This window comes from Nicotiana tabacum, chromosome 12 (genome assembly GCF_000715075.1).
Source record: "Nicotiana tabacum cultivar K326 chromosome 12, ASM71507v2, whole genome shotgun sequence".
Classification (NCBI taxonomy): Eukaryota; Viridiplantae; Streptophyta; class Magnoliopsida; order Solanales; family Solanaceae; genus Nicotiana; species Nicotiana tabacum.
This window is the reverse complement of record NC_134091.1, coordinates 62,267,097-62,411,275: the sequence shown is the minus strand read 5'-3', so window position 1 is coordinate 62,411,275 and position 144,179 is coordinate 62,267,097. Positions and strand designations below refer to the sequence as shown.

The window sequence follows — 144,179 nt, the reverse complement described above, 5'->3', positions numbered from 1 at the left end:
AATTGTGGGGGCTACGTACGCACGAGGTGATGAGAGTCCATGCGTAGCTACTATTAATGCTAAAGTCCGGGTAGTTTAGGACTCAAAGCATGTATTACTTGTGTAAATTGTATTCTTTGATTAATTAATATTAATTGATATATATGAATATATATATATATATATTGTGAATTGTTTGATAAAGATATTAAAGGATGGAAATCTCATAGGCTTGATTTCTATTTAAATCAATTAATTATTAAAAGAAATTGTTCTCCTCCCAAATTCATCTTATAATGAATATACTCTCCTTCTGGAGGCACATAAGAAAATGTCCTCCTTTCTTGTGGAGCGGGCCGAACGCCTCGGCAGGATAGATGCATCTATGGATCGCGCCGCACGTCCCTCGGCAGTGTACACGACACTCTGGATCGGGCCGTACGTCCTCGGCAGAAATCGTGCTTAATAATAATAATAATTATACGATGCTTTAATAATTTATTTCAGCTTGTAAAGCTAATTAGTAAATTTGGAAAATCTTTGGGATTTAATGAATTATTATTCTTGTTTGTTAAGGAATTAATTGTTACTCCTGTAAATGAGATTTAATTGATAAATTAGAATTTACCTGAATTTAAGGAATTTAATTAATATATTGAAAATTTGATATATTTGAAGGAATTTGATTATTTCTGCTGATTAAATAAATTCTGTAAATCACATTGATTTAAATATCCTAGTTTTATTTCAATTGTTATTGACCTATAGTGAGTGTCAAAGTCGGCCATCTCGTCTCTACCACTTTGAGATTAGGCTTGATACTTACTGGGTACACGTTGTTTACGTACTCATACTACACTTGCTGCACTTTTTGTGCAGGATCTGAGACAGGTACTAGTGGAAGACCTATTATAACATACCCACGTCATCCCGAGGCATAGTGGTGAGCTGCTTCTCTGAGCCGTTCTGCAGCTACCAGTGTCTCTTCTGATATTTATATTCTGTCTATTTTATTTCAGATAGTATTTGGAGTTTTGTATAATCTACTAGATGCACATGCACTTGTGACACCGGGTCTTGGCACACACATTGATAGAAGTTGATATTTTATTATTTTTTTGGAATAAAAGTTTAATCAATGTATGCTTAATTTATTAGTTAGCTTGCCTAGCTGTAGTGTTGGGCGCCATCACAACCTACAGGTGAAATTGGGTCGTGACAACATGGTATCAGAGCACTAGGTTCACGTAGGTCTCACAAGTTATGAACAGACCTAATAGAGTCTTGCGGATCGGTATGGAGACGTCTGTACTTATCTTCGAGAGGCTATATGGTGTTAGGAAGCTACCTTTCTTCATATTCTATCGTGCAATTGATGTAGTACTAAATATCCTTCTCTTATTCTCTCACAGATGGTGAGAACAGGCTCTAATGATATTCCAGACCAGGGAAGAGCTACTCCCCTAGTTGCTAGAGGCCGAGGCAGAGGCCGAGGGAGGGCTCCAGCCCATGGTAGAGGGCGAGGATGTCCCAGGACTATTCTGGTTATGCCGCCAGTGGATCCAGTAGAGAATCCCATTATTGAGGAGAAGGGTGAGGTGCCTGTGGCAGAGCTAGCTCCGGTGGACTTCACATCTGCACCGGGATTTCAGGATGTTATGGGTCGTATACTGCGATTCATGGATAATATGACTCAGGCCGGTTTATTTCCGGCAGACCTAGCCACATCTCAGGCGGGCGGGGGAGCACAGACCCCTACTGCGCAGGCTCATAGACAGGCAGCTGCTGTATATCAGACCCAGGGTGCATTACCCGTGGGTGGAGTCCAGCCAGTGGCAGCAGCTACACCTGAGCCCAGTCCGGCTGTAGCCGCCGATCCTCAGAAACTATTGGACAGATGGACTAGACTACATCCTCCTGTCTTCGGGGGTGAGCGACATGAGGATCCACAGGATTTCATTGATCGTTGCAAGGATAGACTGTACAACATGAGGATATTGGAATCCCATGGGGTTGATTTCGCTACTTTTCAGCTAGAGGGTAGAGCCCGTAGATGGTGGCAGTCTTATGCTCTTGGCAGACCAACAGATTCTCCTCCCATGACTTGGGACAGGTTCACCCGTATCTTCTTGGACAGGTATATTCCACCCTCCCAGAGGGAAGAGTTGTGGTTTCAGTTTGAGCAGCTCCAGCAGGGTCAGATGTCAGTGACCGATTATGAGGCGAGGTTTTCTGAATTATCTCGCCATGCACTAATGATACTCCCTACTGAGGCGGAGAGAGTGCGAAGGTTTGTAGCCGGTTTACATACTGGTATTCAGGATACTATGGCTCGAGAGGTTGAGATGGGTACTTCTTATGAGCGAGTTGTGGAGATAGCCCGGAGGATTGAGGGTGTACGTCAGCGGAGCCGAGAGCAGATTATGAGAGATAAGCAGTTCAGGTACTCTGGAGAGTTCAGAGGTGCTCCGTCCGGGGGCAGAGGTCAGTTCGTGAGGGGACAGTCCAGCAGATCCCCATATCCAGCACCACCACCTCCTCGAGGTGCTCCAGTGCGACCTTATCTCAGTGCTATCCCAGAGAGTTCTTACCGCCCACCAGCTAATTAGGGTCCTTCCAGTGGGTATTCAGGTCCCCAGGGCCAGACACTTAGTCAGCAGCCCATCGCACCGAAGAGTTATTACGAGTGCGGGGATCCCAATCACATGCGGAGGTTTTGCCCCAGGCTTCTGGCTAGACCAGTACAGCAGGGTCAGCAGCCTATGCTTACCGAACCATTTGCTCCACCAGTAGTCTGACCACCCAGAGGTGGAGGACAGGTGGGTAGGGGCCGTCCTAGAGGTGGAAGTCAGCCAGGCGGAGGCCAGCCAGTTGGCGCTCCAGCTCGGTTCTATGCTTTTCCAGCTAGACCAGATGCAGAGGCCTCAGATGCCGTGATTACAGGTATTATTTCTGTTTGTGGCAAAGATGCCTCAGTATTATTTGATCCAGGATCTACGTATTCATATGTGTCATCTCTATTTGCTCTATTCCTGGGTGTTTCTCGTGAGTCCTTGAGTACTCCTATTTATGTGTCCACTCCTGTGGGCGATTCTATTGTGGTGAACCGGATCTACCGGTCCTGTATTATTACATTCTGTGGTTATAAAACTAGAGCAGATCTCCTATTGCTTGAGATGACCGATTTTGAAATTATTCTGGGTATGGACTGGTTATCTCCATATCATGCTATTCTAGATTGTCATGCCAAGATTGTTACCTTGGCTATTCCAGCATTGCCTAAGCTGGAGTGGAAGGGTTCGCCTGTTAGTTCATTTAATCGAGTTATTTCTTTTATAAAGGCTCAACACATGGTTGAGAAGGGTTGTTTGGCTTATCTAGCCTATGTTCGGGATACTACTGCAGAGACTCCTGCTATTGATTCAGTGCCTGTAGTTCGGGAGTTTCCCGATGTATTTCCGTCAGATCTTCCAGGTATGCCACCTGATCGTGATATTGATTTCTGTATTGACTTGGCTTCAGATACCCAGCCTATATCTATCCCACCGTATCGCATGGCTCCAAAAGAATTGAAAGAATTGAAAGAACAGCTTGAAGAGTTACTAGCCAAAGGGTTTGTCAGACCGAGTGTATCGCCTTGGGGTGCACCAGTATTGTTTGTGAAAAAGAAGGATGGAACAATGCGGATGTGTATTGATTATCGCCAATTGAACAAAGTCACTATTAAGAACAAGTACCCGTTGCCGCGTATTGATGATCTATTTGACCAGTTGCAGGGTGCTAGGGTATTCTCTAAGATCGACTTGAGGTCGGGGTACCATCAGTTGAAGATTCGGGATTCGGATGTTCCGAAGACTGCTTTCCGTACTAGATATGGTCATTATGAGTTTCTGGTAATGTCTTTTGGTTTAACTAATGCCCCGGCAGCATTTATGGATCTGATGAACAGGGTATTCAGGCCATATATTGACTCATTTGTCATTGTCTTCATTGATGACATTTTGATCTACTCTCGTAGTAAGGAGGAGCATGAGCAGCATATGAGAGTAGTGCTTCAGACATTGCGGGAACAAAAGCTATATGCTAAGTTCTCTAAATGTGAGTTTTGGCTAGAGTCTGTAGCATTTTTGGGACATATCGTATCGGGCGAAGGTATTAAAGTTGATCCCAAAAAGATTGAGGCAGTTCAGAATTGGCATCGTCCCACTTCGGTGACGGAGATCAGGAGTTTTCTGGGTTTGGCAGGTTATTATCGTCGGTTCGTGGAAGGTTTTTCATCTATTGCAGCACCTTTGACCAAATTAACCCAGAAGGGTGCTCCATTCCGATGGTCCGATAATTGTGAGGTGAGCTTTCAGAAGCTCAAGACATCATTGACTACAACACCAGTGTTAGTGTTGCCTTCTGGTTTGGGGATGTATACAGTATATTGTGACGCTTCGCGCATTGGCTTGGGTTGTGTATTGATGCAGGAAGGGCAAGTTATTGCATATGCTTCATGTCAGCTGAAGCCACATGAAAAGAATTATCCGGTACATGATTTGGAGTTAGCTGCGATTGTTCACGCTCTTAAGATTTGGAGGCATTATCTTTATGGGGTGTCTTGCGAAGTTTACACTGATTATCGCAGTTTGCAGCACTTGTTCAAGCAGAGGGATCTAAATTTGAGACAGCGCAGATGGCTGGAGTTACTAAAAGATTATGATATTACTATCTTGTATCATCCGGGCAAAGCAAATGTGGTTGTAGATGCCTTGAGCAGAAAGGCGGAGAGTATGGGTAGTTTGGCTTTCATTTCAGTAGAGGAAAGACCATTAGCCTCAGATATTCAGTCTTTGGCTAACAGACTTGTGAGGCTGGATATTTCAGAGCCCAGCCGAGTTCTTGCATGTGTTGTGGCCTGGTCTTCACTATTTGAACAGATCAAGGCTCGCTAGTATGATAACCCACACCTGGTGGTTCTTCGTGAAACAGTACTACGAGGTGGTACCAAGGAAGTCACTATTGGTGCAGATGGTGTTCTACGACTCCAGGATCGTCTGTGTGTTCCTAATGTGGATGAACTGAGGAAAAAGATCCTGGAGGAGGCACACAGTTCTCGATATTCTATTCATCCAGGTTCTACGACGATGTATCGTGACTTGAGGCAGCATTATTGGTGGCGACGAATGAAAAAGGACATAGTTGAGTATGTAGCTTGGTGTCTAAATTGCCAGCAAGTTAAATATGAGCATCAGAGGCCGAGTGGCCTACTCCAGCAGATGACCATACCAGAGTGGAAATGGGAACGAATTACTATAGATTTTGTAGTTGGGTTGCCGCGGACCTTGAGAAAGTTTGATGCAGTTTGGGTGATTGTCGACAGGTTGACCAAGTCGGCACATTTTATTCCTATTGTGACTACGTATACGTCAGAGAGGTTGGCCCAGATTTATATTCAGGAGATAGTTCGGTTGCACGGTGTGCCGATTTCCATCATATCAGATAGAGGCCCTCAGTTTACTTCACATTTCTAGAGAGCAGTACAGAGTGAGTTGGGGACCCGTGTAGAGCTCAGCACAGCCTTTCATCCGCAGACCGATGGACAGTCAGAGAGGACAATTCAGATTTTGGAGGATATGCTCAGGGCATGTGTGATTGACTTTGGAGGTCAGTGGGATCGTTTCCTGCCTTTGGCCGAGTTTGCTTATAATAACAGTTACCAATCCAGCATCGAGATGGCTCCATTTGAGGCTTTATATGGTTGGCGATGTCGTTCACCTATCGTATGGTTTGAGCCAGGTGAGGCTAAGTTATACGGTACTGATTTGGTAAGGGATGCCTTAGAAAAGGTAAAGTTGATTCAGGAGCGACTTCGTACAGCACAGTCCAGACAAAAGAGTTATGCGGATCAGAAAGCGCGTGATATATCATTTATGGTAGGTGAAAAAGTTCTCTTGAAGGTTTCGCCGATGAAGGGAATTATGAGATTCGGGAAGAAAGACAAATTGAGCCCAAGGTTTATAGGCCCATTTGAAGTGTTGAAACGAGTTGGGGAGGTTGCTTATGAGCTTGCCTTGCCTCCCAGCCTGTCGGGAGTTCATCCAGTTTTTCACGTATCTATGCTCCAGAAGTATCATGCCGACCTATCACATGTGTTAGACTTCAGCACAGTTCAGCTAGATGATAGCTTGGGTTATGAAGAGGAGCCAATTGCCATTGTTGATAAACAGGTTCGCCAGTTGAGGTCCAAGAGGATTTCTGCAATAAAAGTCCAGTGGAGGGGCCAACCAGTCAAGGAAGCGACTTGGGAGGCCGAGGAAGACATGCGGAGCAGATATCCCCACTTATTCAGCACTCCAGGTACAATTCTAAACCCGTTCGAGGACGAACGTTTGTTTAAGAGGTGAAGAATATAATGACCCAACCGGTCATTTTCACTTTTAGAACCCCGTTCCCTAAAATAAAACTTTCCGTAGGTGCTTGTAATGATTTATGACTTGCGAGGATGGTTGGTTCGGAATTTTGAAAGTGTTTGAGGCGAAACCGGAACACTTGGTTCTTTAAGTTGGCCTTAAAGTGCTAAATTTGACTTCGGTCAACATTTTGAGAAAACGACCCCGGAATAGAATTTTGATGATTCCAACAGCTCCGTATGGTGATTTTGGACTTAGGAGCGTGATCGGAATTTTATTTGGAAGTCCGTAGTGAAATTAGGCCTGAAATGGCTAAAATAGGAATTTAAAGTTTGAAAGTTTGACCGGGGGGTTGACTTTTTGATATCGGAGTCGGAATCCAATTCCGAAAATTTTCATAGCTCCGTTATGTAATTTATGACTTGTGTGTAAAATTTGAGGTCAATCGGAGTTGATTTGATAGGTTCCGACATTGAACGTAGAAGTTGAAAACTCTTAGTTTCATTAAGCTTGAATTGGGGTATGATTCATGGTTTTAGCGTTGTTTGATGTGATTTAGAGGTTCGACTAAGTTCGTATGAGGTTTTAGGACTTGTTGGTATATTTGGTTGAGGTCCCGAGGGTATCAGGTGAGTTTCGGATGGTTAACGGATCAAAAATTGAACTTAAAAAGCTGCTGCAATTTTCTCTTCTGCTGCATTTTCTGGGAAGTGATCGAGCCCCAGTTATCGAGCCTTAGGTCGAGCCCCAGCTATCGAGCCTCAGGTCGAGCCCCAGATATCGAGCCCATGATCGAGGCCTGAGTCGAAGTCATGGACGAGACTCAGTATCGAAGCCTTGATCGAAGGCAAGGCTCGAGGGCATGCTCGAGGGTAAGGCTCGAAGGCTCAAGCTCAATGCAATGATTGAGGCTATGATCGAAGACCCAACCTCGATACCCTGATCGAGGCCATGACCGAGGTCCAGACTCGAGCCTGTGATCGAAGTCACGATCGAAGGTAAGGCTCGATGGCATGATCGAAGGTATGGCTCGAGGGCTAGGATCGAGGCCCAACCCTCGATGCCCTGATCGAAGGCTCAAGCTCGATGCCATGATCGAGGCTATGATCGAAGGACCGGACTCGATGCCATGATCCGAGGTCCCGGCTTGATCCTGTGATCGAAGCCACGATCGAGGCCTGATCGAGGGCCATGATCGAAGCCTGATCGAGGCCCTATTCGAGGCCCAGTTCCGAAGTGCTGGGCAGTGTTATAAAAAAGAGGGCTTTCGTCCCATTTGCCATTTTTGACGAACTTGAGCTGGAGCAGAGACGACTTTTGGCAGATTTTCAAGGGAAAAATATTGGGGTAAGTGATTCTAACTTGGATTTGGCCTATGAACATAAATATATCATTGTTTTCACAATTTAATTAGTGTTTTGAGATTTAAATTTGGGAAAAATTTAGAAATCTCATAGAAATGAAATTTTGAGATTTCGGTATCGATTCGGAGTCGGATTTGAGTGAAATTTATATGGTTGGACTCGTAATTGAATGGGTTGTCGTATTTCATAACTTTCGCTGGATTCCGAGATATGGGCCCCGCGGGCGAATTTTTAATTAATTTCGGATCTTTTCTTTAAAATGTAGTATTTTCTTATAGAATTGATTCATATAATATTTAGTGATTGTATCGAATTATTTTGGCTAGATTCGAGCCAGACGGAGTTGAATAATCGTGGAAAAGGCCTTATAGAGGGTTAAATTGGAGCAAGACGAGGTAAGTCTCTTGTCTAATCTTGTGAGGGAGAAATTACCTCATAGGTGATTAAGATTAAATAATTGTTGCTAATTGTGGGGGCTACGTACGCACGAGGTGACGAGAGTCCGTGCGTAGCTACTATTAATGCTAAAGTCCGGGTAGTTTAGGACTCAAAGCATGTATTACTTGTGTAAATTGTATTCTTTGATTAATTAATATTAATTGATATATATGAATATATATATTGTGAATTGTTTGATAAAGATATTAAAGGATGGAAATCTCATAGGCTTGATTTCTATTTAAATTAATTAATTATTAAAAGAAATTGTTCTCCTGCCAAATTCATCTTATAATGAATATACTCTCCTTCCGGAGGCACATAAGAAAATGTCCTCCTTTCTTGTGGAGCGGGCCGAACGCCTCGGCAGGATAGATGCATCTATGGATCACGCCGCACGTCCCTCGGCACTGTACACGACACTCTGGATCGGGCCGTACGTCCTCGGCAGAAATCGTGCTTAATAATAATAATAATAATAATTACATGATGCTTTAATAATTTATTTCAGCTTGTAAAGCTAATTAGTAAATTTGGAAAATCTTTGGGATTTAATGAATTATTATTCTTGTTTGTTAAGGAATTAATTGTTACTCCTGTAAATGAGATTTAATTGATAAATTGGAATTTACCTGAATTTAAGGAATTTAATTAATATATTGAAAATTTGATACATTTGAAGGAATTTGATTATTTCTGCTGATTAAATAAATTCTGTAAATCACATTGATTTAAATATCCTAGTTTTATTTCAATTGTTATTGACCTATAGTGAGTGTCAAAGTTAGCCATCTCGTCTCTACCACTTTGAGATTAGGCTTAATACTTACTGGGTACACGTTGTTTACGTACTCATACTACACTTGCTGCACTTTTTGTGCAGGATCTGAGACAGGTACGAGTGGAGAACCTATCATCACATACCCACGTCATCCCGAGGCATAGTGGTGAGCTGCCTCTCTGAGCCGTTCTGCAGCTACCAGTGTCTCTTCCGATATTTATATTCTGTCTATTTTATTTCAGACAGTATTTAGAGTTTTGTATAATCTACTAGATGCTCATGCACTTGTGACACCGGGTCTTGGCACACACATTGGTAGAAGTTGATATTTTATTATTTTCTTGGAATAAAAGTTTAATCAATGTATGCTTAATTTATTAGTTGGCTTGTCTAGATGTAGTGTTGGGCGCCATCACGACCTACAGGTAAAATTGGGTCGTGACACTATACTTCTGTACTTCTTGTATAGATTCTGGTGTTGGTCCCAGCCGCGGTTATTGGAAGCTCGCTCAGACTATCTTCACATGGAGACTTGAGGTAGAGTTGCACGACGTTCACAGACCCTGAAGTCCCCTTCTTATTTCTTGCATTGTTATTTCAGACCTTGGTTGTAGTGTTTTGTTTTAGTAGCTCATGTACTCGTGACACTAGATTTTGGGATTTGACTAAACGGGGTATTTGGAATTATTATATTTATTTTACAGTTCTAACTCTTTGTTTATTATTAAACTGCTTTTAAAATTGCTAAAAATGAATAATGTGTAGTTAATGTTGGCTTGCCTAGCAAGTGAACGTTAGGAACCATCACGGCCCCGCGGTTGGGATTCCGGGTCATGACAAGTTGGTATCAGAGCACTAGGTTACCTAGGTCTCACGAGTCATAAGCAATCTTAGTAGAGTCTGGAGGATCGGTACAGAACGTTCGTACTTATCTTCTAGAGGTTATAAGGCTTTAGAAAATTTCACTTCTTTCTTTCTCTATCGTGCAACTTTATTCTATATCATTGAATTTAAATCATTTTATTCTTGTTCTCTCGCAGATGGTGATGACTCACACAACATCCACGGTCGATCAGGAGCTGGAGCCGCAGGTTGCAGCCACTACTAAGGGTAAGGGTTAGGGCCAAGGTAGGGCAAGAGTTAGAGCTTAGCCTAGAGCAAGCGCAACAGTGCCTATTGTAGAGCATCAAATCGAGTAGGAGGAGGATATCCCTGTTCAGACAGTGCTAGTTGGACCAGCTCAGGTCCTAGAGGGGTTCATTATTACCCTGGTACTTCAGGATGCTTTAGTCTACCTAGTGGGCCTTATGAAGAGTGTGGCCCATGCTGGTGTATTTCCTATAGCACCACCCGTCTCTCAGGCTTGGGGAGGAGTCCAAACTCCCGCTACTCAAACTCCCGAGCAGATGGCTCACGAATATCAAACTCCAGCAGCGCCACCAGTTGGAGTAGTTTAGCCTATTATTGCTACACAGTCCGGGGAGGGACCCGTTATGTCGTCCGAGGGGCTGAAAAGACTGGACAAATTCACCAAGTTATTTCCTATTCGATTAGGTGGTACACCTTCTGAGGACCCACAAGATTTCTTAGACCGTTGCCATGAGGTATTGCGCAACATGGGTATAGTGAACTCTAATGGACTTGATTTCGTAGTGTTTCATATGCATGGCTCCTCTAAGAAGTGGTGGCAGGAGTATGTTCGGGGCAGACCGGCAGGTTTACCTCCACTTACTTGGGATCAGTTATCATAGATATTCTTGGAGAAGTTCATCCTTTTTACTCTGATAGAGGACTATCGCAGCTAGTTTGAGCGCATCAGTAGGGTAGCATGACTGTTACCCAATACGAGACCAGATTTGTGGATTTATCATGCCATGCAGTTGTCTTGATCCCTACTGAGAGGGAGAGTGTGAGGAGATTAACAGATGGCCTTACTTATGGTATCAGGTTATATATGGCTAGAGAGATTGAGGATGATATTTCTTTCACTCGAGTTGTAGAGATTACAAGATAGATCAAGAGGGTTCGTGGTCAGGGCAGAGAGGCGATCTCTGAGAAGAGGCCTCGTCATTCGGTGGTTTCAGTGGTGCCTCATCTGGAGGCCGGGGTTCCTTTGGTAGAGTCCATCCTATCAGGATGGTTCAGTCATCAATTCAGGCATCACACAGTGCTTCGGGCAGTCATGGTTCTTATGGGTCTCGTCCTGAGCAGCTAGCCTACAGTGCACCTTCAACTCCTATCAGTGCACCATCAATTTAGAGCTATCACAGTGGTTATTCGTATTATCAAGGTCAGTCCCAGATTTAGCATCCACGCTAGCCGAGAGAGTGCTTTGAGTGTGGAGGTACATGTCATATAAAGAGGTACTGTTCGCTCAGCCATCTAGAGGCGGGGGTCAGGCAACCCCAGGTGGTGGTCAGGCCATTAGAGGTAGAAGTTAGCCAGAGAGAGGCTATTCGAGAGGTGGAGGTCAGATTGGTGGGGCTCAGTCCCGTTTCTATGCATTTCCAGCTAGATCTGAGGCAGAGTCATCTGATGCGGTCATCACAGGTATTGTTCCGATTTTCCATAAAGATGCATCAGTTTTATTTGATCCGAATTCTATTTATTCGTATGTGTCATCCTATTTTGCTCCATATTTGGATATGTCTCAGGATTCTTTAAGTGCTCATATTTATATATCTATGCATGTTAGGGATTCTATTATGGTAGACCGTGTTTATTATTCGTGTGTGGTCTCTATTAGGGGTTATGAGACTAGGGTAGACCTTCTTTTACTTAGTATGGTGGACTTTGATGTTATTTTGGGCATGAATTGGTTGTCACCATATAACGTTATTCTGGATTATCACGTTAAGACCGTGACGTTGGCCATGCCGGGATTGCCGAGGCTGGAGTGGAGAGGTTCATTGGGTTATGTTCCAAATAGTATGATGTCTTTTCTGAAGGCGCAACGAATGGTAGAGAAGGGGTGCGTGGCATACTTAGCCTTTGTGAGGGATGTTAGTACTGATACTCCTACCGTGGAGTCAGTTCCAATAGTGAGAGACTTTCCAGATATGTTCCACATAGACCAACCGGGCATGCCGCCCGATCGAGACATTGATTTTGGTATTGACTTGGTGCCGAGCACTCAGCCCATCTCTATTCCACCATATCGCATGGCACCAGTGGAGTTAAAGGAATTAAAGGAACAACTTCAGGAGTTGCTTGATAAGGGTTTCATCAGACCGAGTGTTTTGCCTTGGGGTGCTCTAATTTTATTTGTGAAGAGGAAAGAAGGCACTATGAGGATGTGTATTGAATACAAGCATCTGAACAAGGTTACAATCAAGAGCAAATACTACCGTGTATTGATGATTTGTTTGATCAACTTCAAGGTGCTAAGGTATTCTCGAAGATTGACCTGAGATCGGGATATCATCAGTTGAAGATATGGGCTTTAGACATTCCGAAGACGGCTTTCAAGACCCGCTAAAATCATTATGAGTTTCTGGTGATGTCTTTTGGGCTGACCAATGCCCTAACAACCTTTATGAACTTGATGAACAACATTTTCCAGCCATGAATTGATTCCTTCGTCATCATGTTCATTGATGATATATTGGTGTACTCTTGCAGCCGGAAGGATCATGAGCAGTATTTGAGGATCGTACTCCAGACTTTGAGGGAGAAGAAATTATATGCTAAATTCTCCAAGTGCGAGTTTTGGCTTGATTCAATGGCATTCTTGGGCCACGTGGTGTCTAGTGAGGGGATCAAGGTAGATCCAAAGAAAATTGAGGAAGTTCAGAGCTACCCTAAACTATCATCGTCTACAGAGATTCGGATCTTCTTGGATTTGGTAGGTTATTATCGTCGTTTTATGGAGGTTTTTTCATCCATCGCAGCTCCTTTGACTGAATTGTCCCAAAAGGGTGCTCCTTTTAGATGGTCCAACGAGTGTGAGGTGAGCTTTCAGAAGCGCAAGACTGCATTGCTTACAGCCCAGTGCTGGTATTGCCTACAGGTTCTGGATCTTATACTATGTATTGTGATGCATCGCGTATTTGACTTGGTGCGATGTTGATGTAGGATAGTAGGGTGATTGCCTATGGTAGTTGAAGATTTATGAGAAGAATTACCATGTGCATGATGTAGAGTTAGCAGCCATTGTTCACGCAATAAAGATTTGGAGGCACTAACTGTACGGTGTTCTATGTGAGGTCCATACTGACCATCGGAGTCTCTAGCACCTGTTCAAACAGAAGGACCTTAATTTGTGGTTGCGGAGATGGTTGGAGTTGTTGAAAGACTATGATATCACCATATTATATCATCCATGGAAAGCCAATGTAGTGATCGATGCATTAAGTAGGAAGGCTGAGAGCATGGGTAGGTTGGAATATTTACTGGCAGTGGAAAAGCCATTAGCTATGGATGTTCAAAATTTGGCCAATCAGTTTGTGAGATTGGGTATTTCGGTGCCTAGCCGAGTTCTTGCTTGTATTGTGGCATAGTCATCATTGTTGGAGTGCATAAAGGCTCTCTAGTTTAATGATCCTCACTTGTTATTGGTGAGGGACACGATGCAACGAGGTGGTGCCAAGGAGGTTGTGATTGGGGATGATGGTTTTATGCGGCTTCAAGGCCAGATTTATGTTCCAAATGTTGATGGGTTGAGAGAGTTGTTCCTTAAGGAGGCTCACAGTTCGCGCTATTCCATTCACCCAGGTGTCATGAAGATGTACGGTGACTTGAAACAACACTATTGGTAGCGAAGAATAAAGAAAGATATTGTTGCTTATGTCTCTCGGTGTTTGAACTATCAACAAGTGAAGTACGAGTATCAGAAATCGGGTGGATTGACTCAGAGATTGGATATACTGGAGTGGAAGTGGAAATGCATCACAATGAATTTTGTGGTAGGCTTACCACAGACATTGAAGAGATTTGATACAGTCTAGGTTATTGTGGACTGGTTGACTAAGTCCCATACTTCATTTCGATAATGACTTCCTATTCTTCAGAGCGGTTGGCTCAGATTTACATCCGGGAGATTAACCGCCTGCACGATATGCCCATTTATATCGAATTTGATTAAGGCACGCAGTTCACATCGCATTTTTAGAAAGTCGTGCAATATGAGTTGGGCATGCGGATCGAGCTGAGTACCGTGTTTCATCCTCTGATGGGCAGACAGTCCGAGCGCACTATTCAGATATTGGAGAATATGTTGTGGGCATGCTCTATGGATTTTGGGGGTCAGTGGGACCAGTTTTTACCTCTAACAGAGTTCGCCTACAACAATAGCTATCAGTCGAGCATCCAGATAGATCCGTATGAGGCCTTATATGGGAGGCGAGGTCGTTCACCAATTAGTTGGTTTGAGCCCGGAGGGTCTAGATTGTTGGACACTGATTTGGTTCGTGATGCTATGGAAAAGGTTAAGGTATTTCAGGAATGACTTCATACAGCTCAGTCCAGGTAGAAGAGTTATGCAGACCGAATGGTTCAAGATGTGGCTTAGATTGTGGGTGAGAAGGTTCTTCTCCGAGTGTCGCCTATGAAGGGCGTGATGCGATTTGGGAAGAAGGGAAAGTTGAGCCTGAGGTTTATTGGTACGTTTGGTATCTTGGAGAGAGTTGGAGAGGTTGCTTATAGGCTTGTATTTCCTCCTAGCCTAGGTAGGGTGCATCCGATATTTCACGTTTCCATGCTACGGAAGTACTACGAGGACAAATTGTATGTTTTGGACTTTAACACAGTGCAACTTGATGAAAATCCGACCTATGAGGAAGAGTTGGTAGCTATTCTAGATCGACAGGTTCGTAAGTTGAGATCTAAGAGGTTTTGTTATGTGAAAGTGCAATGGAGAGACCAGTTGATTGAGGAAGCTAGTTGGAAGCCCGAGTCCGATATACAGAGTAGATACCCCCACCTTTTTACCAGACCATGTACTTTTCTATGTCCATTCAAGGACGAACATTTCTTTTAGAGGTGGAGAATGTGATGACCCAAAAGGTTGTTTTGAGTATTAGCCTGAATTTCAGTGTTTCGAGATCTTAGACTTAGGCGTATGTTCGGATTTATATTTGAAGGTTCCTATGATCTTTGAGATTTTCCGAAAGTTAGAAATTTGGAGGTTTGGAGTGTTCCTTAGTTTGACCGAGGGTTGACTTTGAAGTTATCTGATTCGGATTATTGTTCCGGAAGTTGAAATATGCTCATTTTATTATTTGGGACTTGTGTGCAAAGTTCGGATATAATCCGGATTGGTTAGGCTTGAATCAGACGCTTGGTTTGAAGTTTGGAATTTTATAAACTTAAGAGAAGCTTAACATGTGTTTTAATCATCGATTCTTGGTTTTTATGTTAGTCATGGTGTTTTGAGCATTCAGACAAGTTTGGATAAGGTATTTGGACTTGCTAGTGTAACTGGATGGGGTCCCGGGGGCCCGGGTATGTTTTCGGATGGTTTCAGATCACTCTTTCTTAGTTTTGGATTGCTGCTTTTCTGATGTGTAGCAGTGCTTCGCGATCGCGGAGCTTGTCTCACGATCGCAAAGAAGGGGGAGCTGGCATGAGGATTTTTCTCTCCGCATTTCCTTGATGGTGTCGCATTCGTGGAGATAAGGGAGCAGTAGCATATCGTTCGCGTGCATGGGCCGCATTCGCGAAGGGGTAATGTCAGGCGGAAGGAATGCCTTCGCGTTCGTGGAGCAAGGCTAGGGTGTCTTCGCATTCGCGAAGAATCGAAGCAGTTGGGCGGTCATTTTAGCCTTCGCGATCGCGAAGGGTGTGTCATGATCGCGATGTGTATAACTGGGCAGAACATTACGTGTTATAATTTCAGGATTTTGCCCATTCACTTATATTTTGAACCCTGGACTTCGAGAGGTGGAGATATTTTAGAGCAAATTCACTACTACTTTAGAGGTAAGTAATTTTTACTTGAATTTGACTTTATATCTTAATTCTTCTTGAATTTCTACACCTAAAATATGGATTTTTAAAGAAAAAATTGGGTTTCTGTCTACAACTCAAGAGTGTGTAATTTGGGAATTTGAAGGTCAATTTTGGCTTGGATTTGAAATTTAATCATATATTTGGACTCGTGAGATTATGGGTAATCGGAATCTACCCCTTGACTCGAATTTTGACCTTATGGGCCCGAGTTGAGTTTTATTGAGTTTTTTGATTTGTGTAAAGAACGAAACTTTATTGTTTGGGGATGTTATTGAGTTGTTTTTCTTTACTAGATTTGGATCGTTTGGAGTTGAGTTTGGATATTTAGGCAATTTTTTATTGCTTTGAGGCTGTCGCACGGAGTAAGTCTCTTGTCTATCCTTGTAAGAGGGAATTCACCCCATAGGTGATATAATTGCTACTTGATTCATGATTTAGGAACCACGTATATGCGAGGTGACGAGCGTATATGTGTAGTTAGGTTTTGGACCATACCCAGTATTTGTTGACTTGAATTGTGCTTTATTGAATTATATGAAGTTACTAATCGGAAACGAGTTACACGCCATAAAGATTGATTAATGATCATTTAATTATCAACACTTGGATATGGATCCATCCCTCTCAAGTCAGATGATTACCCATGTTACCTTGGACCTGTGAGCGTAGGCACTTGTAATTCTTTTGGTGCTTATTGGACACGTGGCATGTGTCAGGCACATGGATTTATGCTGTGAGATGTTGAGAGTGGGATCCTGAGCATGCATATTTATTCATATTTGGCTCATGGGGTAGATTTATTCCAGTTTGGTTGATAAATATTAGGTCTTATTCGAGGATTGGACTGTTGATATCTTATGTGATCTCTGATATCTGTGAAAGCATGCCTAAATCCTGTATAATCTCTATTTAAGCTTTAATATTCGTTTGATGATTTATATATTTGATTACACTTTCATCTTATTATTGAACTGTTAGAGTCGATGTCGACATCTTATCACTACTTTTTCGAGGCTAGACTTGATACTTACTGAGTACCGTATTTTATACTCATGCTACACTTCTGTACATTTTTGTGGAGGTTCTGAGGCTGGTGTTAATGGTATTCACTCGACGTAGTAGGTGATTTTGAGGAGACTTCGGGGTGAGCTGCTCTACTTGCCCGATTCGCAGCACATAGAGTCCTCCTCCCTATCTATCTCAGACATACAGTATTATTCTGGGTTTTGGTCTATATAGACTGTCGCGCCCCGTTTTCTCGTGAAAGCAGGTTTCAACATGTGATAACTCTTTTAAATGGGTGTTAAAAGAGAAGAGTCACCACCTAATTTTTTTTAGGTGTGTTAGGGCACCTATTCGCAAATAACTCTGTTTGACTAGTCTACGTCACCAAAGATCGAGTGAGAGCTCAAATTACCTCAAAGAGAAGGGGTTAGATACTCTTCGAGGTCCACATATATGGGTCCCGACCAAATTTTACGCTATGTGGGACTATCGAATTATAATTATCCTATATGATCATAGAATTTAAAGAAGAGTAGGGGGTCTAAATTTACAAGACAAAACATCTTGCACTTAGGAAATGAAAGCGGATTAGACATTAATAAACAATGGATACGATCTGGAAGATTACAAGATATGGCCTATTTTAATCTAAGTTCTCGTGAAAGCAGGTTTCAACATGAGATAACTCTTTTAAATGGGTGTTAAAAGAGAAGAGTCACCACCTAATATTCTTTTAGGTGCGTTAGGGCACCTATTCATAAATAACTCTGTTTGACTAGTCTACGTCACCAAAGATCGAGTGAGAGCTCAAATTACCTCAAAGAGAAGGGGTTAGATACTCTTCGAGGTCCACATATATGGGTCCCGACCAAATTTTACGCTATGTGGGACTATCGAATTATAATTATCCTATATGATCATAGAATTTAAAGAAGAGTAGGGGGTCTAAATTTACAAGACAAAACATCTTGCACTTAGGAAATGAAAGCGGATTAGACATTAATAAACAATGGATACGATCTGGAAGATTACAAGATATGGCCTATTTTAATCTAAGGGGGGGGGGGGGTCCCTATATTTTTAGCCTAAAGGATCACCCCGTACAATATAAATAATATTTCGCAACTCCCTTAAGGGTAAGAGTTGCTCATATTATTCAACGGGCATAGATTATCATCTCCTGCTTACCCAATTACTATATTAAAGTTGTTTACCTAAAGGCGTTCTAGTTCAATTCTAAAATGTGTCCTGTGAGTGCCTTATCCGTCCCATGCATATAATCCAGGAGATTGGACCTACTATTTTGGTAGTTCTAGACTTTACTTAGGATACTCAAAAAAGATAAAACTAGGCGCACAATCAAAACAATTAGGACTGCACATAGTTGACAATTAAGGGCTCAAATTGACCTCCTCACATAGACACAAATGCACGCAAACAATTATAGGTTCATGTTAACAGTGTTCCAGATTATTAAGTGAACGGCTGTAGGTAGGCAGTTGAAATCGGAGTATATTGAATAGCGCAAGACCTATATGCATGATTTCTATATGGTCGATCGATTCAAGAGTTAACATAGGATCCTACAAACTATTGATTTTAATAGATGGTTTATTAAAACCTTATAGGCATGATCTCTAGGCGACTTATGACTAGACTGTGAGATCATTGAAAGCGCATAGTTATTTGTCTTTCATCCTATAGACATGATTTCTAAATGAATAGAGAAATACTATAGGCATGATATCTAGATAATAATATCCGAGCAGCAAAGTAATTGAGAACATACGGTTGTTTTATTTTATTCCTACAGACATGTTATCTAAGGCAACAGTGTGACGAGAATATTAGTAGGAGAAATTTCAATTAACCACATTGAAATCCTATATGCATGATTCCTTATTTGGGCAATGAAGTTGTTTTAAACGCATGCTTATTTCATTAATCTTGTAGGTGAGCCACATAATTGCAAGAGGTATCAATGTGAGCAATTCTTGATTACTCAAACGAGATCCTATAGTCATGCTATCTAACAATACATAGAAATAGAGCATGTTGAGCAAGTAGCAAATAAAGCATTTAGATCTAATAGGCATGTTTTCTACTCTCTCATGCGAAAATTAAAGTATCCTAGCCACCCCCCTCACTTTCACTAATTCCCCATTATTCGTTATTACAGATCATTACAAGCCCAAATAAAATAATACAGGCCCAAATAAAATAGTTGCAGGCTTAATAGAGCAATTACAGGCCCAAATACAACTATTACAGGTCTATCATAAGTATAAAATAACCAAGTGATGCTTTCTAGGCCTTCACAGCCTTACTCTTCGCATACCCAACAGGCCCAAATCCCCAGGCTCATAAAGAACGATTTAAGTATGCCTGAATCCAATGTTTAGATCTAACAATACACATAGCCCAATAAACCAAGCCCAAACATGAAGGCAATTGTCTTGCTTACCCACTAACTAGCAACCAGCAGGAATACAAACAACACAAGTAACAACCCAATAGACACATGCACACTAGATGCTCGGTGTTACAGCTAATAAAGAAACCAGACTGTTAAACAAATGATATCTAAGAGATAAAAGAAGCTCAAGAACATAACAATTTGGCTAAAGATTCTCATAGAGATTTCAACAAACAATGGTTCAAGATGGACATGGTTCAAACTAATTCTGGTTCAATAGAAGTTCATACATAGAAGACTTATCAGGAAGATCTAAGGCAAGACATGGTTGAAGCTGATCCTATAGTCAAACAGAGATCCCTATCATGAAGGTCCAAAACAGACTAATCTAATAACACAGTTCAATAGGTGTGACAATATAATTAGCAAGTATTCACCTAGTTCCAATCATGAAAGACTTAGCATAAGAAAACCTAAGGTGGAACATGGACAAGGATTAATTTTGGAAAGACAGTCTTTTCAAGAAAGACTTAGCATGAAAAATCAAGGCAAATTAGGTTGTGATCATAGTTCAATGGGTGTAACTGATCAATTAACACAAATTTACCTAATTCTTAATAGGTCAGAGATTCGGTAGGTCGACTACTCATGACAATTTCAATTATATGCATCCAAGATTGTCCTAAAGCATTAAACTCAAGTAAACTTAACTCTAGTACGTAGGGTTCTATAGAACAACACCATAAAGCATGCAACAATAACACAATATTGGGGTTTATAAATAGCAGAGAAATATGTTTGTCTAAGAGTTAAGACAATATTGGCTCGCAAAATTCACATGATCATGGATTAACTCCAGGAAAGTTAGGGAGCTGTACATGAATGACTTAACATGAAGGAGGAAGAACACATGCGGACAATTATGGGCAAGCATTAGTTTCCTAAGAGTTTTTAGTACAAGAATCCAAAACAAGGTCCAACAGACATCAATAATGTTTAAACGAACCAGGCAAACATTAGGAATCAACTTAGTTAACTATGCATGAGTTAAAATTAGGACTTGAACAAGGTTGAGGCTATTGAAACTGCAGAATGGCATTAAACCGAGCAGGATTGTATACGAAGTAGCATAGTATCAAAATCATATTAACTCGTAGAAATCCAAATAGAACCCGTGCATGTAATATAAACACAAACAGAAGGAAGAAGAATTGCGAGGATAGAGAGCACCAACCAATTGCAAAAAAAAAAAACGAACAAAGAGTGAGAAACTTAAAATCTCAGAAATAGCAGCAATTGAAGGAGAAATAATGAAACCCCGAATCTTCAGTGCTTCAGAGTTTACAAGAGCCTCAAAGTGGGATCCGAGTAGTACTTGCACTAGAGGAGGTTAATGAATTAATACTGGTGGCCTTGGCTTTCATCCGGCCAAGAATCAATAGTTTCATAGAATACCAGAGTAAGTGAGTGAGAGAGTAGTAGTGGTTGAAGGTCCGTTTTAGGGGGATTGGGAAGGAGTTTATATAGTAGTAAACTTAAACGAACAAATAAGGAAAAATAATTAATCAAACATAATAAAGGAAAGAATATCATGTAAAATCAATTTAGAATCGAATGAAGAGAAGAACCAGGCAAACCCTAGTTGAAAACGAATTTAGAAAAAATCGTCCACAAGCCCTGATCACTGAGGGATCGACGGAAATATGCCATAATCAAGAGAAAATTTCCTCTTTTTGAGCGTGTAGAGCCACAATCGTACCCAGATCCACAGGGTCAAAACTGTATCTTAGAGAATCGGCCTTGCCATAAGGGAATTGGTAACGAAAGTTACCATAATTGAGTGAGATGAACAAAGATGGTAAGTAGAATCCGTATATAAACGCGTATAAAGAAGGGGCGATGGAGGATCTCCTATGTTGGCTAGGTTTTGTAGAGACAGGAGGAAGGTTGGGAGCATTTAGAGGAGACAGATTAGCAGAAATGGTAGGGATTCCGGGGGGGGGGGGGCAGGGGGAGGGTTGGTTAATTAAAAGAGATGAGTGCTTTATGGGCCGTTGATCATCAGATATCAATGGCCAAGATTAAAAGGGGGTGGGGCAGGTCGTTTAAACGGGTCATGATCGGGTCGTTTAAAAGAGGATCGTTTGGTTTGGGCTGGGGAATTATTGGGCTAAGGTGGGGTGTTTGGGCTGCCAATTTGATCCGAAAAATAGCCTGATGGGCCAGCTTTTAAAATACCCAAAATTAATTAAAACAAAATTATAAAAATATCTAATAAATAATAAAAAATATTATTTAAGAAATAAAATACTTAAAAAATAATAACTCAACATTATAAAAATATAGAATGCTATTTTAGCATAATTAATATAATAAACGCAATTATTTATAGAATATAGGCTATTATTGCAATTAATGTAGACAATAGGTAAAAACGCAAATGTAATTATGTAAAAATAGGATAAAATATTATAAAATACATATGGGTAAAAAAATAGTAAATTTGGATGATTAAGTCACCCAAAAATAATTTGAAGGGACAATCAACAAATATTTGAATAATTTAAAAGCAAGAAAAATTAATTTTAAAGCTTTAAAACTTATAAAAATACATATACGGCCCCCCTATAAAATGGGTAATGGTGCAAAATGATATTTTGAAAATATATGAAATATTTTATAAAATATGAGTGCAAAATTAGGTATCAACATAGACAGTTGTGACCGTGTTGGCTCATGTGGTGGATTTATTCTAGTTTGGTTGATATGTATCATGTCTTATTCAAGGATTGAGTTGTTGCTATCTTACATGATCTCTGATATCTGTGAAAGCATACCTAAATTTTGTATAATCTCTGTTTAAGCTTTCATATCCGTTTGATGATAGTCTGCTCTATTATATATTTGATTTACACTTTCATCTGATTATTGGACTACTAGACTCGATGTCAACCCCTTGCCACTATTTTTTCGAGGTTAGACTTAGTACTTATTGAGTACCATATTTTATACGTATGCTACACTTCTGCACATTTTTATGCAGGTTTTAAGGTCGGTTTTAGTGGCATTCACCCGATGCAGTAGGTGATTTTGAGGAGATTTCGTGGTCAGCTACTCTACTTGCTCAATTCACAGCACATGGTGTCCTCTTCCCTATCTATCTATCTATCTATCTATCTATCATGTCTTTCTATCTATTTCAGACAAACAATATTATTCTGTTGACTTACATACTCTTGTTAGATGCTTGTGATATCCGGTTTTGGGCTATATAGATAGTTGTGGTTGTATAGACCTTGTCTCGGATATTTTATCTATCTTACCAGTCTGAGATTATTATTGTTTCTTATTATATTATGGAATTTATTTAAGATTTGATAAATCTGCTTTATAATTAATTGTGATTGTTATTGTGTTGGCTTGTCTAGCGAGCGGGTTAGGCTCTATCACGACCTTTGGTGGGATTTCGGATCGTGATACATATGCCTGTATTGAAAATTCCATGTTCAACACCACCAAATTTATAACTTGTATTATAAGTTTAAAAGTAAAGATTAAATTCTAATTAAGGTAACATTCATTATTTATATTTGCGCATTTAGCTGAAACTCATATAGTTATTTCGATAATTTTTTCTCAAGGGATCAGACATTGAATGCAACTGCACGCTATTGCATTTGACAATCTAAATTTGCGAAATGCAAAACTCAACTTCATAAAAAACAAATCATCAAATGGAAATCAAATTCGGAAAGATGAATTAAAAATAGTTGCTCGTTGTAAATTACTCGAACAAAGTCGTAGCAAGATGGGTGGAGAGCTCAATTATTATTAATACTAGTTAAATTAACCCGCACTTCGCACGGTTAAACAATTCTTTCTACTATTTAGCTGATATAAAGAAAATAAAAGTTGAATGCAAAACCAAAATTACATACGAAAAACTCAGACAGAAAAGCAAATCAAAGCAAATAAGCATTGGCAACTTCTTTTTTAGTTTCATAATTAAAGAGTTCTCAAAGAGCAGTTCTCTCAATTTGAGAGGTGAAGTTAAATACTCAATTTATAGGGAAAACTTATCAAAGAGCAGAATCAGTTATATAATTCATAATAGTTCTAATTATAAATTTTATTAGAGATTGGAATAGGATATTAAATCGATTGCATTTAAACTCTCCTGCAACACGAAGAGGAAAGTACTTGCTGCTTTGGTCATTTTTTCAGTTACTTATTGTGTTTCCGTGGATGTTTAAGAGACGAAAAAAATTAAGGGAAGCTAAAGGTTGCTAAATGAATTTTACAAAAATCTTGCTCGTATTGTTTTCATCATTTAGAAATCGAATGCCAATTTCCAAGTACAACAACTATTAAGCAGCACATTTAATGAATTGATTAAAAGATACACTTCAAAAATAAAAAATAGTAATTTAATTCACATCATTCCAAAATAAAAAATAGTAACTTCACAGCATTTCAGAAACTTTCTACAACTTTTACGTCATATTTTAGCCACTAAGCAATAAAAAATATTATAACTAAACAAATATACCATATAGTGAGAGGCTTCACGTTCCCGTTTCCAAATTGATTGAAACCATAATTTTCTTTCTTGGCTTTTCTTCTGCCAACCATATTATGATTATTCGTGGCAAAATGGTTAAAAGAAAACAGTTAATCACCCATATTATCCACTAAAAAATAAGTTGGATAATAAACTTTTTAAAAACGGGTCAAATATTGATAATAACCATATTATCCATTTAGAAAATGGATAACCAATAGGTAACCAATGGATAACCAATGAGTTTAACTTTTACATTTGTAAAGCCTCAAATTGGGGGTTCCTCAAGTTTGGGAGACTAGGAGTTCTCCCAAAAGTGATCATATTCAAAAAGTTATGGATAATATGGGTCCCATATTATCCGCCGGTTAACCTATTTTTTATCAGTATTAAATATGGATTGGGTCGGATAATCTATCTGTTTTTTCATTACACGTTTCCGACCTGAACCATATCCAACTCGAACCGCCCGTTTGCCACTCTTAATTATGACCAACACCAAATTTAGGATAGGAAAAATGGAAGCAAGAAAGGAGGATTTTAGGAAAGAGATAGAAAAATAGTAGTTCTAGAAGAGATTAATGGAGGTCATGGCTTAATAAAAAAGAAAGAGATTAGAGGGACTTTGATCACGCTCAATTATGCCTCCTAAGAGACTAAGCGATCGTTGCAAATATAATCTGGTTTACAAATCCGAAGTCGAATCCCACAGGAAAATAACATGTTAATTACAACCAATAATTTTACACGAATTCAAGTAATCAACCTTCAGAAATATTATATAACCATTTGAGAGTTTACTAACTAAAATTAAAGTAATTAAAAATGCACTAATTTATAATGAGCAAAGCAAATATTGTAGATAAGATTTGGAAGAGTCTAAGGTTATGATTTCCCCTATTATCGGAATCTTTTCCACTATGTTTTTATGAATTTGCCTAACTATTCTCTACCAATCATGAGTACTTTGATTGTCGTAACTCTCTCTCTCGCAACTACTACAATTTACTAGACGTATTCTCTCGAACTACGCTAGGTGGCACTAATTTGCCGCTCACTACGATCGCACCAAGGCTTCGTTATCTCTAATCCCGCCTTTAAACTCTCCGCATCGATCTCTAAACTACGTTAGGAGTGTTGTTGTTCAACAACTACCTAAATGTGTGCTCTCTCTCGAGCAATATACACACTAAATAGGCACAGTAAATTGAGAGCACTTCAATTAATGATAATTATGAGTTTAACCATACTAATTTCACTCAAATCCGACTCCGAATCGGTGTTCAAATTCCAAAAATTTATTTTATAAAATTTCTACAATTTTCCCCAAATTTTCATCTCAAAATACTGATTACATGATGAAAACAACGATATATTCATGTATGTTAATCAATTCTGAGTTAGAATCACTTACTCCGATGAATTTCTTAAAACACCCATGAAATATCGTCTCAAACCGAGCTCCCAAGGTCCAAAACTGAAATAATAACCTAAGCCTCGATTATATAGTACATTATCTGAACTCACCATGTGCGGTGCGCACAATTCCAAGTGTGGCCGCACATCCCAGCTCCTGCGGTCGCAAATCCCAGCTCCTGCTGTCGCACAAAAATTGTGCGGCTGCACTCTCTTGGTGACTGCTCTGCCAGACTTTAGTATTTTGGCCATAACTTTCTCTACAGATATCCAGATGATGACATATTTACTTTTCTGGAAACTAGACACGAACGACTACAACTTTCATATTTGAATCATCTCAAAATTCCTCGTAAATCAAAAGTTATAAGCTTTCGAAGTCGGACCAGCGAATCTGAGAGTTCTTGAGTGCGGCCGCACACAAAATTGTACGGTTCGCACAATTCCCTTGAGGTCCGCACTTCCCTTTTGCCTCAGCAATCCCAAAATATGCGGTCCGCACTTCAAAAGACCCCCAGAGCATCATTAGAGTGCCGAAAAGCCTGTACTCGCTCAAAACTCATCCCGAAACTCACCCGAGCCACTCGGGATCCCGTTCAAATATACCAACAAATTCCATAACATAACAAAGACCTACTCGAGGCCTTAAATCACATCAAACAATATCAACACGTCGAATCGCACCTCAAATGAAAATCTATGAACTTTGAACTTTCAAATTCTATATCTTGTGCCGAAACACATCAAATCAAGTCCGATTGACCTCAAATTTTGCACACAGGTCATAAATGATATAATGGAGGTATTTAAATTTTCAGAATCGGATTCCGGCCCTAATATCAAAAAGTCAACTCCCCGGTCAAACTTCCAAACTTAACTTTCTATTTTAGCCATTTCAGGCTTAATTTAGCTACGAGCTTCCAAATAATTTTTCGAACACACTCCTAAGTCCAAAATTACCATACAGAGCTATTGAAATCATCAAAATTCAAATACGAGGTCGTTTATACATAAGTCCACATCCGGTCAACTATTTCAACTTAAACTTCCAACATGAAATTTATTCTTCCTAGCTAACTCCGAAATACCTTAAAATCAAAATCGATAATTCCCACAAGTTATAATACCTCGTAGGAAGTTATTCAAGACTTCAAATAGTTGAAAGGAGCATAAATGCTCAAAACGACCAGTCGGGTCGTTAGACCAAGGAAACTTCTTATTGCCTTGACGGAAGTGGGTGGTGGCAGCTTCTCTATTACATCAATCTTGGCATGGTCCACTTCAATGTCCTTACTTGACACTAGGTGTCCCAAGACTATACCTTTCGTGTACCATAAAATGGCATTTTCCCAGTTTAGCACCAGATTAGTATCCACACATCTCTGCAGTACTCTTTTCAGATTTCTAAGCCAATCATCAAAAGCATTTCCCACCACTGAGAAATCATCCATGAAAACTTCCATTATGTCCTCTACCATATCTGTGAAGATGACCATCATGCACCTTTGGAATGTGGTGGGTGCATTGCATAGGCCAAACGACATTCTCCGAAAAGCGTAATTGTCATATGGACAAGTGAATGATATTTTCTCTCTATCCTCCAGGGCAATTAATATCTGATTGTACCCCGAGTATCCATCCAAGAATAAAAAATGGGACCTCCCAGCCAAGCTATCTAGCATCTGATCAATGAACGGCAAAGGGAATTGATCTTTTCGGGTGGCCTTGTTCAATCTTCTGTAGTCCATGCAAATTCGCCATCCCGTAACTATACTTGTGGAGATTAATTCATTATTCTCATTTTGTATAACAATCATCCCAGCTTTCTTTGGCACACACTGAACTGGGCTAACCTAGTTGCTATCTGAGATGGGAAAAATAATTCCTGCATCTAACCACTTAATCACTTCCTTCTTTACTATTTCCTTCATGTTAGGGTTTAACCTTCTTTGATGTTCTCTGGAGGGTTTGTGCTCATCTTCCAATAGAATTTTATGCATACAGAAGGGTGGGTTGATACCCTTATTATCTACAATGATCCAACCAATTGCATTCTTGCACTCTTTCAACACCTGCAAAAGTTTTTCTACCTACACATCTAACAAACCAGATAAGATAATAACAGGTAAAGTCGAATTAGGTCCCAAGAAAGCATACTTGAGGTGAGATGGTAGCGGTTTCAGCTCCAATTGTGGTGGTGCTTCGATCGATGGCTTGGCTGGAGGGTTCTTTCTTTCTTCAAAGTGTAAAGGCTCGAATTCGAGCTCTCTTTTCCAGTACCCTTTCCCTTGAAGAGCCAACACCCATTCCACCAAGTCCTCACCATTTACTTCTTCTAAGTTCATAAAGCAGGCTGTTAGAGGGTCTTTTGCATTAAGTGCCTCATCATCTTCCTCCATGATTACATCCACCATGTCTAACAAAGAGCAATTTGCAAACTCATTGGGTCTCCACATAGACTTTTGCACATTAAATGTTATTTCTTTATTATTCAGCCTCATCTTCAGCTCTCCCATTTCACAATCAATCAGAGCTCTCCCTGTGGCCAAGAACGACCTTCACAAAATTATGGGAATCTCCTCATCAACCTCGCAGTCCAGAATGACAAAATATGCTGGAAACACGAATTTTCCAACTTGCACAAGTACATCGTCAAGTATACTCGATGGCCTTTTCACCGTTCCGTCAGCTAGTTGCAGTAACATGGATGTGGGCCTTGCTCTTTCAATGCCTAACTTTTTATAGATAGACAATGACATCAGATTTATACTTGCTCCCAAATCACGCAATGCTTTGGCAAATGTATGGCTACCTATGGTGTATGGAATTATGAAGCTTCCAGGGTCGGATAACTTCTCAGCTATAGGTCTTGACACAACAGCACTACAAGTCTGTGTCAACGTGATAGTTGCCACGTCTTGGAAGTCGAACTTACGATACATCAAGTCTTTCATCATTTTTTCATAACCAGGCATCTCCCTCAAAGCATCGATTAGAGGAATGTTTACCTGAATTTGCTTCAGCATTTTCATAAATTTTTTATACTGCGCATCCTTCTGATATTTAGCCAACCTCTGCGAGAAGGGTGTTGGAGGTCGCTTCTTTCCTGTAGCTTGAGTTAGATCCTGCTCAGGAACTTTTTCTAAAACCTTCTCTTGCACTTTCTCAATCTCCTCCGCAATAAATTTTTCCTTGTTTATTTCCTCTTGGGCTGGTTGCACTCTTACTTCTGTTATCCCAGTTGACTCATCTAACTCAATTGGCACTGACACAAGTATTTCAGTTAACCGGCTCTCACGAGCAATTTCTTGCTCTAAATCAAGATCTCTACCATTTCTCGAGCTCACCACCATAAGAGGCTTTGGGCCTTGCTCTTTCGTATTGACATGTGTGTCCGTGGGTAACGTCCCTTGAAGACGATTGTTAAGGGCCATGGATAATTGCCATAGTTGAATCTCAATGCTCTTGATAGCCGAGTCATGTGACACTACCTTTTCTTACATTTGGTGGACCTTTTCTTCCATTTTCCCGCTGGCCCCAATGAGTTGTTGCAACATTCCTTTAATTTCAGATAACCCATCATAATGCCTCACTATTTGCTGTTGTTGAGGTTGTTGATAAGTTAGCTGCTGATTTTGTTGGTTGTATCCTTGTTGCCTTTCGTAAGGTAATACTTGACCCTGTGGTCGCATAGCTCCAGGATTGTTGGTGTTATTGTACTGTTGTTGTGCTAGTCTATATTGCTGATTTTGCTGCCCCCAATTCTGACCACCTTGTCTCTGACCTCCGTAGTTGCTCACATAGTTCATGTTCTCTTGATAGTTCTGGTTCTCACTTTCACCACTCCACGAATACACGTATGGTTGGTTAATGCATGGTGTACATAATCCCCCATTAGTCGTGTCAGTTATGTGTACATGCTTCTGGCCTGATTCATCAATCTTCTTGGTAAGGATACTCATTTGCGTCATCAGAGTGGCCATATTTTCGGCTATGGAATTGTTCGGGTCCAATGCTACTGAGTGAACTATATGGGTGATTGTGGAGTCTCTTGTCATCCATCTTGAGTTTTGATCCATTTTATCTAGCAGGACCTTACACTCTCTAAATGACTTGCTTAATAATGCTCCACCTGCTGAAGTATCAACATTGTCCTTCAAGTTGTCCGCCAATCCCATGTAAAACCGTTGTCTCAACATCTGATCTGGAATGCAATGATGTGGACACTTAACCAGCATACCTTTGAATCTCTCCCACGTTTCTTGTAATGTTTTGGATGGTTTCTAGCTGAAGCTCAATATCTCATCAACCTGCTTGGCAGTCTTATTGGGTGGGTAGAACTTATTCAAAAACTACTTGACTAATTCCTCCCAAGTTGTGATGGAATTTATGGGGAGAGAATTATGCCATGTTTGGGCTTCTCCTGTCATTGAGAATGGAAACAACAACGGTCTTATTGCTTCCGGTGTCACATTTGGTTGCCTTTGCATGACGCAAATCGACAGAAATTTTTCAGATGCTGTTGTGGATCTTCAATGTAAGACCCGGAGAATAGTCCTTTGTTCTGCAGTAGATGTAGCATGTTGTTTGTGATTTGAAATGACTCCGCTTTTATCTGAGGGACTGCAATTGCAGTTGCCAAATTTTCAACGGTGGGTTGTGCCCAATCATACAAAGCTTCTTCTAGCACAAGAGGTGCCACACCCTGATTGTTTGGGTCATTCACATTGTTTCGATTGTTTTGATTATCCAAAGCGTCACCCATGTCCGGTTCAATTTGTTCTCTTGGGTGATGTTGTTGTTTGTCCTTCTTGTTTGCACGATTTAATGCCTTGAAAGTTTTCTCAGGATCCGGTAATGCTTCAAATAATTCACCAGTTCTTGAAGAGTTTCTAGGCATACACCTATAATACACCAGACCACAAACATTAGAATTTCAATGTAATGAATAAAAATGGAGAAAATTGACTATACTAAGAATCCTAACAATTCTTATAGATGTAATTAGTAACACTGTTACTTTCCTCAGCAACGACGCCAAAATTTGATCACGCCCAACTATGCCTCCTAAGAGGACTAAGCGGTCATTGCAAATATAATCCGGTTTACAAGTCCGGAGTCGAATCCCATAGGAAAATAACGTGTTAATTACAACCAATAGTTTTACATGAATTCAAGTAATCAACCTTCAGAAATATTATATAATCATTTGAGAGTTTACTAACGAAATCAAAGTAATTAAAAATACAGTAATTTATAATGAGCAAAGCAAATATTGTAGACAAGATTTGGAAGAGTCTAAGGTTATGATTTCCCCTATTATCGGAATCTTTTCCACTATATTTTCTATAAATTTGCCTAACTATTCTCTACCAATCATGAGTACTTTGATTGTCGTAGCTCTCTCTCGAGAAACTACTACAATTTACTAGACGTATTCTCTCAAACTATGCTAGCTGGCACTAATTTACCGTTCACTACGATCGCACCAAGGTTTCGTTATCTCTAATCCCGCCTTTAAACCATCCGCATCGATCTCTCAACTACGTTAGGAGTGGTATTGTTCAACAACTATCTAAATTTATACTCTCTCTCTCGAGCAATATACACATTAAATAGGCACAGTAAATTGAGAGCTCTTCAATTAACAACAATGAAAATATAGTTGAACAAGTAGAGAAAATTCAAAGGCAAATCTATATTAAACGCAATAGAAAATCATCTTCCAATAGGTTCCATCAAACCTTAGATTAAAGAGTTTAGCTACTCATAACACTACTCAAAAATATATAAACCATTATCAAACCAATATTCATAGAAATAAAGATAGAAAAGTAGAGAGAAACTCTTCGATTCGTCTTCTTGAATGAACTTGAGGATCTTTCGGGCTCAACTTTGCTTCAACAATGGTGTTTCTTGCCTTCTCGGGTCAAGTGTGTGGCTGCAATTAGGATTGAAAACTTTTATATCACGTCCCTAAGCCAATTGACTAAGTTGCCCCTCAAGATAAAACGCATACAAATTTGCCCTTGTGCTATAGTTGTGCTTCGCACAGGACCTGGTTGTGTTTTCCAGATTTTTCTGTGCTTTCCCTGTGCTTTTCAAAGTTACTTCACTGCCTGGTCCGATTTTTCTTTTCTTCAAAAATTGCCTTTTAGCTTCATTTTTTCTCAAATCACCTTTATTCTTCACTCTTGGCTTCCTACATGACAAACTTCAACAATTAAGCTCGATTTGTCATCTTTCAACATTCAAAACACCTAAAAACACATCAAAGTAGGGGTAAAATATATCCAATTATATGAAATTCTAGCATATTATCAGACTTCGTCTATGATAGCAAGCATACTGATGTTTTCTGGAATTACTTTTTTATGTTATTAATTTTTTCTTTTCCTTTTTCTCTTCTTTCCTATTATTACTCGTTCATCTAGCACATTCATTTCGTTTTTTGTTCATTCTCTCGATCGCTTCCCGCAATTGCTCTTCTTTTATTTATCTCATTCAATTTACTTTTAGCAGCTATTGTCAAAGTACGTTAAATAGGGAAGAGAAAGAACCAAAATCATATAGATAACAATCAAGGACTCAAGTTGGAGTACTTACTCAAAAGACAGACTCAACGCTAGAGGAATCATAAATGATAAAAATAATCACATTTGTCATTGGATAAAGGTTCAATCATTGACACAGTACATCGGTAGTTATACTATTATCAGCACTATAACCAAAACAAACATTTCCTTGCTTTCCAAAATTAGTTTTCTAGCAAAAATTTCAATCTAGAAAGTATCGAAATCGTAACACATAACACGGCTACTTTATAATATTATACAGATATTATTTTTTAAGAAAAAGAAACTCACCTTCAGAGCTTGAAATGTGTAATATTCATATCTGCTTGATTTGAAGAAACTCTTGAGAAAAAATTACTCCTTAAATTATATTTGTAGTTGAGTTACAAGTTGTTTACCCGAAAAATTAGATAGAGTTAAATTTGTGTATGATTCTAAGGATATGTGATATAATTTGATACAAATCGTATGGAGAAATAGAAATACGTGTATTCTTAACTATGAAAATGAGAATAGTGAGAAAAAGAACGAATAAGATAAAGGAAAATAAACATAAGGGGATATCTTTCAATATGAGAAGAAATCTTTTGTTCCAATCTCCCTCTGCTTACAATCCATCCCCCTTTTATAGTAGAGGGATCCTACTTTATATACAACAATAAAAAATACGTAGTGGAGAGCCCATTATGTATTGTCTTTTCCCTACTTCCCGCCACGATTCTCTCTCTTAGTGCGGCTGTAACGGCCTTGTTTGTGAGCTTCGATACTGACTCGAACTCGATATCGGGTCGAACCATTGGCCTTGAATCGAGCTTGATCCTGACTCGGAGTCTTGATATTCGGGGTGGGTGTTGATCGGTCTGTGCATCTCCGACAATCTTTTGCCTCGTGGTTCGATTTGGTCATGGGCCCGATAATGATACCGAACTGATCCTTGATCGGACTTGGAGCTCAAATCCTGAAGGCCCTTTCTTCGGACCTCAACCTGACCTTACGTAGATACCTTTCGATCGAAGTATTGCCGTCTTGATCAGTCTATACGACTGACTCAATCGGTTCTGACCATACACAGATAGTCCCCTTATTTCTCGGAAAAGGATGTGGCGAGAAACGATATAATTTTCCAACAGCTCGTTCAGATATATACTAATGTTTACATCGATCTCGACTATGACGTATGTGATAGTTATCCCATCGGTTCGATTTTACCAAGGCATTTAATGTGTCAGACGGTGGTCAGCCACCTCTCATATTGAACCGTTATTGCTTCAATCTATAAATAGCCTTTCCTTCCATCATTCATACTTTACGTCTTCAATCTTCCAATTTTTCTAAGTTCCTTTTCGTCTCGTCTGAGTTTTCTGCCTGTAAATCTGTGAGTTTTACTGCAAACTTTTTCTTAAAACACCAAATACTTCCGTTCTTTGTTCACGAAATTTTAAATGGCAAAAACGTCTAAAACTGTTCCACAAAAAGAGACCGCTTCTTCATCTCGACCTGCTGGTGGCGAGGATGTGGAAGAGCCCCGCCCTGAGAAATTCGTTCCGGTAGGGTGTTCGTTTGTAGGCGATTTTAAAATTTAAAAGCCTTCTCCGATATCGGGTCGGTGTGATATGTCAAGGTATCAATGTTCAATTACCGAAAAAGTTCTCGATAAAGTCATACAAGAATGCAACTGGGATAATAAACTCGTAGTAATCCCATCGCCTGATGAATCAATTACTACCCACATCAAAGGGTTCTTAAGTGTTTACACTTATCCTTTCACGTTGGGACCTTTAGACCCCGTCATCGTTGCCTTTTGTAAGAGGTACGATGTGACCCTCGGCCAAATTCACCCTTCCTTTTGGAGGATAGTGATTATTCTTCGATTTTTCTCGAGCAAGGTCGAGGAGCGTATCTTCACCTTCGATCATCTTATGCGCCTTTACAGTCCCCGACTTTATCAAGGAGGGTTGATCAAGCTTGCTCGTCGAGCAACTAAAGTGCCATTCTCGAGGATAAACGAGACCCGGGATCGGGGTTGGATGGGCCGTTTTGTTCGAATCAAAACCTCGGACCTGATCCCTGCTGATGACTTGCCATTTATCGAGAAATGGAATATGAGCCGTGAGTGAACGTTTCACTTTGCCCGTTTTGATTTTATGATTGCCTTTTATTTTGTTGATCCATTTTTCTTTCCTTATCATAGTCGTAGCTTGAATGCCAGAACCGATCCCGGATCTTAGACAATGGGTCGAAGGTCTGGTGTTGCATAGACCGTACTCCGAGTGTGCTTGGGTCGAATTATCAAATGGTCGATGGGAGGCCCGCAGTCATGGTAAATCTTTTTGTCGATTTGTCTCTTCATCGGTTTGTATGGTAAATCTCCCTCTTCCCTTTTGTAGGACTAGGGAAAGATGTAGTCATGAGGCCCCCATCTGGTGGCAAAGAAGTTCCTGTCCTGAAGCAGGTAAAAGAAAGGAAGAGAAAAGTCGTATCGGGCTCCCCGAGCTCGGAGAAGAAAAAACCGTCTAAGAGATCTCGAAAGCCGAAGGGGGCTCTGGTGTTATGACTTCGGAAGTGGCCCGCCATTTAAGGGACGAGCCCGAAGAAGGAGAGAAGAATTTAGCCTGCGTACGTGCTAATGTTGTGATTCAACAGTCTTCCAAATTGGTGAAAACAAATCAGGGAACCTTGGCCATAATCCCAGAACAAAAAGAAGCCGAGATTATCCCTTCTCGAACTAAGATGATTGAAAGGGACACCGAGGGTGGATCTTCTCGGGCAGTAGAAGATATTTCAAGGGATGAGTTTGGGATAGTTGACATTGGCGGATCCCCTCAGATTTCGGATGTCATGATTCGAGAGGTCATCATGTTGGAGGATCGGCCCTATGAGGGTATTCAGGAGTCGGCCGATATCTATGGTTTTTTGGAGGGGCTCGAGTCAGGTGCCTCGGAGGAGGCTACCGGTTTTGGTGGAATGTCGGTACCCAAAAAAGTGTCGTGGTCAAGTTCTACCGAGCCTTCATCAATTCATAAACTGGTGAACCAATTTCCGGCCCCGAGCATCGATCCCGATCGAAGGCAGAAGATAGTGCTCTCCGTACCTGCGGATACCCGAATTTTTTCTTCCCCTGTAGGGATTGTCAGCTACCTACGGTCCTTGGTGACCGAAGAAGATCAATCAGTGATGAATGCGGTGGGGCCTACCTGTCTCTTTAACGAGGCCCAACATGCTTTGAATCGGGTAACTCTGATGGCGTTTCTGTTGCTTCTTTTACACATAGAGTTGTAGGTAATTCTAATATTTCTTCTTTTGTTTGTAGGATTCGGTGTTGCATCACGAGGCCTTTCTTCGAATTCGGGAAGAGCATGATGCTGAGGTTCGGAGCCTCACTGAGAAGAGTGACTCGTACAAGCTCCTTACTGAAAACTTTCTAGCAGATTTGACAGCGGCTCGGGAAGAGCATGAGGAGATGGCTGAGCAGGTATTTCGAATGTTCTGTGATAGTAAAGATGAAAAAGTGATAACCACTAATGATCCGATTCTGTAGGTTCGGTAGAGGATCGAGTAGATTGGATGGCTTAACTCACAGGTAGATGCGCTACTTGCCGAGGCATAAGAATTTAAAAAGTGTATGGATATCCTTGCCTCAAAAAAGGAAGCCGTTGAAGCTCAGTTGGAACTGTCTGATGCCCAACTTCGATCTGCGAAAGAAAGTGTTTTGGGACTATCGAAAAGATGAATGAGATTCAGCATCGGTTGGATTTGGCCACTTCAGATAAAGCAGATTTGGCCAAAGAACTCGAAGTGGCCAGATATAAGGTGATCGAGGCCAATAAAAGAGTTGATGCCAAAGTGGCTCAGTTCAGGATCGATGTCGAGGTTAACCAAGCCAAAGCTAAGAGCATGGTCGAACATGCAAAATGGAAAGCTCGGAGAGAGGCTCTCGAGGAGGTTAGAGCTCAAGGCTTCGATATTGGGGCCGAGATTGAAGTTGCCAAGGTGGAGGAGAACAAAGCTCGGAGGTTGGCCTTTCCTAAGGAGGACTCCGATGACTCGGGGGAGTCTGAAGATGAGGACGATGCCGAGAATACGACCTCCGATGAAGATTGAGTCATTTAGGGCCTTAGGTCATTTGCTGCGTTCTTTTGATACCGCTTTCAGTTTTTGTATAAAGAACTTCATTTTGGTAGAGTAGCCGCCTCTGTACAAAAAATTTGTAAATATAAATCTTTCTTCCTTTTGAAGTAAAATAGCCTTTCAAACTAAATAGATAGTTTGAATTTTAATCTCGGTTGCCTTCGGGCCTTGTGGGTAGTCCCATTTGCTTTATCGGGCTCGAACATCCTTCAGCTTAAATAGTCAAGTGTTCGTTTGAATTCAAAGAAATGAGTAGTTTTGCTCGAAATAATGTAGCCCGTAGGGGTAATGGCCGAGTGAGTGCTTGCTCGAACTCGAAATAAAAGTAACTCATAGGCTTAGTAGTCGAGTGAATGATTCGAACTCGAAATAATATAGCCCGTAGGCGTAATGGTCGAGTAAGTGCTTGCTTGAACTCGGAATAAAAGTAGCCCGTAGGGGTAATGGTCGAGTGAGTGCTTGCTCGAACTCGAAATAAAAGTAGCCCGTAGGCTTAGTAGTCGAGTGAATGATTCGAACTCGAAATAATGTAGCCCGTAGGCGTAATGGTCGAGTGAGCGCTTGCTTGAACTCAGAATAAAAGTAGCCCGTAGGCTTAGTAGTCGAGTGAATGATTCGAACTTGATGCAATGTAGCCCATAGGCGTAATGGTCAAAGTAGCCAGTAGGCTTAATGGTCGAGTGAGTGCTTGCTCGAACTCGAAATAAAAGTAGCCTGTAGGCTTAGCAGTCGAGTGAATGATTCGAACTCGATGCAATGTAGCCCGTAGGTATAATAGTTGAGTGAGTGCTTGCTCGAACTCGAAATAAAAGTAGCCCGTAGGCTTAGTAGTCGAGTGAATGATTCGAACTCGATGTAATATAGCCCGTAGGTGTAATGGTCGAGTGAGTGCTTGCTCGAACTCGAAATAAAAGTAGACCGTAGGCTTAGTAGTCGAGTGAATGATTCGAACTCAAAATAATGTAGCCTGTAGGCATAATGTTCGAGTGAGTGCTTGATCAAACTCGAAATAAAAGTAGCTCATAGCAAAAAAGTAGCATGTAGGCTTAGCAGTCGAGTGAATGATGCGAACTCGATGCAATATAGCCTGTAGGCGTAATAGTCAAAGTAGCCTGTAGGCTTAGTAGTCGAGTGAATGATTCGAACTCGAAATAATGTAGCCCGTAGGCGTAATGGTCAAAGTAGCCCATAGGCTTAGTGGTCGAGTGAGTGATTGCTCGAACTCGAAATAAAAGTAGCCCGTAGGCTTAGCAGTCGAGTGAATGATTCGAACTCGATGCAATGTAGCTTGTAGGCGTAATAGTCGAGTGAGTGCTTGCTCGAACTCGAAATAAAAATAGCCCGTAGGCTTAGTAGTCGAGTGAATGATTCGAACTCGAAATAATGTAGCCCGTAGGTGTAATGGTCGAGTGAGCGCTTGCTCAAACTCGATCCTATTTGCATAATAAATCTTGAACATATAATATCGGTAAAGAAGTGGGCTTTCTTTGCAAGTCATTATACATGTGTTTATGTTTTGCGTCAGGGCTTGGGCCAGCTACATAAGCATGGTTCGTTTTGACCATTTGGCTCTTACATTGTTTCCTGTCGAGACATTGTTTTTCATGAAATAACGAAGTAACTTCCTTTGCACCGAACTTGATAATCATCACAGATGCGTTCAATGATAAAGCCCCCAGTATACGAGGTTGATTTTAAAGAGGCCTCAGATACTCAACAGTAGTATCGTTTTAGGCGTTACATGTTCCAATTGCTTGGTAGTTGATTACCATTTTATCAGAAATCAACTGGCCATCTTCGACTCTTATTTTGGACCGATATCGATTGTGCACATCGGTCCAAGTACTAACTGGGTACTCGATCAGATTTTGCTTCAGCCGTTGTGAAGCCATCGAGCTCCGCTCGTTTAGACCTTGAGTGAAAGCTTGAACAGCCCAATCATTTGTGACTAGTGGCAGATCTATTCGTTCCATTTGAAAACGAGATACGAACTCCCTTAGCATCTCGTTATCCTTTTGTATTACCTTGAACATGTCCAACTTTCTAGTTTCGACCTTTATGGCTCTGGCGTGTGCTTTTACGAAGCAATCTGCAAGCATAGCAAAAGAATCAATAGAGTTAGATGGTAAATTATGAAACCATACCATTGCCCCCTTTGACAAGGTTTCACCGAATATTTTCAATAATACAGATTCGATCTCATCATCTTCCAAATTATTGCCCTTGATGGCACACGTGTAAGAAGTGACGTGCTCGTTGGGGTCAATCGTTCCGTTATATTTGGGTATTTCGGGCATACGGAATTTTTTGGGGATTGGTTTTGGGGCTGCACTCAAGGAAAAAGGCTTTTGAATGATTTTTTTTCGAATCTAGCCCTTTTATCATTGGTGGAGCTCCTGGGATCTGATCGACCCTGGAATTATATGTTTCTACTTTTTTATCGTTGGCTTCAACTCGTTTTATGAGTTCCTCGAGCAATTTAGTAATTTTGGGAGTAGCCCCCAATTCTTACTCATTTGACTTCACTATGGCTGGTTCCGTTCTGTGGGTGATTTCTCGAAGCGGATTGGGCTCCGACCTGCTTTGTACCTGAGTTTGGCTCTGCAACTGAGCTATCACTTTTTGCTGGGCTTGTAACATCTCAAAGATCATCCGTAAGCTGACTCCGATTTCCTCCACGTTATGGGTGTCTCGAGCTACGGATCGAATACTGTCCTGAATGCTTTTTTCCGGTTCGGAACGTTGGTTCGCCTCAAGAGCCACTTGTGAATTGACATCTAGCGGTACTTCGACTCGAGCTTCTGTGACATCGTTAATTCGCCTTCCGGCCCTGGGTGTCAAGTTGTTGGTTTCATCTTGAAGGCTGGTTTCGTGGTCGATAGGTAAAGCCATCAATCGAAGGTTTGCCATTGTTGATTTGAAGTTGTAAACTGGTGTGTGTCGCAAATTTGTATCAAACAACCACTGTTACCCTTAGCCCCACGGTGGGCGCCAAATTATTTACCCGAAAAATTCGATAGAGTTAAATTTGTGTATGGTTCTAAGGATATGATATATATTTTGATACAAATCGTATAGAGAAATAGAAATACGTGTATTCTTGACGATGAGAATGAGAATAGTGAGAAGAAGGACGAATAAGATAAATGGAAATAAACACAAGGGGATATCTTTCAATATGAGAAAAAATCTTTTGTTCCAATCTCCCTCTGCTTACAATTCATCCCCCTCTTTATAGTAGAGGGCTCCTACTTTATATACAATAATAAAAAATATGTAGTGGAGAACCCGTGATGTATTATCTTTTCCCTACTTCCCGCCAAGATTTTCTCCCTTAGTGCGGCTGTAACGGCCTTGTCTGTGAGCTTCGATACTGACTCGAACTCGATATCGGGTCGAGCCATTGGCCTTGACTCGAGCTTGATCCTGACTCGGAGTCTTGATATTCGGGATGGGTGTTGGTCGGTCTGTGCATCTCTGACAACCTTTTGCCTCGTAGTTCGATTTGGTCATGGGCCCGATAATGATACCGAACTGATCCTTGATCGGACTTGGAGCTCGAATCCTAAAGCCCCTTTCTTCGGACCTCGACTTGACCTTACGTAGATACCTTTCGATCGAAGTATTACCGTCTCAATCAGTCCGTACGACTGACTCAATCGGTTCTGACCGTACACACAAGTTTTTCTTTAGTTGTATAAACTAAAGTTTGTTTACTATCAGACAATCCTCCATATGGATCTATATCTTCCTCTGCATCATTCTTATCACCATTAACAATTTTACAATGATGCAATCCTGCACCTCGTTGAATATATTTTCTCGACAATTCCGTTGTAAGTGGATAATCCTTAATCAATAAGTATAAGTTTATGGGCAGACGAATTTTAAAAGATTATTGTTGGCCGTACAGAATAGTAGAACATTAGCACATTGAGTCGGTGGTATGAATAGAAATGGGAGAAATAAGGAAGATTATGTAATGAAGGTAACTTTTGAAAACAACAGGGGAAAACCCGCATGTGGTTGAAGAAAGAAAAGCTAGAGAAAAAGTTATGAATTACTTGAAACGCTAGGTTATGGGTGCATGGAGTCAATGGAAGTTAGAATTCTGTTGTCATTCTCTCTTCATGATTATATTATTTAAAGAAGAAAACTAATTAATTAAATGCGTCTTTAAAGGTTGTGCTGTTTCGGTACTTAACCGTTGGTTGATCTTTTAATTTTAAACGGCACTTAAATAGAGAAATAGGGGTAAAAAATCAAAAATTTGTAAAAAATAATGATATGAATTCTGCTCAAGGAGAGTGCCACATCACCGTTTCTTAGTCCCTCCTTTATAATATTATATAGATAGATACTCTCTCCGGTCCATAATAACTGACCAATTTGTTTTTTTATTTTAGTCCAAAATAAGTGTCCATTTATATAATCAAGAAAAAATTCAATGTGTTTTTTCAAAATTACCATTATGTACGTATCTCTAAAAAGTCTTTTACTCATCGCATTAACTATACTGGAATATTTAATTAAGGGTAATTTAATCACACTAACTATTTTTATCTAGAATATTGTGTTTCCTTAATGGGTGTATCCAAAATAAATTGATCACTTATTACGGATCGGAGAAAGTAATAGAAGTTAGGTGAAATGTAATAACTTTGTGGTAGCACAACTCGCGGATGTGTCTCACATTTATTGTTCTCTCTCTTATTATTGAAGAGAAATCACATTTGTTGTTCTTGCCTACTTTTCAACAAAATGTCTAAGTATTTTCTTTTTTATAAATCTTATAATTTCTCCCAATCTTTTACTTCATATTCTGGCTAAATTTTAGGGCCCGATATTTCAAATGGGATAATGAAAATTGTGTTTCCCCTTAGAAGAATGTCGACTTTCCTTTTAAGTTTTTGTCAAAGTAACTTCTTAATTTTGTTCTTTCTTCTTCTTTTTTTCTTCTTCTTTTTTTCTTCTTGTTTTGATAACTTCATTCGCATTTTTTACTTTATTGAAATATGGAGCAAATAATGTCCTATATTACAAGAAAACACACCCCTGGTTCTTTGCCTGTCTTTGACCCCTGTCTTTTTGATATCTTCCTACGGCCGTATAATCCCTAGACAACTCTTGGCTTTTCTGCATGTTGACAGATTACGTGGCAGATTTTATAAATGTATAGTATACTCTGTATTTACCCGTAAAATTGTACATTTGAATTTATACGTGTTTTATAGACAAACAAATCGATTTGATCCTAAAACGATAAATAAATTAGACAAAAAAGTAAGACTTAGCCTTAAAATTGGGATAAAATAGCAGAAATCTTGGTTCTGGGAACAGAGTTTTCAGAGACAGTAATAAAATATGAATAAGCAAGAAAGTAAAATGTTATTGAGTTTTTGATAGAATATAGTATATGCTTGTCAGAAAACTCGTGCCCTCTACAATGATGGTAGAGCTCACTATTTATAATTGCACCGAGGGAACAAGGTCTTAGGATCTAGCCCCTCTTAAATGACAATTATGAGGGCCATTGAAGAATGTGTAACAGTAGGCAGTGAATGACATATTCTCTGTAACGGACCGTGCACTTAATGCTATAAAATATTCTTCATTGAATGCTACCGGGTGACAAATATTTATTTCGCCTTTATGAATATCATTTTCTCTGATTATAAACGAGATCGTTGTCTTCGGTCCTGACTGTCTTTTGTCTTCAGCTCCACGTGTCGCTTTCTCATATGATCATAAAATAACATATTTAACCCTATACAGATAGCCCCCTACTTTCCGGTGGCTTAACTTTGTGTCACCGGAAAGTTGGTAGATATATCTTTTTTGGTGGGAAATTCTCTCACCCCATCTGCAAAGTTTCTGACGGTTGATTATACGCACTTCTCTCCGCATTTAATGCCCCGAACACGCGTCATCCCATGATTCAACACTATTTACCTTGATGTCAGCCTCCGTGCCACTAGATCTGCGCGAGATAACCTTTCTGCCGAGGTTGACCGACTTAAAGAAGAACTTCAGTGCCGAGCGGCTTCCCTCATTGTTGAAAACACATATTCCATGTATAGCATGAGGACAAAAACCTTGGAAGAGGCCAAAACGGGTATAATTGACTTTGATGCCGAAATCGCTAAGGCCCGCGAGTTGGAGTCAACTGCCTGAAGGGGTCTCCCGATCCGGCCTGATGCTACCAACTCTTCTGGTTCTGATTCTGAGTTTTCGGTAACTGAAGAAGAATCGGAAGGTGATGATGTTGAAAGCCAAAATGGTGAAGGCCAAGATGTTGAACCGGCAATGGATCTACCCACTTCTCCTGGGGGCGCAGATGCTTCTCTTCCTCTGGGGGCGCAAATGCTTCTCTTCCTCTGGGTCCTAGAGATGCAACAACTTAGTTTTTGCTTTCTTTTCTTTCACATATCTTTGTACTTGTGTTGTTCGGCACGTTTATTATGAATAGAAACATCTATTTGTTAAGTATCATGCAAGTTTTTTCTCTTTGCGTACTTTTCGTTTAAGTATTTGCACAAGTTTTACTCTTTGCGTCGAATTCGCACAAGGCTTTGGGTGTATTTTCCCCCGAAAGCATTTGGATTTCGGGCATAAGTTCTTCCGAAATCAACCCTTTAACGTGATGGTTTCATAAGAGAGGGCCCTCTTATGTTTACGGTTCTCTTGAAGAGGACGTCTCCTGTTCATTACGGCACTAGCATTTGAAGTACTTATTTAACTTTCAAATGATAAAATTAATTCATCGATAGGATAAGAAACAAGATAGAAATAAAAGGACTTTACTTTATTCCTTCCACTTTCAAAAGTATATAAGCATTCGTTGTGCTAAAAAGAAATTGTCATTTCTTATGGCTAAATTGTATAACTTGTTTCTATGGGGCGGGCTGGTCGCACAGTCCCCGGTCCCGATGATAAAACTTTGTTTCCAGGTTTCGTATTCTGGTCGAGGTGGCAGTCATTGTTGCCCATTTCTCATATCATTACCCCCCAATGTTCGAAAGTGAAGAATGCGAATTTAAACACTGGAAGTTTTGGACTTTTGAGGATTTCACTAGTGAATTGCTAAATAATCTTCAGTTCGATAGCAAACTTCAATTCCCCTTAGGAATTTATGTTATCGAGATAAAGATTATCTAACAATCCCCTAGTGGCTTGCACTTGTGAACGGTCGGGTAATCTTTGCTCGACATCAAACTTTACTTCCCGATAGGAACTTTGCTACCGAGCAAAAGACTATCTAACCGCTCCGTAGTGGCTTTTTGCTTATGTGCCTTGTCATTTAAAGATCTTATTTTTTCTACTGAAGCTTCCTTCATAGTATGCTTTCCGTTGATGTCTCGTTAAAAACCTTGCCAGAAAAAACCCAATTGGGACAAAAACTAGACGAAGGGATAAAGAGTGCAGCACATACTTTCAGTATATGCGAGGCTCATCAGCAATGATATATCTTGAGGTATGCCACATTCCAGTTGCTTAGCAACTTTTCTCCATCTTGATTTTCCAACTCGTATGACCCCTTCCCGGTGACAGCTAAAACCCGGTAGGGGCCTTCCCATGTTGGACCTAGCTTTCCTGCGTTGAGCTCTCGGGTGTTGTGAGTTACTTTCCTTAAAACCAAGTCTCCTACTTTGAAATAAAGAAGGTTGGATCTTCAATTGTAATATCTTTCCATTCTCTACTTTTGGGCTACCATCCTTATATGCTCCAAGTCCTTGCATTTATCGAGCAGCTCCAATTTGACCAACATTGCTTCATTGTTTGTTTCTTCGTCCGACCGAAAATATCGCAGGGTAGGTTCTCTTACTTCAACCGGGATTAGAGCTTCTGATCAGTACACAAGAGAGAAAGGAGTCTCCCCCGTGCTTGATTTGGCCGTTGTCTGGTACGCCCATAATACTCCTGGCAGCTCTTCGGGCCATTTGCCTTTGGCCTCTTCCAATCTCTTTTTGAGATTTTGGATAATCACTTTGTTTGTTGATTCTTCTTGACCGTTTGAGCTCAGGTGATATGGTGGTGATGTGATTCTTTTGATTTTAAAGTCTTCAAGGAACTTTGTGACCTTTGCGCCTATAAATTGTGGCATGTTGTCGCATGCTATCTCTTTTGGTATTCCAAATCTGCAAATTATATTCTCTCACAAGAAATCTACCACTTCACATTTGCCGATCTTCTAATAAGGACCTGCTTCAACCCACTTAGAAAAATAGTCAGTTAAAATAAAAAGAAATCTTACCTTATCGGGGGCAAGGCCCGGCTATATCCATCCCCCACTTCATGAACGACTATGGTGACAAAATTGAGTGAAGTGGCTCTGCCGGTTAATGCACCAACGATGCATAGCGTTGACATTTATCATATTTTTTAACATAAGCCTTGGCGTCTTGTTCCATCAGGGGCAAGCAGTATCATGCCCTAATTAATTTTAACACAAAGGAATCCACGCCTGAGTGATTTACGCAGATCCCTTCGTTTACTTCTCGCATAACATAGATAGCTTCGGAGGCTCCCAAACATCGGGCGAACGGGTCTTGGAAAGATATTTTGTACAATTGAACTCCCTTGAAGCTGTATCGAGTTGCTTTAGTGTACAGCGCCCTAGATGCCTTAGGTTCTTCATGCAATTTCGGTGCTCGAGTAGTCAATGATCTCATTTCTCCAGTCCCACACCAAATTGCTCGTGTTTACCTCGTAATAGCTATCCACGTACAATACTGAATGCATAAGTTGTATGACCGTACCAGAGGCTGATCCCTTAATTTTTGTAGACGATCCAAGATTGGCTAGTGCATCTACTTCTGTATTCTCTTCCCTCGGGATGTATATAATTGACCATTCCCTGAACCGAGCGAGCATAGCCCGGACTTTCATTACGTATTGTTGCATGTGTTCCTCTTTGTCTTTGAAGATCCCGTAGACCTAATTTACTATCAATTGGGAGTCACATTTGATTTCTATGACCTCAGAGTCCAGTCCTTGGGCCAGTTCGAGCCCTGCAATTAAAGCTTCATTCTCTGCTTCATTGTTAGTCAGAGGAACAGTTCTTATGGCCTGCCTTAGGGTTTCTCCCGAGGGCGTGGTTAACACTATACCGAGCCCGGACCCTTTCACATTGGAAGCTTCGTCTGTGAACAAGGTCCAAACTCATGATGTCGATTATGACACAATTACTGCTTCTTTGATAGCCAAAGGTAACAGTCCCGGACTAAAATCGTCCACGAAGTCGGCCAAAACTTGTGACTTAATCGCAGTCCTAGGTTTGTATTCTATGTCGAATTCACTCATTTCGACTGCCCATTTGGCCAGGTTACCTGAGAGTTCAGGTTTATGAAGAATACTCCATATGGAAAAAGTGGTTAGCATAGCTATCGGGTGTCATTGAAAATAAGGCCTTAGTTTTCAAGCGGCGACAACGAGAGCTAAGGCCAATTTTTTCAGATGTGGGTAGCAATTTTTTGCTCCCGTTAAAATTTTACTAACGTAATAAATAGGAGATTGCATACCTTCGCCCTTACAGACTAAAACGGCACTTACCGCTACCTCCGAGACCGCTAAGTAGATCAATAATTGTTCTCCTTCCTCCGATTTTGACAGTAATGAAGGACTTGAAAAATACCCTTTCAAATCCTTCAAAGCCTGCTGACATTCCGGGGTCCATTCAAAGTTATTCTTCTTTTTTAGGAGTGCAAAGAAATGATGGCATTTTTTTGAAGAGCGGAAAATGAATCTGCTCAAAGCGGTTAGTCTCCCTGTCAACCTTTGAACCTATTTTACGCTTGATAGCTGGTCCGGAATATCTTCGATGACTTTAATTTTGTCGGGGTTAACCTCGATCCTCCTCGTTGAGGGTATTGCTGATGGAATCTTCGTGCTGAGGCTGATTTCCTTGGGCCCCAACGTTTTGTGCGATGTTGACACCGTTACCTGCCATTTTTAATGATTTTAGCTAAGAACAAAGAATCAAATAAGTTAGTAATAGATGCAGGGATCAATTCAATTACACAACTGTCTAAGACCCACTGTGGGCGCTATATTATTTACCCGTAAAATGGTACAATTGAATTTATACGTGATTTATAGACAAGTGAATCGATTTGATCCTAAAATGATAAATAAATTAGACAAAAAAGTAAGACTTACCCTTGAAATTGGGATAAAATAACAAAAATATTGGTTCCGGGAACAGAGCTTCCGGAGGCAGTAATAACAATATGAATAAGCAAGAAAGTAAAATATTATTGAGCTTTTGATAGAATATAGTGTATGCTTGTCAGAAAATTCGTATACTCTACATTGATGGTAGAGCTCACTATTTATAGTCGCACCTAGGGAACAAGATCCTAGGATCAAGCCCCTCTTAAATGACAATTATGAGGGCCATTGAAGAATGAGTAACGGTAGGCAGTGAATGTCATATTCTCTGTAACGGACCGTGCACTTAATGCTATAGAATATTCTTCATTGAATGCTATCGGGTGGCAGATATTTATTTCGCCTTTATGAATATCATTGTCTCCGATAATAAACGGGATTGTTGCCTTCGGTCCTGACTGTCTTCTTTCTTAGGCTCCACGTGTCGCTTTCTCATATGATCATAAAATATGAACATATTTTATCTTATACACTCTGGACTCTGATTATAGACAAAAGCCATTCACTTCAAAATAATTAATCAGAATTAATGGTATTTTTACTTCTTCTAACTATTGAATATGGAGCCTAAGTTTACCACTTAAGGTTGTAGCGGGATGGATAGAATCTCTTTTTGATTAAAGGTTTCAAATTCGAGCTTTAGAAATAATAAAAAATTGATAGGAAGCACTTTTCGTTTTAATAGATTGTAAACATGCTATGCAAATCCTCATTAGTCGAAATTCAAAGCAAATATCGAACACAGGATAGAAAAACAAAACAAAGAAAAGTGGAAGCCTAAACGTTAAAGCTCATCCAATAGTATTAGCTTTAACTGGGGCGGAGCTAGAGTGTCGCCAACGAGTTCGGCCGAACCCAATAGTTTTAGTTTGAACCTTGTATTTGTCTTAAATTTTTTATTGAATATGTATAAATTATTAATTTAGAACTCAGTAACTTAAACCGATTAGAATCTCAAACCAATAAACTTGAAATACTAGCTCCGTCTATGAGCTTTAATTCTTTCAACCAGTCAGGCACTCTCATAGTGAAATACATGTAGGATGTCCACAAAGGATGCTGAAAGTAGTTGCGGATCACTAGAGATCTGAAGGACCCATGTGCCCGTGGAGACTGCTTTGACTAGATATGATTTTACCATCTTTCCAAAGATCTAGTAGTTTACATTTTCAGCAAAAGTTAAAGCAGATTTAATACATGTCATAATGTTTAGGTACTTAGAGATTAATACATAGTATTACAAGTTGGAAAATTTTGTCTTAAGATATTTACAATTTTTGTTAAACAATATTATTGATCCAAGTTTAATAATAGGCGTTGATTCTTGACCAAACGTTAGAAAAAACAAGTTAAAGCTTCCACCTGAAATGCTTCCTTCAATCATGCAAAAGGTACCATAAAGCATTTGTTGTTTTCCAGCTTTAGCCAGCTCTGCTTTCTCAAGAAAAAGGCTTTTTTGTACCTAAGCGGTCGTTTGGTTACAGCCTTACAGGAATTGGGGGTATCCAAGTATAGAATTTGGGATTAATTTTATCGAGAGTTTAGTTGTAGGTATAAATTTAAATTAGAATAAAACTTATAATCCCATAGGATAACTTTGTCTACCGAGGATTGAACAAAACAACACCGAAATAATTAAGTTTTGTCTAAGGAAAAGAAAAGAAGGCTGAAATTAGTCAAAGATACTTTTCACGGAAAATGTTCTTATGAGAACGGAAATGGAAGAGATTAATTTGAATGGGTGATATATAATGGTCGATGAGACTAGGAACGTTCACATTGACAGTTTACGGGAAGAAGAACAAATAAAAAATGTAAATCCTTTTTTTGGGCAACAATTCATAGAAAATGATTTAGGAGTTGTGATTTATAACACGGGTGAAAATCGGTTTCTCCCTCCAATTTTGAACAGTAGTCTTTTGTACGTATGTGGGTGGGTGAAGCGTGTTATAGAGTTATAATAATATTAGCGAAGTATTGTGTTTGATGAAATTTATGAGTATTAAATATGTATTAATAATTAGTTGGAACAAGAATATCAAATTAAAAGTTAAGATAATTGTAAAGAAAATTACTTTTGCAAATTTTATGGTAATATTTTGATGAAAATATTTTATGGTAATCAAACACTACGGCAATGACTTATGAAAAACATTTTCTAAAAAATAACTTCCTTAACACACATATATATCCATCCAAGATTGTCACAGATAAGGTCCTTTTGGCTAGACTCTCCAACTCCCTTAGGCAAAGAATATCTCCGGCTAAGATTAAAGAATGAATACAGTTTCAACTTTTTTTAATAAAAAAAAACTCCAGAGGGAACACATTCGCGAGTTATTAGATTACAGTTGTGATTGTATTTTTGGGTTAATAATAACGATTATTGGCGCATTTAGCTGAAACTCTTTTAGTTATTTTTTGTAATTTTAAACGCAGCACCTCAAAGAGATGTTGAGCAAACAATATTCTGTTCTTTTGACACGATTTTTAGACTCTGAAGACTAAAACGAACGCAGGTTCTAAAAATTCTGGCTTTAAACAAAGGTCCATGCATTTAGCCATTTTGCTTAAATAGAAAGGTTCTCCTTCCTCATGAATTCAAACAAATTGGCATATATGCATTCATGCACTTGGGAAATTTCACTCCCCCCCCCCCCCTTTTTTTTTTTGGTTGCATTTTGCCCCGATTTAAGAGTTTTAGAGAAGCAAGCGCCAGATTAGCGAATCTGGCAGTCTTTGCGTACTCTCTGCTCTTTCTCCATTACCTATTTATCGGATCATTATTTGAACTAGTTGAATATATCATTCTGCTGCCTCAGCAACTATTTTGATGAACTCGTTTTACTTAATTTTACAGTATCTGAATCTCTACCATCACTGATAAAGTACTATCCTTCATTGTCAGAGCAACAAGTACAGCAATATACATATATTACATACACAATAACACGGGCATACCATGCCAGCACCCACAATGAAAATAGAAGCAAGATCTCAGGCACCTTTCTGTGGCAATGTTTCAAAGGCAGACACAGTATTCTCAAATTTTACCCGATGCAATGGTGCACCACTTTGTTTGATCGCACAAGCCTGTTTATCTTCCAATGGGCAGCGGGCTTTCAACATTGAAAATACGTGATTATTTAGCCTCCTAGCTTTCTTCATAGCTTCTAGCAAACCTTCAATTCCCTTTAGATTGAAAGTAAGATTGGTCAATGTAGGGCTGAAAGGATTAGATGGAAAATATATGATATTCTACATACCAAAATGAGTGTAAACAATAGTGATAAAGAGAATTGAAAAGGATACGAAATGGCAATCCATAGTCCAACACTTGCAAATAAAATTAATCGCTCTCCCTTGGTTTAGGACCCGAACTTCTTGCTAGCTAAATCCTACGACTTTCAAATCCACAATTACCCTTTCCCTCGATTATTATTTATAGCTACTATATTGTTTTCCATCATTTTCCATTTTCCTTTTGAAATCATCGCCACATTTTCTTCACTACTATGATTATGCATACTGAAAGACTAACATACATGAATTTTTGGTGCTTTAGTTTCCATTTTGTGTTAGTTTTGATCTTGTTTTATTATTAATTTTGGCACCTTTGCTTGATTTCAACTAATACATCTTCACTATATTCCATTATGCCATGATGTTAATGTCTGAATCAAATTGTCGTAAGCTTTTAGAATAATATTAAGGTGGAAATGAGATGAGAAAGAGAAATCCTCTTTCTTTTTTTTTTCTTTTTTTTTTTTTGAGAAAGGAGACAAAGTGAAAGTAAAAAAGAATCGAGGCCCTTATTTCATTATCTGATTTATGTTTTATGGTCAACTTCTAAGATTGAATTCCATGGTGCAAGCTATTTGCAAATGATATTGTATTAATTGACGAAACTAGTGAAGGAATCAACAAGCTTGAACTAAGAATCATTTTATGGAGCACAGATTTTAGAAAAAGTGTTTACGTAAGACAGAATAAACATTACAAGTTTAATACCTACAAGAAGAATCAAGTAAAGTGATAGTATCAAACAAGATTGGATGCTTAAATGCAGACATTTCAAATTTCTCAGAGTTTCAAGAGAAAAACATAATAGAAGAAAACGAAAATACAACATTAGAATAAGATGGCCGACCTAGATAAGTATTATAGGATTGCTATGTGAACATACCTACCAAAGTGAATGAGAAATCTATGAAATAGTTGTGAGACCAAAATGTTATGTTATATTAAAGTGAATGTTTGGCTTCTAAGACCTTAACACATCACAAGATGAGAGTCGTCAAAATAGGCAATATGAATTAGTTGGGATTAGGTCATTGTTGACAAACTTACATTAGGTTTGGCGATTGTCAGTAGTCTTTTTAGTTTGGTTAGAGATTTACATGTAGTGTAAGGTTAAAGAAGTTCTAATTGCAGAAAACCCCTAATTCATCTTAGAAGCAACAACTAGGTTAGGGTTGAAGCATAGTTGTTGTCATTGTTATTGTTGTTTGATGGATCTTCCAGCTAAACAGCTTTCAGGAGCATAACTGCACCCCTTAACAAACACGTGATAGCTTTCTTAAGATCTTTGATTCTGTTTAATCTCATTTGTTAGGTTTAACAACCTTCTATAATGATTGTAATTGTTATTGTGAGATCACAACTAAGGTCCTGGGACTGTTGAGTTATATAGTGGTTTCACATGAGATGTGTAGGACTTCTAAAAGGGTTATAAAGATCTTGGCTCTTATACCAATTACCCTAAGGCTTTGGGTTGTATGGTCAGAGTTTTTTCACATGATATCATAGCACGTAGAGATTCTAGGTTCAAGTCTTACCACATCAATCAACATAAATATTTCTTTTGGATATGTGACCGGTACCATGTAAAGCTTAGGTTTGGATTGAATTGTGGCTGTTGTAGTCATCTTAAAGCTTAAACTGTTAGAGCGGAGACCCTTTTTTTAATTGATTTTGGGCTTGCAAACACGCCCCTCACGTGATGGTTGAACTCTTTTCAGGGTCAACTATGTGAACTTTTTTATATAATGGTGACCATGAGACCTGATGGGCGTGACAATTTATCTAAAAGTTTAAATTGTTAGAGAGGAAACACATTTATTTTTATCTTAGGTTTGCAAGAATTTCTACATGTTTGGCCCAAAAAAAAAAAAGAAACAAGTCAGACCTAAAATGAATAAATAAAAATGTTCCTTATCGAACAGTTTAAGTTGTTAGATAAGTTAATCACATAATTCAACACGGGATTTGCATCAATCTTTCATGAGCTCATTGTCACGCTCAAAAGTTCAGGTTACACGTGCGAGAGGATGTTGAGTTGTATAGTTATCACATGAGTCATAAAAACTATAAAGGCTTCGAAAAGGCACACTCCTAAGTTGGCATAAAAGTTTACGTGTGAACCCCATAATCCGCTTACACATACGAACAGGTGTTGAGTCATAAATTTATCATGAGTTATTTAAGGGCTTCCAGGTGGGATTATAAAAGTCTTTGGCTACTCAATCCACTTCCTTAAGGTTTTGAATTGGACATTTAAATTTTTTGACATGGTACAGTAGTAAACAAATGTCCCAAGTTCAAGTCTTGCCGCCAAACATCACTCAAAATATTTCTACGTGCTTGGCCCAAGAAAAAGAATCAGGTCAACACATGAGAATCCATGTTGCTGACCTAAATAAATGAGTAAAGTGTTCCTCCCTAACAATTTACACTTTTAGATGAGGAGATCACAATTCAACAAGAAAGGTGAGGGGGAAAGCTTTATTTCATAGTCATATATAGGAGATTCTGAGGTATATGACAGAAACAATAGTGTAGTCAATAAGCTCTATTAGTTCCTGATTACTTGATTCTAGAGTAATATCTATATCCCTGTGTTTTGCCTTAATCTTTCTTTGCTAATGCAGCATGACAAGATCCCAGCAGGTTGGTAAAGATAAGGTATTAGCAGCAAAGCATGAAGCAAAACCCTGTTTTTATAAGGCTTTCAGCATGTCACCTAAAAACACAACTCCCAGTTTGTATGTTTCACTTTCTCAGAACTATATGAAATGAAAAGTTGGTGTACCTATACTAAATCAGTCATTAATATAAATATATATATAGGGGGAGGGGGGAGAGAGAAAGAGAGAGAGAGAGAGCAGTGGTTGGAATAATTATGCGCCAAGTAAGCTGTCACAGCAAAATTTTAGTTGACACAGTTACGAATAATTTTAGTTGAAAGAAACATAAGCCATCATGAAGTGGAGAACATAATTATAGTGTTAATTCTTACAGATGCAGTTCCACATGTTCAAAATAACAAAGAACATTATTTGTTTGGTTAATTCACAATTCATACCTGGAGGAAATTAGGATTCTTCTGTGTTGGCGATATTGCTACAGACTCCACCTCGGCAACATTGAGGACTTGATGGGAAAAATCAAACAGTTCAAAATGCAATTGTTGGCCAAGCAGGTAGATTATTGTACATCCACCCCAAGCAACTGAGTCGCCCAACATTTCGTAAGTGTTGGATTGTAGCTGAACAGATTCCTCCAAGTATTCCTACAGTTGACAACAACGTCAAATCAACAGTTGACGCCAAAGATATTTCCACTCTCTGACTATCAGATTAATAAACAAGGTTATATCTTGGCCATGAATCACTAAGGTTCTAGGGAACAACCTTTTAGGCTTCCCATGAGGAATATTCATCTCGACGACACCCCCTCGACTCCAAAGGGATTGGAGAGTTCTACTTAAAGTTACACTAGGATAACTAATTCCTCCTCTTCTTTTTTTTTTGGGAAAAGGTAATGATATTCTCTTATTGGTGTCTTCCTTTAACAAATCTTGCTTTATTGTCAAATTTAAGAAAATAATAAAGAGTCCTGCCTTATTGTATAATGACGGTATTACTCTATAGGTCCCTCTGTATTATATCTACTTTAGTTGAGTAGTGCAGATTTGGAAAAATATGTCTGATGAATGTAGTTGGGTTATCCTGTCATATGTTAAAACCAATGCTGAAACATGTTGGCCTTGGCTTTGCAGAAGAGATCATATCTTGGCTAAATAGACTAAATTAACATGGACTACAAGTACTTGTAAAAAAAAACTATCATGGACTACAAGTAGTAATTTTGACTAATTTAGAGAGGATAACCAATATTGGACTACCTGGAAAAGCATATTGTTTTTACAGCTTCTGAAAAAATACAGGGAGCGAATACATTACAAAAGCAGGAAGTCAGAAACTAATAGGAATGGATTTTTATTTCTTTTAATCTTTGATAAGCAAGATGAGATTTCATTAAACTGCACCAAGTGCGTAATTTGTACACAAAAAAGATTACTGTCTACCATAGTAACAGTAGGGAGTCAAAACTTTTTGTGTTATTTAAACGGAAAAGGGCCAAAACTACCCCTGGACTATTGAATTTGGTACAATAATACCCTCCATCCATCTATTTTGCAAAATTTGCCCCTACCGTTTTTTATTCGGCTCAAAACTACCCTTATGACTAACGGCTCTATCTTTTTTTTAAAAAAAACTATAATTAATTATTACGTGTCATGTTGCTATTGGCCTAACTTAAACCCACGCCAAATTAACTGAACCCACCCGTAACCCAAAAATTGACCCGCTTTTAATTTTCTCCAAAACATTTCTGTTAGATATTTATGTGTAAATAGTCCTAGTCCCATATGTAGTAGGAGTAGAATATGTCCTAGTCCCATATGTAGGAGTAAAATATGTATTATATATAGTGCTCATTGTATCATTGTTAAATAATAGATTTTTCTCCCGTACATTCTCACATGGTATCAGAGCTTCAGTGGGAAAATTATCGTTGTGCGTCATTCCAGCGATTCGTTGTGCAATTTTCCAGCAACTTCGTCTTGTTCCCAGGGTTCATCATTGCTACAGTGGTACTGTGAATATACCAATACCACCATCAGATCCGAAACCCTTGTGCGACCAAATTCAGTCACTGTGCATCTTTCTGGTTGACTACTCAAGATTGGCTTGCGTTATCTCCTCATTGTAAGTGTTGTGAGAAAACCAACACTACCATCTTGTTCGGAAAAGTCAGGCGACAAAACCCCAGTCAATCGCTTCGGCAGAAAGTCATGCGCCTTCACGCGCCGCCATAACTAGGGTTTCGGCGAGCTACAGTAACGTTTCTGGCGCGTGTGAGCCATACCGGCCACTTTTTGACATTACTTCGTCATGACAACTTACTCGTCCAGTGATTTCGAGCCTACCCATATAAATTATATCAAATTCTGACAATTTTTATTTTTTCCTGCATGAACAGTGATTTCCAGAAAAGTTTATGTTTTCTGGTGGTGTTTTAGAACCTATTTTGTAGTGTGGAATTCGGCTTAGTCTCACTATTTTCAAATTTTTCCGGCGACCTTCGGCAAACTTCTATTTATCAGCAGCCACATGGTTTTGTTGCTCAGGGGAGTCTATTGGCCTTGTATGTCGAATGATCAGCTTGCAGATATTTTCACCAAGTCCCTCACTGGTCCTCGTATTAGTTATATATGTAACAAGCTCGGTACATATTATTTGTATCTACTGGCTTGAGGGGGAGTGTTAGATAGTTATGTGTAAATAGTCCTAGTCCCATATGTAGTAGGAGTAGAATATGTCCTAGTCCCATATGTAGTAGGAATAAAATATGTATTATATATAGTGCTCATTGTATCATTGTTAAGTAATAGATTTTTCTCCTGTGCATTCTCACAATTTCCAACACAACTTTCATCTTGTACTCGTCCGAGTTAGCCGACGACTCCACCATTTTTCCCGGCAACGATTGCTACATTCTTTTCTTACAAAGGGTGATAATAAAGCTCACGACATCATCCACAGTAAAAACGAAAAATAAAAGTTTGGATCACTTATTAGACAACACACAAAAAAATATGGTAACGTGTCGAAATGAGTTTTCAAGGATTGTTATAATTTCTTGTATCATATTTTTAGCCACTTTAATTCACCACAATACAAGCATAATATCAAACTTTCCCACTCAATATCTCTGCCGCAATCAAATTGGAAGAAATCGCGTCAACAAGGCGAGGTAGAGTCAACGACAAGAACAAGAAATTAGCAGCAACTTTGACTCATAAAACCCATAAAGTTAACCGAGTTTTACCGGATTTCGACTTTGCAGAAACTCAATATCGGTGATAACAGTTTTGGTGGCTCCATTTCCTCCGACTCCTGGTCTCTATGTTCAAATCTACACTTCTTGAATATTTTTCAAATTACTTCGCTGGTAAGCGGTGCAGTTTATAGCCAAATTTGATAACCTGACCTCGCTCGATGTTAATTTCAAATAATTTCATTGATATTCCAACGAGTTTAGGCCGGTTCCCCAGATTACAAGAGCTCGGTATTGCCAACAATCTCCTTAATGGTTCATTTCCTGGGTTCTTAACGAATCTTACCGAATTGACTCGATTGGCCATTCTCTCAAAATCCTTTTAAGTCAAGTCCATTGCCTACCACAGCCGGGTGAATCGGAAAACTTCGTATTCTATATGCCCAAACAGCGAATCTTATTGGAAATATTCCAGATTCCATCAGACATGAAATCTATTCGGAATTCAATTTACAATTGGGGCAGGCGGGTTATGGGTCTTAGGATACGAGTAGGTTTATTTTAATTTGGGGTGGGTTTAAGTTAGGCCAATAGAAACATGACATGTAATAACTAATTATAGTTTTTTTTTTAAAAGATAGGGCTAGTCATAAGGGTAGTTTGAGCCGAAAAGAAAACGGTGGGGGCAAATTTTGCAAAATAGGTGGACGGAGGGTATTATTATACCAAATCCAATAGTCCAGGGGCAGTTATAGCCCTTTTCCATTATTTAAATTGTATTAGAACATTCCACCTAACGAAAGTGAACGACCATATCGAGATAACCTGGAAAGGAGAGGGGAAAAAATCACCATTACATGAAAGAAGTAATTGGGGATAGATTAGGTGAAAAAAGAACATAAGGGAAGAGATAGATGAAGACTTGATGATTTCGTGAAGAAAAGGCACACCTATATATAGGTGTTAACATACATGATAATTTTTTAAAATTAGACTACATCAAATATAAGACAATAACTCCTCTAACACTTTAACTCTCAACATCCTAACACGTCCCCTCAAACTCAAAGTGGAAAAACCAACTTGAATTTCTTTGTGTTGAAGACGTTAAAAGTAGATATAGTCAGAATACATACTGGAAAATCCTGCCAAATCCGGCTGGAAAAGCTCTGGTCGTTGGAAAATATATTGCTGGAGCAGTATCCAGGAGATGAATCGAAAATAGTCACCAGAAAGAAGTGTGGCATTGTCAGAGAGGTACAGTGCATGGCGATGTTGGAACTGTCATAGGAAATAGGTGCAGTGATGCAGTCAGTGAAAAGAGGCACAGTAACGCTGGAACAGTCACAGGAAAGAGGCAAGGTGACACTAGAAGATTCGCTAGAAGAGGTGTGGTGCCATCGGAGAGGTAGCCAAAAGGAGGCGCTGGGGTGAGCCTGAAGAGAGGCGCTGGACGGTTGCTGAAAAGAGGAGCCGGGTGGTCAGTGAAAAGGTGTCAGGCAGTCATCAAAAAGTGACAGCTATTTAAATAGCCGGACAGAGAGGAGTGACGTGTGAAAAAGCTGCTTTGAATATAAGTTATTCCGAAAAAAGGCAAAGTAGAGGATTGCTGGGGTAAGTCAGAGGAGCGACCCAAAGAACCAGAGAGGGGAACTGGCTGGCAGAAGGATGAGCAACATCGATTGCCACTGGGACAAATACAATGCAGAAAGAAATCAGGAAAACATTGGTGGGGCAGGTAGGTGTATGGCCACATGACGGTAAGCATAAACGATTTGAGTCTCAACTGCTGAAATCAATACTTTTTTTAACAATCAACACCAACAACATACCCAGTGTAATCCCACATAGTGGGGTTTGGGCAGGTAGTGTGTACGCAGTTAACAATCAACACCAACAACATAACCTTACCCCTACCGTGACTTTTTTAACAACCAAAAAAAAAAAATAAGGGAGTCTCAACCAAGATTGTAAAGGCTACAATGCCATGTGAAAAGAAAAAAAAAAAAAAAAGAAGAGAAAGGAAGAGACATACTAAAGACCTGTTAATTTAATGAAAACACAAGGCACACCTACTTATAAGTGTTGAATAAAAACACATGATATTTTTACAGTGTGGGACAATAGCTAACATAAGAACATAACTCTTCTAACACTCTACTCCAACACTAAACACTTAAACATTCTAATAGACTAAAGTAGGAAATAGGTCAAACAAAAAGCGATAGAGGTAGTTCTTTTAATCAGAAAAAGGTACAGAGGTAGTAAACTGCAGGGATTCTGCATAAACCATGACAGTCCAGCTGATAGTTGTTGATGTATTAATCAGGTAAAATTGTAACCAGAGACAAATATAATGTGTGCACAACAAATTTGCAACATTGAAGACATCATTAATGTTCAAACCATTGAAATATGCAGTTAAAAGTGCAATGAAATTTTATAAAACAAATGAAGCGAATGACATTTTGTATCTTACAATCTGGAGTCCGCTGAAAATCCGGTAGAAGTCCTTGGAAGTGGTAATATCAATAAATCCCGTCTTTGGGGCTGCACTCCATTTACTGCAGTATTTATCTAATGCGGCACTTGTAAAAGCAAGGGCATATTCCAGCACACTTCCAGTGTTAATATTGGCCTTATACAACAAATCTGAAACCAAAATGGAAAGTGGAAATGCTTAAGTTACATGATACAAGAATAAAGCAAACAAGATTATCAACTTAGAGCAACTCAAACAAATAACAGGGTTTACTGGTTGAGGTTACGTAACAATCACAGTAGTTCACTACCCTCCTTACAAGAAGGAAAATTGCAGAGAAAAAGAAAATAGAAATTGCACAAAAGCATGAAAGAGAGACGAAATTGGAGGAATCTTTATGAGTATTTAACAAGAGGGAATCAGAAGTAACTTCCCACCTTAGCTTCCCTAGTTCATAACTACCTTCTATACATGAGCAAGGACTCAGTTCAAATGATTCATGAAGATGAGCCTAAACTGCAATTTTAATAATTTATTTATTGCTCGCGGTGGGACCTTCCAAATTCACATAAAATTTCGCACATATACAAGCCCTCATCTTCCTCACCAATCACACTAAATGTGCTTAAAAAATAAGTGACCAAATATATGATACAGGGGGAGTATATCTTGCCCCTATATAGTTTACAACTCAATAATATGTAGAGACCCTTATTAGCCACAGGAACCAGTCCAGTTTTTTCCTTTCATCTTAAAAGCAAATGGCTTCATAACTAGTGAAGCATGGCAACGAAAAAGATACTAACTAATAAAGACAAGATATAGCAAGTTGGCAATATCTTTCCTGGTCCAATTATCTAATAAGCAAGTTTACACCGTCTTTTGGATCCCAATTGTCTGATAAGCCTTTTAAAAAGTTGCAAATATTCTGGCACGTAATATAATTATGTAATAGGGCTTTCCTGCACATAAGATTAAATTCCTCTTCTTCAAGAGGAAAAAGAGGACACTGTAAGAATGATGGTACTAAAGCATCACAGTGACATAGTCCAATGGGGAATGTGCCAGAGAGACTTGAACCATGACTGAATTCTATGATATCAGACTTTAGATGCCATAATGAGTTGTTTAACATGTCTTAAATGATTATATCGACAAGCTCATTAAAAGGCTGGATACAGAAAAGGTACATACCAGCAGCTTCTGCTTGTCTTGATATAGTGTGAAATGATGATGGATTTGTACAGTTATGGTTGGACGTGGTGGCAGTAGTTGCTGATTTAAACAGAGTGACCATAGGGCTATCTCCCCCATCTTGAGAGTGCAATATTTGCCCGTCAGCACCAGGAATCAAGCCCAACCAAGGGGCAGTTTGCATAAAATGGCGGGTATCCACTTCTCTCTGTCACATGTATAATACAGAAGATATTAAAGATTCCTCTTTGTGGAATATTATCACTACCACAACAGTAAATACCATCACTTTTCAAGCAAAAATAAGGTGATAACTAAAAAGTAAAAGAACGTGAAGATTGTTGTAATTCAATGGTCCAAGATCAATTAACTTCATTACACAGATGTAACCAAATGAAAAAAGGCATCATGTCCCAAAAAAAAAAAAGCCTATTAGACATTCATTTGCTCCATCATTTCCTTTTGCAGAAACCTACTTTATGACTCATAGGATGAGATCAAATATTGGAGAAACTTCTGCCTTCAGGAGATTGCAAGCACACGCTCCGACACAACTCCATACTTTATGCAAGTAATAAACTCTTATCCAGGTGAGCAGCAGGATCAGAAATGCTATTCAACAGTCTGCCTTCCCCAAACATAACAAAGGACAATGTAGTAAACTCTAGTTACTGAGATATTCAAACTACTTTCAGATAACAAGGATTTAGGCAAATTGCCCAGGAGATCAAACGAACAGTCGGTCTATTAACCATCTTGTAATTTATGTTGTGCAGCAACAACAACAACAACATACCGAATATATTCCCACAAGTGGGGTCTGAGGAGGGTAGTGTGTACACAGACCTTACCCCTACCTTGTGCAGGTAGAGAGGCCGTTTCCGAGAGACCCTCTGCTTGGGTCTTAACTTATGTTGGTGCGATAAATATATGTCACAGAAAGAAAAGCAAAGCAGTTGTGGCAAGATCATACAGAAATGACAAGCCTGAAGATGTGTCCCAAGTGTTATCTACAGAACAAACTAGTACAATTTAATGATGAGTTATTCCTGCCAAGAACATAACAGAATATTAGAGCAAGCAAAACAAGTTCAGTGGCACCATCTTATTACCTCACGGTGTCCTATTCCTGTTCATAGGAAAACTAAACTGATATATTGGTTAGATCTATTACCTTTATTTCACTTTTATCGGTACATGAGAAAATTAATGCCAAAAGTAAATAATGACAAGAATCACGTGACGTGATAGCACACACCAACACTTATTTACAGGATCAATTGGCATGAGGGATTGTTTAAGACAGGAAATCCCATTACTCCGCATTGGATTGTATGAAGGGATTAGCTGTTCAATATAAAAGTTCTCCCATGTACGGTATGGTATAACTGATTATGCATCGCATAGCTCACCAGATCAAATCCTTTATTCTCTAAATGCCTTAGCCTGAATTCATAACTAATCTAATATAAACTATTAAAAAGAAATAGCATTTTAGAAATCAATCAGGAAAATAAATTAAAAACCAAAATTACAAGGCCCCAGAGAAAGCTGCAGAAAAGAAGAGCCACAAAACAGAAAAGAAAAAAGTCTTCGGACAAATATATACCCAAAAAAGTAATAAACGCATATTCTAAAGGTAATCAGTTAATTAGAGAAATACATCGATGGAAAAAGAACCATAAATTGCAAGCCCACTAGGAGTTGTATCAAAAAGGGAACAAGAAAACCTTGACACATTCTCTTTAACATTCAACACGCCCACTCAAACTCAAAGCGGAGAAACCAACTTAAACTTGTTTATTTTGAAAACATAGAAACAATATTGTCAAAAGATCGCCTGAAAATCTAGATTGAAACGCTCTAATAGCTGAGATCTTGCTGGAAAAGTAGTTTGTCAGAAAGATGGACGGATAGAGGTACAGTGCTGCAAGAACGATCACTACAAGGAGGCATGGTGTGACCTGGAATGGTAACGGAAAAGAGATGCAATGCCATGAGGACAGTCATTGAAAAGAGAGACAATACTTAACAATTGTCGAAAAGAGGCATGGTGTCGTGGGAGCGGTCACTACAAAGGTGAAGTGCCGCTGAAAGTTCGCTAGAAACAGGTACAACACAGTGAAGCCGGAATAAGGAAATAGAAGAGAAAGAAGAAAAACATTAGCAGGGCATGCTGAGTCAGTCCACCCACCATTAGGCAAAAACTACTTGACTCTCTACCAAGATCCTAGAGGCTTTTAAACTGAATTGTGTGACCACCTCATCTAAAGTTTAAACTATTAAAGATAGTATATTTTATTTAATTAACTAAATCTTGATGAGAGGTCTTCTTAGAGTTGGATCTAATAACATCTTCACATAATTCCCAGACTTAAATACCACCTGGGGGACAAAAAATTTACTGGAAATGGCAGATCACCAATTCAACATTTATCCTGCATTGACCTAACTGTATCCCTTATTTGGCTAACCAACTACCTGTTATAGTATCTGAGAGGATAATTTACTTATTGGTCATGCCAGAAGCTCAGGAAACTTACCAATACAATATCAAGAAGTCCCATCCAGTACAATATGCTACCAATCTCCTTGATTCCACAAAGGACTTCAGCTTTGAGTTCAGATTTTGAATGCCAACAGCTAAGATGCTCCTTGACAAGCCTCATACAGCCTAAGCATTGGAAAAAACAGTAACAAGACCATTAGATATTGAACAACAATAACCACTTAACAACATCGGGAATCAGAGAATACAAAATGATATTTTATTTGTGGATAAGGTTTAATTATTTATTGATGTGATTTGGAATGGTCGCACATATGATGCATACAAAAAGATGATTCTCGTCTAAACAGCATACAGTCACCAGTAGTGATACATTCCTATTAAATAAACATTAACTTTTGTGCATCCCCCAGTATTCAATCCATTCATCCAATTATGGCCAAGGTCAAATTCTTCTTTGGTGGATTCATCACTGTTAAGAGGTCTGGGACCCTCCACTAGTGTATTTGCCTTTAACAGATGCCGCTTCTCCTTTGTCCTGAATGCAGTTCAGCCCTTGCGCAATCCAACTGTTCTGTGAGTAATTATTGAGTGAAGAGCAATGCCAAAAACTCAGAATCCAGCAATGAGGTCAAATTTAGATTGGTCTGTTTAAGACTAGCTTTCTAACTCTTTGATTGACAAATAAAATTTACTTGACTTCGGTAAAAGCAGTGTTTTGAATAGCGTGTGGCGACAAATAGCGACGAGGGCCCGCTTCACTGAGGCGAGAAGCGAAGCGCTCGCCTTTTTGATGTGAAGCGACAATTTATACAAAAAAATTTTATATATATATATATATATATATATATATATATATATATATATATATATATATATATATATATAACTAAAAATTCAATAAAAATTTAATAGATAGTCATAGTAGATTCATAAACTAAAACAAGCAACATCTATTCTTCTTCAGGTTTGAAATAATGCTCTCTGCCTCTGCCCAAAGTGAAGCTGTGAAGGAATTGAAAAACAAAAAACAGAGCAAAAAAAGAAAGAAGAAGAGAAGAAGAACTGAAGAACAAAAAGAAAGACAAGTCAGAACAGATCAAAAACAGGGTGCTGCTCGATAAAAACAGAGCAAAAGAAAAAAGAAGAAGAGAAGAAGAAGAAAAAGGAAGAAAAAACAGAGCAAAAGCAGACTCTGTTCTGTTGACTGCTGCTTGATAAAAAACAGAGGCCAAAAAAAAAAAAAAGAGAAGAAGAAGAAGAAGAAGAAAAAGGAAGAAAGAAAGAATGAAAGGAGAAAGAAGAAAGAAGACTGAAAAAAGGAAACTCGAAGAAGAAGAGAAGCATACCTGGGTCGACTTGGATGAAGAAGAAAATGGCAGAAACTCGAGATGTGGCTGGGTCGACCACTGTGGCTATGGCTGGAGAAAGAAATCGATGTGGCTGCTCTGCTGTTTGAAGCGTGAAGAAGAAAGAAATGTCTGAAAGCTCAAAGCCCTAATCGCGAGTCGTTTTCTTTAATCCAAAGCGACGCTATAGTCGCATCTCGCTACAGTGTCGCCTCTCGCTACACAGGCAAAGGCGAGCGCTATTTGTAAAACACAACGCAACACAGCAGAAAAGCGATGGAGGCTCGCATCGCTACGCCCCACGCTATTAGCGCTGAGGCGAGCGCTATTTACAACCCTGGGTAAAAGAATTGACGTGACTTCGGAAATGCAAACTTTTGTGATTTGAAGCTTGAAAACCAGGGTTTTGCCGCTAGCCAAGTTTTAAAGGGCTGAATATAAGTGGATCGTGGCAGCAAGGCCGCTCTACCATTGAGAATACTGCTAACCCAGTTTAAAAGAAAACTATATGAAATAGCTGCTTTTCTAAACATGGAATAACATATATGCTATAAAAGATAAATACAAACTGATTCTAACTAAAACTTCTAACCAAGATTACGGCAAGATTCTGCCTGTTTGAAATACATTACAAAAGCTGCTCTAGAAAAGATTACATCCATAAATCATAACTAATAGAACAAAACCTAAGAGACTATGCTGAGAGAGCAACATATTTTACTAAATTGGTGCTCGGAAACTAATTAGAAATTTTCAATTTCAAACTTGCAGCAAGATTACTGAACAAATACATTGTCTCCGCATTCCATATTCCTGATGTTGAGAGCACATTAAAGACCAAAGAAGATACATATCTAGAGCCAGTTGAAAGGGAAAAATCCAAGTTGGGTTCTTTAGCAATACTTCACGTTGAGGAGCAAAAGAGAGAAACATCTAGAGCCCTTATAGTTGAAAGGGGAAAAGGCATCCAAGTTTAGGTTATTTAGCAATACTTCAAACATTCTCTTCTTTCCTAATTCAATCACCAAGGCATAAAAATCTTTATGAGAGGTTATTAAACTCAAAATCCGAAAATATACTCAGCCTTAACTCCCTCGAAGGCAAACTAGATGAGAAGAAGACTAATCACTTGGCTCGCACACAATACCTAAAGTACAAGAAGCTTCCTACTGTGGACCAAATAAGCTCAAGTATTTAGAGCCCGTTTGGCCATGACTTTTTTTTCACTTTTTTCGAAATTTTTTCACTTTTTCGAAATCAGCGTTTAGCCATAAAATTTTCAATTTTCACTTGAAGATGAATTTTGAAATTTTTCGAAAATTTGAAAAACTCCAAAAAGCTATTTTTCAAAATTTGCACTCAGATCACTCACAAAAATTCAAAAACAATCCAAAATTATATTCATGTCCAAACACAACTCTAATTTTCAAATACCATTTTCACTTGAAAAAAAATTCACGTTTTTTCAGAATTTTACAATTCTTAAGCTCAAGTATTTAGTCTAACATAAACCAGAGTTACCCGAAAAGAATTTTGAAGGAGGTTTTGCTTCTCCTTCTGAAAGAAGGCAGTAGGAATATTACACATAGTAAGGCAAAACAAGAAAGGGTGCAACGTGACTACCATTTCAAAAACTAACTTACACTAACAGGAGATGTAAGAGGCCAGCAATATCAAGTTTCAAAGGACAGTGAATATGGGTAACCAAATACTCTGGATTAGTACAAGAAAAGTCTCCCACAGGGAGATGGCACCTTCACTGAAGTTGATTTCTGCTACCAGTATAGGTGAGGCAGAAGGATACGAGTCATTCAAAAAGCTGACATTTAGATACCTTTGGAGGTCAACTTTGCTACATAATGCGACAAACTTACCTGATATACCACCATCAAATGGAAGCAACCCTATAGATTTTGGCAAAGCTTGTTGCAATCCAGTAATCATTGGTTCAACAGTAGTTATCTGGACGAGAATTCGCAATGCGTTAGCATTTAAACCAGAGCTTTGTAATGATAATATGCCACAAATTGCAGACAGATGAAGCTAAAAATATTTTCATTTATATGAACTTAAAGTCAGCAAGATGATTACCAAATAAGGGAAAATATTCATGATAAATCAGTGGTTCCAGTACAGTGACATGAAAACTGAAATAATAATGCAGGACATTATCAGGAGAGACACTAGTAATTGTCATAGATCTGTTACCTTGTTCGATATATGATCCAAAAGGGCTCGCATAAGCCAAGGCAGTGACCTAGATCCCAGGAGCTTGACTAGAGAAAACATGTGAGGAACGCCAAAAAAACCACAGTACAATCGAGCAAAGCTCTGGTAAGCAGAATTCAAATCCTACAGCAAGAACAAAGGGAATTGATTAATTATGCTATATAATAATCCAAATATCATGGAAAGTAATTGTATCCAGTCTATCCAAGACACACTGAAATATCATTATCTTCAAATCAAATACAAATATGACAAAAAGTTGTTTGCATCTAAGTTGCTCGGACTCCACTTTCGGTGTCACACCTGTGTCGACACAACATGGGTATGGGTGTGGGATCCGTACCGGATCTAGTCAACCAATTTTGGATACTTTGCCCAAAATTGACAGAAATTCGGGACAGATACAGTGATTTTTGAACTCAAAACAAAAGTTAAGGTGAAATTGAAGAAAATAGAATACCTTGTATATAGAAATTTCTAACTTTTCTTTTATCTCCTTCTTGAACTTTTCTCTTGATCAATATTTTATCCTTCTCGGAATACCTTGTGTAGGGTTGTCTAAGGGGAGGGTTCTGGGTACTTAAGGGGACTGGGTAAAGGGGGCTGTACCGGTAAGGAGAGGATTCCTTAAGGGGCCTGAGGCTAAGGGGAATTAAGGATATGGAGTAAGGGGACTTTTGGGGGTTCCGTACCAGTACCACTACCGGTCCTAGGGGGAGGGTACTTAAGGGGGCCAGTAAGGGTACTTAGGTGTATTTTTAAATTAAAATTTTCAAAAATTGCTATATTTAAATATACACAAACTTAGAGGTTAAAAACATAAATTAGGGGGTAGATGGGTTGTTAGGGGGGTTGGGAGGAAAAAATAGACATTTTTGGCGGTTGCCAATGGCTATTTTTTAAAAATAACCGTTGGCTAACGGTCAAAAATGGCTAAATTTAATAAATAAATTAAAAAAACTAAGGGTATTTGACCGATACCGATTCGGTACCTTAAGGGTGCCAACCAGACCGGTTCTAAGGGTACTTTTTCCGGTACCCTCCTACTCCCCGTTCCCTTTGCCTAAATCCCCTACCCCTACCCCCCAACTGGACTGGGACGGAGCAGTACCGGTACGGACCGGACCGGTTCCAGGTAATCCCCTCCCCTTAAACAGCCCTACTTGGATGTAATGTCTCAATAGATATTTGAATTATTTTTAACCGAATCCCCGCACCCATATCCGTACCTGGATCCGTAACCCTCCCCCCACATCTTAAAATTTAGATCATGAAAGATCCTACCTCTAGATATGCACCCGTATCGGACAACCGCACCCGAGTTCGATCAACTTAGGTTTGCATAGCTATTTGACAATAAATTTAAAGAGGAGAAACTCGAGGTTGAGGTGGTTGAATGAAAGACAACACCACCAGATCTTTTCACAGAATCCCCAATATTCATAGACGATAAAAGATATAATGTCATTGAAAAATTACATACATATAGCCATGAACTTTAAGAAAAATGAATCAGAGGGAGTGACAGCAAATTACAAATTCTCAAAAACTTAGGTACTTTAAATTTCACATTTCTCTCTACACTGGCATGCAAGTCTCATTGAATATTTACTGGCATACACGTCTCTAGTTGACTCAAAAGACTCCTTAAAAATACAGAACTGAATGCAAGTGTAATTGCAATAACTAAACCTTAGTCCAACTAGTTGGTAACTTTTATATAGATCATTTGCTGCAATTGTGTATTCTGTTTTTAGTTAGTTCAATTGATTCTGAGAGATTTTAGGTCTTCTGAAACAACCTCATAAGATATACCTCATCTCCTTTAGAACATTCAATCATTACAATGTCGCACCTATACAAGGGCATGTGGAGATCTACCTAGGAAGCGGCGAAACTATCACTTCGACCTTTTCATTTCCTCTATGTGCTCTACTTGCACTGTTAATTGCTCAATTTTAAGCTCATTTTCTCAAATTGCATTAGTAAGATTCAGATATCATTTCTTCAGCTCAGAGAGTAACATTCATAATATACGACTGAAAATACACTGAACAACTGCTGGAAAAAGTTGCAACTGAAGAAACTTAATAGACATACAGAAGCCTCAATATGGTAACAGCAGAAAACACCATTTAAAGAGTACTAGAACATTAAATCAGGAAATGTGCCAAGGAGGTAGTTTCTTACAGGAGTACCACAGTAGAAGTTTGGCTTTGCATAAGGAACCGAAGGCTTTTGGACAGGAACAGGGGGCACTCGTGATGATCGGACAAAGCGCTGAGTTGTATTGCAAAGGATGAAATTTGGCAAGAAGTCATTTTGCATTTCTGTCCAAATCTAGAGCACATCAAGAGCATAATAAGTATCCTTATTACATTACTGAGTTGTTCCAGTATTGACAACTGTCTTATTAAGACTCTTAATTAGAAATGTTAACAGGAAAACAATTCGGCCAGGGAGATGTATAAAATTTAGGAAGAAAAATTAGCACATATCGCAAAACGATATTTGAGAACATAGATTGGCGAGTTATCCATGTAAGCAGATTGATCGTTCAAGTGCTCCAAACAAATGAAGACAGCCAAGGTTAATCTACTGTACTGATGATAAAACTAGCACCGTACTAAAGCACAGCACATCTATCTTGGTCTACAGACCTTTTTCTTCACTTGATCGATAAACTAAGCTGCAGCACTTCCTTTCCAATAAAAATACAGACCTTGCAGTAACCAAAATGACGGGCTACATTTTCTGTTTATGTGTTCTCTCGTAGGCATTGTTGCTTTTCCCTAGTTACATATGAAACCTACTGTAAGTCAGTGCCTTGTTATTTACTCTGTTCTCTTTTTTTCATTTTCCCTCCCTTTTCTCTTTTCTTTGGAAGGGGGGAGGAGTGGGGACTATTTTAAGTTTTTAGCTTTGAACTCTTAGCTTAGGATTCGGTAGTTCTCTGTTGTCCCCTTCCTCTATTACACCGTGGAAGCCTTACATGCCCAACTATTTACTGTAACTGAACTCGTCACTTGCTTGAATTGAATGAGAACCCATTTGTCATGTAGCCCAGAATGAGAACCCATTTGTCATGTAGCCCAGCACCACTCCATCACCCCACTCCTATCCCCACCCACAGACACGTGCGTCAACCATCTTTCCCTCCACTCCCACGTACCTCTTCCCTTATCATAATTACCAACAGTCCCCAAGGAGAAAGCAAATTTAGAATCTTGCGTTCATATCTTTTCTTCCTTTTCTTCAAAAGAAAAAAATAAAAAAGCAAAAGCCAACAAGTCAGAAGGTATATTTTTTAACATTATGCAGAATTTAGAATAGGGTCGAAAACCAGAAAGAACTTACAAAAGAAAATAAAATTGGGAAAGTAAGTATATTGCACCAGAACATCATAAAGGTGAAGACATGGTATCAAAATTAGGTCCAACAATTAACTTTTCAAATCATAACTACTGCGAACATGTCGCCCTTTTCATTGGCTGCACATGAAGTACGTATTAAGAAATCAATGAAGTTCATAACTATGTGATATACATATATATTCACAACCGACTAGAATTGCGGAGCTTAGAAAATAGTAATTAAAGCCACAACTCACCAGAATCAAGAAGATAAGTAAAGGTGGAGCAGGAGATAAAACAGAGATAGATAAATATGAGTATCTGCCATACTAAGTTTCACACAGGATTGAAAAAGATACTGACAAACCTGAGAAGCAAGTCGACTAGAATAAGAAACAAGGGATACATTCTCCTGCATCTCGTTCAACATAAGATTGAAAGAATCTATTATAAGGTCTTTTGAGAGCAATTCATGAGTAAGTTGCAAAATGTCCAGCAACATTTCCAGTTCCTGAGAGAGAGAGAGAGAGAATAAGTGTTAAAATTTTCAATTAAGAGATAAGGAAGGTTCAGGTTTTGGGTGAATTCAGAAGATATGTGAGAGTTTTTACCACAATGGCACATAAATCCTGTGATTCAAAGCGATCAAACAGGAATTCAAGATTATCTCTGAACATTTTGTTCATCCTATCAGCAATCAAACTTCTCAAGTTGATGGTCCTTCCTAGAAGCTGCATGTAACAAAAATTCTAGTTAGAAATTAATAACCAAAGGAGTGAACGTAATGTAGGTAAACCAAGATTCTCATATACAACTCCAAAATTAGAACATAAATATAACCATAATGTAGAAAGGGAGAATAAATAACCAAGGACGTGTTACTAATCTTGTGAATATTACTCGGATCTAGTAAATATAGCATAGGATCTGTGAGCTTGATTTACTCCGTCAACTTTGCATTTTTTATTCTCTTTCCTTTCTTAGAATATGTAGACTTCACTAGTAAAACCCCAATAGCTTGAGGGAGTAATCAAGCAGTTTTGCTCTCAATTTCTTTTACTGGTCTCAATTCTCACATTCTGGGTTCGAGTCTGACCGCCACTCATTATCAAAAAGAATTTCCATGTGCTTAGCTCATTAAGAAAATCAACCCAGCACATGAGCGGGCGTGTTTGAAGGCATAATTAAGTAAAGTAAAAAGTTGTGCTCTCTCTAACCGCTTAAGCTTTCCGCAGAGATGGTCACACATTTCAACATAAGTAAAAAAAACAACTGGTCAACATGGATGCATCTCCTCTAAAATGAATGGTGCCTCGAGGATATGTTTAAATTTTGTAGACTAATGTGACATCTATGCTTTTTAAGAGGTCATTGTATCCATGTAAGTAGTTTTCATAAGTAGTGTCATGGGTGGCTTTCCAGCCATGCCCATGACCCCTTGGACGCGCCCCATGGCGTTCCTAGCAAGCCTCCCAATACCTAGCGCCATGTACGGCCCCGTGGTCTTGGTTACGCCAAGTGACAAGCGCGCATGTGCCTCTGTCGCTCCACCGATAGCCCTCGCCAGCACCGCGCGCGCAGACCGTGATGCCAAAAACAAGGTTGCTGACAACGGACCTGTTTCTACCTTGTAGAAAACTAAGTCCTTTTCATTGTAAATATAGAGTAGTTTTATTTCATGTACTTCCATTATGTTCCTCTAGCTTAGTTAGGTCAAGTCTTGTAACTTTGGTTTATTTTTTTTAAGCATTATTAGGGGATCAAGCAATCAAACTTTCTGGCAAGCAAACAATTCTCTGTACTGGTGTCTCTCCCCCTCGACACCGTGTTGCTTTTCTATAATAGCTTTCATTAATGCAATCAAGCTTTCTTTCATTCTCAATTCTCATTTATGTTTTCTCAATTGCTCTTGACATTGGTTTTCCCGTACGGCACTAACAATCTTGTCTAGCGTACGGAGGGGATCTCAGTTGGCGGATAGTAACTGCACTAACATCAGTTGCTTAGCCTTACGTTGCTCTTCCAAGGAATCTCAGGAAGGCGCCGCGTAACAGTTGGTATCAGAGCCTAGGCTCGACATCGGACGAGGGAACACATTGCCATTACCACCATTTCTGACCATGGTGAATCATGGGGATCGCATCGCGGCCCTTGAAGAGACGGTTAACGTATTACGGCCCATCATGGATACGGTGCCTGAACTAAAAATCAGGCTAGTGCAAAGGTTGGACGACCTGGACCGCAGAATGCTCCAGGCCAAAGTTGACATAGAAAACATTAGTCGCGACTCAGAAGGAGACCGGCAAACGGCAGCCACAGAGGCAGCCGAATTTTTTGATAAATTCGAGGGCTTCTAACAGGAGCGTGCCGAGAATTTAGCCCACAGGGCACAAGAGGCAGACAAGCTAACTGCCATGCAACAAACTATAGACAACTTGACAGGCCAGCTCAATGTAGTCAATGCTGCTTTACAAGGCCTGCTTCGAGGAGGCGGAAACCAAATCGGTGGTGCTGTGAATCTCGCCCCTGTGGGACAAAAACTGAAAATTCCTGAGCCAAAGCCATACAGTGGAGCTCGAAATGCCAAAGAAGTGGAAAACTTCATCTTCGACATCGAATAGTACTTCGATGCCGTGGGGGGCCTAGAAGAAGCTAAGAAGGTAGCAACTACTGCCATGTATCTTCAGGGTGATGCTAAACTCTGGTGGCGGGTGAAGTACGAAACCATCAAGGCCGGTGAAGATGCTCTCGAGACATGGGCAGAACTGAAGGCAGCCACCATACGCCTACAGTTCTTCCCCGAAAATGTTGAGTACAATGCAAGGATAAAGCTACGAAAACTCCGCCAGACCAAATCAGTGCGGGATTACGTGCGAGAATTCTCCGTGCTCATGCTGAACATACGTGACATGGGGTACAAAGACACTCTTCACATTCCTAAAAGGGTTGAAACCTAATGCCCATATGGAGCTGCAAAGACAAAGGGTAGACACGTTACCCAAGGCGATCCAAGCAACGGAGTGCCTTGGGGACTATCAAGTGGAAGCTCGGAAGGATAGGCCTCAACAGTCTGTCCGAGGAGGATACAAAGGGGGCCAGCCTAGCACTGGTGGCCCTAGCAGAAGTGGAGGAGATCGGAGTGCAACCAAATCTAAGGCTCCCTCCTCAGGCAGTACTAGCACTGCATCTAACAACAACGATCGGGGGAGGAAACCCCCTTCAGGATGCCGTCATTGCGGCGGACCGCATTGGAATAATGAATGCCCACATGCACAGATGAACGCCCATCAAGCTTTTGATGATGGGACGGATGACGACGCAGATGATGCGGACCAGACCGAACCAGTAGGTGACTTCAATGCAATTGTTGGCTCTATTTCTGAGGCCTTAGCGGGAACAAGTGCTGGTATCCGCAAGAAAAAGGACCCCTACCCAATCACTAAGAAAGAGAAAAAGAAGGCGGATGAGAGGACTCCTCTTAAACAAGAGACGACCTTAATGTTCGTCGAGATAAAGGTAAATGGCAAGCTCATTCGAGCGATGATAGACACGGGTGCTACCCACAACTACTTAGCCTCGACTCAAGTGGAGTGCCTTGGTCTAGTTGTAGGAAAGGGCAGAGGTCGTGTCAAGGCTATCAACTCACGTCAGCCAGTGGGTGGAATAGCCAAAGAAGTAAAGAAAATTCAACTTGCGAGTGGTGATCATAGATGACTTCGAGTTGATAGTTGGGTTGGAATTCCTGAGGCAAACCAACACCATGCCCGTACCGTATGCAGACATGCTACTGATGATGGAGACAAACGGGGCCAAGCCCTGCATTATCCCGTGCATGCCCATGAAGATGGCCGCGGAGAACATCTCGGCCTTGAAGTTGAAGAAGGGGGTCAAAAGACATGAACTACGTTCCTGGCTACCCTCTGCATTGAAGATATAGAACGCTCCTCGGATCCCATTCCTGCACCCGTGAAGGAGCTGCTACTGGAGTTTGAAGACATCATGCAACAGGACATGCCAAAGCGACTCCCGCCTAGAGATTGAGTTGGTGCCGGGTGCGAAGCCACCCGCCCGGGCGCCTTACAGAATGTCACAACCCGAACTCACCGAGCTTCGGAGACAGTTAACGGAAATGCTAGACACAGGGATCATCGTGCCCTCCAAGTCCCCATACGGGTCCCATGTGCTATTCCAAAAGAAACATGATGGCAGCCTACAACTCTGTGTGGATTATCGGGCTCTAAACAAAATCAACGTGAAGAACAAGTACCATATTCCGCTAATGGCAGACTTGTTCGATAGACTGGGTGGCGCAACGGTGTTCACCAAAATAGACCTGAAGATAGGTTATTGGCAAGTTCGGATTACAGAGGGTGATGAACACAAGACGACCTGTGTGACAAGATATAGGTCGTACGACTTCCCGGTTAAGCCATTCGGCTTAACTAACGCTCCAACCACATTTTGCACCCTGATGAACCAGGTCTTCCGAGAGTACATTGACGAATTCGTGGTGGTCTACTTGGATGACATTGTGGTATATAGCCAAACACTGAAAGAACACCTGGAGCACTTGCGGAAGGTCCTAGCCCGATTGCGGGAGCACGAATTATATGCGAAGCTATCCAAGTGCTCCTTTGCTCAAAAACGGATTGACTTCCTCGGACATGTCATCGAAGAAGGGCGGATCAAGATGGACCAACAGAAGATTCAGGCTATCACAGATTGGCCGCCGCCTAAGGATATCCACGCCTTGAGGGCGTTCCTTGGCCTATGCAACTTCTATCAGCGATTTGTGAAAAATTACTCCCTCATCGCAGTGCCAATGACAGAACTCCTCAAGAAGGTCACGCCTTGGGATTGGGGACCTAGGTGAGCGGAGGCCTTCAACGCATTGAAAGCGGCTATGTCTAGTAGCCCCGTCCTGGCCCTCCCTGATTTGGCCAAGCCATTCGAGGTACAAATGGATGCTTCCGACTATGCCCTTGGCGGAGTCTTGCTACAAGAAAGGCATCCTGTAGCATACGAGAGCCGGAAGCTGAAGAATGCAGAGCGACGCTATGCCGCCCACGAGAAAGAATTATTGGCTGTCGTTCATTGCTTACGCCTTTGGAGGCATTATCTGCTGGGAACCCCGTTCGTGGTCAAGACAGACAACACAGTTGTTAGCCATTTCATGACCCAGCCGAAGCTGAATGGTCGACAGGCCAAGTGGCAGGAACTCCTAGCGGAATTTCACTTCAACCTGGAATACCGAAGTGGGAAGACTAATCATGTTGCTGATGCACTCAGTCGGAGAGCTGATCTAGCATCAGTGTGCCTACTCGCCACCCTAAGGGGGAGCGAAGTAGCCACCACCATAAAAGACCAGATACATGATCTACTCATCAAGGATCCTGCTGCACAGTATTTGGTTGATTTGGTAGGACAGGACAAGACTCGCCAGTTCTACATGGAAGATGGTTTCCTAAAAGTGAAAAGGAACCGACTTTATGTTCCTAAAGGAGGAGATCTACGAAGGACCCTTCTGGCGGAATGTCACAATACTTTGTGGGCCGGCCATCCCGGTGAAGAACGCACTATGGCATTACTTCGCCGTGCATATTATTGGCCTCAAATGGCCGATGACGTCGCTCAGTATGTGAAGACTTGCCTAGTATGCCAGAAGGACAAGTCGGACCGCTTGACACAAGCGGGACTCTTGGAACCACTAGTTGTCCAAAAGAGACCTTGGGAAAGCGTTTTCCTGGATTTCATCACCGGATTGCTCAAGGTCGACGATCTCACAACTATCTTGGTTGTGGTGGATCGGTTTTCCAAGTATGCTACCTTTATAGCAGCCCCACAATATATATCAGGAGAAGATACAGCTGGACTCTTCTTCTCTCATGTCGTCAAATATTGGGGCCTGCCTAAAGATATCGTTAGTGATTGCGACTCACGCTTCACTAGCAACTTTTGGACCCAACTCTTTAAGTGCTTTGGGTCAAAATTGAGCCACAACTCAAGTTTTCATCCGCAATCTGATGGCCAGACGGAGCGGTTCAATGGCATGCTGGAGGAATATCTCTGCCACTTTGTAACCGGATCGCAGAAGAACTGGATGAAGCTTCTGGATGTTGCTCAATTGTGTTTCAATTCACAAAAGAGCTCTAGTACAAACAAAAGCGCTTTTGAAATTGTTACCGGACAGCAATCGCTACTCCCACACACCGTAAATGCACCAAACATGTCAAAATCTCCTCGAGCTGCTAGCTTCTCAAAAGAATGGAAACGAAATGGAGATAGTGCGGAGCTATCTTGTCGAAGCCCAAAAGCGAATGAAGAGGCATGCTGATCAAAATCGTCGATTTGTTGAATACCAAGTAGGAGACAAAGTGATGGTCAAAATCCCAAAGCAGTACTTGTTTGCAGGGGTCCATGACCCTCGCCTATTGCAAAAATACATTGGACCCTTGTCCATTGAAAGGTGCATTGGGAAAGTTGCATACCGGGTGGATACCCCAGCTTGGTGGAAAATCCATCCCGTCTTCCATGTCAGTCTTCTGAAACCTTTTCAGGAAGACATGGAGGATCCTTCACGGAGCCAACTCACAATACCTAGTATTCGAGGCCCCAACTCAACCGGAAAAAGGCGTGTTGAAGCTATTCTTGATGATCGAGTGATTCACGCCTCAAGGAAGGATCACCAAGAGTTCTTGGTGAAATGGCAGGGTTGTGATGCAGAGGAGAATACTTGGGAGAGGGGAACAAACCTCAAAAAAGCCTACAAGAGCCTAATTGATTATTACCTTGCAAGTAAGGCGCCGAGGAGGGGAGCCTTGGCGTAACTGGTAAAGTTGTTGCCATGTGACCAGGAGGTCACGAGTTCAAGTCGTGAAAACAACCTCTTGTAGAAATGCAGGGTAAGGCTGTGTACTATAGACCCCTGTGGTCCGGCCCTTCCCGGGACCCCGCGCATAGCGGGAGCTTAGTGCACCGGGCTGCCTTTTTTTAAGGCGCCGAAGACGTCGCCAACTAAAGTGGGGTAGGCGGCTTTCCAACCATGCCCCATGACCCCTTGGACGCGCCCCATTGCGTCTAGCAAGCCTCCCAACACCTAGCGCCATGGACGGCCCTGTGGTCTTGGCTGCGCCAAGTGACAAGCGCGCATGTGCCTCTGTCGCCCCACCGATAGCCCTCGCCAGCGCCCAGCCGCAGGCAGATACCAAAAGCGCCGCGCGCGCAAACCATGATGCCAAAGACAAGGTTGCTGACAACGGACCTATTTCTACCTTGTAGAAAACTAAGTCTTTTTCATTGTAAATATAGAGTAGTTTTATTTCATGTACTTCCATTATGTTCCTCTAGCTTAGTTAGGTATAGTTTTATTTCATGTACTTCCATTATGTTCCTCTAGCTTAGTTAGGTCAAGTCTTGTAACTTTGGTTTATTTTTTTTAAGCATTATTAGGGGGTCAAGCAATCAAACTTTCTAGCAATCAAACAATTCTCTGTACTGGTGTCTCTCCCCCTCGACACCGTGTTGCTTTTCTGTAATAGTTTTCATTAATGCAATCAAGCTTTCTTTCATTCTCAATTCTCATTTCTGTTCTCTCAATTGCTCATGACATTGGTTTTCCCGTACGGCACTAACAATCTCGTCTAGCGTACGGAGGGGACCTCAGTTGGCGGATAGTAACTGCACTGACATCAGTTGCTTAGCCTTACGTCGCCTTTCCAAGAAATCTTAGGAAGGCGCCGTGTAACAATAGGTTTGTGGAACCTTTGACAGATACAATATAATATCTTCTCTTCGCAGATACAGTATTATATCTTTTTTTCTTTTTATAGAAATTAACAGTTAAATAATTATATCACTAGCATATTTTCCATCTCCTTATTTTTCCACCCTATTTTCTTTTGTAAAAGAGGTTGATGTCAGACAAGTCACTTGTATTGTACCATGTCTGTTAAATAAAACACATCCAAACTTCTCAGCGCACACCAATCAGGAATTTTATTTCTCAATCTTTGAAAATGGAAGCAAATGCAAATTTGGAAAATTCTATATATTGAAGAAAACGAGGTAACTTGATTACTAGTTGAACCAACTGCCACTGGACATAACAAAATCAGGAGAAAAACCCCGGCAAAACATATAAGTTCATTACCAGATACAGAATCTATATTTATACTTACCTTCACTCTAGTCGTCTTTAAAAGAGCTATGAATCTCATTGGCTGGACCGCAAACTTTTCGCCAATGTCTATGGCAAAGAGGAATGATGGATCAAGTAGCTCACTGCAGAATAGGAGATCGTCAACTTCTGATAGACCATCTCATTTAGTAAAAGTTACACGTAAAAGGTAAAGAAGAGAAATACCTGGCTGCCCAGCTTTTGTAGTATGTAAAAATAGTCTCACACAACTTCAAGACAAATATATCAAAACAATTGTCCACCTAGAGAGAATATGGAAAACAAAAGGTGTTGTAAAAGCCTTTTAATTCACAAAGGGAAGATAGTGCTTCCTATTGAATCTGCTAAACTAGATTTCCCAAAAGTATAATCGATATTACAATATCTAAAACAAATTGCACTTTAAATATCACATGAGCATATGCTACAAGGTGAGAATAATGCTTGAAATTCGAAATAATAGAGTTCCTTTAGCTCATAAGATAGAATTTAAGAATACAGTTCAACAGCATCAAAATCTGCTGAATATAGAGATTGCATGTACATATGTGAAGTTAGGAAGATGGAGAGAAGATGACCAAAAGGTTTTCCCCGGGATCAACAATGTTAATATGCGAATTTAACGGTTTATTACCTCAGCTTCGATTTCATCATATAGAAAGCGTTGCTTGAGGATCACTAATGCTTGCTGAGCAGCATCATTATAGATGTCAAATGGCATCAAGGCACTCTCCAGAAGGCCAATGATTGGAGATTCGATCACATGATCCACCAACATCCATGGAAGGGAGCATTCAATGGGGAACTGCAAATAGATATGAATAAAGTTCCTTGAAATAGCCATGACAGATTAAGAAGAACTAGGCAAAGCCTTTTCTGTACATTTTTTTTAATTTGTTTGGGGGTAGGTAAACTACAGAAAGCACAACTTTTAAGATATTAAGAAGATTCAGGGCGCCTCCTACTTCCAACTCACAAGAAAGGAATATCAGGATGTTGATATGTATTAAGAAAGGAACCTCTTTAGCTGTGAAGTTGAAATCCATAGATATACCACCAGAATGGAACGCCAAAACTTCTAGCAAATAGGAATTTAACTATGCAAAAAAGGGATCATCAAGCAAGTTGGCACTTATATACCTGTATAACACGAGAAGACTCCAAATAGAATTCTCTAAACCATAAGAAACCAAGATCTGTCAAAGTTCCTAGAGTAGCTGCAAGGAGTGAATTGAAATGGATTATGCTAAGGAAGATATATTACAGAATAAACAACTTCCATATACTCAAAATAGTGTTAGAGGAGTCTGGTGCAAAAACATAAAGCAGTGGCATATGAAGGCCAGAAAAATGATACAGAAGAACTAACACACTCTTATACATGCAAATCGCTATGACTAAATAAGTACAGTATCACCAACAATTAATCAATTATACACCCTAACTTGCACATTAATATAAAAGATCATGAATTTTTATGAGCCTTACAGGATATAAATAACACAGTATAAGATAGATACCTGTGTAGTCTAATACATGCAAGAAAAACCCAAGCTTGTAGAAGAATGTCTCCAGTTGTTTCAAGTCATTGATAGGTATTTCAGAACCACTATTTCCAAAAATACCACCAGGCTTCCGCATGTTGCCACCAGAAACCACCTCATATATGAGGAACTGCAAGCAATGGACCTGGCGAAAGGGAGAAACATTTATACGAGTAATATATAGCATACCCAATATCCAAGGTAGACGCTTCTAATGTATTTCTCTTTCAGATATAACCACTTTCATCATTATTTGGTTTGCTAGTTGCAACCAATTTTGCACTAACTTACAGAGGAAGAAAAGCACTACTCCGCGAGATATAAAGTCAATAAGTATGACTTCTGACTTCTAATTTGGGAAAACTTGACTAATATAGTACTTCAGGAAAGATGTTTTGGATGTGCCATGGATTTGCAACTATAAATGCTTTAATCAAAGAATACTGAAAAATTTTATATTCGGATCCAGTAAACTTAAACATCTTGTGCCTAACAGAATAAAGATATTATATAAGTAACAGAATATAACCCATCTACCACTACTTAGATCACGACAATGCATGTATAAGGACAATGAAGCTTATAAAGAAAGTAGTAAATTTTCACTCTGGCCACTTAAGCCTCCTGTGTGAGATGTCACAAGTATTCAAATGAGATAAGAGACCACAAACTACAAAGCAGGGAATGGAACACATATCAAATTTTGGAAAGACAAATGGATGAGCAACACCCCACTCATGTTTGAATACCCCACCATTTTCCAGATTGCCCTTGATAAGGATTCCCCCATTACCCAGAACAGAACTGGCAATATTTGGGATGTGCACCTCAGAAGATCTATACAAGATTGGGAAATGGACAGCTTGATAGACATGTTAGCCAGAGTGGAGGTCTTCACCATTGATGAGAATCTACCTGACACTATGAAGCGGGGGAACAAGGGCATCTTTACAGTGAAAGAATGCTATAAGCACATCTGTATTCAGAACCATGTATTTGACTCAGACCCTTGGCCATGGAGACTAATATGGAAGACCAAACTACCCATCAAGGTTATTTGTTTCAGCTGGATTGCTCTATATGAAGCCTGCTTAACACATGATAATCTCAATAGAAGAGGCTTTCAACTGGTCAACAGATGCTACATGTGTAAGGAAAGCTCAGAGAATGTCAGTCACCTGCTCTTGCATTGCCCAGTTGCCACTGATCTGTGGAACATGTTTTTTTGTCTTTTCGGCTTGAACTGGGTCATGTCATTGCATATTAGAGAAGCATACACAAGCTGGAGTCTTTGGGAAGTTGATAAGGCCATCAAGGAGATCTGGTTAATGATTCCTACAGTTATTTTTTGGAGTTTGTGGAATGAAAGAAACCAAAGATGCTTTGATGGAATCTCAACTCTAAATCACACTCTTAAAGCTAATTGTTTGCTTAAGGCCAAAACTAGAAGTCATAATAATAAAGTTACAACATAAACACAGTAAAATGCTCTCAGGCACTTTATCATGAATCCTAGGATTGTATCACCACCCTCCAAGAGCCAAGCCTGTCGCGACCAAAACCCAGCTAAAATCTCCGGCGTCCGACCACCCACGCGCCCTCACGCGCGGCCCAGCTCCGGCGACTTCTCAGCCACGCGCCGGCGCGTGAGGCTTATCCCGGCCAATTCTCAAATGTTTTTCTTCAGACAGCCTCTTCGCGAGGCTGTTCCGAGTCTACCCATCCAACAATTTCCAAATTCCAACGACTTTCACTATTTTCCGGCGACTGAGAGGCTTTTTTCAACCAATTCTCACTTCTTCTTCTTCTTCAGTCAGCTTTGGGTCAGCCGCATTTAGATATGATGGATTCTACAGAGAGAAGCTCTTACTTCTCTCTAGAATCTAGAAAACTGGAAAATATGTCTTTCATTAAAACTGTCTCTTGGCCAGCCCTAGAACTTGGGGGAAGATGCCATCGAAAGCTCGACGTAGGGCAAGAGCCGCACTTCTCGGTGTGTGAGGAGCACACTCTCAGGCGCAAGGGTTTCTTGGAATCTTGTCTGATTGGGTCTTTCTCCAAATGGGTTGGTTCTCCAGAGGCTGTTAGGAACTGGGCAGCAGAGGCATGGAACGTCAAGGACGGGCTGAAAATATCGCAACTAGGGGACACGCAATATCTCTTTCGATTTGTCGACGAGTCTCAAGCTTCAAAAATTCTTGTTAATGCTAGCCAGATGGGTGGAGCACGATGGGTGTCTCGACCCTCGTTTCCCCGGCGAAACATTGGTGGTCAACATGGTGGGTCTCCCGGTGCATCTTTGGTGCCTTGACCTATTCAAGAAGATTGGGGAAATATGTGGGGGTTTATTGATGTCACTTGCAGCCTGCACGATCTTTCGCGAGTGAGGATTGTGGTGAGGAAAGGGGGCAGAATCACTGTCTCAACTGTGGTGGAAGATGGCTACTTGAGTTACAGGGTTTGGTTGAGCCCTGAATTCCGCCCTATATTTATGCCTGTGGTAGTGGCGGAAGAAAAGGGAAGGTTAAATAGAAGGGAGGAGAGGGGAAACCAGTCTCTGAAGGGAGGGGAGGACTCGCCGGATCAGTGGACTAAGCCGGAATCAGAAGTTAAATCGAGAAGGGGGGGGGTTTGAATTTCGGAGAAGAAGTCAAAATTTTATCGGGAGGAAAAGGCGTGAATGCCCATGGGTTAGTGATGCGGGCTGGAAAGGCAGAATGGGCCAGTCCTCCTTTAACCATCATAGGGCCGGGCAAGTTTTCAACAAGTATAGGCCTGGGCCTCCACACATGGGCCCAGCAACTTTTCCCAATTCTATTAGAATTGATCCCAAGAGGCCCAGATTATATCGAGTTGCGTCTGTTAAGGCTCCTAAGCATATGGGAGCAGTCGCTCCTTCTTCTTCTGCCAATGGTGCTTCACACAGTGGCATTTCTTCACCATGCACTAGTGACCCACGCCCCTCCTCGGCCACTGCTCCAGGGGCAGCACATGCTAAAGCTGGTGGTGTTAATCCACGGCCTCCCGCCTCTGATGAACCCAGCTCCATCGCCCCCTCATCTTCCCTTGTGCTTAGCTGTGCTGAGCTTACACTCCAAACTCCTTCTTCAGGGAAGATTGCTGCACCTGTCCCAGTTGATGTCAGTGGTGGGCCAGCAATACTAGTTAATATGCCGCCAAGGGTTCCATCCCGATACCTAAAGTTCCTACTGCTAGCAATGCTATGGTCTTGTATTCCTCCGGCAGGAGCAAGGAAATGGTACATACAGAAGACGTCTGTCCGATTTCGTCACGGGTTGGAGGAGGGGATATGTCCTTCTGGATGGAGGATAAACTATTAAAATTTGGGAAGTTCTTAGATGTTTCTTTTGAAGGGAATGAAGATAGGGTGCTACAACTGTTGAGGGAGATTGAGCAACAGTCTTTATATGAAGGTGCAGGGAGGGAATTGGGTCAAGGTGTTAAGCAAAATAACTTAGGGGATGTAGTGGTGTACCAGAGAAGGGGTCGGGTGTGCGATAGGGAGAAAGGGACCTCGGCTAGGGGGGTGGGGAAAAGGGGGCTATTGTTACTTATGGAAGCTAAGATTCTTTCATGAAATGTGAGGGGGATGAATGACCCAAACAAAAGGGTCATCATCAAAGTGGGAGTCAGAGAGTGAGGCGCTAACCTAGTTTGTTTTCAGGAGACCAAAATGGAAGCTTTATCAGATGCGATTGTGAGAAGTGTCTGGGGAGGTAGTTGGGTGAAATATGACTGGGTCCCAGCAACGGAAAGTGTCGGGGGCATTCATTTTATGTGGGATGATAGAAGCTTGGAGGTAAAGGAGATTAAGAAGGGAGTTTTTTTTTAGCAACTCTCGTCAAAGATAGAGTGAGTGGGGTGGAGTGAGGATTTGGGGGAGTGTACGGACCGGTAGGAGAAGGGTCCAAGGTGTCTTTCTGGGAGGAACTAGCCAATATTATGGGGGAATGGGACATTCCATGGGTTCTAGGGGGAGACTTTAACACTATTAGATTCCCAGAGGAGAGATTAGGGTGTCGCCTGATTTCGAGGGCAATAGAGGAATTTTCTGACTTCATCAATATCATTGTCTCATTGATCTTCCTCTGTCAGGGGAAAGGTTTACTTGGGCCAGGGCGGAGGATTCCAACTCAAGATCTTCCTCATGCTAGATGGATGCAGAAAGAGGGGGGTGCGTGCTCCCTTCCGATTCGAGAACATGTGGTTGAAAGTGCCAGGATTTGGTGACAAAGTGAAAGAATGGTGGGCAAGCTACGAGGTATCAGGGTCATCCTCATTCCGTCTTCCGAAGAAACTCAAATTGCTCAAGGGAGATAATATTAGGTGGAATAAGGAGGTTTTTGGGAGGGTAGAGGTTAAAACGAGAGAGCTTATGCATGAATTGGGGGAATTACAGAGAGGGGAAGGGGCGAGGGAGCTAGATGAATTTGAGAAAGCGAGATTGGGGGAGGTTAAGAGGGAAATAATTGAGTTAGCAATAGCTCAGGAGACTAGTTGGCGGCAAAAATCGAGGGCGCTCTGGTTAAAGGAAAGGGATTCAAATACTAAGTTTTTCCACAGGGTTGCGGTCGCAAATCGAAGGAGAAACTTCATAGAGTCCTTAGTTATGGATGGGGTGAGGATTGAGGGAGAGGAGGAGGTAAAAGGGGCGATAGTGGGGTTTTATGAGAACTTATACAAAGAGTAAGTTAGTTGGAGGCCTACTTTGGGGGAATAGAGTTCAACAACATAGGGGAGGGAGACAGTGAGTGGCTAGAAAGGGCTTTCGAGGAGGAGGAGGTGCACGAGGCTGTGTCGAGTTGTGCTGGTGATAAGGCCCCCGGGCCTGATGGTTTCTCTTTGGCCTTCTTCCAGCTTTGTTGGGACACCATTAAGGGGGAGTTGATGGAAGCCATTGAATACTTCCACGTGAATGGTGTTTTCGAGAGAAGTATCAATGCTTCTTTTATTATTATTGTGCCTAAGAAAGAAGGCTTATCTTGTATCAGAGACTACAGGCCCATCAGTCTCGTGGGGAGCATTTACAAGATAATTTCTAAAGTGCTCTCCAACAGACTCAAGAAGGTTCTTCACGTGTCTGTTTCGTCCTCCCAGAATGCGTTTGTGGAAGGTAGGCAGATCCTGGATGCCGCTTTGGTGGCAAACGAACTAGTAGACTCCAGAAGGAAAAATAGGGAACCCGGCTTACTGTGCAAGTTGGACCTTGAGAAGGCTTTCGACCATGTCAATTGAGAGTTCCTGGATTTCATTATGATGCGGATGGGGTTTGGGGAAAGATGGAGGAGATGGATCAAGTTCTGCATTTCCTCAGTCAGATTCTCTGTCCTGGTTAATGATAGCCCGTGTGGTTTCTTTGGCAGCTCCAGGGGCCTCAGGCAAGGTGATCCCCTATCCCCCATGCTATTCATTCTAGTGATGGATGCTCTGAGTAAAATGATGGATCGTGCGGCGGGCGGAGGCTTCTTGAGAGGATTCTCAGCTCCGATCGGGGTGCCCAGTACCTGAAGAGTCGCATTTGCTATTTGCGGATGACACCCTTGTTTTCTGTGATGCCGATATGGATCAGTTGACCTGCCTGAAGCAGGTCCTGCAATGGTTTCAAATAGTATCAGGACTCAAAATCAACCTCGGCAAGTGCGAGATTTTCCCGGTGGGTGAAGTTGCTAACATTGATGCTTTGTCTCATGTCCTCAGATGTAAGTTGGGCTCTCTTCCCATCATTTACCTAGGTCTACCATTGGGCGCTTTGCATAAGGATACTACGGTTTGGAATCCAGTGATTGAAAGGGTTGAAAAAAGACTAGCAGGCTGGCAGAAACGATACTTGTCAAAAGGCGGTAAGGAAGTACTTATCAAAAGTACTTTGTCGAGTATCCCTACCTATTACTTATCCCTGTTGCAAGCACCGGTGAGCATCACAGAAAAACTGGAGCGACTTCAAAGGAACTTTCTGTGGGATGCGGCGGATGGAACTAGAAAGTTTCATCTAGTGAATTGGCAGACAGTCACTTCCCCAAAGAAGTGGGGTGGACTTGGAGTGAAAGATCTTAGGGTATTTAACAGAGCTTTAATGGGAAAGTGGCTGTGGAGATTCGGGGTAGAAGAGCATGCTCTATGGAGGGAGGTCATAGTAGAAAAGTATGATTCAACGGGAGGGGGTTGGAGGACCAAGGCGATCACAACACCTTTCGGGTGTGGCATGTGGAGGAGTATCATGAAGAACTGGGAAGCCTTCAATGGCAACATCACTGGGAGATGGAATGAGAATCAGCTTTTGGAATCACAGGTGGTGTGGAGAGGATACTCTAAGGGTGTCTTTCCCCAACGTTTTCAGAGTTTCAAACCAGAAGGAACTGATGGTCCAACAGATTCGCAAGGAGCATGAAGGGGGTAGTATGGGACCTCTCTTTTAGAAGAAACATGCAAGATTGGGAGATTGCGGAGTTACAAGATTTGTTGGCACTGCTATACGGGCAAGAAAGGCCCCATCGATCTTGTGATTCTTGGAGATGGTGGTTGCGTAGCGATGGTTTGTTCACTATAAAGTCCTTTTACCAGAGTATGTTGGTGAGAGAGGAGGCTACTTTTCCATACTCCTCGATCTGGATCCCTAGGGCGCCAACGAAGGTGTGCTTCTTTGCATGGCTAGCGGCGAGGGGAGTGATCTTGACTGCTGAAAATCTGCGAAAGAGAGGAATTACACTTGTTAGTTGGTGCTACATGTGTAAAAGCTCAGGGGAAGAAGTTGATCACCTTTTGTTGCATTGCCATGCTTCCTCGGGTTTGTGGAGGGCAATCCTGAATCTTTTTGGTGTTCAATGGGTGATGCCAAGCACTGTGAAGGATATGCTACATAGCTGGGCCGGTTTCCGCAGAAGAAGCAAGCAAAAGGCGTGGAAGTTCGCCCCATTAACTCTTATGTGGATAGTTTGGGGAGAGAAATAGGAGAGTTTTTGACGGGATTGAGTCTTCTTTTTCACAACTTAAGAATAGCCTTTTATCTTTGATCGCTTTTTGGTGCACCCATATAGCACCTACTTGTGTAGAAGATTGGGCATCTTTTGTAGAGAATCATGTTTTGATGTAAATTCTCTACTTTTTGGTATACTTCTTGTATACGGGAGTTTTTTTCTCCCTTTTGATTAATACAACTTACCTTATCAAAAAAAGTTAATTGTTTGCTCACCCTTTGTAGCTGGGTCAAGTTAACCCCTGTAATTAGCACTGACCACCTTTTGGACTTTGTTAGCTCCTTAGTTATAGTTTAGCACATCCTAAAGGGGCTTACAAACTTTTGTTTTTCTGTATTTTTGTCTTCTGATTCTGTAACTATTGCATCTACTTGATGCCTTTCTAATGAAATACCTTACTTCATCAAAAACTATTAAAGAAGCACTTCCACCCAGAGCAATACCTTGAGTTAATAAGAATATCATTTATGATTGTCATGTGTTTTAACAATAATCAGAATTTGTACTTGAAGTGTACTACAACACTGAATACAAAGTCTGAAAATATAAGGAAACCTGAGCAGATGTTGGGGCTACAGGCCTTGGATAAAAGAAGGTCCCTCTGCTTTCTTCACCACTATGCTGATATGACTGCATTTCAGTCTCTGGCTTACTAGTATTTGCCATCCAATCTGCTGAAAGTGTCCTCATATCAGAAAGAATCCTGAAAACATTGCAAAAATGCAGAGCAATTAGAGACTAGAAGGATCATCAATTAGACCAAAATCCAAGTTATCCAAATCAGTTATGTAAGAAAACAAGGTACTCCAACTTGAAAGACCTATTGCGTATGTGGGGTTTGATACTCGAGAGCCAATCTGTATGGATTCATATAGAAAGTTAAATTTTCCTCAAATGCTTTAGCATTTGCATATCCTGAAGCATGGAATACCCAACACAAACAAAATATACAAAGACCAAAAAGGACCGAGGACATAATTTCTTATCCCAGACACCCCCATAATCTTCTTACCCATTAGTGACCAAAATCACTTGTAAAACATAATCTTAGCCACCCTACAAGGTACAACAACAATTACACCTACAATTTCATTTTTTTTCTTTTGTCTGTTTTTCAATAATCCCTAGCTTCAAATTTGCTCAGTTCTCGCACCACTCTGGTTTCCCTTTTGCTTACTTGTAAATTTCAGCTTTCAACTATCGAGTATAGCTCCCTTGCTCTCCTATCATTTTCCCCAATACACTCCCAAAAACTATGCAAAAGCTTCAACTTGCTGCTTTCTGAATCTCACAAGTCACAGTTGATGTTTTCTCACTTATTTGTATATCAACACTTCAAAGTAGAATTGTATGCCTCCACCTTCAGCAAAATATACTCAATTCCAAATTGTGTTCCCAAAGAAAAGGTGTTTCATATTTTTCATAATAAACATCATAATCAGAATGTTATTTTCTACCGAGTTTCATCACTCATAAATTGTCTCTCCTCTTTCAAGAACAGCCTTTATCATGATTAAGTGGAGTTTTATAAAATGTTCCAATTTATCACTTGATTCATTTATCGGGGACAACTTTGTCCTTTAATTTCTCATCAATGGAATCTTTTCCGTTCAGCCCAAAATAAGTTTTTAAGAAAATAGTTTTACTCTTTAACTTGGGTAATAATGTTTTGCTCTAAAGACAAGTTAATCACCAAAAGAAATCTGTATCCTACTCCAGTCAAAACATGCATTCAAACTATTACCACGATAAATATACTTGAGCTTTCATTGACCTAATAAAAGAAAAGAGAATAGTAAGAACTGCCCGAAACAAAAAAGAAAAAAATAAGAGGAAGTGGTTCCCACCTAGAAAGGTCTTTCTTCTTTCGAAATGTAGTCCGCAACATTGTCGCCACCGTATTTTGAACAAAATCTTGCACCTCTGCATGGATTGTCTCCCACAAGGCGTCAGTCACTGAGGTGTCAACCTTCTGCATCATCGATCCAATACTCTTGATGTAGCTCACAAGTTCAACCAGAGCCTTCCTTTCTTCAGCACTATAATTGTACCGTACTACCTTTATTTCAATTTAAGAATAGTAAAATTGCAGGTATCATGCCAGATGCATTTTTTAAATTTAAAAGAAAAAAAAACAGCTCTTCTCAATCTTTTAGGGAGCAGTTCCGTTTTCTTTTCTTCCTTTTTTTATGGCAGTTCCATTTTCTTTTCTTTTCAGTTCTTTCTTTCCTTTTTTTTTGGTTGTTGTTGTTGGGGGGGAGGAGGCAAAAGAGATTGAGGATTTCACTGAGATGCACCATTATATGTAAGAGGGCAATTAGCTACATAAGAATCAAATTAAATGAAACCTTTTCATAGTCAGAAAAAGATGCAGGCATCTCATGTGACTCTATTGGAACAGGATCCTTGCATGGGCGAGAAAATTTCCAAGCACATTGCTCCCAAACTCGTGCAGTCCATCTGCTTAAAAGTTGAAAACCTTCAACAACCATGTCATAAATATTTCCTTTGACTTCCTTAACCCACTCAACATCCACACCATCTATTGATTTTAGCAAGACAAGCTGCAAAGAAAGTCGAGATATAATATGATCAGATCCATTCACTAATGAGGATTTGCAACATAGTCTGGGTATTTGCAAAAAAATGGTTTAGTGAATGTTGGGTTTTCATTTCTTATTGAAAAAAAGAACTCGAAAAGGGAGATTAGTTTAGTTTTCTAGTTTTTATGCAATTTTTTCTGAGGGCCAATGGCGCATAGTTCAAAATTGGTGGATAATGGCCCTGCCCGTCTACCTTTCTCCATTTAAATACTAGGCTTTTGCCTGCGGTGCGGTCCAAACCCGTGATGGGTGCCTAACCTAGACATCATGTGCTACGCTCTTGCCACTAGACCAAAGCATTGGGGGCCAAAATTTCTTTTTCAGTTACAATTCATTGGAAACTAAAATTCTCCCCCCAAAAACTTTTTATGTAAATTTGCCACTTGTGTTTGATGCAGCTTCCTTATCCCATTCTCATGCTCTGCCTATTCCCCTAACCCAACACCGTAATAAAAGAACAAAAAGAAGAATGATGACAGCCAGAACACTGGTCCAGACATTCTAAAAGAAAAAGAAAAGAAACAAAAGAAAAGAAAAAGGAAAAGTGTGGATAGTTGGTTGCCATGCCAATCCTCAAGAATCAAATACTTTTCTAATTTTCCATTTCTTTTCTTTCATTTTACTCCATATGTTAATCATAAATAAACCCATCCATCTGACATTCAATAACTTCCATATCTCCCAATCCCTCTTTATAAATTAGTTTTAACTTGAAATTCCTAGCTTTCTATTGTCCCTGCTGTACATTTAAGTATTCATATTAATTTGAAAGGAAATTCATATTTGAAGTACAAGACTGATCATATCTGCAAAAAAATAATTTAATTTAATTTACACGTTCAGTATATTCTGAAATTAACATTTCCATCATACATCTCTAAGCAAAAGAGCTATGTTACATGGGAAATTCATTTCTCTTGATGTACTCGTGGCGGATGAATGGGTGTGACATGAGGACGGGTGTGACATGCAAATTTCTTAAAATACAACAAAAAATGGTAAAAAGTGTGTATCCATAACAGATATTCACAGACCCGTGTTGATACATAGCTATAAATGAGTCTATATTAACATTGCTAAAAATATTGGAAGATCCAACCTCCACCTAAAACGAGTCTCCCCATAGGCCCGTACATATTGAGTTTCTCGAGCCAGGTTCATATATATTATCGGGCTCAATTCAAATGGAAGATCCAACCTCCACCTAAAACATTGCTAATCAGTCTTTGATCAAAACAATGCTAATCTGAATGTGTGAACTTGACTTGCCATCAACTCTACGAGCTGTATTATTTACAAGTCGTAGAACACATTGAAAAAAGAGAGAAGAAGAAGTCAAGAGAGAGAGAGAGAGAGAAGCACCTGACTCATGGCTGAAGCAAAACGAACAGTGAAGTCATCATGCTCAGCACGGATCGCCCCAATATGGTTGACAATCAGATATTGCCGCTGATAAGTAAATGTTCGTTAAGAAATTACTTGATCTTCCAGTGGATAGTGGATGAAGTTTATCAGACAAAATAGAGGAAACAAAAGGAAAGTATAGAGAAATTACTTATAAGTTAAAATACAAATAAACACCCATAGATGACATGTACTTTAAAAGAACTAAAGCATTTAAACTTTCTATCATTGAATATGAACTTCCTGATATTTTATAATACTTGCTCCAGTAGTAAAAAAACATTTTAAAAGCCGTTTACTGAATTTTAATACTAAAAAAGAAATAACACCTCCATTAGAAGGCCAAATAAGTTTTATGGATTCAAACTTACTACTCTTGTGTTTGGGGGGGGGGGGGGGGCAAATTAGGACAATATTCTGCTTGGTCGCAAAACTTCAAAGTGATAATGTTCGTGGAGAAAAGTAATAATTTGGGACTGCTGGTGAAGAGAGGAAAGTGTTAAAATAAAAAGAAAAAACCAGATATTCTAAGCTTTCTCTAGCTATTTCCTTCAAAAAACAGTAGATTTTCTGTAACTTAAGTAATCAATTGGAATAGGGAAAGGAAAAGCACCGCGCTAAAGTACTATTCTGTTTCAACAGAATCTGTTCTCAAGTTATCAGCAGTAATGAAAAGTAAGTTTCAGGAAAACCGAATCTGACTCGCATGAACCCAAAATTGAACAGCATCAAAAGCAACAAAGAAGATTAAAGGTCAGAAACACTGAGAAAGGATATTCTTGTGCCTCACGCGGTTGCAGCTCATGAGGTGCTGGAAGAGTGAGAAGCCGAGTTTGTGCAGAAAATTTAGGGAAGTATGCTGATAACTCTTTTAAAATTGCAGCAGGAGACAGGTGAAGATCTGGGAAAGCAGGTATCACAGGATCATTCTGCATACAGAGAAAGGTAACAAAGGACAATTTTCCAAGGGGTTGAGAGTATGTAGTATTAAAGTTTATATCATAATAAGAACAAAATGAACATACCTTAAATATGTTAATAAGTCTGTTGATTTTCACCCTTTTGTACAATGATTCGCTATCTTTCTCTGATGATGATGCTAAGACAACAAGGACAGGCAAAACACGAAGAAGTGTGTGCCTCTCCGGAAACAGAAGTGCAAAATTCAATTCCAATGACTCGACTATGAAGACAATGAGAACTTGAAGAATGTCTTCAACACTATAAAAAGTCAAGGAGCTCAGGAAAAGTAGAGCACAGGAAATGAGTAGACAATTTCATGACATACATGATAGAAATTACTACCAAAGCAAATGATATTTAGACACAAAAAATTGCAAAGTGCAGACATTAGTGGTCAGATATCCTGAAAGCGATGGACATGTGCTGGCTTCATCAGAAGTGCACATCTCCATGATTTGTGCTATACTCAATCAAAGTGACTTATATAAAAGGTACTTCAGATCCTCAGAATGCAAAGCTGAAAGAACTGACCTCTGATGTCGAGGTTGGAACTTGGAACATTGATTACCTTTCTAACATAAGATCCTCCCAGACGGATTCCATTCAGCCCCAATGGTTAAATCAATCCAGCAGGAAATACCAAGTTGGTTATGTCAAGCACTGGTTATTTCTGATCTTACCTTTCTAAAGCTATCAGCAGAGGGTAATATATGCCAATGCTCTCTCTTAGCATTCTCAGACGATAATGTCTCTCTTAGAATTTTTCTATGCATTCTTCCTCTTTATCTTCTTTTTCCTTTCAGGACGGATTTTGTTTAATACGTAAATAATTTGACCCTCATTCAGGGGTAAGAAAGAGAGATTGGGAAAAAAAATTAGGAACATTTATTCGGGGGGAACTAGAAGTATATATTTTCTTTGAAAAGGAAAGTTAAAATATTAACAATTGTGGCTAGTGAGAATTGAACTGCTGACCTCACAAAGGTTTTGAACGCCCTTGACCGCTAAACTATGCTTTCGGGGGGAACTAGAAGTATATAAAAGAAATGAAGTAAAAATTCTGAACTTCAAGACAGGATGTGCACAAGATCCTTTAGCAAAATGCATGGTTATGCTTATAGTGACTCTTGTAGAAGTCAGATTTGAATATTTTCCTCCAAATCAAACTTCTGGCTCCCTTTTCAGGAATTCTGTCAAAAAAGTAGGTCTGAAAAAGTTAAGTTCGGTTAACTCGAAACTGAACATTTTTTATTAAACTTGAAAAGCTGTTTCTCTTTTACTTCCAAAATCGGATAAGTTAAATATCTCAGTTATGAAGAAACCTCAAGATTTACAATGATGAAAATGAAAATTCCTTCAGACTACATGTTTTATCACCTATGTCGTTATGAACTTTCAGATATCTAAGATGATTAGCCTCCAATAAATAAGACTTATCATGACAGAACTTGAAGGCCGTGAGACACAGTAAATACACATACATACAAACATAAATACAGACATAGATATGCAACAAAATTCACTCAGTGCTGCAGCATCATTTCACCACTCCTCTGGGTAGAGAAAGATTATTGGAAGGATACTTGTTCACCCGGAACATCTCAACATGCAAGTTTAACAAAATAGCCCACCTCGTGCTCAAGAAGATCTGAAAATATGTGCAATTCATGTTCAGCACACACAAATACGTGCAAGTTCACATGATGCAAAAACTTAACGTAGGCAAGAGTTAGATATGCACCTGCAAATCATCCAACTCCTCCCTCATTGAATCTGTATCTTGCCACTGTACACTGACTTGTGTGAATGTTCTGACATATTGGATAAGACAAACAAATGAAACACTTTCACTCAAATAGGAAGTTCTATTAAATGGAAGGTGAACTGAAATTCCTGATGTTGGGAGAAGTACAAAAAAGAGGGGAAAAGAGAACAACCATGTAACAAATTTCTTCAGCCGCTTCATTCAATCGATCAACTAAGCTCAATTCCTAACTAGTCTGGCCGGCTATATGAATCCTCTGTTTTTTATTGCACTCTATTCAGGCTCATTTTGTTCCAAATTTAGGCTACTTCATTATAAACATAAGAATTTGGTGACTAATACTTCATGAGATACTAAATATATATTTTTTCTGACGCAAGCACCCAGCACAAACAAACAATTAAATAAAATTTTGTGGGACCTTTGGCTTTTTCCATTTCTTCTTTCTTAGTCATTGTTCTCTCTTTTGGACTGTGAAAGGAACACCAAGATATGGCCCCTTCACCAGGCAGACTGGCAGTTCAAAGCTCAAAGTTGTTCCTCGAGGATCCTGCCTTTTCCACTCCCTTTTGTGCCCCAGGGAGAGGGTGTTGGAATTGCCTCTAATTTTCTAGTGCCTAGTAGTTACACAATTTTGTAGGTGGCATAACAGATCTATGTTTTCAAGAATGCTTTCAAATTAAAATCAGAACAGAAGTCTGGGAGCAAAAGCGACCACACTCGGTATACACTGAACAAGAACAAGCAACACTTTAGAAGATATCACTGCTGAAATATAGTTTGCTACTAAGAGAGTTTCAATAAAATATGCAGATAAAAAGTATTGATTGCAATCAACAAGGAAGATCTGCTCATAAATAAACACCAAACATGACGGCAATCATGAAAATAAAAGAACTTTTACCATCAGTTACAGTGTTTTTCTTTTAAACGATCACTTACAGTGTTCATATAATTCCCTCGTGGTTTGATTGACAAGCATTACTATTGTTAAGTAGTCAATTTATAACATGTTAAGCCTTTGTGCAACCAATTGTCGTAAACGGCAGGGATTGAAAAGTTGAGCACTCATGAAGAACAAACAACTAACACGCACATCTTTACCTTTTGTACCAAGAAAAGTCATTAGGTATACTAGCTTTTGCATTTTTAAGATGATCAAGCTGGATCAGAACATCAAGTAACTTCAGCATGGACCTGCAACAAAATATTTGAAATTTATGCCTTATTGCTCATTGCAAAGTCAGAGATTCAGGGGCATTTGAGAAAAACAAGTAAATTCATCAATCATAAGCTTAAGAAAACAGAACTGTCAAACTAAATGTACTAGTAAAGGTGCAAGCTCATTTTCACAATATCAGGTCATGATAAAAAAAACTTGAGCTGTTCAACTGTATACTTTTTCATCTTTTCTTTGGGCTAATAATCAAGTAGTAATGAGAAATCAGGTGGTACAGCAGACTTGAAAGAAGGATTCATTGAGTGATTTGGATCTGTGCAAATAACTGGTGTCTTGCTTCACAAAGATTAATCAAACAATACTGCACCGATAAAACATTGTCTCCTAAACAATGAAATATTATACACTTAACACACATTTTGCCATAATATCCAGAACTGCATAACCAAATTTTTGGAACTCATTCATCCGATACCCTTTTCCCCAATCACCAAATAATATGAGACACAAGAAATAGATACCTTGGCATGACATGCTAATAAGTTCTGGAATTTTTGTTTCTTTTCCTGTTTTCCCTCCAAAATAGCAAAAACATACTGGTTTTTTTAGGTTAAATCTATGTCGAGAGGAATTTGACTGCCTCACCTAATTTTAATTGGTGTTAAGTAATAAGCTATGCGTCATCAGATCAAATTTTCAGTAGTCAGACCAAGTACTGAACATTTCGTAAATCTGGACTATCCAAATTTGGCTTTGATGCCTATCTAAATTTTTCTGATACACAATGCTAGGTAAGTAAAGCTGCTTTCAGTTGTGCATTTTAATGCAAAGAAGAGACCTCTAACAGAAAATTGGCACACTTGCGAAGATCTTTTTTAAATTTGGTAAACCTCACCCCCCCCCCCCCCAAAAAAAAAAAGCCCTATGCAGGAGCCAAAGAGTGGTTTTTTCCACTTTGGTACCTTGGCGACTCAAACCCTCAACCTCAAGATTGGAGGCGGAGCGCCCTTTATGCTAGGCTTTCTCTTCCCTCGTAACATTTCCAAAGATTATACACACCCTAAAAGAAGCAATTACCACCTAGGATGTGAATATGAAATAGTGGCAAGTAATTTAACCAATTAATGTAAATAATTACAATTCATAGAAAAGGTAATAGACTAACTTTTTTTATAAATATAAAGAGAATAGACTAATGAAAAGATAAGACACATGTACAGACCATAGATGAGTTACTGTGGGACCATTAATGCGACGCTCCGGTCTGGAAAAACGTTGCATGTCAGCTGCCAGCTGTGTTTAAATGGATCGAGCAGAAAAGCTTGTGTGAGAAGAAATTTATATCTTTAGTAAAGATTTTAGATAAATAGAATCATGGGTTCAAACCTTAGATGCAGCTGATGCTTGCCATCTCTGGATTTCACGCAGACGGCTCATTTCCAAATCCAAAACTTGATAAGTTTCGAGATACAGGTCAGCCTGGCTTTGCTTCATAGAATCTGGAAGCTGCAATACTATGTCTACAACTATTACAAGTTTATTAAAGGAAAAAGAAAAAGTCGGAAGGTGGAAAAAAGAAGGTGCAAACATCGAAAAAAATATGTACAAGAAAGAAAGATTAACAACTTCAATCTGCCATAAATTTGCCTCAATTATTGAGAGGAACTTTATCTCTCAGAAAAATCAGCTTTCACTTGTTTTCTTGCTAGGGCTTCGTAAACACATTAAACTACACAACAAACATCCAAACAAAGGAAATGCAAAACTAGATAACATACTTAATATCCCGACAGCAATATAGCGCAGTATTTTTAAAACGAAAAGCGTAAAAAATGACAAGGTTCATGAGGCTAAAAGCAAAGGGCATGAAGTGAAACGCACACTGTGAAGTGAAGTGCACTATTTAGAGAAAATTAAATTATACCAACATTTATGAATTTAGTACAATTACTATTAAATTGCAATTAAGATGACTAATTTCAGCATCCAAAATACAATAATGTTGATTTTAATCTAACTCTTTAAAGTTGAGATTCAAAGAACTGGTTGATTCTCATTAGGATCTTTTTGTGGATCCTGTTTGAAGCGTACACCTCTCTAAAGCGCATGGCTTCACCCATGAAGCGATACTCCCTCCCCTCACTTCATCGCTTTAAGCGACAAAATAATAACATTGATATAGCTAGTTATGACATTGAAGAGGTAGTTACATATCAATGTAGACTTGAATCAATTTAACAAACCCTGATGCATTCGAGAATAGTTATATGAAACTTTAATGAATTTGAAAGGAATTGTATAATTTATAAGGAACTTTGCTCAAGTACTTCCACCTTTCTCCCTTTTTGGTTAAAGTCTGAAGTCATCAAAGATGAAAACAGCTACAACTGGAGTCTATTAAATGGCTAGCATTTCTACTACCAAGGCATACCTACCTAGATCTCCTTAGACCTGGACCCAAGGTGGCATGACGGGTAGACTTTGGTTTAAAACGAAGCTACCTTTATGAGCTTTAATGCTACATGTGCTGGTTAGTAACAAATTTTGCACTCCTTCCACATTTGATTTAGTTTAGTGACCTTGGGCGAAGTTATCAGGAAATTTACAAGTCAGTTGCTTAAAAAGGTTTTGCTCTTCTTCCTGCTAAAAGTTAAGCATGAATTGAAATTGCTCATTGTTTGTGCTCTCACAAAACTGCCACAGATGTATAGATTTTTTAACTAATAACTGCTACAGATATGTAGATATACAACAATATTCTGAAATAAACTACAAACAAACACCATATATTATCATCATTTTCACGTACCAGACAAAAAACAAAAAGCTTAGCAGCAAAGTAGAAGATCCTAATAATAATGCCTTATCTCATATTCAGAAATCAAAAGCTTTTTTGCTAGAAGCCGAAGTCCTTTATTAACCTGAGGAAGCGCTTTAACGCAACTTCTATATGTGTAGAGCACGGAACCCATTTCCTTCCCCTCTTGTATAAGTGTGTTCTGCAAACAACTTCAGCATTACATCAAGGAAAAGAAGTGCAATTTCAGCAGCAGAAAACTGGTACAATTTCTTAACATATACCAGCTGGTTAATAGCTTTAGTGTCTTCCGATAATGACAGCCTATATGCAGCCACGTCACTGTACTCTGCCAAAAATATTTTGAAACATTAAAAAAGGTAAAAAAGAACCTTTACTCAAATATACACAAGGCAATTTGATTTCATGGGTGGGATATAATTGCAGAAAGAAGACCAACAAGGAACATTCACAATGACTCACCTGAAATTCCAAAAATAATAATAATTCTAACAGTAGAATGACAGATAATAGTAAATGAGAAAAAAGAGCATAGCACACGTCACGGTTTCGAATGCAGGGCTTTGGCCTAGTGGTAAAAGCATAGTGCAAGATGTGTGGGTTAGGCGCACGTCACGAGTTCGAACATTACTGTAGACAAAAGCCTGGTAATTAAATGGAGAAAGGGTAGAGGTGCAGGCCCATTATCCATCGAGTTTCAAACCTCGTGGCAATGGTCCTCAAGGATTTCTCGATTAACAAAAAAAATGAGAAAAAAGACAGCACATCTAAACAATATTGAAGGCAATTTTATTTAACAAAACAAAATATTGAAGGCAAATTAATTTATAATTACATAAAGGAAGACCTCAAAAGAAACATCATTAATGAAAACATTCAGGAAAAAAGTAAATGATAATAATCATAATAATAACATTACCAACAACAAAATAAATAAGAAAAAAAAAAAAACTACTGACTGAAGACCTAAAAGAAAAATATGTGTTACCAATTGGACTAATAGTTGCACCTCCTTCAGCTGAAACCCAAAACCCTGGACCTTGTACCTCTGCTTGATCATCCTAATATTATAATTTTAACGAGAAAATCATCAATTAAGAAAACATACTTATATATAAAGTTCATTTCCTAACTATGAATCTAATTTTCATAATAATTACGTTAAAAAAATTAACCTCTAAAGAAAATGTGGATAGTGCAGCTATAGCTTCTTCAATCGGAACAGCCATTTGATCTGAGAGACAAAATGTGGTAAATATCTTTCAGAATTAGCAGAAAGTTACTGCATTGAAGGAGCGGAACTCTTGAACTAACGGCGTGTTTGCGTATTTGGTGTTGTTGGATCTGGAGAAGAAGGTACAGCAATTTAAGAAGCAGGTGCAATTCGGAGACCAATGTTAGTAGTAGCACTCAGAATTAAGAAACGATAGTGTAAAAATACTCACTTTTGTAAATAGTACCAATAAAAGTTGGAACTCATTTTTATTTTTTGTTTAATAAAAATATTAGACTCATTTAAATTTTACAATTTACACTTTATATATTACATTAAAACTTATTAGGAGTATTATTTTACATGACAAATCACATATCATAATAAGAGTTACTCTTACATATTGTTTTAAAAATAAAGTATCGAAAATTAACCTAATCATACAAATATCAAAAATAATTTGGACAGTTCGAAAAATTTAATTTTAGCTATGCATAATAGGATAATCAAAAAATAAGGTCTAATTTCGAAATAATCTATCAAACCGAATCATTGACACCCTAAAGGTACGAAAACTTTTGTTATGATAAAACTTTGTGCAAAGTTCATTTATATAATATTTACTGTTTTTTAAAGAAGAAGAAGAAGAAGAAGAAAGCAAATACGGTTGAGTTGAAAATGTACAATAAAAACCTTATGGTAAGTGAACAACTGATGGAGAAAACCATAAAACATGAGGTACAGATACATAAATACAAATTAAAATTTCAGTAGTTACGAATCTTATGATGTATAGATTTACAAATATACATGTAAATTAGTAGGTTCATGACTACTTCATACATTGTGTGGGGAAGTCCTAATAAAAAAAATTATTCTAATCAAAGTGGAGGAGCAGCACGTTGTCTTCCCTTTGAAGACTTAACTCCATTGAGATTTCTTTTCCCCAACGCCAATATTTCCTTTATCTTTTCCTTATAGTGTACTTTTTTCTCTATTTTGCTTTTCAGATTTTTGTGTTTTTCAGACAATTACTTCAATTACTAATCTTCCGTAACCACTCAAGCAAAACTCAAGATGTTAAACGAAACTCAACAAGATACGGGTCATGATTCTTTAAAAGTTAAAAGGAAATTTAAGTAAGTGGTAAATTGAAGAGAGGAGTCAGATTCTTTAAAAGTTATAAGGAAACTTAAGTAAGTGGTAAATTGAGGAGTCAAACTGTTTATGGTATTCATTTTCTTATTAAAACTAGTCTTTTCACACCTGTGTTGCACGTGTATGTCGTCTTGTGGTACACAATGTTGTAAAATAATAGTATTAGTATTATTAACTTAAGGCTTTAAGTAAGTAATTATGCATGAAAAAATAAAATATAAGTTTTTGTGGATGATTAATGTTTATCCGTAAAACGGTACAGTTGAATTTATACATGGTTTATAGACAAGTGAATTAGTTTGATCCAAAAATAACATATGAATTAGATAGAAATATAAGACTTAGCCTTAAAATTAAAATAAACGGCGGATATCTTAGTTCCAGACGCTGAGCTATCGGGAGCAATAAGAACAGTGCAAATAAGCAAGAAAGTAAAATGTTATTTGAGCTTTTGATGAAGTATAGTATATGTTTGTCAGAAAATTCATCCTTATTATAATGATGATAGAGCTCACTATTTATAGTTATACCTAGGGAACAAGGTCCTAGGATCAAGCTCCTCTTTAATGACAATTATAAGGGCCATTGAAGAATGTGTAACGGTGGGCAGTGAATGCCATATTCTCTGTAACGGATCATGCACTTAATGTTGTAGAATAATCTTCATTAACTTCTACCGGATGGCAGAATTTATTTTGTCTTTATGAGTATCATTCTCTCTGATGACAAGCGAGATCATTGCCTTCGGGTTTGGCTATCTTATGTCTTTAGTTCCACATGTTGCTTTCTCATGCGATGATTAAATATGAACATATTTTATCACATACAGATAGTCCTCCTGCTTTCCGGTGGCATAACTTTGTGTCACCGGAAAGTTGGTAGAGATACCTTTCTTGGGAGAAAACTCTCTCACGCCCTCTGAAAAGTTTCTGATGGTTGATTAGACGCACGTCTCTCCGCATTTAATGTCCCGAATACGCGTCATCCCACGATTCAGCATCATTTTTGCTGGTTATCGAGGTAATTATGGCCACGATTTTAGCCGCATATTCTTTTACTTATACGCATCAAACTTCTTCATTTACATTTCATAATTCTTCAAACTCTCTCCAACTCTCTTTACTCAACTCGTACTTTATCTTCAAGCTTTATTTAACCTTCTTCCTGAGAGAAAGACTTTCCTCCTTTTCTGATAAAAAATGGCCTCTTCTCCCAAAACTCCTAGTTCCTTAAAGAACAAAGGTAAACCTGATGACGCTGCTCCTCTTAAGGTGAGCACCATTATTCCAAAGAGTCTTGTCAAGACTAAGGACTTCGAAGAGAAGTATCCCTCCGTTCACCCTCGTACATGGTCTGTTAGCGTATACCCTTCTTTCATCTATCCTTCCAGTATTCCTGCTGAGAAGGAAGACTGCCATTGTCAGGATCTAGACACTATCGCTCATGATCTGGCGGAGCGGGTAACTTTACCCAAGAAGGATTTTACGTATTTTTATGCGTACCCCTTTACTTTAGGGCCGTTCTCTCTAAGTGGAGAGCTTGACTCCGTCATCATGGAGTTCTGCATCCGCTACCAGGTATGCCTGGCACCTAAGTCCTTCTGTATAGAGGACAGTCGCTTGTCTTCAGCGCCTGTGCCAGGAGACGGGAAAGGAGCTAACCCTAGCTCGTTTGATAAACCTTTATTCCCCCAAGATCTTCTTCGGGGGAATGATAAATTTTAGCAATCGTGGACATCATGCTCTGCTATCCAGCATGGATGATGACAACGACCGTGGGTGGATGGAATGATTTGTTGCAGTCGCCACCAGTGGCATCATTCCGGCCATGACTTCATCCTTTCCGGAATTATGGAACCGCACTCGTAAGTTCTCCATTTGTCTTTCCTTCTGTTAGAGAGTGTCCCATATCATTATTGACTCCTCTTCTTTCGTTCGCTTCAGCGACTTGGTAGGTACCACCTAGGGTTGAAGGCTTTGACCAGTGGGTCCAGAAAATCTTGGATGTTACTACGCCCGAGACCCGCACGTGGAAAGAATTGTCCCTCAAATACGGGTGTAAGGCCCAAAATCATGGTAAATTAAACTCACCTTGTCTTTATTTTTCGTATAAGGAAGTTGATTAACCTTTTTTCTTGTTGAATTCAGGTCTGCCCTAGGGCTTAGTTGTCGTCCCCGAGGAGAATGTTTTGGCTAATCCTACTGATGTAGCAAGGTTGCTGCAGGAGGCTTTTACACGAACAGGTGTCTCCGAGACTGCTTCTGGTGCAAGTGCTACTTCTCGGAGCCCCCGACAAGAGAACAAGCAACCAAAAAGAAGACGTTCCTCCGCGGCCGGAGGAAAAAATAAAAAGGCAAAAAGTGCTGCTCCCGAGTCGTCTCCGGAAGTTGTGGTGATGAGCTCCCCGCTCGAGCTGGCCATAGACACCATGATGATTGACGACGGTGGAGAAACCAGTGAGGAGGGGCTTCTCTACATAGAAGGAAACGACCATCCTCAGCTCAATAGACTGCTCAATCTGTTGAGTTAGATACACCAACCGAGGATGATGCCTCGGCACTTTGGGGGGAGTATGAGATGGTGGAAAATGCTAACTCTCGCTTTCGAATCCAGTCGTCGTGCCCGGTATCGATAGGTTGAGTACTGGGTCCCTGTCATCTTCGGTTGATGAGCAACCAACGACCAGCATTATGCTTGCCGCAACCACTTCTCATCCTTCAATGCCATCAGCTTTATCCCCCTCTACTCCAACTCTGCCTTCGCCACCAGCAACTGCTACATAATTTCTGCCGGTCGCAGCTGCCCAAAAGGAGGATGTCTCTCTTCCCCAGTCCCCAGTTCATGGGAACCTAGGGCAAAATTATGATGCCTCCTCAGAAGATCCCCAAAGGAGGAGGAGTGCCACCATCTCAGTCTCTACCGGATTCAATCTGTTATCCCGGCTGGTGGAACTTGCTAATTATCTAAAGCTCCTAGCTGCAGAGAAAGATTGGGAAAATATTCAAACTCTCTCGGGAGAGTGTTTGTTGAATAATGCCATGCATAACGCATCAGCGGTATAGTCTTATTTTTGTCTGTTGTTTCTTCTACTTGTGTTATGGCAAGGTTTTCAATTTGCATTCTTGTTTTGTAGGCCAACTTTCTTGCTTCTGAGGACCTCCAAAGGCTGATTCGTGATAAGGAGGGACTTACCTCCGAACGGGATCAACTTTTGGCCGAGAGGGACCAAACTACTGGTCGCCTCTTAGAACTGAAAGCTCGAGCTTCTAAGGCCGTTGAGTTATAGGCTCAGTTGCAGCAAAGTGAGCAAGACGTAGTAACCCTTAGCCAATAGGTTGCCCCGTTGAGGGCTCAATTTGAAGAGGATGGGAATGACGTTCTTGCTGCATCCGATCGTGAGGCTGCCTCCGCTGAAAGATTGAATAATTTGGAGGCGGTATTAAAATCCAAAGTTGAAGAGCTTGCTGCTGCTGGGACGAAGTATGCCTAATTGGAAGAGAAGCATAAGAAGACCATTGAGCATAATAGAATTTTTAGCTCTACTGTCCTTGACCTCGATGTCAGCCTCCGGTCCGTTAGATCTGTGCGAGAAAACCTTTCTGTTGAGGTCGGCCAACTTAAAGAAGAACTTCAGTGCCGAGCGGCTTCCTTCAATGTTAAAAAAACATATGTTATATATAGCATGAGGAGAAAAACCTTGGAAGAGGCCAAAACAGGTGTCATTGACTTTGATGCCGAAATCGCCAAGGCCCGTGAACTGGAGTTAGCTGCAAAAATGGGTCTTCTTGTGTGGCTTGATGCTACTGATTCTTCTCGTTCCGGTTCTGAGTTCTTGGGAACTGAAGAGGAAACGGAAGGTGATGATGCTGAAGGCCAAAATATCAAACTGGCGGCGGATCCACCCACTTCTCCTGGGGGCGTAGATGTTTCTCTTCCTCCGAGTTCTGGAGATGCAACAGCTTAATTTTTGCTTTTCTTTTCAAATTTTTGTACTTGTGGTGTTTGGCATATTTATTGTAAATAAAAATACTTTTCCGTTCAAGTATCATATAAGTTTTCCTTTCTGCGTACTTTCGTTTAAATATTTGCGCAAGTTTGCTCTTTGCGTCTTTTTTGTTTAAGTATTTATGCAGGCTTTACTGCTTGCGTCTAATTGTGCAAGGCTTTGGGTGTATTTCCCCCCGAAAGTGTTTGGATTTCGGGCACATGTTCTTCTGGAATCAACCCTTTATCGTGAGGGTTTTCATTAGAGAGGGCCCACTTATGTTTACGGTGATCTTGAAGAGGACGTCTCATGTTCATTACGGTACTAGAATTTGAAGTACTTGTTTAACTTTTCAAATGATAAAATCAATTCATCGTCAAACAAGAAACAAGATAGAAACAAAATGACTTACTTTATTCCTTCCATTTTCAAAAGTACATAAGCATTCGTTGTGCTAAAAAGAAATTGTCATTTCTTGTGGCTAACTTATACAACTTGTTTCTACGGGGCTGGTCGCGCAATCCCCGGTCCTAATGATACAACTATGTTTTCGAGTTTCGTATTCCGGTCGAAGTGGCAGTCGTTGTTGTCGTATTCTCATATCATTCCCCAGTGTTCAAATGCGAAGAATACAAATTTGAACACTAGAAGTTTTACACCTTCGAGGATTCCACTAGTGAATTGCTAGATAATCTTCATTTCGATAACAAACTTCGCTTCCCCTTAGGAATTTATACTATCGAGCCAAAGATTATCTAAAAATACCCTAGTGGCTTGCACGTGTGAACAGTCGGGTAATCTTTGTTCGACAATCCATGCCTATTTGAGACTCCAGGTATGGTTCTAGACACGTTCGGGGACGAACGTTTGTTTAAGAGGGGGAGAATGTAACGACTCGGTCGGTCATTTTGAGTGTTGTAGCCCCGTTCCCCTATTTACTGCCTATTATGTACTTAATTGTTGTTATGTAACTTTCAGGGGTAGTTGGTTTGGTTCTGGGGATGTTTCGAAATAAGTTGGGACACTTAATCCCAAGGTTGGAAGCCTAAGTTGAAAGAGTTGACCGAATGTTGACTATTGAGTAAAATGGCTCTGAAATGGAGTTTTGATGGTTTCGATAGCTCCATATGGAAATTTTGGGCTTAGGAGTGTGTCCGAATATTGATTTAGAGGTCCGTAAATGATTTTGGCTTGAATTGGTGAAAGTTGAAAAAATAGAAGTTTAGAGAGTTGAGAAGTTTGATCGAGAGTTGACTTTGTGGTTATCGGGCTCAATTTTTTGTTCTGGAAGTTGGAATAGGCCTGTTGTATCATTTATGACTTGTGTGCAAAATTTGAGGTTAATCGGAGTTGGTTTGGTATGTTTCGACATTAGTTTTGGAAGTTAGAAGTTCATAAGTTCATTAGGCTTGATTCGATATGCGATTCGTGGTTTCAGTGTTGTTTTATGTGATTTGACGCTTCGAGCGAGTTTGTATGATATTTTAGGACTTGTTGGTATGTTTGGTTGAGGTCCCGTGGGGCCTCGGGTGAGATTCAGATTGATTACGGATTGAATTTGGCCTTATTGAACTGCAAAAATTCTGATGTCTGGTTTCTTTGTTCGCATTCCCGAGTGAGGTCTCACATTCGCGAAGAGTACTTGGGAAGCAGGTGAAGTTTGTTCTTCGCGTTCGCGAAGAAGGCCACGGGTTCGCAAAAGTATGGGGTGTTTGTGCATCGGGATCGCGAGAGGGGAGCCGCGTTCGCGGAGAAGAGAGGCTAGCTGGGGGACCTAACGCGTTAGGTCTACGCGTTCGCGAAGGAGGCTTCTGTGATGACCCAGCCGGTCATTTTGAGCATTTGCATTCCGTTTAGCTATTTGAAGTCTTGAACAGTATCGTATGATGTATCATAGCTTGTGTGAATCGTCAGTCTTGATTTTCAGGTTATTCGAAATTCATTTGGAAGAATGAATTTCATGAATTTCGGCGCTAATTAGCGAAAGTTGGAAATTTGAAGGTTTGAAAAGTTCATAAGTTTGACTGAGAGTTGACTTTGACGATATCGGGTTCGGATTGTGATTCCGGGAATTGGAATAACTTAGTTATGTCATTTGGGACTTGTGTGCAAAATTTGAGTTCATTCCGAGTTGATTTGATATATTTCGGTACGAGTTTTGGAAGTTGAAAGATTTAAAGTTTATTAAGTTTGAATTAAGGTGCGATTCATTGTTTCGATGTTGTTATGTGTGATTTGAGGTCTCGAGTTGGTCCGTGTTATGTTATGAGACTTGTTGGTATATTCGGACAGAGTACCGAGTGGCTCAGATGAGTTTTAGATGAGGTTCGGATTATTTTTCCTCTTGTTGCATTGCTGAAGATTTCTGGTGATGGTGTAGCCGCATCTGTGGAGTATTGGTCGCAAAAGCGACTTCGCAGATGCAAGAGGTTCATCGCAGAAGCGGGAGAAGACTGGGCTTGGAGTCTGCGCAGATGCGGAATTTGAGTCGCATCTGCGATTTCACAGAAATAATTGTCATGGGCGCAGAAGCGAGGTCTTGCACAAGAGTGAAGAGGATCTCGCACTTGCGATGCCGTAGAAGCGGAAAATTATTTCGCAAGTACGAGGGGTCGGCTGGTTAATTGTGGTCGCAGAAGCGTAAATATTGTCGCAGAAGCGGCTATTGTTTTCGCAGATGCGAACAGTGCTAGGCATAACCTATAATTTCGAGGGTTTGTCGTTTTATTCACATTCTTGAGAATTGGAGCTCGGTTTTGGGCGACTTTGGAGAGGAATTTCATCACAGATTGGGGTAAGCATTCGTGGCTCGCTTGTGATTATATTTTGTGAATTAATCTTCATTTTTGGCGTATGATTATTGATTTTAAAGAGAAAATTGGGGGGGGGGAGGGGGAGGGAGGGGGTTGTCTAAAGTTTTATAGAGTGAATTTTTGAGTTTTGAACATCGATTCAGAGTCGGATTTGAGTGAAACAAGTATGGTTGAACTCGTAATCGAATGGGTTGTCAGATTTTGTATGTTTTGTCGGGTTCAGAGGTGCGAGCCCGGGTTTGACCTTTTAGTTGACTTTTGACTTTTGATTTAAGATTCGACCTTTATCAATTGGGTTTGTTTCCTTTGGCATTATTTGATGTTCTTGAGTTGTTTTTGGCTAGTTTCGAGCCGTTCGTAGATCGGTACGCGTAGGATGGCATTTTTGGTGCATTGTTTGGCTTGCTCGATATTGGATTTAGCTTGTTCGAGGTAAGTAATACTTCTAAACTTGGTGTTATGGGTATGAACCCTGAATATACGTGATATGTGTTTGGTGTTGAGGTGACGCACAGACTAGGTGACGGGTGTGTGGGTGTGCACCGTGTGAATTACGACTCGATTGATTATGTGATACTGTATAGTGCCCTAATCTTGTTTCTATTCATGAAATTTCTATGTGCTAGGGTAATTTAGCTATGATCCATATTAGAAACCATGTATAGGCTATATGCTTATCCTGTTGAGACCCACTGAGGTCATTTCTGTTGTTGAGTTATTTGTTATATTGCAATTACACACTCAGTCATACTCTTTCATTTGCATATCATGTCTCAGTCTCTATTGCCATTTATTGATATATCATATCATCATTTTGGGATGATTTTCATGACATTCCGTAACAGGTATCATTGACTCATGATGGGATCGGACCGCACGTCGCAGTAGGTATTATTGATTCATGATGGGATCAGACTGCATGTTGTAGCAGGTATTATTAATTCATGTCATGATTGGCTTGTTATAGCGCTTGGTCTGGATCTGCCCTTCTGGAGTCTGCACACCCACAGTGAGCGCAATTGTTATTGATTCATTTGGTCTGGATCAGCCCTGTTCAGTGCTGAGTGACTTAGTGTGTTGAGTGATTGAGCGTGATAAGTAGAAAGTGTGAGATAGTGAGATTGAGTACTATGAGAGTGTGAGTACGTGCGTTCATCACTGTGATGCATTGCATTTGACATGCATACTTGACATACAGGCATAGAGATGCATTCCCTCATTCTACGCGGTGTTGGTGACATTCATGATTTCATATGCACACTGATATGCAGGCATATAGAAGTACTTTCCTCATGCTATCTGATAATGAAATATCTTATTTATTATTGAAAGGTTTTGGAAAAAATCACTGTTTTTCTAGCTCACTCATATTTTGATGATTTCGGTGAAGGATTTGGGTTTTACTGTTATACTTGAAAAGCATGACTATTTTTTCGTAACCGTTAACGAGCATCACATCACATCACATCTATGAGTTATTTATTTTACCACTTTTATGATATTGTTATAAATTATTGTTGGCTATTGGTGTTGGACTCAGACCTTTGTCCCAGCTCGTCACTACTTTCAAACTAAGGTTAGTTTTGTTACTTATTGAGCACATGGGGTCGGATGTACTCATACTACACTTCTGCACCTTGCGTGCAGATTTTTTATGTTGATGTTGTTGTGCTGGAAATGAAGACGTACCTACGTTCCGGATATTGCTGCCTTTTGTTGGTAGCTTTAGAAAGTTTTAATATGTTCATGTATATTTCAAACAGATGATGTATTTATTTTATATCAGCTTTGTAAACTCTAAATCTTAGAAGCTTATGATTTGTACTACCAGTCCTTGGGAATTATGTGTATAAAAGCATAGTTGTATTATCATTACTTTTCTTAATGAATCTCATTGGAATTTGTTTATTGTTAATTGACTTACCTAGCGGGTTGGGGTTAGGTGCCATCACGACTAGTTGAATTTTGGGTCGTGACAAGTTGGAATCAGAACTCTAGGTTCATAGGTTCTGTGAGTCATGAACTAGTGTCTAGTAGAGTCTTGCAGATCGATATGATGACGCCCATACCTATCTTCGAGAGGCTACAAGGTATTTAGGATAAACTTCACATTTTTCTTTCCTTATCATGCGACATTGATTCAACGTGAAGCGTATCTCTTTGAATTCCTTCCATTCACTCGTATGCGTACGTAAGCGTTCGGTATCAGTTGTACATCAACGACTTGTGGATTCTATAGATGAGGTGCGGGATGTGTCTGTGTTTTGGTGATAGACCAATCTAGAGGTCTTGAAGCCAGGTTTAGACCGCAGCTTAGGCTCGATAGTTTCAGTTGTGTGAGTATATACTTTTGGACTTATACGTCCAGTAGTGTCCCTATGAGTAGAATTTGTGGCTCGATGAGTGGTTGGATGGCTATATGATGAAGTATGATGTGACTGCAGGATGTGTTCAGATGGTTTGAAAGTGATGAGAAGAGTTTGTTTGAGATGTAAAAAGGACTATAAGATACTTGATTTTTGTCTTAATTTATAATATAGTCTCGAGTTATGATCGTAATGCAGAATCTTTCATGTTGTTTATTTGCGGAACGAAGTAGATTTTCATGTCTTGTTGATGAGTTCAGACTTAGAAAGACTAAGGGACTGCGTATTAGTCGTGGCTGTGAAAGGGTATAAAGAGATGTCAGTTTGAGACTAAGCAAGTGGGTTATCACCTGCGGGATAATCTACAGATGTGTGGTCCTTATGATGTTATGTGGAGGCTTTCTTTCCTATCAGTGGGTCATATTTGTGCGATTTGAGTTGGATCGGTTGTAATAGTTGACCTGACCGTCACGAGGATGAATGCGAGATTTATAGATGATTTGAAGTATTATATGGTTTGTGTTACATAAGCTTATGAAGCATTGAGTTGAATTTCTGTACGGGATTATGGAAGTAATAGAGTATGGGTATTATGAGTTATCGAGTGTATGTTCTATGGCTTTGAGCCAAGTGGGGGAGTCTGCTATCGACGATTTGATTGCATAGTTATATGTTGTACTGGTTTCGGGTTGAGGCATACTTGTGAATCAGATGTGACTTGCGGAGGTTGAGATCGAGGATGACTCGAGTAAAGGAATTTATGGATATGGGTTATGTTACACTTTATAGGTATATGGGAATCATGGAATGATTGAGTTGTTATTCGTGAAGGATGTAGTGCGCATGGAGTAGAAAATTGCTCGGTTGCTTAAAGGTGAGGATTACTTCTTTGGGTGTTCCCGTGCTAACGGGGCACATGTCGTTCGGCCCGTTTGGTCGGTGCAATTGAGATTTGAGTTGAGTGGATGACTCTCGAGAAGGTTCTAAGGGATTCAAGATTTATATGTATCAATTGAGAATTTTGCGAATTTGTATATGGCTAGAATCTAAGATTTACATTGGTTGGTTCAGAGAGATTTAATTCTGATGGCTTGGTTATGTGTAATGGGTTTCGAAGAATTCTCGATGGTTTCTACCACGGTTTGATATAGGTATTTCCTACCGGCGTGAGGAGCATGTTACGTATTGTGATTTTCTCCTAAATGGGATCAAATTGAAGATTTCTGACTGATCGGGTATGTATTCTGCTGGTGACTCAGAGTTGATTTTGAGATTCTCGTGCTTTTCATATGATGGCAGGATATATGCGGTGTGTTGTGTGAGATTGAGGTTTGCATATGCAAGGTCACAGTTTATATTTGAAGGGAAGGTCATAAATTTTTAGACAATATGGACGGTTGTAGATAAATAGATAAATGGTATTACTACTTGGTATTTCCTGAGAAGGGCGCGCATTTTAGAAGGCGCATTGTGTTTTGACTTGCGGATGCTTCATGGTTATTGCGGTACTCACCTGGTTGATCGACTGCTGACGTTCAGATTTTGCTATGTGGCATGGAAGAATTATAGAAGTATTTCTCGTGGGGATGATTATGTATGATAGATGGGTTAGTCATTCGAGCAGCGGAGTTGGAATCGACTATGGCGATTCATGTGTTCCATGGAATTGGAGGTTGGAAGTTCTTAGAAGCAGATTGTTTCGTGGTTGTGGACTATGTAGATGTGGCCAAAGTTAGCCAACTGGTAGTATGTGTTACAGTTAGGTCATTGTGGACTTTTGGAGGGTTATTTATCTATTTGTGGATGACCAGGATTGATTTGGGGGCTTATTGGTAAGCCTAATGAGAATGTGTATACTATACCAGGTCGGATTTGTTGACTCGGCACCGTATTGCAGAAAGGTGTATCATTCGGTTAGAATTGATCTTATACGTATCCGATGTGTTCTATGTGTTACTCTTCTATGTTACGAGGGGTTGTGATTTGTTGGTTATATGCACACATGGTGCGGGTCTATTTGGGTCTTGTAGCGGAATTTGAGCGAGATGGTTATTAAGGTGTTGAATGGTTGATTGCGCCTTGGTTGTGTTCTTTTCGGGTTGTGGTATAAAGTGTTATTCGCTTCTCCATGGTTATGGTCATGCACTTGTGTACTTGGTGCCAAATTGCTCATGGTTGTTGATTTTGAGCAATGGGGCTCGAGGTATTTCATATGGATCAGTGGTTGGATGGGTCACGTATTACAACTAGGTTATGATGGGATATGATCCTTTGTGATAGATTCGTGTGTTTTGGTTTTATTGTGTGTGATGGGTTCTTAGCATTGCGTTGTGGTGGTACTTGTTGAGCTTGCGGAACGGTTCTCTCATTTGAGTCATTTTTCATTTTTGAGTGTATTTGAATTGTCGCGTATTGGTGTACAGATTGCACTGTTTGTGGCTAGAGGTAGTATTGGTGTGGCATGTCAGTAGGGTAGCTTGTATTTTATGAGATGTAGTCTTTGGGTCTGAGTTGGTTGCTATTGAATTTGATTACGGTGTGTTCGGAAGAGTAATATCGGGAGTCAGCTTAGAATTTGTGCTATGGTTCTGGTTAGGCGAGAGAGCTCCGTAACTAGCTGATCTGATGAGTGGTTATGAGTTCTGCGTGTTGCTTTCATCATCGGCAGTGTATGAAGGTTTTAGAACAAGGTTTTTGTTTGATATGAGGTTTATTATCGGTATTAGGTTTGTATTTAGCAGCTACTATGGTCAGAAGTTATTGCTGTGAGCGTCTGAGTTATGTGGTATATCATATGATTACATCTTGAGTTATGGATATGACTGGAAACAGCTTGTTCAGACTTATACAGTGCGTAGGTGCGAGATTCGGGTCGTGTAAGGAATTCCGGATGTTAGAAATTGGATTCCAAGGTTTATGGGCTAAGGTTGAATTAAGGATCTTCAGTTAGGTTGTGTCATCAGGCTTATATGGATTAGGGTGACGTGGGATCACTCCCGGGTATATGCATGGTAAGGTGGCACAATGATTTGAAGGCTTTGGAACGACTCTTGGCACGTTCGAGGACGAACGTATGTTTAAGTGGGAGAGAATGTGATGACCCAGCCGGTCGTTTTGAGCATTTGCATTCCGTTCAGCTATTTGAAGTCTTGAGCAGCATCGTATGATGTATTATAACTTATGTGAATCGTCAGTCTTGGTTTTCAGGTTATTCAAAATTGATTTGGAAGAATGAATTTCATGATTAAAGCTTTAGAGTTGGAAGAGCTGACCAAGTTTGACTTTTTAGTATTTGATCTCGGATTGGAGTTTTGATGATTCTATTAGGTCCGGATGGTGATTTTGGACTCGGGCGTATGCCCGGATTTGCATTTGGATATTTCTAGAAGGTTTCGGCGCTAATTGGCGAAAGTTAAAAATTTGAAGGTTTGGAAAGTTCATAAGTTTGACCGAGAGTTGACTTTGAGGATATCAGGTTCGGATTGTGGTTCCGGGAATTGGAATAGCTTCACTGTGTCATTAGGGACTTGTGTGCAAAATTTTAGTTCATTCCAAGTTGATTTGATATGTTTCGGCATAAGTTTTGGAAGTTGAAAGATTTAAATTTTATTAAGTCTGAATTGAGGTGGGATTTGTCGTTTCTATGTTGTTATGTGTTATTTGAGGTCTCGAGTAGGTCCGTGTTATGTTATGGGACTTATAGGTATATTCGGACGGGGTCCCGAATGGCTCAGATGAGTTTCGGACGAGGTTCAGATCATTTTTCCTCTTGTTGCATTGCTGAAGATTTCTGGTGCTTGTGTAGACGCATCTGCGGAGTATTAGTCGCAGAAGCGACTTCGCAGATGCGGGAGGTTCACCACAGAAGCAGGAGAAGACTAGGCTTGGAGTCTGCGCAGATGCGGAATTTGAGTGGCATATGCGACTTCGCAGAAGCGATATTCATGGGCGCAGAAGCGAGGTCTTGCGCAGGAGCGAAGAGGAGCTCACACTTGCGATGTCGCAAAAGCGGAAAATTGTTCCACAGGTGCGAGGGCTCGGCTGGTTGGTTGTGGTCACAAAAGCGTAAATATTGTCGCAGAAGCAGCTATTTTCTTTGCAGATGCGAAGAGTGCTGGGCAGAACCTATAATTTCGAGGGTTGGTCATTTTATTCACATTCTTGAGACTTGGAGCTCGGATTTGGGCAACTTTGGAGAGGAATTTCACCACACAGATTGGGGTAAGCATTCTTGGCTCGCTTGTGATTATATTTCGTGAATTAATCTTCATTTTCGGTGTATGATTATTGATTTTAAAGAGAAAATTTGGGGGGGGGGGTTGTCTGAAGTTTCATAGAGTAAATTTTTGAGCTTTGAACGTCGATTCGAAGTCGGGTTTGAGTGAAACTAGTATGGTTAGACTCGTAATCGAATGGGTTTGTCATATTTTGTGAATTTTGTCGGGTTCCGAGGTGCAAGCCCAGGTTTGACTTTGGTTGACTTTGGGCTTTTGATTAAAGATTCGACCTTTATCAATTGGGTTTGTTTCCTTTAACATTATTTTATGTTCTTGAGTTGCTTTTTGCTAGTTTCGAGCCGTTCGGAGGTCAGTACGCAAAGGATGTCATTTTTGGAGCATCGTTTGGCTTGCTCGGTATTGGATTTGGCTTGTTCGATGTAAGTAACACTTCTAAACTTGGTGCTGAGGGTATGAACCCCTGAATATACGTGATATGTGTTTGGTGTTGAGGTGACGCACATGCTAGTGACGGGCGTGTGGGCGTGCACCGTGTGAATTACGACTCGATTGATTCTATGGTACTGTATAGTGACCTAATCTTGTTTCTATTCATGAAATTTCTACGTGCTGGGTAATTGAGCTGTGATCCATGTTAGAAACCATGTCTAGGCTATATGTTTATCCTGTTGAAACCCACTGAGGTCATTTATGCTATTGATTTATTTGCTTACATTGTAATTACATAATCAGTCATACTCGTTCATTTGTATATTATATCTTAGTCTCTATTGCCATTTATTGATACATCATATCATCATTTTTGGGATGATTTTCATGACATTGTGAGCCCGAGAGACTGGAGAGATTGATGACTGAGTTGAGGCCTGAGAGCCGAATTACGAGTGATATTGATGGGATCGGGCTGCACCCCGCAACAGGTATCATTGACTCATGATGGGATCGGGTTGCACGCCGTAGTAGGTATTATTGGTTCATGTTGGGATCGGGTTGCACACTGCAACATGTATTATTGATTCATGCCATGATTGGCTTGTTATAGCGCTTGAGCTAGATCTGCCCCTCCGGAGTCTGAACGCTCACATTGAGCGCAGTCGTTATTGATTTATTTGGGCTGGATCTGCCCTATTCAGTGCTGAGTAACTAAGTGTGTTGATTGATTGAGCGTGATAAGTGGAACGTGTGAGATAGTGAGATTGAGTACTCTGAGAGTGTGAGTACGTGAGTTCATCACTGTGATGCATTGCATTTGACATGCATACTTGACATACAAGCATAGAGATGCATTCCCTCATGCTACGCGGCTTTGGTGACATTCATGATTTCACGTGCACACTGATATGCAGGCATATAGAAGTCCTTTCCTCATGCTATCTGATAATGAAACATCTTAGTTTTTGTTGAAAGGTTTTTGAAAAAATCATTGTTTTTCTGGCTCACTCATATTTTGTGATTTCAGTGAAGGATTTGGGTTTTACTGTTATACCTGAAAAGCATGACTATTTTTCCGTAACTGTTAACGAGCTGAGCATTACATCTATGAGTTATTTATTTTATCACTTTTATTATATTGTTATGAATTATTGTTGGCTATTGGTGTTGGACTCCGACCTTTGTCCTAGCTCGTCATTACTTTCAAACTAAGGTTAGGTTTGTTACTTATTGAGCACATGGGGTCGGTTGTACTCATACTACACTTCTGCACCTTGCGTGCAGATTTTTGATGCTGATGTTGTTGTGTATAGAGGGAGCTGGCAATGAAGACGTACATGCATTCCGGACATTGCTGCCTTTTATTGGTAGCTTTAGAAAGTTTTAATATGTTCATGTATATTTAAACAGATGATGTATTTATTTCATATCAGCTTTGTAAACTCTAAATCTTAGACGCTCATGATTTGTACTACTAGGTCTTGGGAATTCTGTGTATAAAAGTATAGTTGTATTATCACTACTTCTCTTAATGAATCTCATTGGAATTGGTTTATTATTAATTGGCTTACCTAGCGGGTTGTGGTTAGGTGCCATCACGACTAGTTGGATTTTGGGTCTTGACAGCTTCGCGTCCGCGAAGGTTGGGGTCGTTTGGTCAACGCATTCGCGAGGGGGCTCACGCATTCGCGTAAGACGATTTTGGCAGTTGAGAATTTTGTGCTTCGCGAACGCGAGGCACTTTCCACGTTCGTGAAGAAGAGCATTTGGGAAGACTTTTAAATATCAAAAACAAGGGTTAGAGTTATATTTCATAATCTGATTTTGAGAGCTCGGATTGAGGCAATTCTTGGAGGTATTTTCAAGGAAGTGATTGGGATAAGTGATTATAACTCTAATTTGGATAATATACATGAATGTATCATTGTTTTCATCATTTATTTAGTGTTTTGGGTTGGAAGAATTAGGAAAAATTGTAGAAACTTCATAGGCTTTAATTTGAGAATTTGAAGATCGAGTTGTGATCAGAATTGAGTAATTATGGTATGGTTGGACTCGTGGTTGAATGGGTATTCGGATTTTGATAATTTTTCCGGATTCCGAGATGTGGGCCCGGGGTTGACTTTTTGAGTTGTCTTTTTGACTTTTGTTAAAGAACTTAGCTTTTTCATATGGAATTGATTCCTATAGCTCGTGTTATTTGTGGCTAGATTCGAGTCGTTCGGAGGCCGATTCTCGAGGCAAGGGCTTGTTGGAGTAGAGATTTATACGGTTTGAGGTAAGTAACACTTCTAAACTTAGTTCTGAGGGAATGAATCCCTGGATTACGTGTTATGTGATTGGTGTTGAGGTGACACACATGCTAGGTGACATGCGTGTGGGCGTGTACCATAGTAATTGTGATCCGGTCGATTTTGTGGTACCGTGTAGTCATCAAATCTTGTTGCTATTCATGTGATCTCTATGCGTTAGAGTAATTGAGCTGCAATCCATGTTAGAAATCATGTTTAGGCTGTATGCTTATCCTATTGAGACCCACTGGGGTCTTTTCTACTGTTGAATTATTTGCTTAGATGGCAATTTTGTTCTCAATTAGCAACAATTATTTAATTTTAATCACCTATGAGGTAATTTCCCCCTCACAAGATTAGACAAGAGACTTACCTCGTCTTGCTCCAATTAATCCACTATAAGGCCTTTTCCACGATTATCCAACTCTGTCTGGCTCGAATCTATCCAAAATAATTCGATACAATCACTAAAAATTATAAGAATCAATTCTATAAGAAAATACTACATTTTTAAATAAAAATCCTGAAATTAGTTAAAGATTTGCCCGTGGGGCTCACATATCAGAATCCGGCGAAAGTTATAAAATCTGATAACCCATTCAATTACGAGTCCAACCATGCCAGTTTCACTCAAATCCGACTCCGAATCAATACCGAAATCTCAAAAGTTTGTTTCTATGAGATTTTTAAACTTTTCCAAATCTCAAATCTCAACACACTAATTAAATTGTGAAAAACAATAATATACTTGTATATGTAGACCAAATCCGAGTTAGAATCACTTACTCTAATATTTATCCCTTGAAAATATGTCAAAAGTCGCCTTTTCTCAAGCTCAAGTTCGCCAAAAATGGCAAATGGGACGAATGTCCTCTTTTTATTAAACTGCCCAACAGCCTTTGGAACTGGTCCTCGAACTGGGCCTCGATCGCGGCTTCGATGGTCATGGTCTCGATCAGGGCATCGAGCATGTGCCTTCGATCATGGCATCGAGCATGGGCCTTCGATCAGGGCATCGAGCATGGGCCTTCGATCAGGGCATCGAGCATGGGTCTCGATCCTAGCCCTCGAGCCTTACCTTCGATCATGTCCTCGAGCCTTGCCTTCGATTGAGGCTTCGATACTGAGCCTCGTCCCTGGCTTCGACTCAGGCCTCGATCGTGGGCTCGATATCTGTGTTTGATCTAGGGCTCGATCACAACCCAGAATATATAGCAGAAGAGAAAATTGCAGCAACTTTTTAAGTCCAACTTTTGTTCCTTTAACCATCCGAAACTCACCCGAGGCCCTCGGGACCTCAACCAAATATTCCAACAAGTCCTAAAATATCATACGAACTTAGTCGAACCTCTAAATCACATCAAACAACGCTAAAACCATGAATCATACCCCAATTCAAGCTTAATGAAACTAAGAGTTTTCAATTTTACATTCGATGCCGGAACCTATCAAATCAACTCCGATTGACCTCAAATTTTACACACAAGTCATAAATTACATAACGGAGCTATAAAAATTTTCGGAACTGGATTCTGACACCGGTATCAAAAAGTCAACTCATCGGTTAAACTTCCAAACTTAAATTCTTGTTTTTAGCCATTTCAAGTCTAATTTAACTACGGACTTCCAAATAAAATTCTGAACACGCTCCTAAGTCCAAAATCACCATACGGAGCTGTTGGAATCATCAAAATTCTATTTTGGGGTCGTTTTCTAAAAATGTTGGCCGAAGTCAAACTTAGCACTTTAAGGCCAACTTAAGGAACCAAGTGTTCCGATTTCACCCCAAACACTTCCAAATCCCGAACCAACCATCCCCGCAAGTCATAAATCATTACAAGCACCTACGGGAAGTTTTATTTTAGGGAACAGGGTTCTAAAAGATAAAATGACCGATTGGGTCATTACATTCTCCACCTCTTAAACAAACGTTCATCCTCGAACGGGTTTAGAATTGTACCTGGAGTACTAAATAAGTGTGGATATCTGCTCCGCATGTCTTCATCAGCCTCCCAAGTCGCTTCCTCGACTTGTTGGCCCCTCCACTGGACTTTTACTGCAGAAATCCTCTTGGACCTCAACTGGCGAACCTGTTTATCAACAATGGCAATTGGCTCCTCTTCATAACCCAAGCTATTATCTAGTTGAACTGTGCTGAAGTCTAACACATGTGATAGGTCGGCATGATACTTCCGGAGCATAGATACGTGAAAAAATGGATGAACTCCCGATAGGCTGGGAGGCAATGCAAGCTCATAAGCAACCTCCCCAACTCATCTCAACACCTCAAATGGGCCTATATACCTTGGGCTCAACTTGCCCTTCTTCCCGAATCTCAAAATTCCCTTCATCGGCGAACCTTCAAGAGAACTTTTTCACCTACCATAAATGATATATCACGCGCTTTTTGATCCGCGTAACTCTTTTATCTGGACTGTGCTGTACGAAGTCGCTCCTGAATCAACTTTACCTTTTCCAAGGCATCCCTTACCAAATCAGTACCATATAACTTATCCTCACCTTGCTCAAACCATCCGATAGGTGAACGGCATCGCCGACCATATAAAGCCTCAAATGGAGCCATCTCGATGCTGGATTGGTAACTGTTATTATAAGCAAACTCGGCCAAAGGCAGGAAACGATCCCACTGAACTCCAAAGTCGAACACACATGCCCTGAGCATATCCTCCAAAATCTGAATTGTCCTCTCTGACTGTCCATCGGTCTGCGGATGAAAGGCTGTGTTGAGCTCTACATGGGTCCCCAACTCACTCTGTACTGCTCTCCAAAAATGTGAAGTAAACTGAGGGCCTCTATCTGATATGATGGAAATTGGCACACCGTGCAACCGAACTATCTCCTGAATATAAATCTGGGCCAACCTCTCTGAAGTATACGTAGTCACAACAGCAATAAAATGTGTCGACTTGGTCAACCTCTCAACAATCACCCAAACTGAATCAAACTTCCTCAAGGTCCGCGGCAACCCAACTACAAAATCCATAGTAATTCGTTCCCATTTCCACTCTGGTATGGTCATCTGCTGGAGTAGGCCACCTGGCCTCTGGTGCTCATATTTAACTTGCTGGAAATTTAGACATCTAGATACATACTCAACTATGTCCTTTTTCATTCGTCGCCACCAATAATGTTGCCTTATGTCACGATACATCTTAGTAGCACCCGGATGAATAGAATACCGAGAACTATGTGCCTCTTTTAGGATCTTTTTCCGTAGTCCATCCACATTAGGAACACATAGACGATCCTGGAGTCGCAGAACACCATCCGCTCTAATAGTAACTTCCTTGGCACCACCTCGTAGTACCGTTTCACGAAGAACCATCAAGTATGGGTCATCATACTGGCGAGCCTTGATCTGCTCAAATAGTGAAGATTGGGCCACCACACATGTAAGAACTTGGCTGGGCTCTAAAATATCCAGCCTCACAACTTTGTTAGCCAAGGATTGAATATCTGAGGCTAATGGCCTTTCCTCTGCTGAAATGAAAGCCAAACTACCCATACTCTCTGCCTTCCTACTCAAGGTATCTACAACCACATTTGCTTTGCCCGGATGATACAAGATAGTAATATCATAATCTTTTAGTAACTCCTGCCATCTGCGCTGCCTCAAATTTAGATCCCTCTACTTGAACAAATGCTGCAAACTGCGATAATCAGTGTAAACTTCACAAGACACCCCATAAAGATAATGCCTCCATATCTTTAGAGCGTGAACAATCGCAGCTAACTCCAAATCATGTACTGGATAATTATTCTTGTGGGGTTTCAGCTGACGTGAAGCATATGCAATAACTCGCCTTTCCTGCATCAATACACAACCCAAGCCAACACGTGACGCATCGCAATACACTGTATATTTTCCCAAACCAGATGGTAACACTAACACGGGTGCTGTAGTCAGTGCTGTCTTGAGCTTCTGAAAGCTTGACTCACAATCATCGGACCATCGGAACTGAACACCCTTCTGGGTTAATTTGGTCAAAGGTGCTGCAATAGATGAAAAACCTTCCACGAACCGACAATAATAACCTGCTAAACCCAGAAAACTCCTGATCTCAGTCGCCGAAGTGGGACGATGCCAATTCTGAACTGCCTCAATATTTTTAGGATCAACTTTAATACCTTCGCCCGATACAATATGTCCCAAAAATGCAACAGACTCTAGCCAAAACTCACATTTAGAGAACTTAGCATATAGCTTTTATTCCTGCAATGTCTGAAGCACTACTCTCATATGCTGCTCATGTTCCTCCTTACTGCGCGAATAGATTAATATGTCATCAATGAAGACAATGACAAACGAATCAATATATGGCATGAATACCCTGTTCATCAGATCCATAAACGCTGCCGGGGCATTAGTTAAACCGAAGGACATCACCAGAAACTCATAATGACCATATCTAGTCCGAAAAGCAGTCTTCGGAACATCCGAATCCCGAATCTTCAACTGATGGTACCCCGACCTCAAGTCGATCTTAGAGAATACCCTAGCACCCTGCAACTGGTCAAATAGATCATCAATACACGGCAACGGGTACTTGTTCTTAATAGTGATTTTGTTCAATTGGCGATAATCAATACACATCCGCATTGTTCCATCCTTCTTTTTCACAAATAATACTGGTGCACCCCAAGGCAATACACTCGGTCTGACAAACCCTTTGGCTAGTAACTCTTCAAGCTGTTCTTTCAATTCTTCCAATTCTTTCGGAGCTGGGATAGATATAGGCTGGGTATTTGAAGCCAAGTCAATATATAAATCAATATCACGATTAGGTGGCATACCTGGAAGATCTGACAGAAATACATCGAGGAACTCCCGAACTACAGGCACTGAATCAATAGCCAGAGTCTCTGCAGTAGTATCCCGAACATAGGTTAGATAAGCCAAACAACCCTTCTCAACCATGTGTTGAGCCTTTATAAAAGAAATAACTCGATTAAATGAACTAACAGGCGAACCCTTCCACTCCAGCTTAGGCAATGCTGGAATAGCCAAGGTAACAGTCTTGGCATGACAATCTAGAATAGCATGATATGGAGATAACCAGTCCATGCCCAGAATAATTTCAAAATCGGTCATCTCAAGCAATAGGAGATCTGCTCTAGTTTCATAACCACAGAATGTAATAATACAGGACCGGTAGATCCGGTTCACAACAACAAAATCGCCCACAGGAGTGGACACATAAACAAGAGTACTCAAGGACTCACGAGAAACACCCAGGAATGGAGCAAATAGAGATGACACATATGAATACGTAGATCCTGGATCAAATAATACTGAGGCATTTTTGCCACAAACAGAAATAATACCTGTAATCACGGCATTTGAGGCCTCTACATCTGGTCTAGCCAGAAAAGCATAGAACTGAGCTGGAGCGCCAAATGTCTGGCCTCCGCCTGGTTGACCTCCACCTCTAGGACGACCCTTACCCACCTGTCCTCCGCCTCTCGGTGGTTGGACTACTGGTGGAGCAACTGGTCTGGTAAGCATAGGCTGCTGACCCTGCTGTACTGGTCTACCTCGAAGCCTGGGGCAAAACCTCCGCATGTGACTAGGATCCCCGCACTCGTAACAACTCTTCGGTGCGATGGGCTGTTGACTAAGTGTCTGGCCCTGGGGACCTGAATACCCATAGAAACAACCCTGAATAGCTGGTGGGCGATAAGAACTCTCTGGTATAGCATTGAAATAAGGTCGTACTGGAGCACCTCGAGGATGTGGTGGTGCTGGATATGGGGTTCTGTTGGACTTCCCCCTCACGAACTGACCTCTGCCCTGGACGGAGCACCTCTGAACTCTCCAGAGTACCTGAACCGCTTATCTCTCATAATCTGCTCTCGGCTCCACTGACGTACACCCTCAATCCTCCGGGCTATCTCCACAACTCGCTCATAAGAAGTACCCATCTCAACCTCTCGAGCCATAGTGGCCTGAATACTAGTATGTAAACCGGCTACAAACCTTCGCACTCTCTCCGCCTCAGTAGGGAGTATCATTAGTGCATGGCGAGATAATTCAGAAAACCTCGCCTCATAATCAGTCACTGACATCTGACCCTGCTGGAGCTGCTCAAACTGAAACCGCAACTCTTCCCTCTGGGAGGGTGGAATATACCTGTCCAAGAAGATACGGGTGAACCTGTCCCAAGTCATGGGAGGAGAATCTGCTGGTCTGCCAAGAGCATAAGACTGCCACCATCTACGGGCTCTACCCTCTAGCTGAAAAGTAGCGAAATCAACCCCATGGGATTCCAATATCCTCATGTTGTATAGTCTATCCTTGCAACGATCAATGAAATCCTGTGGATCCTCATGTCGCTCACCCCCGAAGACAGGAGGATGTAGTCTAGTCCATCTGTCCAATAATTTCTGAGGATCGGCGGCTATAGCTGGCCTGGGCTCAGGTGTAGCTACTGCCACTGGCTGGACTCCACCCACGGGTAGTGCACCCTGGGTCTGATATACAGTAGCTGCCTGTCCATGAGCCTGCGCGGTAAGGGTTTGTGCTCCCCCGCCCGCCTGAGATGTGGTTGGGTCTGCCAGAAATAAACCGGTCTGAGTCATATTGTCCATGAATCACAGCATACGACCCATGACATCCTGAAATTCCAGTGCAGATATGAAGTCCACCGGAGCTGGCTCTGCCACGGGCACCTCACCCTGCTCCTCAATAATGGGATTCTCTGCTGGATTTACTGGTGGCATAACTGGAACAGTCCTGGGACGTCCTCGCCCTCTACCACGGCCTGGAGACCTCCATCGGCCTCTGCCTCGGCCTCTAGCAACTGGGGGGGTTGGCTCTTCCCTGGTCTGGAATCTCATTAGAGCGTGTTCTCACCATTTGTGAGAGAATAAGAGAAGGATATTTAGTACTACATCAATTGCACGATGGAATATGAAGAAAGATAGTTTCCTAACACCATATAGCCTCTCGAAGATAAGTACAGACGTCTCCGTACCGATCCGCAAGACTCTATTAGTTATGCTCATAACTTGTGAGACCTACGTGAACCAAGTGCTCTAATACCATATTGTCACGACCCAATTTTACCTATAGGTCGTGATGGCGCCCAACACTACAGCTAGGCAAGCCAACTAATAAGTCAAACGTACATAGGTTAAACTTTTATTCCAAGAAAATAATAAAATACTAACTTCTACCAATGTGTGTGTGCCAAGACCTGGTGTCACAAGTGCATGAGCATTTAGTAGATTATACAAAACTCCAAATACTGTCAGAAATGAAATAGACAGAATATAAATATAAGAAGAGACACTGGTAGCTGCAGAACGGCTCAGAAAGGCAGCTCACCACTATACCTCAGGATGACGTGGGTATGTGATAATAGGTCCTCCACTAGTACCTGTCTCAGATCCTGCACAAAAAGTGCAGCAAGTGTAGTATGAGTACATAAACAACGTGTATCCAGTAAGTATCAAGCCTAATCTCGAAGTAGTAGAGACGAGATGGCCGACTTTGACACTCACTATGGGTCAATAATGATAACTGAAATAAAACTAGGATATTTAAATTAGCATGATTTACAGAATTTACAATAATTTATTTAATCAGCAGAAATAATCAAATTTCTTCAAATGTAACAATTCTCAATATATTAATTAAATTCCTTCAATTCAAATAATTTCTAATTTATCAATTAAATATTATTTACAGGAGTAACAATTAATTCCTTAACAAGCAAGAATAATAATTCATTAAATTTTAAGGATTTTTCAATTTATTAATTAGCTTCACAAGCTGAAATAAATTATTAAAATATCGTGTAATTATTATTATTAAGCACGATTTCTGCTGAGGACGTACGACCCGATCCAGAGTATCGTGTACACTGCCGAGGGACGTGCGGCACGATCCATAGATGCATCTATCCTGCTGAGGCGTTCGGCCCGCTCCACAAGAAAGGAGGATATTTTCTTATGTCCCTCCGGAAGGAGAGTATATTTATTATAAGGTAAATTCGGGAGGAGAACAATTTTTTTTAACAATTAATTGATTTAAACAGAAAATCAAGCCTATGAGATTTTCATCCTTTAATATCTTTATCTAACAATTCACAATATATTCATATAGATATCAATTAATATAAATAAATCAAAGAATATAATTTACACAAGTAAGGCATGCTTTGAGTCCTAAACTACCCGGACTTTAGCATTAATAGTAGCTACGCACGGACTCTCGTCACCTCGTGCGTACGTAGTCCCCCCGCAATTAGCAACAATTATTCAATTTAATCCCTATGGGGTAATTTCTCCCTCACAAGATTAGACAAGAGACTTACCTCGTCTTGCTCCAATTAATCCACTATAAGGCCTTTTCCACGATTATCCAACTCTGTCTGGCTCGAATCTATCCAAAATAATTCGATACAATCACTAAAAATATAAGAATCAATTCTATAAGAAAATACTATATTTTTTAATAAAAATCCCGAAATTAGTTAAAGATTCGCCCGCGAGGCCCACATCTCGGAATCCGGCGAAAGTTATAAAATCTGACAACCCATTCAATTACGAGTCCAACCATGCCAGTTTCACTCAAATCCGACTCCGAATCGATACCGAAATCTCAAAATTTCGTTTCTATGAGATTTCTAAACTTTTCCAAATCTCAAATCTCAAAACACTAATTAAATTTTGAAAAACAATGATATACTTGTATATGTAAACTAAATCCGAGTTAGAATCACTTACCCCAATATTTCTCCCTTGAAAATCTGTCAAAAGTCGCCTTTGCTCAAGCTCAAGTTTGCCAAAAATGGCAAATGGACGAATGTCCTCTTTTTATAAAACTGCCGAGCAACCTTCGGAACTGGTCCTCGAACTAGGCCTCGATTGCGGCTTCGATCACAGGCTCGAGCCTGGACCTCGGTCATGGCCTCGATCAGGGCATCGAGTATGTGCCTTCGATCAGGGCATCGAGCATGGGCCTTCGATCAGGGCATCGAGGTTGGGCCTTCGATCAGGGCATCGAGCATGGGTCTCGATCCTAGCCCTTGAGCCTTACCTTCGATCATGTCCTCGAGCCTTGCCTTCGATCGAGGCTTCGATGCCGAGTCTCGTCCCTGGATTCGACTCAGGCCTCGATCGTGGGCTCGATATCTGGGTTCGATCTGGGGCTCGATCACAGCCCAGAATATACAGTAGAAGAGAAAATTGCAGCAACTTTTTAAGTCCAACTTTTGTTCCGTTAACCATCCGAAACTCACCCGAGGCCCTCGGGACCTCAACCAAATATACCAACAAGTCCTAAAATATCATACGGACTTAGTCGAACCTCTAAATCACATCAAACAACGCTAAAATCATGAATCATACCCCAATTCAAGCTTAATGAAACTAAGAGTTTTCAACTTCTACATTAGATGTCGGAACCTATCAAATCAACTCCGAGTGACCTCAAATTTTACACATAAGTCATAAATTATATAACGGAGCTATAAAAATTTTGGAACTGGATTCCAACTCCGGTATCAAAAAGTCAACTCATCGGTCAAACTTCCAAACTTAAATTTTTGTTTTTAGCCATTTCAAGCCTAATTTAACTAAGGACTTCCAAATAAAATTCCGAACATGCTCCTAAGTCCAAAATCACCATACGGAACTGTTGGAATCATCAAAATTCTATTCCGGGATCATTTTTTAAAAATGTTGACCGAAGTCAAACTTAGCACTTTAAGGCCAACTTAAGGAACCAAGTGTTCCGATTTTACCCCAAACACTTTCAAATCCCGAACCAACCATCCCCGCAAGTCATAAATCATTACAAGCACCTACGAAAATTTTTATTTTAGGGAACGGGGTTCTAAAAGTTAAAATGACCGGTTGGGTCATTACACTCATGTACTCAGTGACACCCGAATTTTGAGAAATTCTTTTTGAGTTGCGGTATTTTCTTCCGGTTATTATGAGATTTTAGTTACTTAAACCTATTTGAGTATGTTTTAAATTAAAGATTTCTGTTATTTGTGAGTTGTCGGCTTGCCTAGTATCGCGATAGGCGTCATTACGTCACATGCGATTTTGGGTCATGACAAATAGATACATGGATCAATTTATTTACACAACTGGCTATGCCCCACGGTGGACGCCAAACTCTTTACCCATAAAGCGGTACAATTTAATTTATATGTGGTTTATAGATAAGTGAATTAATTTGAATAAAAAATAACAGATGAATTAGACAGAAATATAAGACTTAGCCTTAAAATAGAAATATGCGGCAGATATCTTGGTTCCGGGCGTAGAGCTACCGGGAGCAATAAGAACAGTGCAAATAAATAAGAAAGTAAAATATTATTTGAGCTTTTGATGAAGTATAGTATATGTTTGTGAGAAAATTCGTCCTCCTTACAATGATGATATAGCTAACTATTCATAGTTATACCTAGGGAACAAGGTTCTAGAATCAATCTCCTCTTTAATGACAATTATGAGGGCCATTGAAGAATGTCTAACGGTGGGCAATGAATGTCATATTCTCTATAACATATCATGTACTTAATGCTGTAGAATATTCTTCAATGAATGCTACCGGATGACGGCATTTATTTTATCTTTATGAGTATCATTCTCTCCGATGACAAGCGAGATCATTGCCTTCGGGTTTGGCTATCTTCTATCTTTGGTTCTACGTGTCGCTTTCTCATGCGGTCATTAAATATGAACATATTTTACCCCATACAATTAATGTGGATAGTTGGTGACATAATTTATCGAGGTCAAATATTAAATATTATATGAACCTACGAAGATGACAAATGAAAGTTTAATTTAGCAAGAAAGCGGTGTTTCTTTATTGTAAATGTTCTTTTAACAAATAATGTAATATATGTGAATATATTTTATGTATATGTACATCTGATTTGATTTTATTTTTTAGACAAAATTGACCTCACCTTGATGGACTTTGACTTTGTAGTACTATCGACTTCTTTATCAAATGTATCTTATATTGGAATTGATTTTCGTTTGTTTCTAGTCTAATTTATTATGTGATTATGCTAGCACTTGTGGCAAAAGTATGATTTTATGGATAATAAATAACTTTGGTAGCTTTACTTGTTTTTTAATGTACATGTTTGTCATAATTTTCCATGTTAAATTTCTCTTCTTCCATCTATCAGATACGGTGTACAATTCTTTTTGTCCTATATATATAAAATTATACGGGATCAATTAAAATAAAATTGCTGGTGTTCAAAAGGCCAGTGATACTATTCATATCTTTTGTATTTAAATCAAAAGATATCGTGCTTCATATTGTAGACTACTAAAATAAATAGTTGATATATAAAAATATAATTATTATCGCATATGACTAAATAGATAAAACATAGAGTTAACTTATACATATGGTAATATTTCGTTGACATCTTTTTTGATTGGTTAATTATCTTGATATGTAAATATAAGTATTATCGGTGAAAACCAATACGAACAAAAGTATTAGAACAACTATGGATTAAAATGATAAAGTTAAGAATACAAATCGGTTTGATTGTTATGCTAGCACATGTTTTTATGTGAAGAAAAATACTACATTTAATATTTTTAATGACACAGAAGTAATAATACTTTTTCGACAAACAAAACATCAAAAATCAATTTAATTTATAGTATACTTCACTATAAAAAAAGACCGGTAATTTTTTTTTAATACTAATGTTCTTTTAGTTATTGAACGTTAATTTTTTATTGTTTCTTTTGGCCTCATTTATTCATAATTATTGGACTCTTCTTTTTCCATAAAATAGGAAAAGAGTTTCAATTCGCAAAGTCTGTCAACTTCCTGCATGAAGTCGGGTGCAGTCGCATTGACAAGTGAGATGTAGAAAACACAAAGCAACAAAATCCTTGTATAAGAACATGGAGTGTTTAACCGTTTTTTTTTGTTTAATTATTCAATAATACCAATTGATATTATCTAAAATTTATAATATTGAGGCTTAAAACATTTTGAAGGAAGAACTAAGGAAACAATTCATTCAAAGCATCTCCTAACACTACCAAATCGTTTTGGGAATTTAATACAGGAATGTTGCATAAATGTTCCAAATAAGTTCTAATTTACTAACCTTTAGCCATTAATCATAGACTTACCAAATAAATAAGGTTGTCTTTCCAAAAAAATTATGGTTCTTTCTCTTCAAGAATCATACAGAAAAATCTCCTTTCATATTTTTAAGTATGATCAACAACATTAGATGCAAGACGGAAAACAAATTTATGGATGAGGTAGCAAATAAGGTGATGAAATAAAAAAAATAAATATATACTACAAGATTTCAAAAATCTAAGCAAAAAAGGACATTTTTCAATGGGTATGGTTGAAATTCATTGAAAACATATAGATGAGTCAATATACAAAATTTGATAAAGATTGGAGGTGATTTGAGCAGATTTGGTATCAAAATTCGTAGTTAAAATCGAGTTCAAAAGAATCTTCTAAGACACATGTATCGCGCATGTATCTCACACGCAGGCATACATGTGATACAAATATGATACATATGTGATACACAAATGATACAACGTGTGATACACATATCAACTTTTTCATGTTCATCTTCTACTTCGAATTTTTAATTCAAACTACCTCAAAATTTTACCAAATCATCCAAAACTGAGATTCAAAATCCTTAAGATGTACCAAATCTATTCTAATAACACCCACTAAAACAAAAAGCAAAAGTTTGACCTTTTATTGGCTATAATAGCTAATTGACTAATATTGGTAATATTTGGCTAATATTAATAATATTTTATAAATTGACCAATTTTTATAATAAACTACTTATAAATTGATATAACTGGTAGTTGTCCACACTTATGTTCCATTTAAACACTTTAACCATGCTTATACTGTGTCATTTAGACACAATATGCTGATATGGCAAAGTAAGTATCTCTCACATTTTTCAAGTGCGTGAAAATGATCTGAAAAACAAACCTTTCATACTTCTTGCTGGAAAATGAATATTTTTGCCGAAAAAATTTTCCGGTGAATATTTCTTTTAAATTTTTAGATCTTCCAAAAACCCTTCAGATCTGAAAGCTTTGCGGTGAGACCAAATGGGTCGCAGGTCAATTTTGTCGGCACCAATTTATTCTGGCGAGACAATGTCGAGTATGTGCTTAACTTGTTTGTTGCACTGGATAAACAAACTAACAACCATAAATTTGTTCCTATTGCAGCAAATTAACAAGAAAATTTTTGAATGCTCAAAGGTTGCTTTTGTTTGATTGGTCATTAAGAAGAAGGTATTTTTGGTTCCTCTTGTGTTGTGACGGGCGGGGTTTCGTGTGAAGATTCGACGTCGACAGGCGGTGATCGGCAACAGCGGCCATGGCGTTGTCATCTTCTCTTTGCCCCATTTTACACAGATCTGAGCCTCAAGGATTTTCAGTAAAAGATGGTCTCCCCTCTCTGCCATGTCCATGATTTCTCCATTATTAAAACCAACAATACTTTGAGAAAAGAAGAACAATAAAAGGAAAATATTGAACCATCTCAGCAGCACTCCTTTATCTCTGCAAAAAGGGCTATTATGCTCTTTCTTTTTCTACTTCTGCTTATGCTGTTACAACAACTGATTTGCACAAATAACTAATTTTCTTTACCTAAAGATTTTTCTCCAGTCATTTTGGTTTAACGATCCGACCGGTCATTTTGAGTATTTTAGCCCTGATCCCTTAATTTATGCTCCCTCTATGTTATACTGTGTTTACGTGACTTCCGGGGTGCTTGGTGTCGGGTTCGGGAGAGTTTCAGAATGATATGGGATACATAGTCCCTAAGTTGGAAGTTTAAGTCGTAGGAGTTGACCGTAATTTGACTTGTATGAAGATAACTTTGGAATGAAGTTTTGACGGTTCCAATAGCTCCGTAGGGTGATTTTGGTCTTAGGAGCGTGTCCGAATGTTGATTTGGAGGTCTGTAGGTCGTTTCGGCGTTAATTGGCGAAATTTGGAAGATTTTGGAAAGTTTGACCGGGAGTGAACTTTTTGATATCGGGGTCGAATTCTGATTTCGAAAGTTGGAATAGGTCCGTAATGTCATGTATGACTTGTGTGCAAAATTTTTTGTCAACCGGAGTTGTTTTGGTATAAATCGGCATTGGTTTCGGAATTCGGAAGTTCATAAGTTCTTAGGCTTGAATCAATGCGCGAGTAGGGCCTTGACCCGACCTCGTCACTACTCTACCGAGGTTAGGCTTGGCACTTACTGGGTATCGTTGTGGTGCACTCATACTACGATTATGCACATATTTTGTGCAGATCCAGGTACATCTTATCAGTCCCGGTACTAGCGTGCTGAGCTTGCTTTTGGAGACTTCAAGGTACACCTGCCCGCGTTCGCAGGTCTCGGAGTCCCCTTCTATCATGTTGATCCTTATTTCATTTCACTTTTATTGACAGTGATGTATATGATTGTTCAACACTGTACTTAGAGCTTGTGACTTATATCTCACCAAGTTTTGGGAGGTGAATGTATTGAGTTTACAAATTTTATTTATGAAATTGTTGGAGTTTTGAAATTCTAAGCTTTTATTTAATGTTTCCGCATGTTGTTAGGCTTACCTATTCCTAGAGATTAGGTGCCATCACGACATCCTATGGAGGGAAATTGGGGGCGTGACAAGTTGGTACCAGAGCTCTAGGTTCGTAGGTGTTATGAGTCACAAACAAGTTTGGTAGAGTCTCGCAGATCGATACAGAGACGTCTATACTTATCTTGGGAGGCTATGGAACTGTTAGGAAAAGCTTTACTTCTTTGATTCTTTATCGTGCAGAATTGTTGACTTCAGGATTCTAAGCTTTTGTCTTTCTATTCTATCATAGATGGCGAGGACAAGAACAACTGGATCAGATGACCAGACACCTGCGCCCCCTGCTAGAGCCGCGAGAGTCCGGGGTCGGGATAGAGGCCGAGGATGTCCACGTGGTACAACCAGAGCACCTGCACGAGCTGCTACAGAGGAGCCACCAATAACTCTAGTTGGAGATCAGGCACCTGAGATGTCTGTTACCGTACCAGCACTCTAGGAGACTCTCCCCCAGATTCTGAGCATGTTCGGCACTTTAGCTCAGGCAGGGTTGATCCCACTTGCTCCTGCCACATCTCAGCCGGGGGAAGAGCACAAACTAACGTCGCCTGTACCCTAGAGCAGCGGGTCCAGGTTGACCAGGTCCCAGATATTATACTAGTGCAGCCGGTCGCCCCAGTTCAGCCTGAGGTTAGGGCAGCAGTTTCTGAGGGGGAGCATCTGAGGCTCGAGAGGTATAAGAAGTACCACCCTCCTACTTTCAGTGGCTTGGCTTCAGATGATGCCCAGAGTTTTCTTGAGGAGTGCCACCGTATCCTCCGTACTATGGGTATTGTGGAGTCTAGTGAGGTTACTTTCACTACATTACAGCTTAAGAGAGCAGCTTGTCAGTGGTGGCGAGCATATGAGTTGGGTAGTCCGGCCGAGGCAACTTCAATCACTTGGACTCAGTTCTCGGATATGTTCTTGAGGGAGTTTGTTCCCCAGAGTCTTAGAGATGCATGGCGCGCAGAGTTTGAGCAGTTGCTCCAGGGTTCTATGACTGTGTCGGAGTATGCGATCCGGTTTAGTGATTTGGCTAGGCATGCACCAACCTTGGTGGCTACTATTAGAGAGCGAGTCTGTCGATTTATCGAGGGGCTCAACCCCGGTATCAGATTTAGCATGGCCCGAGAGTTGGAAATGGACATCGCATACCATCAGGTAGTGGGGATCACTAGGAAATTGGAGGGTATGTGGACTCGGGAGAGAGAAGAGAGGGAGGCCAATAGGACTCGATATTCTGGCACATATAGTTGTACTCGTGCCCCAATTGTAGCTCGTCATAGTAGGGGCTATGTGAGTCGCTCTGTTCATTCATCAATTCCAGCCTCCAGCGGTATTACGGCCACTCCTTGGCCTCAAGCTCCCTATTATGCACCACCATTGTCTAGTGCACCTCCTACACGGGGTGCCTTCACCGTTCAGTCCAGCCGATCAGGCCCGAGCCAGCCACAACAGCCACGTCCTCTGAGAGCTTATTTTGAGTGTGGTGACACTCATCATATGGTGAGGGATTTCCCCAGACTCAGGAGGGGTGTACCTCCACCGACTACTCAGGATCTGCGTATCCACCGGGTCCTCAGGATTCTCAGTCCATGGTCGTCGTACCAGTTGCCACTCCACCTGCATGGCCAGTTAGAGATAGAGGTCGAGCAGGTAGAGGTCACCCTAGAGGGGGAGGCCAGGCCATATATTATGATCTTCCTGCTAGGACGGAGGCAGTTGCATCCGACTCAGACATCACAGGTATTGTTCTGGTCTGTCATAGAGATGCCTCAGTCTTATTTGATTCAGGCTTCACTTATTCCTATGTGTCATCTTAATTTGCTCCATATTTGGGTGTATCCCGTGATTCTTTGAGTTCTCCTGTCTATGTGTCCACACCTGTGGGATATTCTATTACTGTTGACCATGTGTATCGGTCATGTTTAGTTGTTCTTGGTGGTTTTGAGACCAGAGCTGATCTATTGTTGCTCAATATGGTAGATTTTGATATTATTTTGGGCATGGACCGATTGTCGTCCTATCATGCTATTCTCGATTGTCACACCAAGATTGTGATGCTGGCAATGCCAGGATTACCACGGATAGAGTGGAGAGATGCTTTAGACTATGTTTCTAGCAGGGTTATATTATTTCTAAAGGCTCAGTGTATGGTTGAGAAGGGGTGTAATGCTTATCTAGCTTTCGTGAGGGATGTCAGTGTTGATACTCCTACTGTTGAGTCAATTCCGGTAGTAAGGGATTATCCAGATGTATTTCCGGCGGATCTTCCGGGCATGCCGCCCGACAGGGATGTCGATTTTGGCATTGATTTGTTACCGGGCACTCAGCCCATTTATATTCCACCTTATCATATGGCCACAACAGAGTTGAAAGAGTTAAAGGAGCAGTTGCAAGAGTTGCTTAATAAGGGCTTCATTCGGCCCACTGTGTCGCCTTGGGGTGCTCCAGTCTTATTTATAAAGAAGAAGGATGGTTCTATGTGTATGTGTATTGATTTTTGCCAGTTGAACAATGTTACAGTGAAGAATATATCATGCCCCAAAATCGGGGAGCGCGACCGACGTTTAACCGAGTGAACCCGGCCGAGCAAGCCTATTGGATTTCCTTCTACCCTAACTCATCCATGGATAAAAAGAATACATATTTTCACTAATCAAACAATAAAGTGATCATGTCTGCAATAACAATCCTTACCATTTGGTACTTCATTTTAAAGTCTCAAATTTCACACACATTTTTCATAGTTTGAAGTGGAATAAGTAATTCAAACACAACATAACTAGTTTGACTTCCCCAGCACCAATATACAACCCACACTATGTCTACAGAGCCTCTATAGATACAGAAGAGTGATATGATAGTGCCGGCAATAAGGCCCCGACTATACCTCAAAACCTCATAATAATATGAACAAAAGATACAATACATGACCCCGGGATGAAGTGGGGCTCACCAAGTCTGCTGGGAAGAGGATGTACCACTATCGCTGATCAACACTGCCTGCTATGGAACCACTTGCATCCATTTAAAGATGCAACGCCCTGGAAAAAGGGACGTTAGTACTGTCGAATAGTACTAGTATGTAAAACTAAACACCATCTCAATAGAATGAATAATAATACAAGGGGGAACAGTCAAGAATTCAATAAGAGCTTCAAATAATACTAAAACATCAAGTTAAGGATCACATAAGTTTTCAAGTCAATTTCCATGTTATTAGGTTGGGTGATCTTTAGTTCCGATATACCATAATTCACAATACCACCGTATTCTTATACGAAGTCCGATCACGACCCGATCGGCTAGGTCGTCTCATTTGAGACATCAACCATAACCACAATTTCATTATAATTTCCAGTACAATCACCACCATGTGTGCGGCATGGCGTCCGATCACGGCCCGATCGACTAGGACGTCTCACCCATGACATTACCTTTTTCAGTCAATCATCTCACATCATACTTCTTTCATATCTTTTTGATTCATTGGCACTAGTGGCCACAATTATAAAGTCATTCTTGGCACTTGGCTGTATTTAATAATTTCAGTTCCCCTTTCCGCGTTCAAACATCATTATCAACAACAATAAGACTTTCCATTAAAGACATTAAATTCACATATGAGCAATTTGAGAATCTTACGCACATAGAAGCTTTTCATACAATTTGGCATAACAACCTTTATTTTGATCTTGACTTGAAGTCTTAACATTTTTAACACATATTCCATATTTTGAACACATCCTCAATGATAAGGTGATATGATGAAGTATTTACAATACATATTGAGCATATATCCTTCAACACAAGCACATTCGGAATAGCCAATTCTATTATGATCAATTTGGGACTTACACCAATTACATGAACACCGTGGGATTCGATTCTAAGAAGAAGGGGGTTTAACCATCATACCTCAATTGATCTTCCTTTAAACTCTAAAATATTCCGGAATTCTTAGCAACTTCGATCTATTTTAGAAATATAACAAGTTGGACCAAAATTAGGAAGATGGTCATGATTCTAGCTCATTTGAGCACATTATCAAACACTAGGTATGCATTAATATTTTTAAGGCCCTTTTGTGAAAGATTCCATCATTCCCCAACCCATTCCCTACCATGTTTAGCTCACAACCTTCCCACATTCTTTGATAAGACATGCATGCAAGATAACAACCCCTACACCCAAGAATTGTCTTTCTAATTATCTTATTTTTTTTGTAAATTTTCGAAATTGAGAGCTAGGACATAGATTCTTACCTTTAGGATGAAGACTTTCTTTGTTAATCCTCAATGATTGAGCAAGAATTGATGGATAATAGGTTGAAGGTTACTCCCCCACACTAAGCACTCTTTCTCACTCTAAAAGTATCAGAAATTTGCTTAAATTTGACTATGGCATATGTTTTATCGAAGTAGGGTCGGGTTATAAAAACCCAAAAATAAAGCCCCAAGACAGGATCTGCGGTCACATATGCGACCGTATAATGATTCTGCGGTTCGCGAAATGACCGCGAAAAAATGGCCTTTGGAATTGGGCTAGCCTGCTTCACTCTGCGGCCGTTTTGTGGCCCACAGACCTGTTCTGCGGTCGCATAATGCGCCGCAGAACCTCCCTCCGCAAAAATTCCAAGGCTGATTGCACGACAAAAGTGTGGCTCGTGAAATGATTGTGCGGTCGCATAACTGGCCGCGAAATTGTCATAAAAAATGGCCCAAGTAGCTGCTTCACTCTGCGGCCGTTCTGCGGCCCGCAGAGTGATTATGTGGCCGCATAATGGGCCGCAGAAATGCCTAACTCTGTAACATATTTTCCTTCAACTCCCCAGCGCACTGTTCAATCCAAAAAGTCCGAACCCCGGTTTTTAGAAAATATTTTACAGGGCCTTACATCCTCCCCAACTTAAGATTATTCGTCCTCGAATGAGGATCAAGGCTAACTTTTAGCATCATATGCAACTTAGTTTTCATACCACACACCATCAGCCCCAAATTCAATTAGCTCCCTGAATGTCCAAAAATTTTGCTAGAGTTTCCCCTGTAACTGGGCCTATCCACCTGTCAGAGAGCCCTAGAAACACATCCTCAAAACATATATATAATCCAATGCCGTAACATAACTCATAACAACACCAACCATGGCCTCACATATAATATATTTAGAAAGAAGCACTTTTACATTAACTGAACAAGTGATACAAGAATCCATAGGCGACAGTTTTATAGAAAGGTTACATAGCTTATACAAACAAGTAAGGATACTTATTTTTCATCTCTTCCTCAGCCTCCCAAGTAGCCTCTTCAACCTGCTGGTTTCACCACAACACCTTCACGGAGGCAATTTCTTTATTCCTCAACTTTTGGACTTGCCTATCAAGAATGGCAACTGGAATTTCTTCTTATGACAGTTCTTTATTAATCTCAATGGTCTCAACCGACATAATAGCTGACGGATCTCCAACTACCTTCTTCAACATAGACACATGGAATACCGGGTGCACTAATGACATCTCGGTTGGTAGCTCAAGCTTGTACGCCACTTGACCAATCCTCTGAATGATTTTTTACGACACGATTTACCTCGGACTCAATTTCCCTTTCCTTCCAAACCGCATTATACCCTTCATGGGGGAAACCTTCAAGAATACCCAATCATCTTCCTTGAAATCTAAGTCTCTACGACAAACATCCGTATAGGATTTTTGATGACTCTAAGTACTTTTAAACTCCTTAATGATTTTAACCTTTTCTACAGCCCGATGCATGAGGTCTGGTCCTATCAACTCAGCTTCCCCAATCTCAAACCACCCAATGGGAGATCTACATTTCCTACCATATAATGCCTCAAATGGTGCCATCTGAATACTAGCATAAAAGTTGTTGTTATAAGCCAACTCTATGAGTGGAAAATGATCATCCCAACTACCTTTGAAGTCAAGAACACAAGAACGCATTATGTCTTCAATTGTCTGAATAGTCCGCTCTACCTGCCCATCGGTCTGTGGATGGAAGGCTGTACTAAGATTCACCTGAGTACCCAAACCTTTCTGAAATTTCTTCCTAAAATATGATGTGAACTGAGACCCTCGATCGGAAATGATAGAAACAAGAGTGCCATTTGGCCTGACTATTTCCTTGATATACAACTGAGTATATTGTTCCGCTGTGTCGGTAGATTTAACTAACAAGAAGTGTGCTGATTTTGTGAGCTGATCCATAATCACCTAAACTGAGTCAAACTTGCGCGGAGTGCGTGGTAATCCTACCACAAAATCCATATTAATCATTTCCCACTTCTACATTGGAATTTTTATGTTCTGTGCCAACCCGCTAGGCCTTTGGTGTTCGGCCTTCACTTGCTGATAACTTGGGCATTTAGCCACAAAGTCCACTGCATTCCTCTTCATATCATTCCACCAGTAGACTTCTTTAAGATCATGATACATCTTTGTAGAACCTGGGTGCACGAAATACGTGGAACGATGAGCCTCGATCATGATTCTTTCCCGGAGACTATATATGCCTGGAACATATAATCGCCCTTGGTACCTTAGTGTACCATCATCCACGCCAAGAGAAAAGTCATGGTCTTATGTTTACGAATCCCTTATTTCAACTGTTCCAACAATGGTCGTTGTGTTACTTCTTCTTTACTTCCACAACAAGCGATGATTCAGCCCTATTTTGTACAATTACCCCACCTTCACTAGAGTCCATAAGACGAACTACTAAACTAGCCAACCAATGAACCTCCTTGGCCAACAACCTTTGATATGACTCCAAGTGGGACAAACTACCCATAGATATTTGGCTAAGAGCATGTGCCACAACATTAGCCTCCCCGGATGGTATAGAATATCGATATCGTAATCCTTACGTAACTCAAGCCATCTTCTCTACCTTAGATTCAATTTCTTCTATTTGAAAATATATTGAAGGATCTTTTGGTCCCTGAATATGTCCACCTGAACCCCATTCAAATAATGACGCCAAATCGTTAATGCAAAAATCACAGCCGCAAGTTCTTAGTCATGTGTTGGATTGTTCTTTTCATGATTTTTGGGTTGCCTAGAGGCATAAATGATCATCTTGCCACATTGCATCATTAGCGGAACATCTATATCATATTCTTCTTTCATATGACCTCCTAGGAATTGAGTTCTACAAAAATTTCCTTGATACAGTTACAATCTTATTAGTACTTGCTACTTGTTTTTCCAAATTTCTCAACAAAAGACATTACTAGGTCTGTTTTCTTATATGGCCATCTGTTTCAAATGAATAACATCTACTAGCTTGCGCGCACACCCTGATAACATCAACCTGTGCCTCAAATGTGAAGTAACATTGTGCTTAGACCTTTCTTAGCCACCCTCTTTCCTCCTTATAAGTCTTATAGGATTTTAAGAAACCACTTTACTTCCCTTGTGAACATTCTCATGATCCCTCTTTACTGCTAAAAACTTCCCAAAACACATATCAACAACCTTCATATTTATTCAATTCAACAAAAGTCATTGGCCCGAACAAGGCCTTTTCTGAAACTTGAGATCCTCCTAAATTCTTCAACGACGACTTCTTGTTTTCCTTATAAGTGTAGGATTTAGTCCATCTGATTCCATCCTCGATGAGTAACTCACCTTATTCATAGTATTATAGTCACCAATAGTATTTCCTGGTATTGCAGCCTAAGAGCTATCATGTTAAACATGTTTGGTTCGTAACAAATGTTCATACTCTCTCAATCTGTTTCGAACATTTCCTTTTTTTCACTTTATGCAGATTGTGTTGTTTTTTCCCTCTTTGATCGCCCTTTGGTCTGGACAATATGCTGGTACTATATTTCCTTTGTGACTGGAGCATTCATTCCCATCCCATTTTGTCCTTAATTCATAGTTGACAACCTTATTGTGCCACACACTTGCCTGCCTCCTATGAACTCGTAGTATCATTGTGCCTGGTTTGTTGAGTTTATCACACCACCACTTCATCACCAGTATTCTCACTTTCCAATGTAATATATAGACATGAACTCCCTCTAAATCTTTTAGTTGATATTCAGTGTCACTCAAGTCAACTGTATTACAGTTGATCCTTTATATCTTCTATTAATACTTGTGCTCTAGGCGAGTCCACCATTATGATACGAACTATTTTGTGATAACCATGACCATCTCAATTTATAGATTTTTTTCCAATTCTTCTCGCCTCATTTTTCCTAGTTAGTGAATAGCTATGTGCTCTTCCATACGTTATGTGGTCTTTTCCCTTAGTTGGGAATTCATCCTGCTTGCGTCTGGACAGTTGTTGGGAATCTGTGGGAAAGTGTGTTCATCCGTGTATCACTTAACACTTCCTTGCTTGTAAGATTCTTAAGAGACTCTCCATCAAGTCCAGATGCACTCTTGGGTTATTATAACATCACATTTATCTCTCCCACTCATTCTGTCTTTCTTAAAGCCTTGGAACTTTAGCTAAATCACAAATCCGTGATTAACTCATTCTAAGAACTCGTAAGCCTTTCACATTTGATATGTAGTACTTCCTTGGGTTCCATTGTCCCTGACTCTCTAACAAGTATAAAACCCTTTTGCAAACCTTACTCTTAGTTTCTAGTATCATTGACCCTGTCATGTATATTGTCACGTACGAAGAATTTACATTTCTTAACCTTCCACATTATTTTGTACTAGTGATTTATCATTTGCATATCCTTTCCGAGAATAACATTATCCCTTACCACTTTGCTAGACTACACATGTCTTTAACAAAATATCCAAACATCATAGCTACATGGCCCTACTCTCATTTATTATACTACTTGGGGTGAATGTTTCACATTTCGACACAAGTCTTGAATTTAGCAATTTGAGGGACACATGTTTCACATCTCTAGTCCTCTTGTATATGATTGACTATTATAGAGATTTAAGTCCCCATGGTATTAACCTCATAAGTTCTCTACTCTTATTCAGCCACACAAACTAGGGATCCAAATCCCTCGTGTCAATATCCTTTTTGGAGTGTAACACAACTTCGCACATTCGTGGGATTTTTATAACATTCATAGTGCTAGGGTCTTCTCATTGTGGGTTCAATTGACTCTCCTTTCATAACTTCTTGTCTCCCATGAGAGACCTACACATTTATCATTACTCTCCAGGCCATGCCTTTCACATATCACCTGCCTATGTAATCATATACATGGTTCCCCCACTATCCACATGTACTAGTTAAGCTTAGGTCTCATTTATCACGTCAATGACTCTTTGGAGGTAGGTAATCACTTATAGCACTTTTCTCATATAAAGTATGCTCATGGTACTATATACTTATCTTATATGACCATACCATTCATTCAACATGATACATGTGCCATCTATTTAATATTCAGGCCTTTACCCATTTGTCATGTCATATGACAACATTACTTTGAATAAACAAAAGAGCATTTAAACTTACCTTGAACCTCAATGCACGAGTTAGAAGTTGGACCAAAATTAGGAAGATGGTCATGATTCTAGCTCATTTGAGCGCATAATCAAACACTAGGTGTGCATTAAAGTTTTTAAGGCCCTTCTATGAAAGATTCCATCATTCCCCAACCCATTCTCTACCACTTTTAACTCACAACCTTCCCACATTCTTTGATAACACATGCTTGCAAGATAACAACCCAACACCCAAGAATTGTCTTTCTAATTATCCCATTTTTTGTAAAGTTCCGAAATTGAGAGCTAGGACATAGATTCTTACCTTTAGGATGAAGACTTTCTTTGTTAATCCTCAATGATTGAGCAAGAATTGATGGATAATAGGTTGAAGGTTACTCCCCCACACTAAGCACTCTTTCTCACTCTAAAAGTATCAGAAATCTGCTCAAATTTGACTATGGCATATGTTTTATCAAAGTAGGGTCGGGTTATAAAAACCCAAAAATGAAGCCCCAGGACAAGATCTGCGGTCGCATATCCGACCTCATAATGATTCTGTGGTCCGCAAAATGACCGCAAAAAATGGCCTTCGAATTTGGGCTAGCTTGCTTCACTCTCTGGCCATTATGCGGCCTGCATAATGCGCCGCAGAACCTCCCTCCGCAAAACTTTCAAGGTTGATTGTGCGACAAAAGTGCGGCCCGCGAAATGGTTGTGCGGTCGCGTAACTGGCCGCACAATTATCAGAAAAAATGGCCCAAGTAGCTGCTTCACTCTCCGGCCATTCTGTGGCTCGTAGAGTGATTATGCGGCCGCATAATGGGCCGTGAAAATGCCTAACTCTGCAACATATTTTTCTTCAACTCCCCAGCGCACTGTTTAATCCAAAAAGTCTGAACCCCGATTTTTAGGAAATAGTTTATGGAGCCTTACAGAACAGGTATCCATTGCCATGTATTAATGATATATTTGATCAGCTATAGGGTGCCATAGTGTTCTCTAAGATTGACTTGCATTCAGGCTATCATCAGTTGATGATTCGGGAACCAGATATCCCAAAGACTGCCTTAAGGACTCGATATGTTCATTACGAGTTCCTTGTGATGTCTTTTGGGCTGACAAACGCCCCAGTAACATTCATGCACTTGATGAACACTGTATTCTGGCCCTATCTTGACTTATTCAGCATTATGTTTATTTACGACATTCTGGTGTACTCCTGGAGCCGGGAGGATCATGAGCAACACCTGAGGACCGTGCTTCAGATCTTGAGAAAAAAGAAGTTATATGAAAAATTTTCAAAGTGTGAATTCTGGCTAAATTCGGTGGCATTTTTGGGTCATGTAGTATCGAGTGCGGGGATCAAGGTTGATCCGAAGAAGATTGAAGCAGTGCAGAGTTGGCCCAAATCATCTTCAGCTACGGAGATAAGGAATTTTCTTGGTTTGGCAGGGTATTACCGTCGATTTGTAGAGGATTTCTCGTCTATTGCAACACTTATGACCAGATTGACCTAGAAGGGTGATCCGTTCAGGTGGACGGAGGAGTATGAGGAGAGCTTTCAAAATCTCAAGTCAGTTTTGACTACATCCCCAATATTGGTGTTGCCTTCGGGTTCAGGTTCTTATATTGTGTACTGTGATGCATCGCGTATTAGTCTCAGTGTGGTGTTGATGTAGGACGGTAAGGTGATTGCCTACGCATCTAGATAGCTGAAGGTGAATAAGAAGAACTATCATGTCCCCGACCTCGAGTTAGTAGCTATTATTCATGCGTTGAAGATCTGGCGGCACTATTTGTACAGCGTCCCTTGTGAGGTCTACACCATCCACCGGAGTCTATAACATCTGTTCAAACAGAAGGATCTTAACTTGCGACATCGGAGGTGGTTAGAGTTGTTTAATTAGAACTATGATATCACCCTTCTATATCATCCCGGGAAGACCAATACGATGGCCGATGCCTTGAGTCGCAAGGTGGAGAGTTTGGGTAGCTTAGTATATCTATCGATAGTAGAAAGGCCATTAGCCTTTGATGTTCAGGCCTTGGCCAAACAATTTGTTAGATTGGATATTTTCGAGCCGAGCCGAGTATTGGCCTGTGTGGTTTCTTGGTCTTCTCTTTATGATCGTATCAGAGAGCGTCAGTATGACGACCCCCCATCTGCTTGTCCTCAAGGACACGGTTCAGCACGGCGATGCCAAGGAGGTCACTATTGGAGATGACAATGTATTACTGATGCATGGCAAGCTATGTATGCCCAATGTAGAATGCTTGCGCGAGTTGATTCTCTAGGAGGCTCATAACCCACGGTACTCCATTCATCCAGGTGCCGCGAAGATGTATCAAGACTTGAGGTAACACTACTGGTGGAGGCAGATGAAGAAGGACATAGTGGAATATGTAGCTCAGTGCCTAAACTGTCAGCAGGTGAAGTATGAGCATTAGCGGCCAAGTGGATTGCTTCAGAAGCTAGAGATTCCAAAGTGGAAATGGGAGCGGATTACTATGGATTTTGTTGTTGGGCTCCCACGGACTTAGAGGAAGTTCGATGCAGTTTGAGTGATTGTGGATAGGTTGACCAAGTTAGCTCATTTCATTCCAGTGGTGACTACTTATTCTTCAGAGCAGCTAGCTCAGGTTTATATTCGCGAGATTATCAGGCTTCATGACATGTCGGTATCTATCGTCTCTGACCGGGGTACACAGTTTACATCGCGGTTCTGGAGGGCCGTTCAGCATGAGTTAGGCACGCGGGTGGAGTTGAGCACAATATTTCACCCTCAGATGGACGGACAGTCCGAGCGCACTATTCAGATATTGGAGAATATGCTTCGTGTGTGTGTGTGATGGAGTTTGGGGGTTCTTGGGATCAGTTCTTGCCGCTTGCGGAGTTTGCCTACAATAACAATTATCAATCAAATATTCAGATGGCCCTGTATGAGACTTTGTATGGTAGGCGGTGCCGGTCTCTGGTGGGTTGGTTTGAGCTGGATGAGGCTAGGCTATTGGGTACAAACTTGGTTCAGGATGCTTTGAAAAAGGTTAAATTGATTCAGGATCAACTTCGTACAGCCCAATCCAGACAGAAGAGTTATGCGGATCGGAAGGTTCGCGATGTTGCATTCATGGTTGGGGAGCTGGTTTTACTCTGGGCTTTGCCTATGAAGGGTGTTATGAGGTTCGGGAAGATGGGCAAGCTGAGCCCTAGGTATATTGGACATTTTGAGATTCTTGAGAGGGTTAGAGAGGTGGCCTATAGACTTGCACTACTACCCAGCCTAGCTGCAGTTCATCCAAAATTCCATGTTTCTATACTCTGGAAGTATCACAGCGATCCGTCTCATGTGTTGAATTTCAGCTCAGTCCAGTTGGACAAAGATTTATATTATGTTGAGGAGCCGGTGGCCATTTTGGACAGGTAGGTTCAAAAGTTGAGGTTGAAGAATATTGCTTCAGTGAAGGTTCAATGGAGGGGTCAGCCAGTCGAGGAGGCGACTTGGGAGACCAAGCATGATATGCATAGCCGTTATCCTCATCTTTTCACCACTTCAGGTATGTCTCTATACTCGTTCGAGGACGAACGTTTATTTTAAGAGGGGGAGGATGTAACGATCCAGTCGGTTATTTTGAGTATTTAAACCCCGATCCCCTAATTTATCTCCCTCAATGTTATATTAAGGTTACGTGACTTGTCGGGGTACTTGGTATCGGGTTCGGAAGAGTTTCATAGTGATATGGGACACATAGTCCCTAAGTTGAAAATTTAAATCGTATGAGTTGACCGTAGTTTGACTTGTGTGAAGATAACTCTGGAATGGAGTTTTGACGATTCCAATAGCTCCGTAGGGTAATTTTGGTCTTAGGAGCGTGTCCAGATGTTGATTTGGAGGTCCGTAGGTTGTTTCAGTGTTAATTGGCGAAAGTTAGAAAGTTGGAAGATTTTGGAAAGTTTGACCGGGAGTGGACTTTTTGATATCGGGGTCAGATTCCGATTTCAGAAGTTGAAATAGGTCCGTAATGTCATGTATGACTTGTGTGCAAAATTTGGTGTCAATCGGAGTTGTTTTGGTATGAATCGGCGTTGGTTTCGGAATTCGGAAGTTTATACGTTCTTAGGCTTGAATCGATGCGCGATTCGTGATTCTAATATTGTTTAATGTGATTTGATGCTTCGTGCGTGTTCGTATGATGTTTTAGGACTTGTTGGTATGTTTGGTTGAGGTCCCCGAGGCCTCGGGTGTAATTCGGACTATGTTCGACGCATTTCAGATCATTTGGGAATAACTAAAGCTGCTGGTTTTCTCAGGTTCGGTTTCCTTCAATGCTATCGCAAGGTTTGGTCCTCGATCGCGAAGAGATTTTTATGGATTGTTGGTTTTTACACTTCGCATTCGCAGAGAGAGGGTCGCGATCGCGATCGTGGTAGTGCTGAAGCTTGTGCTTCGCGAAAGCGTAGAGCTGATCGCGTTCGCGTACAAGGAAGTAAGGCAGCAGGGTCACATATGGTAGGCTATAATCTTGTGTTTTAGTCGCTTATTACATTCTAATTTACTGCACTTTAATTGAGTTTGAGCGTTAACTGCTAGTGTTTTACACTAACTGTGTGTTTTATGCCTTGTAGGAGTGATTCCGAGCTATGTAGATGTTATGGAATTAATTCGAGCTAATTGGAGCTTTGAAGTCTAAGTAAAAGCCCAAAGGAATAAGCTGGAATCGTGTTCGGGGGTCGAGGATCACTTCTAGGCATCAAATTCAAGGAAGAATAATTTGCTGAAAGAATGCACTGGTGCGACGCACTGGGCGATGCACAGTGCGACGCATCAATGTAAAATTTGTCAAAAAATAGCAAACTTCAAAGACTAGGTTTTGGGGGTCTGTCAGGAAAAAGCACTAATGCTACGCACCCTGCTACGCACAATGCGACACATGAAATACATTAAGTTTGCGAGTTTTCCTATTTCGGCTAGGAAAGGGTGATTTCATTTGGACCCGACCCTACTTGGTATAAATACATGAAAAAATGGTATTTTTTGGACTTTTGACACATCTAAGACCTAAGGAGCCTAGAGAGAAGGTGGAGAAGCCAAAGCACAAGGAATTCATCATTCAAACCTCACTCAAGACAAGAGTTTGGATCGTTTAATGCTTTTCTTTATATTTGTGATGAATTACTCCATATCTATGGAGGAGTTCTCTTTAGGGATTGATGGATTTGGTGTTTTGATGATTGTTTGTGATATTAACTCTAGTTTTTATGTATTGAATTGTTTTGGGTGATTTAATTACTGCATCTATATTCACATGTTCATGTAATCGAGATAGACATAACTTGTGATGTTTTAGCATCATCTTGTTGGTTGAATTCATTGATTCTTCTTAGTAATCGAAAGAGGCTAGTTGAATTATTGTTTAGACCTAGTTAGGAGGATAATCGGAAGAGGTTCTCCTAAAGACCTGTCCACTACGAATTCGTGCACATCTTCACCAAAAGTTTTACTAAACGTTTGAACTAATAATTGAGTGAATTCGAGAGACTCACTTGAACATTAGAAGTGAATTAATGAGAGTTAAATCCTAGACAATTATCTTGCACATATCCAATCAACTTCTATTTTCTCCTATTGATAACTTCTTTACTTAATTTTGTTCAATTGTGATTAGTCAATTAGATATAGAGTCTTAGTTAATTTTAGTTCTTAATCATATAATCTCAATTGTTGATCA

At 40.0% G+C, this 144,179-nt stretch overlaps 1 protein-coding gene across 2 annotated transcripts; it reads right to left on the bottom strand.

Moving 5' to 3' along the window:
• Positions 1–48,962: 48,962 nt before the first annotated feature.
• LOC107776356 (protein PIR) lies at positions 48,963–97,305 on the bottom strand. Of its 2 annotated transcripts, none has more exons than XM_075226565.1 (30): positions 97,042–97,305; positions 96,855–96,927; positions 96,130–96,194; positions 95,970–96,047; positions 94,435–94,554; positions 94,271–94,341; positions 92,973–93,065; positions 91,845–91,914; positions 91,687–91,751; positions 90,166–90,361; positions 89,905–90,069; positions 89,099–89,185; positions 87,482–87,697; positions 86,981–87,192; positions 85,689–85,836; positions 78,115–78,283; positions 77,735–77,811; positions 77,229–77,399; positions 76,781–76,857; positions 76,596–76,698; positions 69,030–69,149; positions 68,786–68,929; positions 67,256–67,405; positions 65,045–65,188; positions 64,711–64,798; positions 61,522–61,652; positions 58,979–59,186; positions 57,782–57,954; positions 52,541–52,747; positions 48,963–49,368 (listed from the first exon to the last, which is right to left on the bottom strand). In XM_075226565.1, the coding sequence occupies exons 1-30, from the start codon at positions 97,093–97,095 to the stop codon at positions 49,174–49,176; spliced, it is 3,870 nt and encodes a 1,289-aa protein (XP_075082666.1). In that variant the 5' UTR covers positions 97,096–97,305; the 3' UTR covers positions 48,963–49,173. The 2 variants fall into 2 exon arrangements, with proteins under 2 accessions (XP_075082666.1, XP_075082667.1); XM_075226566.1 differs by having other exon boundaries at positions 89,099–89,192; positions 89,918–90,069.
• Between the last annotated feature and the right edge of the window lie 46,874 nt (positions 97,306–144,179).

Excerpts from the sequence above, each read along its gene's own strand:
- LOC107776356 (XM_075226565.1), bottom strand. The coding sequence starts at position 97,095 with ATGGCTGTTCCGATTGAAGAAGCTATAGCTGCACTATCCACATTTTCT. Across the intron at positions 93,066-94,270 it reads CCCACAGTAACTCATCTATG|GTCCATGCTGAAGTTACTTG; the intron begins GTCTGTACATGT and ends ATTTTGTTGCAG. Across the intron at positions 52,748-57,781 it reads TTTTCAGCGGACTCCAGATT|GAATACTTGGAGGAATCTGT; the intron begins GTAAGATACAAA and ends TGTCAACTGTAG.